The sequence below is a fragment of the Notolepis coatsorum genome, assembly GCF_963971535.1.
Source record: "Notolepis coatsorum genome assembly, chromosome: 18".
Classification (NCBI taxonomy): domain Eukaryota; kingdom Metazoa; phylum Chordata; class Actinopteri; order Aulopiformes; family Paralepididae; genus Notolepis; species Notolepis coatsorum.
In genome coordinates, this window is record NC_140182.1 from 78208054 (window position 1) to 78352232 (window position 144179).

Consider the following 144179-nt stretch of genomic DNA (forward strand, 5'->3'; position numbering starts at 1 on the left):
TGCAAATCTGGTATGTCATAAATGTATCTGTACTGTCTATCTGTATGTCGTGTGTGTCATATATGTTATGATGAATTGAAAATGGGGGACCCTGAAGTAAACAAGTCGAAAGTCTTTCTCTGGTCTGCATTCCCTTAACAATTGTGTGTATTGAGCTGTACTGTACTGTACCCATTCTGCAATCTGTTCATTAAAGTTAATTAAACTATCTTCCATTAGTGGCCTCTGCAAGGTTGTGTGCAGCCATTTGTTTTGGTAACATCTGCTACATCTGTCCCACGTGTTCTTTGCAGCTCAGTTGTTAGTTCTGCCCTTCTTGACTGTGACAAAAAGGTTTTGAACAAACTTAATGTCATAGCTTGTATTTGATGATATTCTTCTTTGTTATTTACTTGAATGGTTTGATCATTGATTGATGGAGTAATATGGGGTTCTGATAAACTAAAATTATTTGTTAAAATAACATAAGCTAACATATATTTTTACATCTATGCAAATGCATATGCAATATGTATAACTTGAATAAGTAATAAATACAGAAACAACATGTTTAACAATATGTAAATGAGTAGCTACATTTATTTTACATTACATTAACATTAATACAGTCTTTGGCCCTTTGAGGGCAACCATAATGCTGATGTGGCCCTCTGTGAAAATGAGTTTGACACCCCTGGTCTAATGATTAGAATGTTGTGTGATGTCATTATTACTTAGTATTAGACTAATCCTAATGAGATATTCCTCTAAATATGACTTCGAAAACAGCCACAATTCAAGGAAAAAAAATAGTAAAAAAAGATTCAGGGGGCCCCCATAGCTCTCAGGTGATAATTCGAACCCTGATGACAACTAATAAAGAAACTTGATAGTAAAGGGTTAACCTTCTGTAGTGTGGCAGTGAAAGGTTTAACCTGTTGTCGTGTGGCAGTGAAAGGGTTAACCTTATGTGTATTGTCGCAGTGAAAGGGTTAACCGTTTGGTAGTGCGGCAGTGAAAGGGTTAACACTCAGCGCCAAAAGCGTAATATCGTGTTTCGCCGCCAACGCTTGAGCGCCAAAAACATAATATCTAGTTTTTAGATCCTTTGATCTTTTTCCTTTGATCCCCGTTCTATACGTTGGGATTGCAATGACGATCGAATCTCACCAGGTGGCAGTATCGCCTACCTTTTTAACTCTGATAGTTTAGTTTAGACAGTGTCTGTCCTCATCCCTGTCTGTCCTGTCTGTCGCTCTGAGGGGGAGGAGTTCTTGCAGAGCAGTCGCTCTGAGATTTTCTCGCCTCAAAACCAATAGTTTCCCGTATAAAATGGTTTTATTCCATTTTAATAACCTATTCAAGGTCGCCGAGCTGCACTGCAGATGTACCCTACTCTTTGAATTCGAGAAAGCGCAATACCGGCCAGATCCTCTTAGGGGCGCTATCGCGATCGCCGATGGGATCACTGGGATTATTCTTTTTGGAGTACCTTCTGGCTAAGGTAAGGTATATTCTATGGCTATTTTACCGAACCTGAAACATGTTTCTGTACCGATCACAGTGTCGTATTTTACCGGACCTACACCATGCTTTTTGTAACGATCGCATTTTCGGGGTAAGACTTACACCCCCCCCCCTTGATGGTTTTGTGAAGACACATATGTATATGGTATATACCTTTGATTTGGGGTTTCAGGTGATCAACCAGAACGATTTGGGCATATTGCATATAACGCGCCATATCTCGCGATCTATGAAAAAATACTGGATTATTTTGAAAAGGGGCGATGTTTAGCATGTAATGGCGCACAAACTACAGTATGTAGAAATTAACTGGTTAGTCAGTGATGGACTATGAACAATGCTTGTCAAATGAGCCGTACTATTGTCTCCATAGCTATAATACAGAACACACCATGGGTCCGCAAAACATCGCTAATTAATGGTCAATAACGCTGGCGCCATTGAGTAAAGATGGGAAAAGAGCGTGGCGCTCAATGAGTTAATGCTAGTAAGACAAAAGTGTTTTCTAAAGTCAAATATGTTGTTTGCAATGACGTGCATATACAGTATCTAGTCTACTGTGATTGGGTCTGATATTGTGAGAGTCTCGGAATATAAATACCTTGACATTTGGTTTGATGAAAAATGTCCATTTAAATATCCTGTGGGTGTTCTTGCCAGTAAACTGCAGAAAAAGATTGGTTGTTCTTGTGTAGGAATAAAGACAGCTTCCCTATGATTAGCAGAAAGATAGTTGTTGAAGCAGTTTTCATGGCTGTTTTTGACTATGGGGATGTAATTTCCCTATTATTCAGCCATTACATGTATCACCGGTGATGGTTATAGTACTTGTGACCTGTATAATAGCGTTGGATGGTCCTCCCTAGCAGAGAGGCGAGAGTTGTATTGGCATCCGTTTCTATAGAAAGCCATAATTGGAGATTGCCCAAATGATCTCGCTTTGCTATTGGAGTGGACATTTGGACCCTATGGTATACAATCCAATAATTGGCTCCTACACTTAACACAATGGTGTTTCGATTCCACCCGTTGTGGACAGAAGCAGGGATATATCTGTGGCAAGTTGTTTTGGCTTTTATTCCATTTTAATAACCTATTCAAGGTCGCCGAGCTGCACTGCAGATGTACCCTACTCTTTGAATTCGAGAAAGTGCAATACAGGCCAGATCCTCTTACGGGCGCTATCGCGATAATGCAGTGTGCCTGTGGCTGAACGGAGCATTATTTTTTTTGACTTTCAATGGAGTTTTCAATTAGCTGGATTCTGGATGTGCAGCATGTAGCTTGGATTACGTTTTGGATTGCGGATTTCACTATGCAATAAGGGGATTTATCATCAGCCAATGGACATATCGATTTACCAGATGGCAATCGATAGCAGGGAAATGCTCGGGGGGATCCAACCGGCTCATGGTAAGATCTTTTTCACGTAAATTACAGCCCGATCGAGCCTTGTTATGATACAATACGATACGATCTGCCTATGTGGCTACTTAGACGAACACGGTTATTGGTAATAATCAATAATAAGAAACAACGTCCCCCGCCCCCCCTTTCATGCATACATGCTTGAGGATCGTGCCGATCATATGCAGTTTGAGTTTTAACTGTAGCATCTGTATAACGGAAATGCCATTGGATATAACGTTAGCAGCTATTAGCCCTTTATCTCGCCTTCCAGGAAATATACTAGACCAAATGCAGTATAACGCTTATATTCACGGCGCTATAAAATGACAACGTATTGATGAAAAATTTATTTCTTTAATCCATTTTGAAGGGACGGTTTATGGTCCCAATTCAGCCAATTGACAATGAGAATGGACAGGTAGCAATACTATAAAGTATAGATTCAGCATTCTCTTCGGTTCAAATAACAAACTCAGCAAGACCGACGGCTTCTCAGTTACAGTGGGTGACAATATTGTCACAAGGAAAGATGAAATTACCTACCTGGGTTCCATCCTAGAGGCTAATCTTTCCTGTGACAAAATGGCATCCAATGTAATAAAAAAAAGTCAACCAACGAACTCGATTCTTGTACCGGATCTCCTCTCTGGTAAACAAGAATACCCTGAAGACTCTGGCAGGATCACTCATTCAAGGGTACTACGACTATGCTTGCACCTCATGGTACCAAAGCACCTCAAAGGCACTAAAAACCAAATTACAAACATCTCAAAACAAACTAGTCAGACTACTGCTTGACCGGACTCCTAGAACCCACCTCACCCCTGCCCACTTTGCCAACCTAGGATGGCTTAGAGTAGACGACAGAGTACAGCAACTTGCAATGGGCCTGGTCTACAAGATACACGACCAAGGTACACATGTACATGTCAAAATACTTCCCAAAGATCAGTGAATACCACGATCACAACACCAGAGGGAGCTCCACAAATCATGTTAAACCCAGATTCGGCTCAAACAAGTGACTAAACACGTTTCGCAATTATGCCACATCAATGTGGAACGCCCTACCTAAAGCTGTAAAGGAATGTGAATCACTACCCACTTTCAAAAACACTCTCAAAGAACACCTACGGGAGACTGCAATTCGAAACTGGCCCCTACAAATGTCCTAACCCAGTTGTACAGTAAAGACCATGTATGGCTTTGTCAGTATTCCAATGTACAGTGTACAGTGTGTGTCGCCCCCTACCCAACCTCCCCCCCCCCCCCCCCACCTCCAATGTACAGCCCCACCCACCCAACCCTACCCCACCTACCCAACCTCCTCCAATGTACAGTTTCTATGTCAAATGTATATACACTCTTTTTCTGGACACTTTTTGTATCACAAACAGTACTGTATTTGCAAATCTGGTATGTCATAAATGTATAGATGTAGCAGTACTGTCTATCTGTATGTTGTGTGTGTCATATGATGAATTGAAAATGGGGGACCCTGATGTAAACAAGACGAAAGTCTTTCTCTGGTCTGCATCCCCTTAACAATTGTATGTATTGAGCTGTACTGTACCGTACCCATTCTGCAATCTGTTAATAAACTTTTCAATCAATCAATCAATCAGCTCTACAAACAGCCCCAAGTCTGTTTACATTTGCCGGTCCTCTAGAGATTTATTAGACGCATCCCAATGGCCCTGAATGTGTTAAGAGTTTGTACTGAACTTGGGAAACCTGCTTTTAGCTTCTGTGCTCCCGACACGTGGAACATCATACAACAAACTCTAAAAACTCAATATTTTGGTCTCCTTTGGTCAGTTTAAATCCTCAAGCACCAACTATTCCACCATAACGTGCAGTTAAATTGATTGTACACTCTATTATGTTTTGCATTTATTGTTTATTTATTGTATTTATTATGTATGTACGCTCGATGTCTTTGAAAATAAGGGCTTGCCCTCAATGAATTAGTCGAGTTGAAATAAAGTTTGAATGAATTCATTTAAAAAAAATGGCGTCAATCAAGCACTGTGAACGAAAATTTGGCCCCATAATTACTCATGCGATCCGGATATGGCGTGAATCACAAAAAAAAAATCCTAACCCACAAAAATGGCACAATCATACTCCCTTATTCAATAACAATGCACTCTTAATTGGAAAACGACCTATAAGATTCCCTATATGGGAAGAGCAAGGCATACACTCATTAGGGGATGTTTTTAACAAACAGGGTTTTTGTAGTGATAAAGAAATACGCAAAAAATTTAATCTCACCAAGTCCACATGGCTTTTTTACAAACAGTTAGAGCTATGTTTGAAGTCTCACAGTGTTCCATTAGACAGACCAATTGAACACCACAGATACCACAAATTCTTCTACGAAAGAGAGACATCGAGAGGTTTTGTTTCAGAATTTTATCATCAATTACTAACGTCCTCGTATGAAACCCTCCAACTAGACTCTGTCTGGAGGAGGGATATACCAGACCTGGAAAATGACTTTGATTGGCAAGGAGCCTGGGCAAATGTCCGACTTACATCAAGGAACCCGGATCATCAACAAATCAATCTTAACTATATTCACAGGACATACTTGACTCCTATAAGACTGTGCCGAATGGGGCTTAAACAAGACTCCAAATGCTCCCAATGTACAAATGGGGACGAAGGGACATTTATGCACATGTATTGGGACTGCTCACCAGTTAAGGCATTCTGGAAAGATGTGACCCAACAAATATCAAAACTCGTATCTTGGAATATACCTGTACACCCCTCGGTATTACTATTGAATGATGTTTTTGAGTTTGCAGTGAATCCACAGCTAAAGAGATTGGTTTTATCGGGTATCACAGTAGCTAAAAAGCTGATCGCATCACGCTGGTTTCAACCGGAAAAAATTTGCCGTAAAGTTTGGTTTCTTACATATCTCGATGTAATTTACCATGAAATATCTACAGCAAGAATTCTGGGTCTCAATGAATCCAAAATGTCAATGTGGTTAGAAGTGGTGGAGAGAATAAAAGCTAGCTTATAATGGTAGTGTCTGGTTAGGTGCGAGGGATAGTGGAGGTACTTCTCAAGGTGGGGTCCGGGAGGGGGGGGTTCGAGCTGGAGCATATGTGTGTAGGTTTTTTAGATAACAGGTATTAGGGGTATATCTTATATAAGACAACTAACTAAAATGTGATCTCATTGGATGTGCCCTGACAATTAATGCTTGTATATCTTATCGTGTGTTGTCATGTTTGTTTATATGTTTGTTTAAAAAATAATAAAAAAATAAAATACAAAAAAAAATGGCGTCTATTCTTCTGATAGCAGGTGTTTAATCAAAGATCCCAGGTGTCTAGTCTTACACAAGGACCCATCAGCATGGGTATGGGTGGGTTTGTAGTAGATTTCCCCAAGCTCAAACTCATGAAACCACTAGGGGTGGGAAAATGCTATTGAAGTTGTATTTCCCTTGGAAGCTAGGTCTGCAGCTACGGGACGATGCTGATAATGGTATAGGACCAGTGCACACACATTTTAGAATAGTAATATTAGTAAATCCCTAAAAGCTTTTTATAATAGACCACAAGTAAAGTGACTGATTAGATTCACTATTTGGTCTGGGCAAACTGCACCTGGGTAAGCAACCCCCCAGGAAAGCATTATATGTAATATATGACAGGATACTGGTCACGTGGGTCGGCCAGAGTTAAACATTAGGACAGATGGCGGTGTTGACCTTATCATCCCACACAATGGGCCTGTCACCAGACACTCTGTCCTGGTGACTGATAAGGTCAACTGTAGAAACACAGCCTTTGTCTTCTCCCCTACGTTGGAACTTAGTATACAGAAGGGAGTTTGGGTTTATAGCCGGCTATAGTGAAACATTTCAATAGAACAATAGGTTATAGGAGGTGACGCCCGAAGGTTGAGTGGAAAACCCCCCAAGCTATTTTGGGGGTGCAAACACCTGGTCAGACCTGAGTCCTGGCAACAGGAGGTCACCATTTGGCCTGTCTCCTTATTTATCCTCTAAGGAGAGTTAGTCTCAACTCTTATAACATAGGGTATTATTTAAACAAAGACCAAACTAGACTCTTATTTCACCTTTGCACAGTATAATCAAGCTAGAAATATAGGTCAAATTAAGACACATTGGATCTGGAAAACTGGGCAAGAGATGTGTAAATATAATTAGAAAAGTTAACTTAAGAATTATTGAAAACAACAGGACCAAGAGGGACAACAATAGCTAAACAGTTGAAGCTTCTATATTTAACTAAGAAATATAGACTTCTTTGTTCTTATCACATAACTAGCAATAAGGCTAAACTTAGGTATAAGGTTCCAAATTTCGATCAGAAAACGACAACATTCACAATCAAGTATAGTCCTTGCTAAAATCTTACATTATTAAACTATAAAAATAGATACTGGGGTATAAAACGTTAACTATAATGAAATAGAGAAATATCTTTTTAGAGACATTAAAGCCGGCCTCTTCTAGGGTCAGAGGGGACGACAGGCCTACTCAAAATGGCCGCTCTAGGGTTTCAGCCAATCAGAACAAAGGACTCCTCCCCCTCTGACGTAAGAATAGCAGGTTCCGAAGGGGAGGAGTTAAGGCTTTAAGACTAGCAGTCTAGTGAGAGAGCAGAAGAAGAACGAACACAACAACACACACGCTTTCTTGAGCCCAGACCACAGGAGGACAGCAGCAGGAACAGAGGAAGAAGACGCTTTTCAGACGAGACACCAGATTCCTTTGTTGCAACCAGGCAACAGAGGCCTACATTGACCATTCCTTTAGTAACTTCCTTTTGAATTAGTCTGGAACAAAGAGCTGAGGGCATAGTCTCAATGGTATCTTTGTTTCATTGCACGTTTTGAATTCAAGCCTTTTGTTATTTCACTTTTGCTTTTGAAATAAAGCTGGATCTGAGAAATAGCAAACTCTCATCTCTTCATTTCACTCTCCTGCTCCGCCGTCGTTACAAGGCCATTTCCTGGCCTTTTTAAGTAAAAGGGAATTAGAGACGGACAATCACAACGCAGAGTAGCATAGCTGGTTCTTAAATATAAGAACCAAGTACCCTTTTTACTTCAAATTGGTGCCGTCATCCTTTGAACCTGAAACGCTCTTGATTTTTTTTCGGCTGAACAAGCACTCGGCACCGTAGGCAATCGGCGCCTGAGAGATTCGTCACGACAGAATCCTGGAAAATAGGTGAGTGGACACGGGCCGTGATGACTGAAAACGTAGAGCGTTCTGTTCGAACTGGGGTTGAAATCTATGGTTACCTCATGAGTGTCTCTCGGGGAGGGAGATAATGAGATGGTTGGGGTGCGTAGCGCGCAGTGTATCGTATTGATTAGTTCAATCAGCCAGCGGGGACGTTTTTAGTACGCTTCTCGCGAATTGAAGTGCCGGGCTGCACTAGACGAAATGGTCCCTGATCGTGGCCTCAGTAGTTTTGTGTCAAGAAGGCCCGGTAGGATGCATCCTGGTTAATAGACGGACCCAAGTCGTTTTTTCCGGAAAAGTGCATGATGAGTTGAGGTATTTTTTTCGTGTCTGAACAGTGGATGAATTATGGGTGTACGTTTACTGGGTGAAGCAGGATCTCCGCTTGTGGTCGTCTACTCAAACGACGGCAAGCGGGGATCTGAACCATCGGCAAAACGATGCGTCGTTACTACTCTGGTCCAACACTGCTCAGGTCACAAAATCAGATGTGTGTAAGGAGGGCGTCAATATGATAATGTGCGTTACGGGTCGCGAGATAATTAACGTGGGGAAATAGGCAAAGGGGGGCCTACCGAAGCTACACGTAGGCTTTTGAAAATATCGTACCAGGCTAGCCGGTCACCGTTTCAAATCAACGGGGGTGGGGATTTTCTCTGGGGGATATCAGCCGAACTAAATATAAATCGATCCGTGATTAAGGGTTGGTTAAGAGGATTAGGAGGATGCTGATGTTGTTTGTTAGCCAGACTGAGATGGTTGATTACAAAAAACAATAGCCGGCGGAAATCCCATTTAGAACGTGTTTGACTTCGGAGCATATTTCGGTACACGTATCGTCGCGGCAAACGGGAACAAAAGTGCTTAGCAACAATTCGTTTCAATATGCTGTTTGTAATATAAACGTACATTGCATGTATAGTGTACTAATGCTCTTAAGCGCGGTGAAAATGGGTGCGGCGAAGCTATTGAAAATAGTAACAATGTGTGGTAATGCTAGTATTTCAGCTAGGATAACGTCGGCCATCTTCGAGGTCAAGATAGCTTTTCGAAAACGGAGACAACAAACACTTTGAACCGGAAGTCGTTCTAGCAATTCAAGTATGAGAAGTGTGATTTTTGAGCTATAAAAATAAGCGCTTATGTTGACTTAAAGTTTATTTGATATTGAGGGCCGCTCGTCGTGGCTAGCGGCTACCTAGCAATATTGTAGGCCGCTCGTCGTGGCTAGCGGCTACCTAGCAATATTGTAGGCCGCTCGTCGTGGCTCGCGGCTACCATACTACTGAGATTGTTCAACACTGAATGTTGTGAATGGATGTGTATGACTAAGGTAATGTGTATTGCTAATTATGTATGTTTGAGGAGTGTTTGTTAGTGGTTAGGAATGGATGCCATATGTGTGTAGATTATTGTTGTATTGTTGTGAAATTCTAGTGACCAACGACTGCAGGGAAATGTAATGAAAGACGCCGTTTTAGCTGAGGCTATCGGGACGTGGCAGTCATTAGCTGCTACGTTAGCCACGGGGGCGACCGAAGTTAATTATGGACGGGGCGTCGGGGTATCGAGTGTATGGAAGCGATCGGGAGTGTCAGGAGGCTATTGGGATGTGTAGTGTACGTTAGATTTTTCGAATTCGGTGGGTTTAAGGTCATTTTTTAATGAAATGAATGAATAATAAATAATCGAATGAGGCGGAGAGTTTGACCCGGAAGTCGTTCCGAGCTCTGCTAGATCAATGGCGGCAGCCGGCGGCGGGGTCAAGCTAGCATTTGCAAATGGCCTATGTATGCGGTAATGTTTTTGTGTTGATTAAATCTGTACGCTACCACTTAAAGGGATTAGAGTTCTGTTGTGGGGTGGAGCTGGGTTGTGCTGACATTGCGGTGTGTAGGCCCGCGCGGCGAAACGGCACAATATGCCATTTGGGGCAGTTATTGCGGGGTCATGGTTGAAGCTAAGCTAATGCTAGCTAGCCGCGCTGGCTATCACACATATAGCTAAAGAAGCTAAAATGCTAAGCTACCTGTGCTAACGACATAGCATGATGGGACTCTCGAGCGCGGCCATCTTGGTAGGGGCGCGGGCGTCCATTTTGAGGGGTTTATTTTTTCTAGGTGGTGTTTGTTTGGGATTGCAGTAGAGGGCGGCAGAGGCCAGGTTTAGGTTTCCATTCAAAACTGCTTTGGTTTACATAATTTCCTACACACAGGAGTTTTTCTTTTTTTCTTTTAAAGGTTAATTTGATAGTGGAATTAGATTGTTATGCTGTAGTAATGTTGGAAGTTTAGTTTAATCTAGTAGTGGGATGTGGGGTCCCGGCTTCCTCCCCCCTCCCTCACTCTCTCCCTCTCTCTCTTTCTCTCTCCCTCCCTCTCTCTCTTTCTCTCTCCCTCCCTCTCTCCCTCTCTCTCTCCCTCCCTCTCTCCCCTCCTCTCTCCCTCCCCCTCCTTCCCTCTCTCTCCTCTCCCCCTCCCCTCCTTCTCCTCTCCCTCCCTCCCTTTCTCTCTCTCTCCCTCTCCCTCTCTCTCTTTCTCTTTCTCTCTCCCTCCCTCTCTCCCTCTCTCTCTCCCTCCCTCTCTCCCCTCCTCTCTCCCTCCCCCTTCTTCCCTCTTTCTCCTCTCCCCCTCCCCTCCTTCTCCTCTCCCTCCCTCCCTTTCTCTCTCTCTCTCTCTCCCTCTCTCTCTCTCTCTCTCCCCCTCTTCCCCTCCCCCTCCCTTCCTCCCCTTCCTCACCCCATTTCCCTCCCTCTCCTCTTCACTCCTTTCCCCTTTATTTCCTTCCGTGGGTGGGGGTGCTTCACTTAGTGGTAAGTGTTCGGCACCCCCCCTCCCCAATGTACTTTCCTTGGTTCACTTAGTGGTAATGTTCTGTGCCCCCCCCCCTCTTTCCTTGCTATTGAGTTGATGTTAAGTGGGAGGATTTAGGCTTGGGACTGTCAGTTTACACGGTTGTGGCCGGTTTTGGGTGCTGGTGATGAGTGAGGAGGATGGAGCAGGCAGTGTTGAGTTGATGGGTGGGTGGAGCAATGTGGGGGGTGGATTTGGGAGCGCACAGGTGTTTTAGGAAGTGGGATGAGGTACAGTGGTACGCGCTCTCCCTTTCTCTTTCTCTCCCCCTCCTCTTTCTCACACCCCCCTCGCTTCCTGCTGTAAGCTTCGCCAGTAAGAGTGTGCGTCACATGGGGTGATGGGAACTCAACAGCGCTTAGGAGCCACGTCACAGGGCGTTCATGATGGTGTAGCCGTAAGTCAAGGTGTGCTTTGAGTTTATGTTTGGGAATCTCTGCGCTGATGGACCTGCGTATGGGGGTCGCTCTGCTCGGCTGCACCTGCGGTTGCGATGTTGGTAGAAGAACAAGGCGTGTATTTTTTATTGTTTTTGGTCGGGGGTACCAGCTCCCAACTCCCCCACTGTGGTCGCAGGGGGTCGGGGGTGCATTGGGGTACGGGTTTAGGCTTTGTGTCATATTATGTGTGGATATTTAGGTGAAGGTGTTTTGTTGTTGTTAATTTGAATCTGAGATGCTGTGTGAGGGCAGCGGTAGATGGAGGTTGTGTGAATTTTGGATATCCTTGTGGGGAGCCCGGGGATTCTCTTTCAGGTTGCAAACTGAGAGGGGGTGTCTTGGGCTGCGAATGGCGGACCGGTGGGATATCATTGGTCTGCAGGGTTTTCAATGGGGATAGTGTCTGCGCCTGTAATTTATTGAACAGGTAGTGGAACGCTGTGCCAAGCCACGGGAATTCGGTGATATGAGTCACTGAAAATTGATTTTTTTCTCGTGAGATGGAAGCGTGGACTTAACACCTGAAATTAGGTGTTAACGGGGGAATGTGTATTAATTATGAATAAATTATGTGAATACTGTGGTGTAAAAAGCGATGTATGATAGGAATACATTTTAGACCTTCTCAGAAATAAATAAATACAGCTACACATAGATATAAATGTTATAATTACATATACATATAGTCATTAAACTGACGTTAGGATTTAGAATATTTTATGAGAAAGGAATTACAAATTCATTAAGGCTTTCTCAGATAGAAATAAATACAGCAACACATAGAAGCTAATGTTAGAATTAATACTACACATAGTCATTATCCAGCACAGATGTTTAGAAATGATAGGCTGTAAAACTAATTCTGATTGTTTAAAGGACCATCAACGTACCAAGTAGATGGGAGAGGTTGATGTACAATGGGCAGTCCGCAGAGTCGTGTGAGGAGATACACGACAAAATGATTGGAAGATCCAGTTTTCCAGATTGGACAAAGGACAAAACGCGGCTAAGGCTGAGTCGTTATAATTCAAATAAATTGCACTAATTCTCTCTAAAGTGATATTAGTATAGGGATGCCCGACATTCCATGCTTAAAGATAATGATGGATTGTGAACGGGAAATGCCACTGCTAATTAAGTGTATGTTTTTTCTTTATTTCTCCACAGCTGCTCGAGGGCGGACAGAAGCAGTGCTGGCGATTCCAAAATCCAACTGGGGAACAATTGACTGTTAAAGTCTGGGTATAAGTATAATAAGCGTCTTATCAATTCCTGTCTGCGCCAGAAAAATCAGAGTGTGAGTGAATTTTAACTCAAGTTTGTAAAAATAGTTTAAAAAAACAGAGAAACTTGTTGTTCCAAACGGTGGTATTGCGAGTGTGTGGAAGTGGTGAGAATGTCGAATGCCCAACAGGTTCACCCTGGTGGAACATTGATAGGAGAAACTAAAGGTTTAGATGCAATAACCATAGCAAAGGTAGACAATCTGTCTATTTCAATGACTGGAAATGTCACAATAAAAGAAAAGAAGCAATGGCCAAAGATATTCAGGCCTTTACAAAACCTTGTATTTAAGTATAGGAAAGGAGGCCGTTATAGATCGCGTAACCAAATTAAAAAACAGAAAAAGAAAGAACGAAGGGCAATTAAGGCCGGCAATGGTAGCATGCCAATAACCTCTGCAGACACATCATTGACCGAATTGAGTAGTGACGTTAATCTGATTGATTTGAATATGACTGATTCCCCTCATGAGACAAGCGTGTCTGAGGGACTTGGAATGATGATTTTGATTCCAACACAGGGGGTCTTTGAGGAGAGAGAACCAGAGACAACTGTTTTACCAGAGCCGATCCACGCTGGAGTGTCCATTGCAGGTGACTGCAAGTTAACCAAGGGACAAAGAAAGCGACTGAGGAGAGCGGCATTGTTACATCAGTCCTGGGTAGTTGACTCTGGCCGTACAGCTGGAGCAGAGACCAACAGCAGGTATGGGAAAATACACGAACATTTTCCACAGGTCACCAGATTCCCTTGCCCGGGCTTCCCCCACCCCCAACACCAGCACCAAACTGAGAGACGTGGCCCGGTGACGAGGAGCCAGTCAGCGAGGGCCAGGGTGGAGGAAGAGAGGATGACGTGCCTCTCTCCAGAAAGACAGAGGGCATTCACGGAAGCATCCGAAAGACATGAGACAGTCCGTAGAAAGCTGGTGGAGAAACAGCTGGCGGTTGACCGAGTCGCACACGAGAGGGACATGCTAGAACGAGAACTAGCGGAACAGACTGAGATCATGAGTGATGTAATTTTAGAAGTTATGTTCCGTGCTGCAGAACTAGGACTCTGTGAATGAGAGATGTTGCTTGCTCTGGTGCCCGGACGGGGAACTGGGCCGCAACATGGTAATGAGAACGGCGGGCGGGGTGAGTTTCCAAGCCCCTCCCAACAACAGGCTCAAAGGACGGCGGCTGAAAGGAACAGGTATGTGGCTTTCTCCCCAGACCAGGCTCAAGGGGGGCGAGACCAAAGATGGACTGTCGGAGGAAAGAGCCATGGAGATAATGGCAGAGAGCAAGGACAGACTCTGGGCCCAATGAACCCAGGGCCATCCGATTACAGGCGGGGGGCCCACAGGGCCCCACAACCGAGGGAACAAAGACAGGTTTGCTGGACATGTGGACTGATAGGTCATTATCAAAGGTCATGTCTGCAGAGGGCATCGGCTGAATAAAGAATATAGATAGGTATTAAAAATAAAAATGAATTGAATAAAAAATATATACTACTGATTAGAATAAAAATAGAATAAAAGATATGTAGATAGGTTAGGGGATTAGGTTATGTGTGCAAGTTACTAAAATGGATGTGTGACTAACGTAGGCAAGTGAAATATGATGTAACTGACATCTGCATGGCTAATCATACTAACAACAAAAACTGGTGGTTAAGCAGTTAATATTAGACATGTAATATTAGACAGAGAAATGAGATGACACTACTTCAGATAGTGATCAGTAGTAATTATCCATGCGTGATCAATAATCAGATTGGTCAAAGGGTGGACTGCATGATTAAGAAATTAAGAAGAAGATATTGATAGACGAACATTAACAATCATGAATAATAGATATAGGAGGTTAAAAGGGTCAAAGCGTTTATTTATTTTTATTTTTATTTCCTAGTTTTTTACAAGCAATTCCTGCCTCAGGCCGGAAGTTTTCATTTCGTTTCTTCTTTTGATTTTTTTCTTTCTTTTTCTTAGTATATACGGGGGTGGTTATGCCCCTAGGTAATAGGTTGATTTTGTTTCTTAGGGCGTGGTTGAAGAACGACACGCACAAATTTTGGTTATTGTTTTCATTTGTTTTGGCATGTTTTTCTTTGTTTTTGTTTCTTTGCTCTATTTTTTTCTTAGGAACGGAGGATGGTGGTGACACAGCGGGACTGGTAATCAGTGATGCCACAGATTACTTGTAAAAGTAATCCGATTACTGATTACTGATTACTCCTTTAAAAAGTAATCCAAGTTACTTTACTGATTACTTGATTATCAGAGTAACTTAGTTACTTTGAAAGTAACTAGGTTACGAAGTCGTCGTCGTTCCCCCAACCGTTTTTTTTTAAACGCTTTATTGAAAGTGCATAAATTGTTTTTAACTTGTTTCTCTGCACATAACGTAAATTGTTAAACTAGTGCTTCAGCTTCTGTACCATCAAGTATGGTAAAGCAACAGTCTATGATGCTCACAGCATTAGAGCAGCCAGCCAGTGGTTTTACAAAACCAGTGTATCCATTCACATCTAACAAATGCAGGCTGAACTATTCAATTATATCAACTGTAACTATTAAATTGTTTTTATAAATGTCTCTCTATAAACATACAATCAGTCTCTCTTTAACATGTAAATTAACTGTAAATCTGGCAAATAAGAGCTTTTGCTCTGCCACCATCAAATATACATTAATCAAAAGGGAAAGAAACAATCTCTCTCTTTTGCTGTTTGGCTGGCCTCCGAGTCCTCCTGTACCTAGTCGAAGCGTCGGCTAGTGTTGTGATTCCAGATGCTTTCAATGCAATTGGATGTGCTGTTTTTAGCGGTAGACAGTATTTTGTTTCCTCCGCATATGAACGTGAAGTAGTGACTGAGGCCCCGTTTAGACAAGCGTTTTTGGGATGGAAGTCTGAACAGAAACCCACTTTTAATTTTGCCAAGCGTTTTGGGGTGGAATTCTCCGACGACGGAGCCCTGCTGTCACACGATTGGCGCATATGTCACATGACGTGCTGTGAAGACCCGCCCTACTCTGCCTCTGATTTGCAGACTGTGGATGGGGAATGTGATTGTACCAAAGCAGAGTCACTCACAGACAGAGTGTCCAGTCACGCCGCGGGACACATTCTTGTGTAACCCTTTCACTGCCACACTACGTCACTCCCAAAAGAAAAACAGCTCAAAATGTATTTTTGACAGTCGAAAACGAAATAAAATACTGCATTCCGCCTGCATTATGAATTTATGATGAGATAGTAACGAAATAGTAACGCACAGCCACTTGGACAAGTAACTGCAATCAGATTACTGGCTTTTAAAGATTAACGCGTTAGATTACTATTTTCGGGGGAAAGTAATCAGATTACAATAACGCGTTACTTAGTAACGCGTTACCGGCATCACTGCTGGTAATATATGTCTATATAATGGACTGAGAACAAAGTGGGTGGACTAGAGCTGGTTTATGATTTTGTTCTCCGCCCATTGAGAATCCAGATCTAGGATCTGGGAGGTTGTGTCGTGATGGATGGTAAAGTGTTGGAAAAACGTGGTTCTCTGTACATGGATAAGCTCAGTAGATTTTGGTCGACATTGGCCAAATAGTTTTGGTGTAGGGTGTGGACATGTGCAATTGATAATTGGCTTATAGGAGACTCTGTGATGGCTTGTTAGAGGCTGGCAGAGTGTGTGAAAAATGTATGTTTAAGGCGACTGTGATTTGTTGCCGTGCGTGTAGGGACTGCTGGAGGAGGGGTCTCGTCAGTGCTGGCTGTCCGGGCCCCGAGGGAGCTGTCCAGAAATGGAGGTATGATTGTGAAAATTAATAATATTCCACAGTCATAGGGTGGTGGGGTATTGTGTTGAACTTGAGACATTGGTCTAGTAATATAGTACAGCACAAAGTAATGAGAGACATGTGAGTTTTTGAATATTAATGATAAAAAGCCATGAAATATATAGATAACTAATTTGGAAAACGAATGTATTATCAATGCAGAACAGTAGAGGTGTATTTGGCATGGAAATGTGATCTTCCAATCAAATTGTCTGTTGTACATAACAAATCCAAATAGCAATAACAGGACAGAGGGAAAATGTTTTCCTTCTGTGAAGACTGGAGCAGTATCAAGACTGCACACAACCAAGGAGGAGACCGTGATTAGCACAAGTCTAGAAGGATGTCCCCGGCCGCAATGAGTTATTAGGAAACCTCGGAGGTTTACATAGGAAAAAGTGAGGAAAAGCTAATGATAATTAGGATCATAAGCGATCCATGGAGAGAGCAGAATTGTATATATTTTTTGATTTTTGATTTTGAGCTCTCTCTTTTCTTAGAAATGTTTAAATTTAATGCAATGTACTAATCCGTTTTCTTTCAGAGGCAGACACACAAAATAGACATGTTTGGTTAAAATACACATAAGTATAGTGGAATAAACAGAAAAGCTGATAAATGGTACGATGTTCTCTTTGTATAGAGAAACGGACCTAGACTGGATGTCGAATTCTAATAACTGATAAATGCGTGTGAAAGTGAAATAACGAGGGTGTTGAATGGGTTTGGTACTGTACAGAAATGAACTGTGTTTTAGAGATTCTTTAAATGTTTTGGTTTTTATGTGATTTTGCTAAAGGTTAAAAGGTTATGGTATCTGTACGGGGTACGAACAGTTTGATTGACAGGTATATGGGGATGTATAATCCCCAACCGGGGATCTGTAGTAGATTTCCCCAAGCTCAAACTCATGAAACCACTAGGGGTGGGAAAATGCTATTGAAGTTGTATTTCCCTTGGAAGCTAGGTCTGCAGCTACGGGACGATGCTGATAATGGTATAGGACCAGTGCACACACATTTTAGAATAGTAATATTAGTAAATCCCTAAAAGCTTTTTATAATAGACCACAAGTAAAGTGACTGATTATATTCACTATTTGGTCTGGGCAAACTGCACCTGAGTAAGCAACCCCCCAGGAAAGCATTATATGTAATATATGACAGGATACTGGTCACGTGGGTCGGCCAGAGTTAAACATTAGGACAGATGGCGGTGTTGACCTTATCATCCCACACAATGGGCCTGTCACCAGACACTCTGTCCTGGTGACTGATAAGGTCAACTGTAGAAACACAGCCTTTGTCTTCTCCCCTACGTTGGAACTTAGTATACAGAAGGGAGTTTGGGTTTATAGCCGGCTATAGTGAAACATTTCAATAGAACAATAGGTTATAGGAGGTGACGCCCGAAGGTTGAGTGGAAAACCCCCCAAGCTATTTTGGGGGTGCAAACACCTGGTCAGACCTGAGTCCTGGCAACAGGAGGTCACCATTTGGCCTGTCTCCTTATTTATCCTCTAAGGAGAGTTAGTCTCAACTCTTATAACATAGGGTATTATTTAAACAAAGACCAAACTAGACTCTTATTTCACCTTTGCACAGTATAATCAAGCTAGAAATATAGGTCAAATTAAGACACATTGGATCTGGAAAACTGGGCAAGAGATGTGTAAATATAATTAGAAAAGTTAACTTAAGAATTATTGAAAACAACAGGACTGTCTCAAAACCAAGAGGGACAACAATAGCTAAACAGTTGAAGCTTCTATATTTAACTAAGAAATATAGACTTCTTTGTTCTTATCACAGAACTAGCAATAAGGCTAAACTTAGGTATAAGGTTCCAAATTTCGATCAGAAAACGACAACATTCATGATCAAGTATAGTCCTTGCTAAAATCTTACATTATTAAACTATAAAAATAGATACTGGGGTATAAAACGTTAACTATAATGAAATAGAGAAATATCTTTTTAGAGACATTAAAGCCGGCCTCTTCTAGGGTCAGAGGGGACGACAGGCCTACTCAAAATGGCCGCTCTAGGGTTTCAGCCAATCAGAACAAAGGACTCCTCCCCCTCTGACGTAAGAATAGCAGGTTCCGAAGGGGAGGAGTTAAGGCTTTAAGACTAGCAGTCTAGTGAGAGAGCAGAAGAAGAACGAACACAACAACACACACACGCTTTCTTGAGCCCAGACCACAGGAGGACGGCAGCAGGAACAGAGGAAGAAGACGCTTTTCAGATGAGACACCAGATTCCTTTGTTGCAACCAGGCAACAGAGGCCTACATTGACCATTCCTTTAGTAACTTCCTTTTGAATTAGTCTGGAACAAAGAGCTGAGGGCATAGTCTCAATGGTATCTTTATTTCATTGCACGTTTTGAATTCAAGCCTTTTGTTATTTCACGTTTGCTTTTGAAATAAAGCTGGATCTGAGAACTAGCAAACTCTCATCTCTTCATTTCACTCTCCTGCTCCGCCGTCGTTACAAGGCCATTTCCTGGCCTTTTTAAAAACCCTTAGGAGTCAACAGGGCGTATTGCTCCCGTGGGCGGAGAACAAAAGAATTAGAATGTCTTCTAAATGCTCTAAACGTACATATTTTCAGAAATCGATAAAAATAGAAAAATGACAATTTCGAGTGCTTTGAGATGTACTATATATGTCTCATTACTTGCTAAACATAATACGACTTGTAAATGGTATGCTAGATGGTATGCTTGTAATTATTTCCGTTTGCGAGAGAACTACAGCGCGTCACGAAACGCACATACACGCACGCGCGCACACACACAAGAGAAGCGTGTGCGCTGTGAATAGGTGTTAGACCCCCGCGCAGAGGTGAGAGGTATCAGAGACTCGCTACCCCCCATCCAAATTCTAAACAACAGATCGGCATCGGCTTTTCATAATATGTATGAATTATCTCTTGCAATAATATCCACGGGACACTGAGCTGCTTCGCAGAATAATGTGGTGTGCGTGTATGTGTGTGTGTGCGCTGAGACGCAGCGTTGAGACGAAATTGTGTCGAGTCTGCTTCTATGTATGCTTCTTCAGCGCGAGAGGGGGTGTTTCTCACTGTCTGTCGTTGATAATATAATCTGAAGAGGTCCTGCATTATTATTATTATTATTATCATTCTCGAGAATACACGGGACCCGACGGAACGTTAATTTATGTATTAAAAGTAGTCTAACATGCTTTTCATCAACATAACTGGCAGAGACAGAGTGCGTGTGTGTACGAGTTATGAGTTATCTCGCAGTTCATTCAAGCGCGCATCACGGTGATGACAGCTCTCTAGAGTAGAAAGGTGCGCTCACAGGGGCGTAGCTGGAGATTCTGGGCCCCATGAAAGAATCAATTTGTGGGCCCCCAATCTATTAAAAAAATGTGGGGCCCCCAATCTATAAAAAAATTTGGGGCATTTGCTGGGCCCTTGGAATCATCCTAACCCCCCCCCCCCCCCCCCAGCTACTCCCCTGCACACACACACACACACACTCTCTCTCTCTCTCTCAAACAGAGAAATCAAAAGAAATCAGTACATTACCTTGTATTACTATTGTAATCCAAAAGTGATATATAGGGTTGTTCATTGTACAATACAATTGATACAGTTGATGTTTCTTGTTGATTATTATTCTCTATGTGTATATGAGCATTTTTTCAATACCCAACTATGTAGTGGCCGCTTGTCGCTAGGCTAGGCCTCCTGCTGGGTCCATTCACTGGAATAACAAAGGAATGACTGGGCCTTTGCTCCAGGTGTGAAATGGTTCTAGTGACAATGATCACATTGAATTCTGGGAGTGTAGTTCTCTCATCAGATAGCTGAATGAACTTGGATCAAGTTCAAGTCCTATCCTGAAAAATAGTTAGGATTTTACCAGAATGTTTGATAGGACATTGATTGAAAACTATCGTCTCAAATTTGACAATTGATGGCTTATTTTGAAGGTATGAATCTGTAATGTTACATTATGTAACAAAAAAAAAAGAGAATATTCTGAGAAGGTGGAGCTAGAAACTTTAGACCTCAGGGGGTTAAGTAAAAGGGAATTAGAGACGGACAATCACAACGCAGAGTAGCATAGCTGGTTCTTAAATATAAGAACCAAGTACCCTTTTTACTTCAGGTTAATTGTCCATTGAGGGGGATTTGATTGGCTGTTTTTAAATAAAGTGCGGCCGCAGGATTAATAATGTTAACGTTAGTTCGGCCAGAGAAACAAATATACTAATTAAAATAGTTGGACCTGCGAGATTTGTCCTTTGTAGGTCTGCATTTGAAATGTAAGGAGTAAAAAGTATACAAAATAATACTTGAGTAAAGTACAAATCCCCAAAAACAGTACTTACATATTGTAACAAAGTACAATTACTCAAGTACTTTACACACCTGGTCTCCTTGCCACCTCAGACCCACCCCTATCCGAGCTTTTGGGGGAGGGGGGGGGGGGGTTATCAAAACAAACCAGGCTAGTCTCGGTCCTCGCTCCACAATGGTGGAACGTACTCCCCAGGACAGCAGAAACCTGGCCAATTTCCCACGTCGACTAAAAACACCTCTTCAATCAACATCTGAAATCATATCTGATGGGGGGAAAATATGACATACCAATGTCTGTACTACTATGCACTCAAGAGTGTAACCCTCAATTTCGATACTATTTGACGAACAATCTCACTGACCCTTAGCTGCCAGAGTTGTACCCTTCCTGCTGACTTGTTGTACAGAACTTGTCATCTGGATAAAAGCATCAGCTAAGGGGCGGTCAGGTGGTGTAACGGAGATTGCGTTCGTCACCAACCCCGGAGCGGCTGGCTCCGGGGTTGTCACCAGCTTGGCTGGCCGTTCACACTAATACAATTGGCAGTATTAGAGGGTGGGAGAAGCTGGCGGGGTGGGTCCGGGTCGTTGTAAACAGCGACTCCTACAGTTCGGTCGGGGCGCCTGCTAAGCGCAGATAGGATCTAAGTGGGATAGTGTGATCCTTCCACACGCTACGCCCTCTCAGTGAGAATCCGCGCTGCCAGGTGAAAAGAAGCGGTTGATTGGCTGGACGTGTGTCGGAGGAAGCACGTGGTAGCCTCCACTCTCCCAGACCGACTGTGGGGGGTAAGTGCATAGATATATATAGAACACTAGATAGCTTAAGGCGGAGTCACCAGCGTCGCTGAACCGCCGCCATCTTGCCCCAGTCAGCCTTGAGTGAGGGTGTGTTATGGTTTGTAACCGACCCCAATCGCACAACACAAGACCGGTATGAGAGTAAGCCAAAACAGGGCAAATATTTATTATAGAACAAAAAGCGACACAGTCCCTTTAAGGGAGAACACAAAAACACTAGAGTCAAAGAAATATGGAAAATGCGGCACTGTGCCTTTAAGAGGCGAACAGGCTAAGGGACTAAGGCTAAGGGACAGGGCCAGGGATAAATGTCAAGGACCAGGACCAGGAGCACTGGAGAGGTGGACAGGGACAAAGGCCCGGAGAGGCGGGCTGGAGACAGGGACAGAGAACAGGGTTAAGGCCTTGGACAGGGCGAGGGCCAGAGCTGCTTACAGGGATGAGGACAGGGTTCCGAGGGCGGAGGCCTGGCACGGGAACAGGGGCCCGACGGCGGAGGCCTGGCACGGGGACAGGGTCCTGACGGCGGAGGCCTGGCACGGGGATCCTCCTCCTCCTCTTCGGATGCTGCAGACGGGCAGCGCAGAACAAAGGGGGTCCCAGGGGACCGGGATGGGAACACGCCGTCCTCCCGTGGAATACTAGGGAGCGACGACGAGCCTGGGTCCAAGGGGAACGGGATGGGCACACGCCGTCCTCCCGTGGAATACTAGGGAGCGACGACGAGCCTCACCCCAGGAACGAGGATCACGAAAAGACGCCTTCCTCCCGTGGAATTGGGAGAGATGACGAGCCGGCTTGACGTCTGGAGTGGGAACACTGGAAAACGTCCCGTAGAGAATTAGAGAGCTAAGACGGTGTCCCACTCCAGGCAAACGGCGACAGGTGGAGATGGCTGGCACGTCGTCTCACGCCGGAGACGCGGCAGGTGATGGTAACGTACAGGATGGTAACGTACAGAACTCCATGAACACAGAGTGAACACAGATACAGATACAGAGTCCAGAACACAGAACGACCCGACCAGGACTGGAGGGGAGTCTGCAACCTATGTACTCTCCCGAGGTGATTGCAAACTCCCAACAGGTGCGTGAAGGTAGAGGATCAAGGATGTCCAAGGGTGGGGGCTGGTGAAGAGTAGAGGAGAGTAAATCATCGCAACGGTGGGGGCTGTTGAGGAGAGTAGACAGGGAAAACACAGGAAAAAGGTCCAGGGACAGGCGAATCCTCACAGTACCTCCCCCTCCACGGGAGCCACCGGGCGACCCAAAAAATCAGACAGCGGGGCAGGGGACATGACAAAGCAACAAACAAAAAAAAAACTGTGCCATGCTAGCAGGGGAAGCTACACCTAAAGTGGGGCTAGCAGAGGGACTGGGTAGCTGCCAGAGCATTGCTAGCTACAGGGCCTATGCTAGCTGTACTGCTACATTAGCATAGAGGCTGCGCTAGCTGCCGGAGCTAGGCTAGCAGACAGGGCTGGACTAGCAAAGGAGAACAAGCTAGCTGGAAGGACAGTCCTAGCTGTGGGGAACAGGGTAGCTAACAGGGGAGCTAACAAGGCTAACAGGGGAGCTAACAGGGGAGTCAACAGGGGAAATAACAGGGGAACTAACAGGGGAACTAACAGGGGAACTAGAGGGAGCTAGAGTGAGCTAGAGGGAACTAGAGGGAGCTAGAGTGGGTTAGAGGGAACTAGAGGGAACTAACAGGGGCTAACTCACATACACTGTCTGTGCTGGCTGGGGTCGTCGACGGGTCGGGTCGTACTGTTATGGTTTGTAACCGACCCCAATCGCACAACACAAGACAGGTATGAGAGTAAACCAAAACAGGGCAAATATTTATTATAGAACAAAAAGCGACACAGTCCCTTTAAGGGAGAACACAAAAACACTAGAGTCAAAGAAATATGGAAAATGCGGCACTGTGCCTTTAAGAGGCGAACAGGCTAAGGGACTAAGGCTAAGGGACAGGGCCAGGGCTAAATGTCAAGGACCAGGACCAGGAGCACTGGAGAGGTGGACAGGGACAAAGGCCCGGAGAGGCGGGCTGGAGACAGGGACAGAGAACAGGGTTAAGGCCTTGGACAGGGCGAGGGCCAGAGCTGCTTACAGGGATGAGGACAGGGTTCCGAGGGCGGAGGCCTGGCACGGGAACAGGGGCCCGACGGCGGAGGCCTGGCACGGGGACAGGGTCCTGACGGCGGAGGCCTGGCACGGGGATCCTCCTCCTCCTCTTCGGATGCTGCAGACGGGCAGCGCAGAACAAAGGGGGTCCCAGGGGACCGGGATGGGAACACGCCGTCCTCCCGTGGAATACTAGGGAGCGACGACGAGCCTGGGTCCAAGGGGAACGGGATGGGCACACGCCGTCCTCCCGTGGAATACTAGGGAGCGACGACGAGCCTCACCCCAGGAACGAGGATCACGAAAAGACGCCTTCCTCCCGTGGAATTGGGAGAGATGACGAGCCGGCTTGACGTCTGGAGTGGGAACACTGGAAAACGTCCCGTAGAGAATTAGAGAGCTAAGACGGTGTCCCACTCCAGGCAAACGGCGACAGGTGGAGATGGCTGGCACGTCGTCTCACGCCGGAGACGCGGCAGGTGATGGTAACGTACAGGATGGTAACGTACAGAACTCCATGAACACAGAGTGAACACAGATACAGATACAGAGTCCAGAACACAGAACGACCCGACCAGGACTGGAGGGGAGTCTGCAACCTATGTACTCTCCCGAGGTGATTGCAAACTCCCAACAGGTGCGTGAAGGTAGAGGATCAAGGATGTCCAAGGGTGGGGGCTGGTGAAGAGTAGAGGAGAGTAAATCATCGCAACGGTGGGGGCTGTTGAGGAGAGTAGACAGGGAAAACACAGGAAAAAGGTCCAGGGACAGGCGAATCCTCACAGTACCTCCCCCTCCACGGGAGCCACCGGGCGACCCAAAAAATCAGACAGCGGGGCAGGGGACATGACAAAGCAACAAACAAAAAAAAAACTGTGCCATGCTAGCAGGGGAAGCTACACCTAAAGTGGGGCTAGCAGAGGGACTGGGTAGCTGCCAGAGCATTGCTAGCTACAGGGCCTATGCTAGCTGTACTGCTACATTAGCATAGAGGCTGCGCTAGCTGCCGGAGCTAGGCTAGCAGACAGGGCTGGACTAGCAAAGGAGAACAAGCTAGCTGGAAGGACAGTCCTAGCTGTGGGGAACAGGGTAGCTAACAGGGGAGCTAACAAGGCTAACAGGGGAGCTAACAGGGGAGTCAACAGGGGAAATAACAGGGGAACTAACAGGGGAACTAACAGGGGAACTAGAGGGAGCTAGAGTGAGCTAGAGGGAACTAGAGGGAGCTAGAGTGGGTTAGAGGGAACTAGAGGGAACTAACAGGGGCTAACTCACATACACTGTCTGTGCTGGCTGGGGTCGTCGACGGGTCGGGTCGTACTGTTATGGTTTGTAACCGACCCCAATCGCACAACACCAGACAGGTATGAGAGTAAGCCAAAACAGGGCAAATATTTATTATAGAACAAAAAGCGACACAGTCCCTTTAAGGGAGAACACAAAAACACTAGAGTCAAAGAAATATGGAAAATGCGGCACTGTGCCTTTAAGAGGCGAACAGGCTAAGGGACTAAGGCTAAGGGACAGGGCCAGGGCTAAATGTCAAGGACCAGGACCAGGGGCACTGGAGAGGGGGACAGGGACAGAGGCCCGGAGAGGCGGGCTGGAGACAGGGACAGAGAACAGGGTTAAGGCCTTGGACAGGGCGAGGGCCAGAGCTGCTTACAGGGATGAGGACAGGGTTCCGACGGCGGAGGCCTGGCACGGGAACAGGGGCCCGACGGCGGAGGCCTGGCACGGGGACAGGGTCCCGACGGCGGAGGCCTGGCACGGGGATCCTCCTCCTCCTCTTCGGATGCTGCAGACGGGCAGCGCAGAACAAAGGGGGTCCCAGGGGACCGGGATGGGAACACGCCGTCCTCCCGTGGAATACTAGGGAGCGACGACGAGCCTGGGTCCAAGGGGAACGGGATGGGCACAAGCCGTCCTCCCGTGGAATAGTAGGGAGCGACGACGAGCCTCACCCCAGGAACGAGGATCACGAAGAGACGCCTTCCTCCCGTGGAATCGGGAGCGATGACGAGCCGGCTTGACGTCTGGAGTGGGAACACTGGAAAACCTCCCGTAGAGAATTAGAGAGCGAAGACGGTATCCCACTCCAGGCAAACGGCAACAGGTGGAGATGGCTGGCACGTCGTCTCACGCCGGAGACGCGGCAGGTGATGGTAACGTACAGGATGGTAACGTACAGAACTCCATGAATACAGAGTGAACACAGATACAGATACAGAGTCCAGAACACAGAACGACCCGACCAGGACTGGAGGGGAGTCTGCAACCTATGTACTCTCCCGAGGTGATTGCAAACTCCCAACAGGTGCGTGAAGGTAGAGGATCAAGGATGTCCAAGGGTGGGGGCTGGTGAAGAGTAGAGGAGAGTAAATCATCGCAAGGGTGGGGGCTGTTGAGGAGAGTAGACAGGGAAAACACAGGAAAAAGGTCCAGGGACAGGCGAATCCTCACAGGGTGAGTGATCAGTACAGACAAAAATACTCATAACTCGCTGAAATATTGACGGATTTACAAACGGTTTGGTTTATTACAAGCATTATTAACGTGGCTATGATTCAAGCGGTTTGTAAAAAAACATCCTTAAAAAAAACAAAAGAAATTATAAGTATCATAATCATGTATCATAACTACATCTTTGATGTTTATAGCAAACCAACCCGTTTGAAAATCGGTAAAGAATTGAGCAATCTATGGTTATTTAAATAGTACATGCACCATAGACATTAATGTTATCAGTAGCTGAGCAGCCCGGCAAGATGGCCGCCCTACGACGACGACGCTCTCCATTGGCCGGCATTGGCTATCTAGTGTTCTATATATATCTATGGGTAAGTGCACAGCGACCAGGAAGCGTGTAGCATAATGCCAGCGGAAGAGTGCAAGAGCGCTTCCGCATTCTTCGCCGCGCATGCGCATGAGGTCCTCGCTTAGTTCAGACGCCCCATTCAACACGGTGAATCCCAAACTCGAAACTCCGTTAAGCTCCAGAGAGAGAGGCTGAAAACCGCCAGTTCTTGCCCGACAGATGGGAGCCGAATCGCGGATCCGAGTTTTCTGATGAATAGCCCCAAAACATGGAGGTCGCGAACGGCGCTGGCTTCGCTGACCAGAGCTCTCTCAGATTCAAAGTTTTAAGTGCAGCCTGGAACATACATGTTTCGGAACCAATGTGTAACTAGACAGTTACAATATAACATTTATATTAATTAACCCAGTTAATGCCTTAAGAGAAAGAGTCTGGTGGTCAATTACTACGAAATGTTGTGTCTTACTAATAATAACTAATTCCGCGGTCTCTTTCTCTTAAGGCATTAACTGGGTTAATTAATATAAATGTTATATTGTAACTGTCTATTCATCAGAAAACTCGGATCCGCGATTCGGCTCCCATCCGTCGGGCAAGAACTGGCGGTTTTCAGCCTCTCTCTCTGGAGCTTAACGGAGTTTCGAGTTTGGGATTCACCGTGTTGAATGGGGCGTCTGAACTAAGCGAGGACCTCATGCGCATGCGCGGCGAAGAATGCTGAAGCGCTCTTGCACTCTTCCGCTGGCATGGGATGGGATGGGAGAAAAATCTGAGGAAAAAGGAGGGGGAAAAAGATTTAAAAAAAAAGCATCAGCTAAATGACTAAATTGTAAAATTGGGTTTAGTTAAAAAAAATCTTTCAAGAATGCAAAGAGAATGTAACCTTTTTCTTTTAATGTTCACATCATCCATTATGTATATTAGAAAATATCTAGTCAAATATATCTATTCGTACTAAGAGGATAACAAAAATCCTTAAAGTTTGATTGTCTCTATTGCAGTTTAAAACCTTGATCTCTAACAGGGGCGTTTTTAGGGTTAGAAAACATTGGGGGCTTCAGCCCGGGGGGGTTGAGGGGGTGGCCACCCCCCCCCCCCCCCCCCACTTTTTTTTTTTTTTTTTTTTTTTTTAACACAGAAATACGCGATTTTAGAGTAATTAGAGATGAATACTGAATAACTAGAATCACTAGAGGTTCTCAAAGTGAGGTCCAGGTCCATGTGAGGGATCTGGGCAGTCCCCATAGAAAATTCAAAGTTAACAGGACCAAATCATCAGTTTCTTATTTATTTATTTAACCTTTATTTAGCCAGATAAAACATTGATCTGGTCCAAGAAGCCCCAACAGGAGTACAAATATACATATACACATATACACCAATAACAAAATAAAAACACAGTTAAGAATCATACACATAAGCAAATAAACAAACAAACAAACATATGCACAGCCTATGTACAAAAGAAATAAACAGTTCATCTCTAGTCTTTACAGTTTTCTTCAATTGCATAAACACTCAAATCAAAAGTATTACACAATTATCAAAACCTTACACTCAAGGAGCAAAATATAGGCCCAGATTTGCACCCCTACAATGTCAGCCTCACTTTTTGCAAAACAATACACAGTGATTTGCAAAACATTAACACACTTGCATTACATTATACACAGAATGTCAAATTACCATACATATGAGCCAATAGGTTAAACACAGCCATCAGATGCACAAACACACCATTGCTTAATTGTAGATACACCAATCAGGTTTAAGCACTATAAAAATGCAGCAGGTGAGTTCACCTGTCTTCAACCAAAATGGAAGGAGAGTGAAGTACTGTACACAGAGAACGTGAAAATATACAATACATCCACCAAACACTACACAAGACAACCAATGATGCAGACTGATGAAAATATACATTTTCTCCCATTTTCCCAAATCAGTCAACATGGAGAATCACAACAAAAAATTATCTTGCCAGATCCAGCTAGGCAAAGAGATAATGTCTAGTATTTTCTGTTTACATTTTTTCAAAAAAAAATTGTTTTACTGTAATTTTAACCTGTACTGGATACAGTATTTTATGTTTGTCTGATATTTGCTGAGCTTACAGTGTTATGCACATAGTAGCATGAAAACTGGGACATGTATTGTTGTGATTCTCCATGTTGAAATGTTGACTGATTTGGTTATATGGAGAGACCATTTATATTTTCATCAGTCTGCATCATTGATTTGAGTATATGGAGAGAAAATGTAATTTTTTTCATCAGTCTGCATCATTGATTTGGGTATATGTAGATAAATAAATTATATTTTCATCACAGCATTGGTCTTGTGTAGTGTTTGGTGAATTTATTGTATATTTGCACATTCTCTGCGTACTTCACTTACAGTACTCTAATCACTGAGAAGTAGAATTGCTAAATGTGTTTTAGGTTAAGCACAGCAGTGTGTGTAACTGGTTCAAACAGAATGAAGCCATATGAAACGTGTGTTTCATATGGTAACAAAATGTAGTTTTTTATAAATTGGTGTATGGTTTTGACAAGTGTTTACTTTAGCAAAGGATCTGATGTGTTCTGATAATTGTGTGTGTGGTTGTGCTAATTGTGTGTTTTGAAACACCGGGCCCCGTTTTCAAAATCATGCTTAGGCAATCGAAAAAAACTGTATTGTGTGTTTCATTATATACATATGTTTCAGTCTTCTCATAAAAAAAAGATTCGATTTTTGGGTCTTTTCCTGCCTTTGGTCCGCTTTGCATTCACATCTCAAATGAACCGCAGCAGGGTTCACTTGCAAGAGTGAATGAGCTTTCACACCACCCCAAACCAACCGGACTATCTGAGGAAATGAACCAGGGTTCGATTAAAGCTTATTATAGGACACTGGACATGGGTATGGATGGCTCCAGGTGCTGCTGCATTAAAGTGCACATCTTCAATATCTGTACTATTTAAAAGCACAGTGCAGGACACACTCAAAGGTTATCGCACCTCAGAGATGGCAGTGGACATGTATGACAGGACAAAGGCCATATGTAATGGCCTTTGGATTGAGGAACATACTACTTACTTACTTACAATACTTTTCCCTCCTGGATGATGATAATAATAATAATAATAATAATAATAATAATAATAATAATAATAATAATAATAATAATAATAATAATAATAATAATAATAATAATAATAATAATAATAATAATGATAATGATAATAATGATAATAATAATAATAATAATAATAATAATAATAATAATAATAATAATAATAATAATAATAATAATAATAATAATAATAATAATAATGTATTTGATTTATAAGGCGCCTTTCAGGACACTAAAAAAAATTCCACAAATCGGTGAATGAAAAAATTATAGGATCAAATGAAAACTACTTACTAAAAATGGATGTTTAAAAGTACTAAAAACCAACAAAAAATACCAAACACTAACAAACATTCAGCACAGACAATGGGAATGCTGGCATAAAAAAAAAAAAAAAAAAAAAAAAAAAAAAAATTTAAATTTTTTTTTTTTTTTTTTGGATCCGGGGCTAGGAGAAAAACATCCGGGGCTAAAGCCCCGGAAGCCCAGGGCTAACGACGCCACTGATCTCTAACCTTTGTCAATCAAGTTGTACGATTTCCGTATGTACACTTGACGTGACTAAATGAGGGGAAACCTCAGTTTCCTTTTAAAGTTTAAATAAAGGTTTGAAATGAAAATATTAGCAGTCGATTTCACAAAGCCTTCTTTCTTTTGCTGTCACAGATCATTATTGAACACTGGATACGACTGATCTTGGGAGTTTGCGGATGTGGATAAATACAACATCTTTATCTTCCTGTTTGGGAAGATGTACTGTGATCATTATTGCTATGTAGCGAGTACATTACAACCTCATCAGTCCAACAGCTTCATGGTCATAATGTGCAATGATAATGGCCACTAGAGGGGGGTATTGGTACACTACTGGCATTTGACCCGTCGTAACCTTCAAATAGCTGTGACGTCTTCATGCCCCCAATCATGGAACATTGTTTTGTACCAACCACTGACCTAAATATAAAAAGGTACAAACACTGCTAAATTCTTAAGTTATTAACCCTCTTGTAAATATGAATAGTTTCTGCATGTCTCATGACTTTTTCTTTGTGAATGCCTGAGCCATAGACTGCTCTACCATAATACTAATGAACGATCGTATCATAATAAAATATTGTACAGCAGTGACTGACTATAGTTAAATGGCTCTGGGTGCCCAACTTCACCCTAGCCTTAACTCAATGGACGCCACACATCGTTTGTACTTACCACGCCAAGCTCTAAGAGATAGGAATAAGTGGCAGTGTTTGCAGGGCTATAACTTTATTCTATATCATAGCTATGGATACAATACTATGGCCCATTTGACATCGACTATCGTTCAATATGTGAAAAAGAAAAAAAAATGTCATGAGTATTAAATAAGAACAACATTCTATTTGTTCACTTGCTTTAATAGGCGAAATGACAATAATCAAACAAGTCATGAGCCGGGGGAAACTTGTGTCTGTTTACATCATAGCAGTAGCCTAACTACTTCCCTTTCCAGTGCGTGCACCAATATGTAACCGGAGTGCAATATTCCCTATCTCCTCCTGAGTCTTTAACACGACAACAATAAAGGCTAATATAAAACAATCCTAGAATAGTAACACTGCAACAGCAAACAGTAAACAGCAGAGTCAAGTGCACCAGTTGTGAACCAACAAGTATAGCATACAACATGAGCACCACCCACGTAAAGTCAGTCCATAGAAAAGTCACTGTGCCAGGCGGGCACGCAGGTCGCCCTGGCAGACCGGCGTAATCCCAATGCCAGCGGTGGCGGCGACGGGACAAAGTCCGGCGGCGGAGACAGAGCCACCGGAGCCACGGGGCCGGCAGCGGGTCCCGAGCCGGTGACACCGGCGGGGCAGAGGCGGGCCGTGTCCAGCGCTGAGGAGAGCTTGCCGACGGCGGTGCAGGTGGCAGGCCGGACTGAGGCCCCGTCACGGGCAACCCAGAGCTGCGTGTGAGGCCAGGCAGCCGAGGAATGACGACGGGCACTGGCGCGGCGACGCGGACTGGCAGATCATCATAGATCGATCGGGGCGGAAGCCGGTCATCGCAAACCGGGTAGAACTTGCGCAGGAATCTCCTATTCCGAAGCGTGACCCTGCCGGAGCCGTCAATCTTGACCACATACTGATCGTGCTGACGCACCTCCACGACTCGATTCGGTTTAATCTGACCCTTTGTAACACCTTCCCTTCCGCGTTGCTCTGATTGGCCAGCGATCTACGCTCGTTTCCCCCCTACGCCCGTGCGCATGCACATGAGCCGCGATAAGCCCCTCAGGCAGGCAGGAATACTAAACTCGAGTTAACCTAATTTATACAAATGGAAGTATTGATTTCGCCGTAACGAATCATTAAAAAAATATACCGTTAACTGGAATATGTTGTTTCTTTACACATATGTTGGATTATGTAATTGGTTTGTCATGACAAACCAATAAAAAAATCGCGAATTAACCGGTGGTTATCCTATTATATTAACATAGCTACAACAACACACAGTAACGTTAATATAATTACATGCATCATTGTTTACAATGAACGGTGGGGCTAATCAAAAGGACTGGACACGGACAAGTTAAACAGCAATCAATTAATTTAATATAACAGTCCGGTTCTGTGTTTGTTGGCGTCTGTAGATTGTTGGTGAACAACTAACTTTAGGTTAGTTTTTTTTTTTTTTTTTTTTGATCTTTTCCCCCCTCCATTTTCCTCCGATTTTCTCCCATCCCAATGTTAGTCGTATGCCAATTCCCAATCCCTTCCTGGTCACTGCGCACTTACCCCCCACAGTCAGATCATCTGGGAGAGTGGAGGCTATCACGTGCTTCCTCCGACACACGTCCAGCCAATCACCGCTTCTTTTCACCTGGCAGCGCGGATTCTCACTGAGAGGGCGTAGCGTGTGGGAGGACCACACTATCCCCCTCAGGTCCTATCCACGCTTAGCAGGCGCCCCGACCGAACTGTAGGAGTCGCTGTTTACAACGACCCGGACCCACCCCGCCAGCTTCTCCCACCCTCTAATACAGCCAATTGTATTAGTGCGGACGGCCAGCCAAGCTGGTGACAACCCCGGAGCTGTGAGCTGGATTCGAACAGGCGAATCCAGCTCACAGCTCCGGGGTTGGTGACGAACGCAATCTCCGCTAGGCCACCTAACCGCCCTACTTTAGGTTAGTTTTAACGTTAGCTAGCAGCAGGGATGGACACCTTTGTGCAAATTCAGGCAGCTACAGGCACTCGAGGTGGAAGAGCTGCTGAATTTAATCGGTACTGCACCCTCAGGGTCGCAGTATGCCTTCTACCGGCAACATACGGGTCCCTGACATTGAATAGGATATTAAAATCGGAAAAAAAGGAAAAACAATCCAAAAATTTAATATTACGTGGCTGGCACTGAAAGGTTTAAGGGAACAGGTCACTTTAAAACATCTTCACCCCAGCCGTAACTCATTCTGCGCCAACCACGTAATATTACGTGTTTGCTCGACAAACGTTGAGCGCCAAACACGTAATATTACGTTTTTAGATTTTAATATTTTTTTTTTTTGCTACTTTTTCTCCTCCTTTTTCTGTGATTTTTCTCCCATCCCAATTTTCCTCAGATGCCAATTCTCCCTCCCCTGTCCTGATCGTTGCTCGCATGTGCCCCCCACTGGCCGGTCGTAGGGAGGATAGAAGCCCATCACGTCCCATCCGATACATGTGGAGGCAGCCAGTCACTTCTTTTCACCTGCCAGCGCGGACTCTCATTGGCGAGGTGTAACGTGTGGGAGGCTCACACTGCCCCCGCCATTTCCTGTCTTTGCTGTGCAGGCGCACTGACCGACCTGTAGGAGTCGCTGTTCACAACGACCAGATTACCACCCATCGACTCCCCTCCCGCTGACTCTGCCAATTGAGTCAGTATGACGGCCGGCCCAAGCCGGAGGCAACGCTGACAGCCGGATTCGATACCGGTGTCTCTTGTGTTGGTGACGAGTGCAATGTCCGCTGCGCCACCCAGCCGCCCCTCGATTTTAATATTCTATACACTCTCACGGACCTCTGTGTTATCATTGGAACTCATTCTGAGACCTAGAGTGCAATGCCGGCCGAATCCTGCTAGGTGGCAGTATCGCCTACCCATTGAAACCTTATTTCACACTGTGTGTTACATTTTATATGGTCCGGGCGGAGAATTTGGACCCAGGCAAGTGAAATGCTTCATTCGAGCAACTTGGAACGTGTCCAGCACACTTGATGCATATTTTGTGCCATTTCATGTCAGGGACCCTGTTATGTGTTTGTGCCCTGATCAGGCACTCCTAGTGTGATGTCATGTCTAGCTGTAGTTCCCCGTCATGGTTTTGTAGTCCTCCACATCGATCGCAACGATCAACGTATGTTGTATTCAAAACGTATGCCGTTGCTGACGATCAGAGCATCACAAAACAACCCCCCCCCCATTGATGCCTACATGAAACATAATACCTATTAATATTATAAATAATATCGTGTCCAGGCGAGCAACGTGAACGACTTTCGCAAAATGCACATAGCGCTCCATAACTCAGCTTCCAGGAATTAGCCCGGATCACACTGAAACTATTCAATATTCACCACGAGATAACACGCAAACGTATACATGAAAATTTTTACAATTTTTTTACATATTAGACTATAAATAGTGTCTGTCAAATGAGCCGGACTATTTTCTCCATAGCTATAATATAGAATATACAATAGATCCACAAAGATTGTGAAATGTCGTGAAAATAGGCAATGGAAAGCTGCCGCTCGAGAGCAGAGATGGCAAGAGCCCCCTGGCGTTGAATGAGTTAAGGCAGGGGTCAGCAACATTTAAGCATTACATCACACGCAGGAGTGGTTTGTGACCAATAAACCATGCCTAGGGGTGGTTGTTAGGCCCGAGGCGCAGCCGAGGGTCGTTAGACCCCCCTAGGCATGGTTTATTGGTCACAAATCACGACTGCACGTGGTGTAAAGCTTTTATACAACTGCCAGATTCATCCAACCTTATTTCTATACAATAAACACACATTAATCGAAGATTTATTGAAAAAACCATCCGCCAGAGAAAGTAGTTCCCACAACTCCATGTGGAAGCAGCTTGAAGTGCATCCAACCAAACTAACACATCCAACTGTGTATTATTGGAATGATTGAGAGAAGTTGCCTCATGTGGAAGCAGCTTGAAGTGCATCCAACCAACTAACACATCCAACTGTGTATTATTGGAATGATTGATTGAAAATTTTATTACCAGATGCAGAATATATAGTAGGTAAAACAAATTAAAACGTTTTCTTTGCCCTATAGGAAAAAAAACGTTTTTTCTTCGCCCTATTTTTTTATTTATTTCTTTTAGCCTAAACTTAACCAGTTGGAAACCAGGGGTACAGTAATAAAATTAGCAATCAACCAATCAATCAATTCAATAGACCATGCTCACTTAAAACAGCGCTGCTTCTCTCTCAGTCTGACTCCCCCGCTGTTGCAGACAGGAGTGTGTGTGTGTGTGTGTGCGTGTGTGTGTGTGTGTGTGTGTGTGTGTGTGTCACAGTGTGTGTGTGCGTGTGTGTGTGTATGTGTGTGTGTGTGTGTGTGTGTGTGTGTGTGTGTATGTGTGTGTGTGTGTTTGTGGGTACGCCAGCGTCGGACAGTGTGTGAGAGAGAACGCTGCAGTCGGTAGAAAGTAGGAAGGAAGAAATTTAAATCAATCAATTAATCTATCAATCAATCCACGATTTTTCTTTTGTTCTAGATTGAGTCAAGACCCATCAATTACATCATCCAACATTGTTTAAAGGACTAACACATTCCCCTTGACAGAATCGCTTCATATTTAGTCGTTATGGTGCTTTCAACATAACCATTTGTTCTCCGCGATCTTGTTTTCTCCCGGAGTGAGCCGGGGAGGGTTATGTGATTTGGTTGTGGGCGGGTCCTGAGCCCAGGACCGTGGATTGTTGCCAATAAAGACGTGTGAATGGCCAATCAGAATCGAGAAATTTGCATGCCGTTGTATAATTACTATTAAAAGAGCCACTTTTCCCCCGTCCCACAAAATAAAATGCTCAGGGAGCCACACAACCAGTGGAGGTTTCTCTATGACAACACGTGAAACACAAATTCACTCATAATTCATAATTATTATTAATTTATATATATATATAATTATATATTTTTAAAAATTATTATTATTATTTTTTATTAGAAATCTTTTCCCATGTAAAAAAAATGTCAGTGAATTTTTTTTTCTTCAAAAATTGCCAAAAGTTACAGCTCTGAGCTCTTTGGTCAGGGCTGCAGTCAGTCATGGCTAGCTGTCAATCACTAAGTGAAACTTTCACTGCACAGGCAGTTCTTTTCATTCTATTATCCAATCAAAATAGGCTATTTGAGTCATCTAAGCACTGCCTGTGCAGATTTGCCTCAGCCACCCACAAACGCGGGTTGAATGATTGACAACCTTCAAATCCAATCAGAGATTGCTGCATTGCACAATCAAAACAGTCCAGCTGCAGTTCCGTAGGTTAGGTTTAGCTGGGGCCAATCTCAAGTTTCTTTATTAGTTGTCATACAGAAGTACAGAATACTTTTATACAAAATGTAACAGAAAGAAGCATTTTGTATAAAAGTATTCTGTACTTCTGTATGACCACTAATAAAGAAACTTGAGATTGGCCCCAGCTAAACCTAACCTACGGAACTGCAGCTGGACTGTTTTGACTGTGTGCAAGGCAGCATTGAAAGAGCAAGCTAAGCTGTACAGCTGTAACAACACAGTAGGCTAAATTAAACTTAGCGCCAACATTAGGACCGAAGTATAAACCAGCAACTGAGCAACATGAAGAAGTGGACTTATGCATCTGGATCAGAAAAAAAGTTGTGGATGAAAAAGTACAGTGTTTGTAAAAGCTTGTATGCTAACAGTAGCTGGCCAATTTGTTAGCTACCTTTTAGCTTAGCCTACATCACAATGATAATCACCAAGCTAACTTACTGTACACACTGTAGGGCTGGGCAATTAATCGAAACAGAATCGCGATATTGATTCATAGACCTATGCAATCTAATTTCTAAGTTATGACTATTTTCTTTTATTAAAAAAAACGTTTTTTTTTTTTTTTTTTTTTATTATTTTATCTGGGTTGAACATGATTTGTGGAACTCCCTCTGGTGTTTTGGTCGTGGTATTCACTGACCTTTGGGAAGTATTTCGACATGCACATGGGTATCTTAGTGGTGTAGTGTATCTTGTAGACCAGGCCCATTGCAAGTTGCTGTACTCTGTCGTCTACTCTAAGCCATCCTAGGTTGTCAAAGTGGACAGGGGTGAGATGGGTTTTAGGAGTAAGGTCAAGCAGTAGTCTGACCAGTTTGTTTTGTGATGTTTGTAATCTTGTTTTTAGTGCCTTTGAGGTGCTTTGGTACCATGAGGTGCAAGCATAGTCGTAGTACCCTTGAATGAGTGCTCCTGTTAGAGTCTTCAAGGTATTCTTGTTTACCAGAGAGGAGATCCGGTACAGGAATCTAGTTCGTTGGTTGACTTAGTTTTATTACATTGGATCCCATTTTGTCACAGGAAAGATTTGCCTCTATAGGATGGAACCCAGGTAGGTAATTTCATCTTTCCTTTTAAGATAAGATATTCCTTTATTGATCCCCTTGGGGAAATTCAGGCATCATAGCAGCATGGGGGAAGGGGGGGGTACAGGTAGTGAAAACAACACAAGCAGTGTAAACAAATAGGTCAATATAATTTACTATCTAACTAACTGAAATATACATTATTCATTATTCACAGTATCAGTATCCACATAAGGTGCAGTATGCATAAGGTAGTGTTATTGTCCTACTTGGGTTCCTATTAGTTCTAGGTCGATGTCTGGCAGCAGTCGCTGCCCACTGTTGTGGAGCCTGATGGCCACTGGTATGAAGGACTGTCCGAGGCGGTTAGTTGAGTGTCGGGGGGGTATGAGTCTGTGGCTTCCTTGTCACCTTCACCTAATATGTTTTGATCTGGTCAGGTGCGCTGTCACCTAAAATGTTTTGATCTGATCAGGTGCGCTGTCACCTAATATGATTTCATCTGGTCAGGTGCGCTGTCACCTAATATGTTTTCATCTGGTCAGGTCCGCTGTCACCTAATGTTAATATGTTTTCATCTGTGTCCACTGACCACTGACACACAGTGGGGGATGTTTTAAAAATATTATTTAATATATAATATAATATAATAATTTGTGCTTCACCTAAAAATTTGGTCAGCAGCCTCCACTGGGGTACAGGTAGTGAAAACAACACAAGCAGTGTAAACAAATAGGTCAATATAATTTACTATCCAACTAACTGAAATATATTTTCACAGTATTCACAGTGTCACATAAGGTGCAGTATGCATAAGGTAGTGTTATAATTGACTATCTAACTAAAATATACATTATTCACAGTATCCACATAGGGTGCCGCTTCTGGAACCACAAGTACCCCTGCTGGTCTCTCTGTCTCTGTCTGTCTCTCTCTCTGCGATGCTGTGTTATTGTTGTTGAACTAATTAATTTCGCTGCGGGTGGGGCATAATCAACCAGACAATGAATGGTAACTTGTTTAAAATGACAAGATATACATGTGTTTATTATTGGATTGATCAGAGAGAGAGTGGAGTTTCTTTTGGATTTAAAATAAGTGGATTATGGCTTGTTCAATATCTCGCCGAGTCTATGTTTGAATGAAAACTTAATTTAACAGATTGCAGAATGGGTACAATACAGTACGGCTCAATACACACAATTGTTAACGGGATGCAGACCAGAGAAAGACGTTTGTCTTGTTTACATCAGGGTCCCCCATTTTCAATTCATATCGATAGTTTAATAGCTAGCCTTGGCTCGTTTAACAATATGCAAAATATGTGTACAGCCCTGTACTCATACTGAAGTTATTCTTGGTATATACTACACATACTACTAGGTCTGATTGTGTAACGAATCGATTCCACGTCGCGCTGTGTGTGAGTGAGAGAGAGAAAGAGAGAGGAGAGATAGAGGGGGATACTAATTAATTTCGCCCCCCCCCCCCCCCGGAGAAGAATTCACGAGCCGCCACTGCCCCAAGCATACCCCACATTTAGCATAAAACACCTGACAATTGCATACGCAAAGTAATTTGCGATTTTTTATACTTTATACTTATAGCACACAGTTTGTTGCATTAATGGGATTATAAAGCAACAAAAATAAAAATGTTGACTTTTTATTGCTGTTTTTACCTGTTATTATAACAAAGGAAAACCTCAAACTCTTATGAAGGAGAAAAAATACTGGCTGTGTAGACCTATTTTTAAATAAAACACAGAAGAGACAAAACACTGGTGTCTGTAGACCGACTTTGAAATAAAACCCTGAACTATTCAGGTATATTTGAGTCCTTCCCTTATTTGTGGAACATTTATAAAATAAAAAGTAGTCCACTTTGAAAAAAGACTACCATGTGTAGACCTACTTTGAAATAAAACACAAAAAAGGAGAAAAAACACTGGCATCTGTAGACCTACCTTGAAATAAACCCCTGAACTATGCAGCTCTATTAAGAGTCCTTCCCTTATTTGTGGAAAATCTATAAAATAAAAAGTAAATTTTTCGTTGTTCGCAAAAGTGGCACCACATATCAGGCGTAAGCCTGCATCGTTAGTCGTGAAAGCAAATTAATATGTCCACGCTGAATTAAATCCTCTATTTTCCTCAGATTTCCCTTTTTTTGGATTTATCCATGGTTAGCTTACTGGGGGGGTCGGAAACGCAAGATTAGCCACTTGCAGACGGCAGGGAGAGTCGCGGGGTGTGACGTACTGTATATTTTAGTTGACTAAATATCTTTGTTGATGAAATATTTTTTCATTTCAGTGTCACAGTATGACATCGATCTCCAAAATAAAATAAAAATAAAAAAAAGTTTAAAAAAAGATTTTTTTTTTGCCAGGGAGCCGCAGCTGATTGGCTAAAGAGCTGCATGCGGCCTCGGAGCCGCAGGTTGCCGACCCCTGAGTTAAGGGAACAGGTCACTTTAAAACATCTTCACCCTAGCTTTAAAAGGAACAGTTCACTTTAAGACATCTTCACCCTAGCCTTAAAGGGGAACTCCAACATTTTGGGAAATTAGCTTATTTAACATCTTCCCTGGAGTTAGACAAGAAGATACATACCTTTTTTGTCTCTGTGCGTGAATTTTTGCTTTGGGAATAGACGCTCCGTTAGCATAGCTTAGCTTCATCACTGGAAGTGAGGCAGGACAGTAGCCTTACAGTGCCTTACAGTGTATTGCAAGGTCTGACATTGACCAAATTTGATATGCATGACCTTGGTGGGCTCTAGGTCAACTCCTGAAAAGGGGGTCAATGTCAGACCTTGCAATCAAAAGTTAGGGGGCGCACTGAAATTATGGCAAGGGTTATTAGCCCCCTAACTTTTGATTGCAAAGTCTGACATTGACCTAGAGCCCACCAAGGTCATGCATATCAAGTTTGGTCAATGTCAGACCTTGCAATACACTGTAAGGCTACTGTCCTGCCTCACTTCCAGTGATGAAGCTAAGCTATGCTAACGGAGCGTCTATTCCCAAAGCTAAAATGCACGCACAGAGACAAAAAAGGTATGTATCTTCTTGTCTAACTCCAGGGAAGATGTTAAATAAGCTAATTTCCCAAAATGTTGTTGTTCCCCTTTAAAAGGAACTTTATTAAATTATTAATAAATTAATAAAATGCTGTCATCTACTCAACCCCCCCCCCCCCCGCCACACCTGTAAATTTCAGTTGAAACTCGACTGACGGAAGTTCATCCATACAAGACACTGCAAGTTAACGAAGCTCCACACAACTGAAATGCACAGAGAGCATTTCTTTAGACTTCCAAAAAGGGCTCAAGCTTCGCTCAGTGCCGTTGTGCAACCCCATGTGGAACAACAGGAGGCGCTTAACTCTTTCACGGCCACAAGCTTTTCCAGCGCCAGCTTTTCTTGACCATTTTCACGATCTTTGCGGAGCTATTGTATATTCTATATTATAGCTATGGAAACAATAGTATGGCTCATTTGACAGACACTATTTCTAGTCCAACATGTAAAAAATAGTTTGTTTCTACACACTGTAGTTTGTAGTTTATTATACGCTAAATAATAATAATAATCCAGTCTTTTTCCATAGATCGCGAGATAAAACGTGTTATATGCAATAAGTTAAAATCGCTCTGGTTGATTCCCTGAAACCCCAAATACTCCCAAATCAAAAGATATATACCATGTACACATGTGACTTCACAAACTCATCAAGGGGGGGGGGGGGGGCTTACCCCGAAACTGCAATCGTTAGAAAAGGCTTGGTTTAGGTCCGGTAAAATACTGATCTTTACAGAAACATGTTTCAGGTTCGGTAAAATAGACAGGGGGTCCTTACCTTAGCCAGAAGGTACGCCAAAAAGAATAATTCCAGTGATCCCATCGGCGATCGCGATTACTCGTTTATATGTAATTACACTTGTTTACGGGAAACTATTGGTATTGAGGCGAGCAGATCTCCAGGCGATTGCTCCGCAAGAGCTCCTCCCCCTCAGAGCGAGTCTTGATAGTCCAGTTCAGACTGTCTCTACTGATCCCTTTCTATCAGAGTTCAAAAGGTAGGCTGTCACCTGGTGAGATTCGATCGGCTTTGCAATTCCAACGTAGGCAAACGAGCCAGGGACACCTAGTGATCCGGATGAACGTTTAGAACGGGGATCAAAGGAAAAAGATAAAAAGATCCAAAAACTAGTTTACTCGTTATTGGCCACCATTGAGTTAATGCAACAACCCCTATTCAAAAGTAGAAACTTGTATTTCCCCCCGCATTGTCTCATTAGATGTGAAGGAGAACTGAACTCAAGTTAACCTTTGCCCTCTTTATCCTCCAATCACAACTATTGCTTCCCTAGCAAGAAGAGGGCAGGGTTGGAGATGGTCACCCCTCAAAACAAGGCACAAAAAAAACAAAAAACAAACATTTGTTGCGAAGGATGCCATGATTTCACCATAGCAACTCTTTTATTAGCAAAATAATGGAAATTAGTCCACTAATGTCCCCATCCAATGGAAAAAGATGGGTGGGGCTTAGAGGGAGGGGTAGGGGGAGGGATATGGAACCTGAAACCATTAAAAATCATAAGTCAATAACAGTGCACTTCTGCTCAGTCACCAAACTCTCAATCTGTGTGCACCGTACTTTACATACATGGTCCTTATTATCTGCTACGAGGTCGTCATTGTCATCCTCTAGTCAAAGCCGATCATAGCTAATGATTTTGGGGTGGTAGGAATGTTCCTGTCGGTAACAACAGCACAACAACATGCACACGTTTAAGAGCGTGTCTTTTTTCTTTTTTTTGTCATTTAAAAAAACACTTTGAAAGAGGATGACAATTTGAGAAAAGAGAGTCCCTTTGATTTAAAGTGTACACATCCAAAACGCACACATGCGTGCACGCACCATGCATGCCTATTGCCTAGACATTCACACGCATGCCAATACGCACTCTCACAGGCTTATGCCTTGCACATATCATCAAGGCACTCACTCACCTCATACACACACACACACACACACACACACACACACACACACAGACATGCAAAAAAGGCATCCACACAGCTCTCACAGTATGTCAGAGTCAGAGTGAGGTGGTCTACGGAGAGAGCGAGTTGGTCGGGCTTTGTCCATCCAATGGGAGACAAGCTAATATGGGATGGCGATGTAATCATGGGAACAAGATCATATGGCCTAGGGGAGGGGGGGCACGTCTACTGGCAGATAACTAAGCCAACGAAAACACAAAAGCACTGCAACTAAAGCATGCAAGGCACAAGTACCTACAAAAACACAAGACAAAAAAGGTGTTCAATTCTTTCAAAGAAAAGAAAATAAATGCAAAAAGGCCCCCTTTTTTCATATAAAAATTCAAAATAAAAATAAAATGACCGGTTTTAAAATAAAAACATTTTTAAAAACAGTGAAAAATCCCCCAGCCATAGTGACAGTTGTACAAATATTTTACACAAACGTTTTTCTACACAGCATCTTTAAAACCTTTTTAGAGATCAACATAAGTTAATTAGAGGTTAAAAGTGACATTTCTCTACATAGCGTCCGCGATGAGGTCCCTCTAGTCAGACTCCGGTAGGTCACTGCAAGATGGCCAGCACACTGCCTGAGCAGAAACAAGAGGAAGACGAGGGGAAGCCACAATTAGGATGGTACAAGGCAGGCAATTAACCTAGAATACAAAAAAATATATATACCAAGAGATTTTAGAATTCCGGTCACGCCTGACAAATGTACCGTACCTCAATTTGCGCATTCGGAAAAATTTATTTAAGTCCGTTTTGAAATGTTTCAAACAACCGACATAATGGTAAACTTCATCAGCCACAAAGTATCCCACCTCTGTTGCCTCTTAACCACAAATGGATGTAACACTAAAATATATACAGCTAGATCAGGGATTTTCTAACAAGATGGTGGTGAGTAGCAACTAGGGGGTGGTACGGAGGGGGGCTGTGCCCCCCATCTGAGAGGCAAAATATTTGCAATAAAGAAAGACATTTGCTGTCATTTCCTGCAACTTAAAAGCATAATTTCAATAAAATTGCAAACATAAGGGTAAATTCCAAATAAGTTACTGTATTTACCTTGGCTTAGTCTATTTGGCTGCCGTCTATTTTATGATTATTTTATGTCTGCACTTTTTAATTTACTGCTGTGAAGCACTGAGCTGCAATTCTTGTATGCAAGGTGCTATACAAATAGCTTATTATTATTTATTTAAGTAGTGTATAAGGTTTAACATTGAACATGACAACACATGCACGCATGAACACACAGTGGAACAGAGGACAGAGCAATCACGTATTAGACACTGATGAGTCTGTTTCTAAGCTAAGAATAAAGTGTTTTTAAACACATGGTTGCGCTAATAATATATCAAGATAATGTGATTTGAAAATTGCACAAATCAGAACAGTTGCAATGGACTTGTAGGATTATTCATCTGAGGGACTCAATTATCCAAGCGCCACATTGCCATCTCTAAAACAATCCCACTGGACGGTGTGTTCCGGCTATGTTGGTATGAGAGCGGGGCTTTTACCCTAAAAGAGGCCACAGTCCTTCAGGTTGTTCTTGATTATGACGTCGGTGACGGCGTCGAAGACAAACTGGACGTTCTTGGTGTCCGTGGCGCAGGTGAAATGGGTGTAGATCTCCTTGGTGTCCTTCCTCTTGTTCAGGTCCTCAAACTGGCACTGGATGTAAGCCGCTGCCTCCTCGTACGTGTTGGAGCCTGGAGTGGAGAGAGAGGCAGAGAGAGAGGGAGAGGCAGAGAGAGAGGGAGAGAGAAGGGTTTTATGTTTCATGTTGGTAGAAAATGTGGTGTTAGTATGTGCACTCGCTCGATATTGGCTGTCTGATTAAATTATGTTACGCGCTTGCTTCTGTTTTGCTACAAAGAAACTACAACAGAAGCATGTCTCCCCACCTACGCACAGCAGATTAAGGTGGTTCTACAGGCTCTAAATCTAGAAAAAATAAGGTTCTCATTGAAAGGACCTCTAGACAAATTTGAGGAAACTTGAAGCCTTTATCACCCTCACACCTGATACTAGCAGAGGTGTGATCAGGGCACAAAATAAACTTTTTGACTCACCGGCCAGTGTCGGGTAGATGGGCAAAATCTACCAGCCAAGCATATTTCTTACCAGCCAAAAAAACACATTTCAAGTAGATAGGGTATTATGTTGAAGAATACACTTAAAAAAGAGGCCAGAGTAAAATTTTAAGCAAATAGTTTTATAAACCTAACTTAAACCTCCTCAATCATGTCCTCATCAGAGTCCTCTGGTTTTCTTTTTTACTTTGACTGTGAAAATAATCACAAAGGGATAATGGCGTATAGCAGACTGATTTTAGAATATTTCAGATAATGAAATGAAATGGTCATCAACTATCCAGTTAGTATTTATAGTGTAACGTTTGGCTTTAAATCATATTGAACGTAGAGAGAGAGAGAGAGAGAGAGAGAGAGAGAGAGAGAGAGAGGTGGGGGGAGGGAGAGAGCGAGAGCAAGAGAGAGCCCCCGTCTGAGCAATAGTATGCAGCCTCGTATGGGTTCTGCGGTCCTGCAGCTGGATGCATCTCCGTCTGAGTCGCGTAGTTGATGATGTCACACACACTAGACTAGGATGTCAACAGAACACACAGAGCCTGGTGGATGCATGAAGCGATATAAATAAACCAATAAATGTGAAGTTATCTTTGAACCCCTGTTGTCAAGCCTCGTTAATATAACCCCTTTCCTCACTAATGGAACTGGTTTTGTGGACTCGCTGACGGTGCTTTGAGCGTTTCCAGGATTAGCAGCTAATGCTAATTAGCTTAGCTTAGTTAGCTCCCTACAGTGCAAGCAGGTGCCACGGGCAGTCAGGACTCAGGACAGAAGAGTAGTGGATGTGACATCGGTAAACAAGCCACAAATTAGGCCTGTCGTAAGACCAAAACACACTGCAGTTTTAATTATTTTACATTACTATTTTGTGACCCGCCACATGGCGGACAGACCTCTCAGTGGCACTCGCCAAACCTAAAATCTGGTCGCCAATGGCAGGCTTTAATTTCTATACATTTTTTGTACAGTTTGTACATTTAAAAGGGTGCAAATAAACAGATTTATTAAAACAAAAAACATGAAACTAAAGTTCATTGTGTTTAGTGTTCAGTGTTTATACAGTTGTATGGTTTTCAATTGGGCAACTAATAAAAGCTTTACTTGGCCATGAGGTCATGCCAAAATTATCATTTTAAAAGAGGAAAAGTTGTAAGTGAAACAAATTTGCTCATTTGAATGTCCCACGTGCGTCTATATTAATCCCAGCCGAAGTGATCGTCGCGTTTCTCTGATTGGCCATGACGCCCATGTGACCGCGGCGCGCGGTAGAGCGGAAATAGGCTGCTGCCTCCACGTCAAGAAAGAGACAGGCATTCTATTGCCATGCTCTGCGACAAACCCTAACCTTAACCAACTCCGAAATAATGCCTAACCTTAACCCTAACCTTAACTTAACCCCAACCATAACCAACTCCGAAATAATGCCTAACCTTAACCTTAACTTAACCCTAACCATAACCAACTCCGAAATAATGCCTAACCTTAACCTTAACCCTAACCTTAACCCTAACCTTAACCAACTCCGAAATAATGCCTAACCTTAACTTAAGCCTAACCTTAACCAACTCCGAAAGAATGCCTAAACGTAACCAGCGAAAGAATGCACGTTTATAGCGAGAGATGATAAACTTAAAAAAAAATTTAAAAAATTAATTGAAGGGATTCGAACTTACTTGTCACCAACCGCACCGCAGGCTCCAGAGCAAGGCGGCGAACGAGGTGAGCTAAGCGTCAATGGAAAAACAGCGGGGATTACGGCTGCATAATGCCGCGGCCGCTCTGCCGCGGGGCGTGTCGCGGCCAATCAGGGAAAACGCGGAAGCACTCTTCGGCTGGGATTAAAAGAATAGGCGTCCCACGTCTGGTTTCGGCTAGCTACAATTCACACCAGATACCTGCTTAATCAGAAAATGTCTCATTTGGGTTTATAGTCTATATACCTACTTATACACCTTCATATTAGGGGTGGACGGTATGGTCTAAAATGTATATCACGGTATAATTTGAAGCATAGACTGTAACGGTATATATCACGGTATCAGTGTTTCCGTTAGAATAATTTTTTTTTCCCGATAGGCAGGCTATATAAAGAATGACATCCTCAAGGCATGTAGATTTATAATATTTTAACTTAAAACTAGGCTACTTTTGCGTATAAAGTCATTATATTCCAAATAAAATAAGTCCCGAGTCGAGACTCCGTGCTGCTCCCATTGCAAACAGCGGGGCTGGATGCTGGATTTGAGTGAATTGGAGTATTGCACTGTGCAATACTCCAATTCAGCCATTGGCAATTCAGCCGTTGGGTGGGGGGGGCGCTGTTGAGCGGGCCTGTGACCAGACCTGAAAGCGCCCCTGGCTCTGCGGCTCTGCAGCTGCCTGCTATTCGCAAATCCACTGCTGCAGCCGTCCTCCCGCTGCAGCCGTCGTTATCATAACACTACACACATCATAATGTTTACAGCAAACTGTAGTTGATCACCAGGTATGTTTTATTAACGTAGAATAATTCATATAAGAAAAACGATAGGGAAATCTCTTACCTTTCTCCACTGGTTAAAAATGCCAGGAACTGAAATTGAAACTTGCTGTGCGCCGCGGTGATATGTGTTTATTATGAAATGACAATTGCGTGTTGACACGCCCACTGCGCGAAGCCTCCTAAATAACTTTTTCCAGTTTGCACATATCTATTATCTATGACTAATTCTATCTATTTTTAGGGGCAAATGCGATTGAAATAGTCGCGCTGTGGTTACATGACGTCATTGCTATTTTAGAGCTGCTCTACCGGTTACACGGTATAGTCAAAATCCATACCGTAGAGCAAATTCATACCGTTTATACCGTCCACCCCTACTTCATATAAGCCATATAACTGTATGATAGCATGTCTGTATCACTGTACATATTAATACTACAACTCCGTACATACATCCAATCCGCACTATTACTCAGTAGGTGGGTTCCTATTGACTCAGGAGGTTTAAAAAGGTACCTAGATCTACTTCTTGTCCCAGCTGAGACTAGCAGGAAACCCCTGGGTGTGTGACTACAGCAGGGTTTCCGTTAGAAAAAATTGTTGCCGGCCTCAGTGTCCGGTAGATTTCAATCTACCGGTCAAATGACAGAAATTCCGGTCAGAGTTTATTGAGCTTAAAAACAATTGATAGGCAAAAGAATGACAACAAAACAAAAGAATGACATCATCAAGGCATGTAGATTTATAATATTTTTACTTAAAACTAGGCTACTGTTGTGAAGGATCAGATTAAACCGAATATATATATTTATTTATATATATATATTTAATTGTATTTGTATATCGTTTGATATCCCCTGTATATTCCTTGTACAATATGCACTGAATATCCCTTTAGTCTACTAAACAGCCCATAATAGTTTCATTCTACCATTGGACGAGAACCTGGCGCCAGGTTGCCATACCCCTAGGTCCAAGTTCAATCGTGCCGCCCAACATGTCGTGGCAAGCCCCGGTTCCGCGCAGGAATATGTCGGGCGAAATACGAATGGTACTATTTGTTCATAGCGCATATATATATGGCGCAAGTAAAGTAGAACTTTCTTTTAGTCCAGTTCCTTACCCTCCAACAGAGTGACAGACGCAAAGCCTCCCCACGACGCACGTGTGGTGTAGTAAGGCCTACTTGGCCCCAGAATAGGCATTGAGATATCGTGTAGATTAATAGCTGAATAGTCATAGTTTGGCACTATACCGTCGAGTTGGACGTATTCTATTAAGCTAATAATAGTCTATTTATGTATGGTGCATCGTTCGGTTAGAGTTCTAAAGTTATCAGTACCCCCATCGTTCCTGACGTTATCTGGACGCTTAACCAGGCTGGGCAGACCCCTAGTGGTGCTTGCATCCGAGGAGCTCCGGGCCAGGGCGACCGGACCTGTATATTGGATTACTCTACCCGGACGACGGCGAGCCTTCCACGGCTTGGATTATGCTTTGGGTGCTTTGATTATTCCATGGATAAAGGCCAACACTGCGGAGTGTTGGAACTACCCCCCGGAGAGGAATCCAGGTGAGACGGCGCTCTACACCAGTGAGGTCGCCTCACGTCTCTCCGTTGTGGACCGGCAGCTACCGTCCACAGAGGGTCCAGCTGTATTCGTCTGCGGACCGAGGTTCTGTGGGCACCGTGTTCAAGACTTTGAATTCTCCCAAGACACCGTCGGCCAGATGGGATACCGCCAGCGGCTTCTCTAACCCCCCCCCCTCCTACTGTCTTACAACCAGCGGGACACCCCCCCCCCCCCCCTTAGTGTATCCAGCTATAATCATTTAAGTACCATCGCTATCATTTCCTAAATATTCCAGGTTGTATACTTACTCCCTGCGTAACCAGAGATTGGACATTCAATGTTGATTTACCTACGAATACTCATTTGCCATAAAAGTGCATATTTCATATTTCAAATCATAAATGTAATTAAGTGAACGTTGTATATACCTTTTGCTATATTAAACCTTCGATTTGGTACATTTGTGTGGATTCGTTTCATCAGGTGGGAAAGTGTTCATCATACTTATATCATGTACTGGATGGCCAGAAGTTAAAGTACAAGAGGTAGTGGTATTAAATATCATATCTAACAATACAGTCAGGGAATTGTACCCCTCAGTTACAGCTACTTTTGCGTATAAAGTCATTATATTCCAAATAAAATAAGTCCCGAGACTCGTGCTGCTGCCGACTTTAAATCAAATAGGTCTGTGGGCAGTCGCCCGACATTAATAAACAACAGTCTGTTATAATCACATTTTTATGAGCTAACGAATTCCGTTATATTGGACATTTGTATTAATTATATCAAGCGAAGAACTGAGAAATTTGGCAGAGAGAGACGGCAACATTATCGTGGGTTTGCGTGACGATTCTCTCCACCTCGCAACGACTTATTTGCAAAGAGTATGGCGCTGCAGAGCAGCTGATTCAGCTGTTGTTGGCTCTTTTCTGGGGACCGCACAGCAGCGCCCCCCACCCAACATTGAATTGAAAATGGCTGAATTGGAGTACTGCTGGAATACTGCATTGTGCTGCTCCGGCTCTGCAGCTTCACAAAAGTTTGCACACCCAGCACTAAGCTCTCGCTGACAACGTTGTTGTCATTATTAGAAGCAACGAGGAAACAAATGTAATGATCGTTTCGTTCATCGCATAGGCTATTTAATTTGAGCCTATTTTAATACAATTCAAATAATCAAATTGTGCTTAGACTCAGGGAATTATTTTCACCGGACATTAAGACCGGAGAGATTAAATATGTCGGACTTCAACAGATTTTGCCGGTCAAATACCGGTAATTACCGGCTAACGGAAACGCTGTGGGTTCCTATTGGCTCAGGTGTAGGGATGTCCCGATCACGTTTTTTTGTTAAATAAAAAAAACAGGTATTAAAAAAAAAAAAAAAAAAAATATATATTTTTTGCCGATCCCGATCTTCGGAAAATCACGTGATCGGCCCCGATCCCGATCACGTGATCGGATCGGGACATCCCTACTCAGGTGGTTTAAAAAAGGTACCTAGATCTACTTCCTGTCCCAGCTATTCCTCTATTATTGTATTGTTTTTATTGTGGATCCCCATTAGTCTACACCAAAGTGAGACTACTCTTCCTGGGGTCCAAACATTAAAAATATAAACACAAAAAAAAATCACAACGAACAAAACAGTGAATAAAAGTTAGATATCACAATTCTCAACCATAAAATACAAATTACATATTCAGTCCATAAGAACAAAACAGATCAAAATCATATATATGATTTGAACTCATTGTTCCACTGTCATCCAGGTCAGCGCGGCATGCATCACTCCAACACTACTCCTCACAGAGCAGCGCAGAGTGAGGCGTGCGGCCCTGTTCTGAGCTAACTGGAGTTTGTTCAGATCAAGCCTAGAGGTGTTAGACCATATAGTAGGACAGTAGTCCAGGTGTGATAAGACCAAAGATTGTAGTACAAGCTTTGCTGTACCATTAGTCAACAGATTTCTACACCTTCGGATCATTGAAGTACCACAGCTCATCTTAGCCACCATATTGCTAATGTGTTTCGACCAAGAAAGTGTTTCATCTATTACAACACCCAGCAGTTTTGCCTCACTGACCTGTTCGATATCAGCACAGTTCAGAACTAGATTTAATTTAGGATTTGATCTAGATGTATATTTTGAGGCTATCATTATACTCTTGGTTTTTGCAACATTTAACTTTAACTTATTTTCACTTACCCAGTTGGAAATTAGCACCATCTCATCTTGCAATAACCTATTAACAGACTCAGATTGTTCCGCCGCTACATACACGGTAGTATCATCTGCATAGATCTCCATTGATGCATTATTAAGTACTAATGGTAAATCATTAACGAAGATTGCATACAATAAGGGACCCAGGCAACTCCCTTGGGGCACTCCGGCATGGAGTTCCCTCATCTCGGATAGTGTGCCATTAAACATCACGCATTGTAGTCTTTTTTTTTTTTATATTTATTTTTTGGCGTTTTATCGCTTGATTGCTACTGGGCAGTCCAGTAGAGAAAGACAGAGGAGGAATGGGAGACAGAGTGGGGGGAAGACATTTGGCAAATAACGACGGGTTCGGGAGTCGAACCCGGGTCGGCCGTGTTGCGGCTGAGCTAGCTATGTGGTTCGCCACTGGGGCGCCACATTGTAGTCTATTAAGTAAGTAATTCTTTAACAACTTAATAGCACTTTCATTGAATTTATAAGCTGAAAGTTTCATGAGCAGAAGATCATGATCTATAATGTCGAATGCAGCGCTAAAATCCAGAAGCACAGCACCCACCATTGACTTCCTATCAATATGTGTAAGCCAGTTATCAGTCAGCGATGTGAGTGCTGTGTTTGTGGAGTAGCCAGCTTTGTATGCGTGTTGGTGATCTGAATTGATTCTGTTCCCATCAAAATAAGCTTGTACCTTTTTGTATATAATCTTTTCCATTAATTTACTCAAGGCAGGCAATATGCTTACAGGTCTACTATTTACTCCTGTGAAGGCCTCCCTACTGTTTTTGACAGCGGAGTGACCTTCGCAATCTTCCAGGACTGTGGAAAAATACCATTTTCAAAACATAAGTTGAAAATGTGACATAAAGGCTTGGCTACAAACGAACCCGCTAGCTGTAATAATCTACCATCTATATTGTCAAAGCCGCATGGCTTGCCATTTTTCATGCTCGACAAGAGTGTGTCCACCTCTTTGACACTTATCTTCGTGAATTCAAAGCTACACTCCTTTTCCTTCATAATTACATTTTTTATTATTGATTCAGAGTTTCCCATCCACAGATCCCATCTGACTTCCAATTGTGTCCACTTTATTAATAAAGAAGTTATTAAGGGCGGTTAGGTGGCGTAGCGGAGATTGCGTTCGTCACCAACCCTGGAGCTGTGTTCGCCTGTTCGAATCCAGCTCACAGCTCCAGGGTTGTCACCAGCTTGGCTGGCCGTTCACACTAATACAATTGGCTGTATTAGAGGGTGGGAGAAGCTGGCGGGGTGGGTCCGGGTCGTTGTAAACAGTGACTCCTACAGTTCGGTCGGGGCGCCTGCTAAGCGCGGATAGGACCTGAGTGGGATAGTGTGATCCTTCCACACGCTACGCCCTCTCAGGGAGGATCCGCGCTGCCAGGTGAAAAGAAGCGGTTGATTGGCTGGACGTGTGTCGGAGGAAGCACGTGATAGCCTCCACTCTCCCAGATGATCTGACTGTGGGGGGTAAGTGCGCAGCGACCAGGAAGGGGATTGGGAATTGGCATACGACTAACATTGGGATGGGAGAAAATCGGAGGAAAAATGGAGGGGGAAAAAGATCAATAAAAAATAAAAATAAAATAAAGAAGTTATTAAAGTAATTGGCTATTTCCACAGGTTTTGTAATAAACTTTCCCTCCACTTCTATGAAGGAAGGTGTCCTGATGAATGTATCCCTCCCCATAGCTTCATTAAGTGCCCTCCAAAGTTTTTTACTGTCATTTTTACATGGAGAGCTGCCAGGCATTGCTCAGCGACAGTGGAGAGTAGCCTCTGCGGGGCTCCGCGCACAACCTTTGCCATCAATATACACAGGGTTTGTACACCTTTTCCAAGGCAAAATGCAAGCACTTTTCAAGCATTTTCAAGGTGCATTTTCAAGATTTTCCAGCATCTTATGCGGCTGTGGTAAATTAAATATTTACTCAAAATGATTATTTCACTTCTTCCATCACATTAAATCAGATGTTATTGTGCTAAACAACCAAAATTATGTAGACTTGGCATCATATATAACTGATATATAGCTGAGCCGATGTGTTATGCAGTATGTCGTGTATGTCATAAATGTCATGATGAATTGAACATGGGGGACCCTGATGTAAACAAGACGAAAGTATTGCTCTGGTCTGCATCCCCTTAATAATTGTGTGTATTGAGCCGTACTGTATTGTACCCATTCTGCAATCTGTTAATAAAGTTTTCAGGGAAGAGAAATGAGGAGCTATCCCAAATGTGGTGAGGTATGCCACTTTATTCTCCCCACAAGTAAATTGCTTTGCTATCTCACTGTCAGGAAACATTGTTTGAAACATGGCCCCCATGTCATTACATGAATGGTAGGAATAGTGGCTGGTTACAGCTTTTGTTGCCCAGCATATTTCAGCTTGAAGTGTTGGATTAGAGGTAACAAATGATTTAATGGTGCCTGTGGTGTTGCTGGTTGACTGGTTCTTGGATGAGCCTGGGGATGGTAGAGGGGCAACTCCACTGCAAGCTCCTCCACTGGCTGCTCTGGCTCTCACTACACTGCTGGTTGTTGATGTGGATGTAGCTGTGCTGCTTGATGCATTGCTTGTCTGCTGGAAATAATCCACTAATGCAGGACCTGGATTTAGACGTGCTTTCATCAGAATTTGATGCTTCTTCCCTAAATAAAAAGGAGCAGCATGTTATAAATAAAACAAAGTGTTTTATTAATTTAATCTCACTGGTTGCACTTAACTTTAAGAGTATTTATTGTTTAATGTTGACATCTAATCTAAATGGATCATTATGATATATTATAAATGTATATTTCATTTTCATTTATAGGCTACTGCCTATGAATTTTAGACTGAGCCTAATGATGGCCTGGAATGAACCAACTACCTTAACATTATTATCCATGTAATTAACTGTAAAGGTCACGTTAGCTGTTAGATTGCATATTCCATAAATAAACATGCTAAAATTGGCCTGGCTCGTCACGTTTGATTGAAAACGTTATTAACAGATTGCAGAATGGGTACAATACACTATGGCTCAATACACACAATTGTTAAGGGGATGCAGACCAGAGAAATACTTTTGTCTTGTTTACATCAGGGTCCGCCATTTTCAATTCATCATAACATTTATGACATACACGACATACAGGTAGACAGTACGTTACTGCGTTCCAGACTACAACTGCTCCACACCAGTTCCACACCAGTCTCCGTAAATGTTCCGTTATAAAAATAAAATACCATTTCAATACACAACAAGTTTTCGTGTTTTGAAATACATGAAAGGAAATTAGCTAACGTTGATTTGCCTAACGTTACATGCTACAACACTGCGGTGAAAAACAGAGTCCGGTAAACACGAGTTTGTAATTCCATTAGTGTATTTTGCCTGTTACTTGACTATTTCGATTATTGAAGTGGTATTTTTATAACAAACATTTACGGAGACAGGTGTGGACTGTGGAGCACTTGTAGTCTCGAACTTAGTTACCTGGCGAGCCAGGCCGAGACACGTTAATAACACCCATGGCTCAGTGGCTCACCTTTCAACGTGGCTCGAACGTGCAGACTCCCCCAATCCCCATGGTAAAAATCTTCAAGTCCTTTCTGCATATTTTGCACACGGCTACTCGAGGATGTTCTCCTCTGAATTATATTTGATATCTCCGAGCCAGAGCTCATTAAAACGGCAGCCTCCCGGCATTTTGGCCACACACACACGCGCGCTGTTCTCATGGCACAGGTAAAAACACTACGGGGTGGGGCCGAGCCACATTTCATTTTGCATGAAAGGCGAACGCAAAATAGGCTCGCGAGTCGCTCCGACTTATTTTATTTCTTTGTCTAAAAACCAAACTATTCAGTCAGATAGCGATTTATTATTAAAGTATAAAATGCAATTACAATTTCAATAACTTTCCAGCACTTTATACACAATTCAAGCACATTTAAAACCTTGAAAACAGCACATTGAAATACAAGCATTTTCAAGGATTTCCAGCACCCGTACGAACCCTGCTGTGAATTTGACTGATTCATCCAGTCCCACGATGCGGATATTATTTCGCCTGTAGTAACGTTGGGTCTCGAGCTGCCTCTCCATTGCTTTCTCTTCGACTTCTTGTATTTTCTTCCGACATTCCTCCTGCACCTGTTTTATCTCCGCCGATAATTCTGTTAATCCATCGTTGAGGTTCTTCTCGTTCACTTGGACCCTCTGTGTAATTTCTATCACCGTATTCTCCACTGCCGTGATTCGCCCGGCCTGTACAACGGCTGCTTCCATAACCAGTTCGAATTTAGCATCGATGTGTGCTTTGAATTCCTCGATAGCGACCATCTGTTCCTTCATCAGGATAGTCAGAGAGTTGAAGTCGGGATGTGAAATTGCACTGCTTGTGTCAGATGATGTTGTGGGTACAATGATGGACCCGATGAGTTTGTTGGAGATTATCTTCTCAAATTCCCCTGCTTTATCTTTTACGGTATTTTTACACGTCGTTACCGTTGTGTCGTCAACTGCTGTCTCCCTCTCGGGGCCAGTCGTCGTTGGTCCCGGTATATTCTCTACTATAGTCCCCCCATCGGGGCTAGTCTCCAACGGTACCGCTGCTGCTTCAGCTGTGCCCTTCGAACGTGTCAAAACCGGCACCGTTGGAGGGGTTTTCTTTCCACTCTTTTTCTTATCATTAGTATCCATGTTGAGTCTTTCTGTCTTTTGATATAGTTAGTAGAAGGTCTTATCAATACATACGATGTGGTCTAATCTCTTTTGGTATTGTTCAAATAAGGTTTTTAAACGAAATTAACGTTGACGGGAGCGGAGCTATAACCAAACGCGTATCGCTTCACATTGCGTTCAAACCGGAAGTTTTTCATATTTTTATATTTCAGATTTGATTGCCTATATTTATGTCTTTCTACCATTACCCTGCCCATATCTGTACCTCCCCCCTGCCCCATGCTGCCCGAATTTTCCCAAGAGGACCAACAAAGGAATATCTTATCTTAACACTTTAACTGCCGGAAGACGCTTTTAGGCGTCCTTCGCCGCCATGCTCAAGTTGCCGAAGACGCCGTAACTCGTCTTTGATATCAATATTTCAAAAATCTGTGATCGGAATCATATTTCCTTTCCGGGGCCCTGAGACACAAGTGTGATCTCCTCTCAATCCTCTAGCGGTTCAAGACCGCCATCTGGTGGCCGATCGGCAGATCGAAAAAACGGATGTTACCTTTAACCCGGTAGGACTCACTCCATATGGGGTCCGGGCACTCGCTAGTGTTAGAGAGACTCAGTCTTCACACAGTGAACATCGATCGCTGCAAATAACTCGAAAAAACAACATGATTTGGACGTATATATTATTATACAACCTGGAAATGGACCGGATATTTCTATATCCCATAATAGGAAAATGTCTGTTCCACGCTCATCGCCCAACGGTGCGAGGAAGATACGGTAAGATTCAGCGTTATTTTTCAATGTGTACGATACTAACTGCTATGATGAACATTTGAGCCACATTAGATGAATGGTATAACGCTGCCCACGGAATTATAAACGCCCCCTCGGCCATCCAGTCAACATCAGATTACGTGTAGTAACTTCCAGAAGTCCGTCCAGTTGGATTTTTTTATATCGCGCCGATTGCTATCAAACTGTATTTGATCATCAATATAATGCATTTTGGGCTATAAATCACGTTCTGGAGAAAGCTGCAGAAAGAGATGAAAACATACTTATACTTTAGATCATATTTTAGTATGAATACGTGAATGAAAAAGTTTAACGTTCATACACCCTGAACAATACATATAGGACATTGAATGGGCCCTAATAATGGCAATTTAGCAATAGAATTTAAAAAGTTATAGCCCTGCAAAGAAGGGGAACTTCTACATAGACAAATAGAGCTGGCAACCTATGGTATATCATGAATTTAGCCTTAGGCAATCAAAGTGTTAACCACAAATCGAGATATAAAAGTAGATTTTTATAAAGTTAGGGTGAGTTTTCTACCAGACTAGGTACATATAATACAACAACAACAACAACAACAACAACAACAAAGTAGCTGTGCTTGGTTTACATGTTTTGAGTTTGTGTGAATACAAGCAAACTAGCAAGTACATAAAGAAATTATCTGCAGCCAAGCTATGTGCAAGCACACTGGGACACTTGCAAGCACACTGGGACACTGTTACAAGCACACTGGGACACTGTTACAAGTAGGGGTGCACGATATTGATTTTTTTGACCCAGATACCGATAACTTTATGCTCCTCAAGCCGATAACTGATACCGATAACTATTGTATTATACAATTCTTTTTGTAATGTATATTCCTGTAGTTTTGACCTAACCAGACAACAGAAATAAAAGCCAAGACAACAGTTTTGACTGATAGTGACCATATTTATTTTTCCAAATGAAAATTCACAATCAGTCAATAACTTATAATACATCCAACCTAACAAGTCACCTGCAACATCACCACCACTACGATGGTGTGTTAAAAGCCTACGACGACGGCGCGAGCACGCTTGTACCTATTGACGAGGCGTTTGCTAAATTAAAGAAGTTTGACAGAAATGACCCAAGGGCTCAAGCCGCTAGCTTTTAAGCAGTGCTTGGTGGTGCAAATTAACCTGGCTACTACGGAGCAATAAGTGACTGCGTATTCAACCAAGGGTTGCATCACAGTCATGAAAGAGGCTAGATTTGCAGCAGCTTTAGCTCCTCGCGCGTCGTCGTAGGCTTTAACACAATAACACACCATCGTAGCGGTGGTGATGTTGCAGGTGACTTGTTAGGTTGGATGTATTATAAGTTGTTGCCCTTTCCCTCCTTGTGGACCTTCTGCATTGCATTCGTTACAAATAGCAAGCGAACTTTTTTCCTCTGAAACTATTCCGACAGCCATCTTTGTTTACATCTGCGCTGCTTCAGAAACGTACGTGGCTACGTCACAGCCAAGAAAGGGAGCGCTGGATTTGTGCAAAACGCCCTGTTCCTAAACCACACGCTATCAGTCGTACCACAGTACTGGCAAAACGGGAGGAGCCCATAGTAAAAACAAACGCCCTTCATCCCAATTCACCCACACCACATTTTTTTTACCAAAAGATATATTATATTATCGGAGCTATTAATAACGTTATCGGGTTTATCGGGATGACGTCATAATTGCTGATATCGGCCCGATAATTATCGGCCCGATACTTATCGTGCATCCCTAGTTACAAGCACACTGGGACACTGTTACAAGCACACTGGGACACTGTTACAAGCCACCTGGGACGCTGTTACAAGCCACCTGGGACGCTGTTACAAGCCACCTGGGACGCTGTTACAAGCCACCTGGGACGCTGTTACAAGCCACCTGGGACGCTGTTACAAGCCACCTGGGACACTGTTACAAGCCACCTGGGACACTGTTACAAGCCACCTGGGACACTGTTACAAGCCACCTGGGACACTGTTACACGCCACCTGGGACACTGTTACACGCCACCTGGGACACTGTTACAAGCCACCTGGGACACTGTTACAAGCCACCTGGGACACTGTTACAAGCCACCTGAGACACTGTTACAAGCCACCTGGGACACTGTTACAAGCCACCTGGGACACTGTTACAAGCACACTGGGACACTGTTACAAGCCACCTGGGACACTGTTACAAGCCACCTGGGACACTGTTACAAGCCACCTGGGACGCTGTTACAAGCACACTGGGACACTGTTACAAGCCACCTGGGACACTGTTACAAGCCACCTGGGACACTGTTACAAGCCACCTGGGACGCTGTTACAAGCCACCTGGGACGCTGTTACAAGCACACTGGGACACTGTTACAAGCCACCTGGGACACGGTTACAAGCACAGTGGGATACTGTTACAAGCACACTGGGACACTGTTACAAGCCACCTGGGACACTGTTACAAGCCACCTGGGACACTGTTACAAGCCACCTGGGACGCTGTTACAAGCCACCTGGGACACGGTTACAAGCACACTGGGATACTGTTACAAGCACACTGGGACACTGTTACAAGCCACCTGGGACACTGTTACAAGCCACCTGGGACGCTGTTACAAGCCACCTGGGACGCTGTTACAAGCACACTGGGACACTGTTACAAGCCACCTGGGACACTGTTACAAGCACACTGGGATACTGTTACAAGCACACTGGGACACTGTTACAAGCCACCTGGGACGCTGTTACAAGCACACTGGGATACTGTTACAAGCACACTGGGACACTGTTACAAGCCACCTGGGACGCTGTTACAAGCACACTGGGACACTGTTACAAGCCACCTGGGACACTGTTACAAGCCAACTGGGACACTGTTACAAGCACACTGGGACACTGTTACAAGCACACTGGGACACTGTTACAAGCCACCTGGGACACTGTTACAAGCACACTGGGACACTGTTACAAGCCACCTGGGACACTGTTACAAGCCACCTGGGACACTGTTACAAGCCACCTGGGACGCTGTTACAAGCCACCTGGGACGCTGTTACAAGCCACCTGGGACGCTGTTACAAGCCACCTGGGACACTGTTACAAGCCACCTGGGACACTGTTACAAGCCACCTGGGACACTGTTACAAGCCACCTGGGACACTGTTACAAGCCACCTGGGACACTGTTACAAGCACACTGGGACACTGTTACAAGCCACCTGGGACACTGTTACAAGCCACCTGGGACACTGTTACAAGCCACCTGGGCAGGGCTGTACGCTAAGCTTTTTCACTAGGGGCACACTTGCCCCTAAATTAGAAATTTAGGGGCAAAAAATATGTTTTAGGGGCAAATTTTTAAATAACAATTTTACCATTATAGTGCAAAAAAATATGTTCCTCCTGCCTCATTACTGTGGTCCTTTTATTTAACATTTAAGTGCTTTTGTTGTCAGGTTTGTATCTTTTATAATGAACCAACTAGGGCTGGGCGATATGGCCTAAATATGATATCACGATATTTTCTGACCTTTCGGCGATACACGATACACATCACAATGTTTTTCTTTTTTACCCCAAACAATTCATTATGAGGCTTACCAAGACAGTATGAGTTTGCAAGCTAACATTAAAGACAAAATAAAATACCCATGCATTTAGCATTTTTATATTATATATTAGATTTAGATTATTGGATTATTAGATTATATATTGCATATATTTAGCAATGAGATATTATATGATTTAGATATGAAATATGATGAATTGAAAATGGGGGACCCTGATGTAAACAAGACAAAAGTCTTTCTCTGGTCTGCATCCCCTTAACAATTGTATGTATTGAGCTGTACTGTACCCATTCTGCAATATGTTAATAAAGTTTTAAATCAATCAATCAATCAATCAATAGCATTTTAGCATTTTTAGGAAACTACTGTATATTTGTATGTCTCTAAATGTTTTGATGAATTGAAAATGGAGGACCCTTATGTAAAAAAGCCGAAAGTCTTTCTCTGGTCTTCATCCTCCTGTACTGTATTGTACCCATTATGCAATCTGTTAATAAAGTTCTCATTCATTCATTCTGACGGAAAACAGAATAATTTTGATTGACAGTAGAGTCTGCCAATTACGTCACAACGCTTGCACCCGCCCTGCTGTTCTTAGCACCAATCGGCAAGCGCATTCGTTTTTGACGTCCTGAATGCCCTGTGTGTTGACAACAACAAAGCTACTAACATTAGCTCCCCGCGGCCCACGAGTAGGAGACCAGTGCTCTGCAGGATGACTAAATGAGGCATAATGATTTTACCTCAACAAATGTTATAATAAAAGCCTTTCCATACATCTGTCTGATTGAAAACTTTATTAACAGACCGTGGAATGGGCATATCTCAGCACGGGCTGAGATATGAACAAGTAACGTGTGGACCAGATTGACGCAACACAAGGTTTACACAACAGCCCCCACCCCTTGTTTTATTGTATTTGTACCTGTACTACCTGCTGTCAGCTGTTTATCTCTCTCTGTGAGCTTGATTAGCTCACGTTAGCTAGCGTTAGCTCCGCGGCTAACCCTGAACTAAATCAATGACTAGGTTCTAAAGCATTTCGAGTAGTTTTCACTGCACATAGAAGCAGCCAAATAGCGGGAGAATTTCGGGAGCATATGGCCAAAACCCAGTTAGGAACCATCGATTCCCATCCCTACTACTAACTTTACTTTTCTTCATAGCTAAATCAGACAGTCAGCCAGTCTATCAGAGTGAGTGCTCAGTTGATTTTCCCCGCTGATCATACCCGAGTGCTCAGCGTCATCACACGCCTTGGATCATTTAGGAGTGAAATGCGAATGCAAGGCTTGAAATCCCTACTCGCAAGCCCGCCCCCAAATATTATTTACCAATCGCAACGGCCAATTAAAGGGGCAATTCGCGACGAGATCATCGCAGCGTACAGCCCTGCACCTGGGACACTGTTACAAGCCACCTGGGACACTGTTACAAGCCACCTGGGACGCTGTTACAAGCACACTGGGACACTGTTACAAGCCACCTGGGACACGGTTACAAGCACACTGGGATACTGTTACAAGCACACTGGGACACTGTTACAAGCCACCTGGGACACTGTTACAAGCCACCTGGGACACTGTTACAAGCCACCTGGGACACTGTTACAAGCCACCTGGGACGCTGTTACAAGCACACTGGGATACTGTTACAAGCACACTGGGACATTGTTACAAGCCACCTGGGACGCTGTTACAAGCACACTGGGACACTGTTACAAGCCACCTGGGACACTGTTACAAGCCACCTGGGACACTGTTACAAGCCACCTGGAACACTGTTACAAGCCACCTGGGACACTGTTACAAGCCACCTGGGACACGGTTACAAGCCACCTGGGACACTGTTACAAGCCACCTGGGACGCTGTTACAAGCACACTGGGACACTGTTACAAGCCACCTGGGACACTGTTACAAGTGTTACAAGCCACCTGGGACACTGTTACAAGCACACTGGGACACTGTTACAAGCCACCTGGGACACGGTTACAACAGGGTTTCCGTTAGAATAAATTGTTGCCGGCCTCAGTGTCCAAATGAGAGAAATTCCGGTCAGAGTTTATTGAGCTTAAAAACAATTGATAGGCAAAAGAATGACAACAAAACAAAAGAATGACATCAAGGCATGTAGATTTATAATATTTTGACTTAAAACTAGGCTACTTTTGCGTATAAAGCCATTATATTCCAAATAAAATAAGTCCTGAGACTCCATGCTGCTGCCGACTTTAAATCAAATAGGTGTCTGTGGGCAGTCGCCCGACAATAATAAACAGCAGTCTGTTATAATCACATTTTTATGAGCTAACGAATTCCGTTATATTGGACATTTGTATTAATTATATCAAGCGAAGAACTGAGAAATTTGGCAGAGAGAGACGGCAACATTACGTGGGTTTGCGTGACGACTCTCTCTCTCTCCACCTCCCAACGACTTATTTGCGAGAGTATGTCGATGCAGAGCAGCAGATTCAGCTGTTATTGGCTCTTTTCTGGCTCTATCTGGGGACCGCACAGCAGCGCCCCGCACCCAACATTGAATTGCCAATGGCTGAATTGGAGTACTGCAATGGCCGCTGTAATGGCCGCTGCTGCTCCGGCTCTGCAGCTACACATGCACTCGCAAAACCCAGCACTAAGCTCTCGCTGACAACATTATTATACCTGCTTGGTGAAGCAACGATGAAACAAATGTAATGATTGTTTCGTTCATCGCATAGGCCATTTAATTTTAGCCTATTTTAATACAATTCAAATAATCAAATTGTGCTTCGACTCAGGGAATTATTTTCACCGGACATTAAGACCGGAGAGATTAAATATGTTGGACTTCAACAGATTTTGCCGGTCAAATACCGGTAATTACCGGCTAACGGAAACGCTGGGTTACAAGCCACCTGGGACACTGTTACAAGCACACTGGGACTGTTGCAGCTGCGATGCGTTGAGGGTGCACTGCTCTCACCTGCATACTCAGGGTAGCAGATGGTCAGAGGGCTCTTCTTGATCTTCTCCTCAAACAGATCCTTCTTGTTGAGGAAGAGGATGATGGAGGTCTCTGTGAACCACTTGTTGTTGCAGATGGAGTCAAACAGCTTCATGCTCTCGTGCATTCGGTTCTGAGGGAGACAGAACAAGAGATGAACGGTGAACTCGGTGCAACCCCCCCAACCAAAGGAGGATGGACGGACGAAAACAGGACGTGTGGCGGGAGGGAGGAGTGTTTACCATCTCCTCGTCTTCAGCCAGCACCAGGTCGTAGTCGCTCAGAGCCACGCAGAAGATGATGGCGGTGACGCCCTCGAAGCAGTGGATCCACTTCTTCCTCTCCGACCTCTGACCGCCCACATCAAACATTCTGCAGAGGGAACAACCAGCACAAACTGTTAGGGCACACACAGACATGTGCACACATGCACCGGCACACACCAAATGTGCCCCATCCTCACAACAGACCAGGGCTCTACGCTAACCTTTTTCCCAAGGAGCACATGTGCTCCTAAATAAAAAAAAATATAGGAGCTCACAAAGAAATTTAGGAGCACAGTGAAAGAATTTCAAGTAACAGTTTATTAAAAAACAAATTATTACATGCATATTATACTAGGGGTGGACGGTATAAACGGTATACGGTATAAACGGTATCAATTTGCTCTACGGTATGGATTTTGACTATACCTTGTAACCGGTAAAGCAGCTCTAAAATAGCAATGACGTCATGTAACCACAGCGCGACTATTTCACTCGTATTTGCCCCTAAAAATAGATCGAATTAGTTATAGATAATAGATATGTGCAAACTGGAAAAAGTTATTTAGGAGCACAGAGGCTTCGCGCAGTGGGCGTGTCAACACGCAATTGTCATTTCATAATAAACACAGAAGCGAACTAGCTCTTCAGCCCTGCGTTGCACACAGCTGTGTGACTTCTCTCGCGAGTCGCGCAGTTTCTATGTGTAATGTAAACTCTGCGACGAGTCCAATGGTCTAACATGCTTTGCATCCTCGCCATTCTGGAATGCCCACGCCGCGCTAAAACCTTATGTAATGTTAACTGTCGATGTGCTGGTAGCCTCGGCAAGCTAACGTTAGCTTGCTCCAGCAGCTTGTCGATGTGCTAGAGCCTCGGCAAGCTAACGTTAGCTTGCTCCAGGAGCTTGTCGATGTGCTGGAGCCTCGGCAAGCTAACGTTAGCTTGCTCCAGCAGCTTGTCGATGTGCTGGAGCCTCGGCAAGCTAACGGTAGCTGGCTCCAGCAGCTGTCGATGTGCTGGAGCCTCGGCAAGCTAACGTTAGCTTGCTCCAGCAGCTTGTCGATGTGCTGGAGCCTCGGCAAGCTAACGTTAGCTGGCTCCAGCAGCTTGTCGATGTGCTGGAGCCTCGGCAAGCTAACGGTAGCTGGCTCCAGCAGCTTGTCGATGTGCTGGAGCCTCGGCAAGTTAACGGTAGCTGGCTCCACTAGCAGCCCCCTCCCTCCCTCCCTCCCTCTCTCTCCCTCTCTGCTAACAATCCTGATTCGATTCTTGAACCTATTTAATTAAAAAGGAAGATATTGATGGACATTAGCTATAGTATAGCTCAGCAGCTGTACCAGTGTTTTACCCCTTCAGAAGCATTTATATAGACATTTTAAGATAAGTTAATATACCGTGATTATATATACCGTTACCGTCTATGCTTCAAATTATACCGTGATATAAATTTTAGACCATACCGTCCAGCCCTATATTATACTGTGCGTGTGCATACTAAGGGACAAACATCTGTGCAATAGCACATACCAGCAAAATCAGACATTGGCCCATGCCTACTAGACACAAAGGATATCTGTTGTCAAGTTGCTTTTGTATCATATGTTGTAGTGATACCAACATTTTGACTTTGATACAGATAGGAAAGGTAATGAAATATATTATGGGGGTGCTTAATGTCTGAAGGAGTCGACTGAAGGCTTCTTGTTCTCTGCGAAAGCATGCAATTGGTCCACTGATGGATACATCTTGATATTTGTCTAGTCCAGGGTTTCCGTTAGAAAATATTGTTGCCGGTCTCCGTGTCCTGGAAGATTTCAATCTCCCGGACAAATGTGAGAAATTCCGGTCAGTTTATTGAGCTTAAAAACAATTGATAGGCAGGCTATATAAAGAATGACATCCTCAAGGCATGTAGATTTATAATATTAACTTAAAACTAGGCTACTTTTGCGTATACAGTCATTATATTCCAAATAAAATAAGTCCCTCGAGACTCCGTGCTGCTGCTGACTTGATATCAAATAGGTGTCTGTTGGCATTCGGCCCGACATTAAACAGCAGTCTGTTATAATAACATTTTTATGAGCTAACGAATTCCGTTATATTGGACATTTGTATTAATTATATCAAGTGAAGAACTGAGAAATTTGGCAGAGAGAGACGGCAACATTATCGTGGGGTTCACTGAAACGTTCAACGAAGCGATAAACTAATCCCAATAGTATGCAACTGCAGAGCCGCAGAGCCAGCGGCGCCATCAGGTCCGGTCTGGGGACCGCTCAGCAGCACCACCCACCCAGTGGCTGAATTGCCAATGGCTGAATTGGAGTATTGCACTGTGCGGGCACAACTGTGAGCTATGCGGCTCTGCAGTTGAATGCTTCTCGCTAATCCAGCATCAGCTCCCGCCCCGCCATTCTCATCAGCAAACCACAGGTCGCGCTGCAAACTTGCTGTGCGCGTGATATGATATAGGAAGGAACACACATCGTTGTCATTATTAGACCTGCTTGGTGAAGCAACAATGAAACAAATGTAACTATTTTAATATAATTCAAATTGTGCTTAGAGGGAATTATTTTCACAGGACATTATGACCGGAGATATTTAAATATGTCGGACTTCAACAGATTTCCCCGGTAAAAAAAACGGTAATTACCGGACAACGGAAACGCTGGTCTAGTCTAGTGTGTTCATTAGATGGGTGAAATCCTCTTTCAGTGCATCTGTGCCTGTTTTCTTAGGCAGTTAGCCTCTGGTATGCATGCGATTAGCGTTAGCCACGCTTCTAGGCCTCTTTGCTTTTGGAAAGAATGATAAATAAAAAAACAATACAAAAAAAAATTGCATTCGACTAAGAGGTTGGCAGTCGACTACGGCTCCTTTTGATCGATTAGTCAACTATTCGACTAATGGGGGTCAGCCCTAACACACCAAAAGGGCCCCCGCCCCCTACACAACAGACATGTGCACGCATGCACTAGCACACACACCAAACTAATTTAAACTCTTGACAATGTGTGCCCTGAATGAAGGTTAATCTTCATTGGTAGTTTGATTTTAACACACCATTAAACTTATACAATGGTTATTGGAGCTCAGGTGGGACTTTATTATAGTCCAGTGTGAATTTTTAAGCATATTATGAAACATTTGAGAACATTTCAACATTATTTAAAACATCTTCTCTGCCTCCAAATTATGTAACATTCTTGCGGAATGTAAACCAATCCAGAAAGTTAAAAGCGACCACTTTTCTGAATGAATTCTTTGTCTGCACACATGGTTAAAAATGTAAAAATGAAAGTACCAAAAGAGCAACTATCATCAAGTGACTGAATGTTAGGCCTGGTGCTGCTCACTTGAAGTGCAGGTCCTTGAAGGTGAAGTGTGTCTCCACGATACCAGTGGTCTTCACTCTGGTCCTGAGCACATCCTGCTGGGTAGGAACATAGGCCCCATGGGCTATCCTGTCCAGGTCATTCAGATAGCTGTGGGGAGGGAGAGAGGGAGATAGAAGAGAGGGGGGAAAAGGAGAGAGAGAGAAGAGAGGAGAGAGAAGAGAGAAGAGAGAAGAGAGAAGAGAGAAGAGAGAAGAGAGAAGAGAGGAGAGAGGAGAGAGGAGAGAGGAGAGAGAGAGAGAGAGAGAGAAAGAGAGAGAGAGAGAGAGAAAGGGAAAGAACAAAAAGGAGAAGAAATAGCCATAGGAGAAGAATAAAGAGGGGTCAAAAGGAGAAGACAGAATGCAGGGTGAAGGATAAGAACGCCGGTCTCTTGTCAGCTACAAGACAAAACAAGAGTCTATCTTCTAAGATTGAAAGTTCCCATCTTCTAAGATTCGTTTTTAGGCTTGCGATATGGTTTCAACTTTCTCATAACCTTAGAAAAATAAATAGTTAGTTCACTAAAACCTACAGATTGGCAAGATTAGCAAAGCAAAAATACACACAACATACATGGTATGGAGCAATCTAGAATCCAATCTATGGAATTGCCTAGATATTTGTGATGAATCGAGACCCTTGAATTTAATTCTCACTTTGAAATTGAAGTGAAATTCCTAAAAGATAAGCACCCCCTACATTTTATAAATATTAAAGTGGTAAGGGCACTTCACAAAAAAAAAACTATGCATTTTGCGCATAATCTCACACATCCAAAAACTGTAAACAGTTTTGCACACATTCATTTAGTTTGACAGTAATTGAGTCAATTTGTTTGAATATGGCCAACAGTGATGTCATCACGGACATTGAATCCATATGTTGTTAATTACAACACCATGAAATGATTAGATAAAACAATTTCAATATCTTGTCTTATATGGACTGCTAACTAGTAATTTAATTGAGGTGTAATTAACACAACACAAGGATTCAATGTCGCCGATGACATATGGCCATATTCAAACTAATTTACTTTCAATAAGTGTCCAACTAAATTAATGCATAGAGTTTTTGGATGAGTGAGATTATGTGCAAAAGAAATCAACATTGTTTAAATCAACATCAATCACCCGAGGTTGTAGATTTCTCAAAATCATGTATTTTTGGTTGGATTTCTCTTTTTTCAGACTAGACAATTTCTTTAAATTAAAACATAACTTTAAAAGAGGAACTACCGTATGCAAAATTCCTCTGGTCTAAGACAGTCCAAATAATGTTAGTGAATACAAACAAATCACCTTCCAAATCCAAAAACCAGAGCACTAAAACTAAAACGTGATGTCATCAGGTATAAAGTCTGAAGCTGCTCCATAGACATTAGGCATGTTCGAGATTGATTTCGGCTCGCCTCGGAAATAGACGAGTAGACGAGTGCAGCCGGGGGAGGAGTGAGAACGTCGGACACTTCAGATTTGACGACAGCCTGCTCGTCTAGTCTCGCATGGCAGATACGCGTTCACGTTACCACACAAACACCTGTCCAGCTCATTATAATGCGATGGCCGGGTGCACAATTAGATCAGATTCAAATGTACAGCACACCATATACTGCTATAGTGGAATATACTATTCATACTCCATAATGTATACCATCTTGTTGCGCGCTCCTGGCCACCGCAGCACGCACGTACACACACACAGCTGAATAATTCTGTTTTGCATCAATATATATATATATACTGTATATTGAGGCAAACAGAATTATATATACAGTATATATTGAGGCAAAACAGACAACGCGTGTGTATGTGTGTGTATGTGTGCGGGATACAGTATCAGCTCAGCTGCTGCATCGTTAATGAACTATAGATTTATATGGAATTCGTTAATCTATCTAGCGATTGGGTTAACTGAGAGCCAGATTGCTTAGAAGAGTACTGTACATAGAGCGGTAATGCTCAGATTGCTCATTGAGTCATGACTATAAATGCAAAACAGGGCGGCTACGTGGCGTAGTGGGCAAGGTGCTCGCCACGAATGCGGAGACGCTGGGCTCGCCTGTTCGAGCCCAGCGCTCCACATTGCTTTCAGTTTAGCTGGTCGTTCATACTAATACACATTGGCCGTATTAGGGGGTGGGAAACTGATGGGTGGGGATCGGGCGTTGTGGACAGCGACTCCTACAGGTCGGTTGGTGCGCCTGCGCAGTAGAATCAGGAAGTGTCGGGGGCAGCGTGAGCCTCCCACGCGTTACTCCTCGCCACTGAGAGATCGAGCTGCGCAGGTGAAAAGATGCGACTGCTGTTACCTCAAGTACCGGAGGGGACTTGTGCTATGTATGACTTAGTCCACATTGCAGCCGGCTTGTGGGAGGCAAGAAACACCGTTCGTGACAGGGGAGGGTTGAATTGGATGATACGAAATTGGGATGGGAGAAAAATATAGAAAATGGGAGAAAAAGTGGATCAAAAAAAGACTATAAATGCAAAACATAATTGTCGTATTTATTATCATTATAATTATTTAATTCCGATGATAGAAACAGTCCGTCTGTAGAATCGACTTGAAGAAGCAATCACCGTTTGTTCAGGGGGGTTGATATATTGTTATTTTGATATAAACTCCGACAGGATTCATTACTCTGATAAAAATAATTTGGTGTCCGACAGCTTGAAGTTTATCATGATGATATGATAACTTTATTTGAGGAAGCTCTTGGTACCCAAACTCCTGTATCCAATAATAATAATAAATATATCTGATAGACGGGTAGACGGGACCCGTACTGTATTGCAATCGGTTAATAAAGTTTTCAATCAATCAATCAAACGTCTCATAACTTCCTCTTGTGGGCGTGGCTGGTGGTGACAACCAGGTGACAACTTTTCTGAGCCAATAGGCAATTTGCGCAACGATAGCAAGTCGTTCCCCATCATGTATTTGCGTGGAGCAGTCGGGTGAGAGGTACTGTGGCGCCTCGCTCTGAAGGCTGAGCGTGGCTCGCTCCCGTGAGAGTTCCGCGCCTCGCCTTGTCAGATTTCCAGAGCAAGTCGGACAACATTCTAACCGGCATGCAACGTGCTTGGCGAGGCCGTAGTAAAACCTGGGCAGATCTGCGTCTGCCTCGCCAATCTCGAACACGCCTAATGACTTGGTAAAGATGGTGAGGATGACACAGAGCACCCAGGATAATGTTCTGAGTGGGGGACAGTGGCTCAAGAGGTTCCCGGTTCGAGTCGCACTCTTCCCGGGCAGTGTGTCGAAGTGTCCTTGAGCAAGACACTTGACCCCTAATTGCTCCCGATGAGCAGGTTGGCACCTTGCATGGTTGCCTCCGCTGTTGGTGTGTGAATGTGTGAGTAAATGGGTGAATGTGAGAAAGAAAATGTAAAGCGCTTTGGATAAAAGGGCTATATAAATGCACCATTTACCATTTATACAGGTATATGTTCTGAATTGAAAACACTACAATAGAATAAAGCTCATTTGGATATAAAAAAGATAAACGTTCTGTGGGTCCATGAAATCAGTCTCCTATTCATGGTCAATGGAGCAGGTCCAGACTTCAGGGCTTTCCCTAAACAATGGCATAGGGGCGCAGCGCCACTATGACAACGTGCCAGCGCCACCATGTGCTTTACAGTGAAAGCTTGGGGCCAGCTTAGAAACAGACACATCATTGTCTAATACATGATTCCTCAGTCCTCTGTGTGTGTGTGTGTGTGTGTGTGTGTGTGTGTGTGTGTGTGTGTGTGTGTTTTCATGTTCAACGTTAAACTAATGTGTAACCTAATACATTGTACTTAAATAACTAACTTTTTTGGAACTTACCCTTGTGTTTGCCATTTTATTGAAATTATGTTTTGCATAGCCCCCCTCCGGACCACCCCCTAGTTGTGACTCGGTACCATCTTGAAAACCGTGGGGAAAGCCCTGTGACTATACCTGATGACATCACAAGTTTCAGTCTTACTCCTCTGGTCTCTGGCTTTGGGAGAGAGAGAGTAGCTCATGTTCACAAACGATTGAACTTACCTAAGCCATGGAAATAAAACATTAGTCCTACTGAGTGTAGTGCCAATCAGATGTATGTACAGAGTTGTATTATATAAATATTAAATAGATATGACTACTACTGGGCAGCAGCCTACTAGTAAGAGTAGGATATGTATATGTATGGAGAACTAACGGCGGCAGAACTCAAGAACGACTAGGAACGTGCAGGTGTACAAGCAAGTATATGTGGGGTTATATGCAGGTATATTCAGATAAATATGGGCATAGGCCTGCCACGATAACACATTTTGCTGGGCAATTAATTGCCCCCGAAAATATCGCGATAAGCGATGTTATTGCGACCGGTTAGAGAATTTTTTTTTGGAGAAATGTATTTCCCAAAAGTTCTCAATTTTCTTTAAAAACTTCACTAATATAATGATAATAGCATAATAATGCAAGGACGCCGTTTCAAAGTGCAATAAACTTTTATTTAACATTGGAAGACATAAATATCCTAAATTAAAAAAAATGCTCAGTTTGATTGTTTATTATAAAACAAACTGAAACTGGAAACTGGCTTTTTGTGTCATCCTTTTAACATGTACATGTATTATTAATGTACCTTGCGGTACCATGTACAAAATGTTAAGGATGTTATGAGGAAAACGCTGTACAAAATAAACGTATTTTCTGGTGTTTTAGACTTTTATTTTGAAACCCACCCACCGGTCCGGAGCCGAAGTATTGTTGTTATTATCCTAGCAGAACGTAATGAGCACCGCGGCCAACTTGTCTCGTCCGGTTCTGTGTTTTTGACCTAATGATAAAACAAATGTTGAGATTGTTGGTGAACAACTAACTTTAGGTTAGTTTTAACGTTCTAAACTACTAACGTTAGATGCAGCTACTACAGGCAATCAACGATGAGGAGGAAGCGTCAAAGCCGTATAGGATAGAATAGCCCTGTGGTTAGAGCTGCCGCGGTATTGATGTTTTCCTTACCGCACACATTTGCAATATATTTCCTACCGCCGCGGTATTACCGCACACACACACAAAAAAAAAAAAGTTTGAATGCATTTTTTTTGTAGTCTACTCTTTATATAGCATATAGCCTGCCTCTAGTCTAAATGTCTATCTTTAGAGGATGACTTTGCAGCATGAATATTGTTTGGGATTCGGCATGCACGCATTCGTTATTAAAAGTGAAACACTGATTCGAAGTCTCCCCTCGGTGTCGCGCCCGCCGGTTACCCCCCCGACCCTTTCTTCTTCTTATTATTATAACGTTACTACTTATGATTACAAAGGCATTCGATTTGTGGCATTAACGTTAGTATAGTTACACGTTCGTATTTACCGGACCACATAGCAAGGCAAGCGTTACTCAATTAATATCTAAGTTCCTTTCTTTGCTCAGAGCGTGCCGAGTTGTACCCATTCTGCGGTCTGTTAATAAAGTTTTCAATCAGACAAGTGTATAGAACGAAGGGCTTTTATTATAACATTTCGTTGCAGTAAAATCATTATGCCTCGTTCCCTGAGGAGCGACGGTACGTCGGTAATACACTCCGGTCTCCGGTGGGAGCTAACGTATATTAGCCGTGTTGTGACTGAGCTCTGATCAATGGCTGAGATTCAGGAAGTAAAAGCACTGCAAGACGATCCAACGTGTGAAGCGTCTCTCTTCTGACCAATCAGTGGTCTGCAATGTTTCATGTGACTTTTCTGGTACCCAATAGGGTCGCTTGGAATCTCGACAGAGAAGTAGGGTATATCTGCAGAGCCGCAAGCCCAACGAGAGCGTAATAATAATAATAATATAATAAAAAACAGCGGTGATGCCGGTATTCAGCCCAACGCTGCGGTGGGCATGATGTAACAGCGATACCGCGGTAATACCGATACCGCGGCAGCTCTACCTGTGGTGCGTAGGCACGGGAGCGCAACTCGATTACCTGTTATAATAAATTAATTCATGTTTAACTTGTCCCCGTGTCCAGTCCTTTGACTAGCCCCACCCGTTCATTGTAAACAATGATGCATGTAATTTTATTAAGGTTATTCTGTGTTGTAGCTATGCTATACGTTGTATTTCGTTTGTTAGCTATTTAGCTAATGTTGTTAGCATTGAATGAGCATCAAGTAACGCTAGATCTTTAATCTTTATTTAGCAGTCCAGTTTCTCCGGGCAGTAGCGAGTAACTACTTGGGTCTAAAAATAGCTAACGTTACACTACAACGAACGCTACTTGGTTAAAAGGAGCAACACTATTGAGAAATGTAGTTAAGCTATGTGGCGTTGCTACTGCCCAACATACATGGTGCTCACAGGAGCTCCCGTGCTGTGCTCTAGTAACGCCAGCGGCCCGCCTCCCCAGTGACTGACGAGAGGTACTGGTTCCGCCTCATTAAAACAAACGCGCAAATAGCAATTAATCGTGCCCGTCAAAATCATTGCATTCATTTTAATTATCGCGCCGATTAATCGATTTATTGCTTATCGCGGCAGGCCTATATGGGCATATACAGTATATATGCTGTGATATAAATACAGGGTATCTGCAGGTTTAGCCCAGTCAGATTTAAGGCTTTTTAAGACTTTTTAATGCCACTCAGAATTAAATTTAATACCAATTTCACGATAACAAAATGGCAAAAATCATGGGTACTCTCAGTACACTCATTCAAGGGTACTACGACTATGCCTGGCTACACCTCATGGTACCAAAGCACCTCAAAGGTACTAAAAACAAGATTACAAACATCACAAAACAAACTGGTCAGACTACTGCTTAACCTCACTCCTAAAACCCACTTTACCCCTGCCCACATTCAAAACCGCTCTTTAAGAGCACCTACGGGAGGCTGCAATTCGAAACTGGCCACCGTAAATGTCCAACCCCCCCCCCCCCCCCCCCCCCCTAATGTACAGTCTCATCCCCATCATATATATATAATATTTTCTGTTAGGATCTCTGGGTAACAGTACTGTATATTATTTGCATATCGTATATGTCACAAATGTAACAGTACTACAGTATATACCTGTATGTCATGCATGTCCCTATGCCATAAATGTCATGATGTCATGTATGTTTTTACTGTATTTATTTCTGTATATTTTATTTCATTTTTATTCTATTTTACTCTACTCTTATCCCAGGCAACTTGATTGATTTGTGTTATTATTCTAATTAGTGACCTGTCCTGTCTAAATGTTTAAATGTTGAGCGATTTGCAGTGTCAAATTTCCCACGGGATAATAAAAGTATTTCTATTCTATCTATTCTATGTTGTGTATGTTTTTGATTGATTGATTGAAAACTTTATTAACAGATTGCAGAATGGGTACAATACAGTACAGCTCAATACACACAATTGTTAAGGGGATGCAGACCAGAGAAAGACTTTCGTCTTGTTTACATCAGGGTCCCCCATTTTCAATTCATCAGGAATGTCTATATGAATTGAAAATGGGGGACCCTGATGTAAACAAGACAAACGTCTTTCTCTGGTCTGCATCCCCTTATTATTGTGTGTATGTACTGTATTGTACACATTCTGCAATCTGTTAAATAAAGTTTTCATTCATCCAGTTGTTTTGTTTTTGTGGTTTGGTTGAATGAATACTTTATTTAACAGATTTCAGAATGGGTACAATACAGTACAGCTCAATACACACAATAATAAGGGGATGCAGACCAGAGAAAGACTTTCGTCTTGTTTACATCAGGGTCCCCCATTTTCAATTCATCATAACATTTATGACATACACATATACAGTACGTTACTGCGTTCCAACCTACAACTGCTCCACACCAGTTCCACGCCAGTCTCCGTAAATGTTCAGTTATAAAAATAAAATACCATTTCAATACACAACAAGTTTTCGTGTTTTGAAATACATGAAAGGAAATTAGCTAACGTTGATTCGCCTAACGTTAAGGCTTTGCTACATGCTGCGTATTTCAAAACACTGCGGTGAAAACAGAGTCCGGTAAACACAAGTTTGTAATTCCAATAGTGTATTCTGCCTGTTACTTGACTATTTCGATTATTGAAGTGGTATTTTTAAAACTAACATTTACGGAGACCGGTGTGGAGCACTTGTAGTGTCGAGCCAGGCTGAGACACGTTAATAATATGATCCATTAGCTCACCTTGCATGTGGCTCGAAAGTGCACTCTCCCCCATCGTAAAAATCTTCAAGTCCTTTCTGCATATTTTGCAGACGGCTACTCGAGGATGTTCTCCTCTTTTCAACCATGACTTATATTTGATATTTTCGAGCCAGAGCTCATTAAAACGGCAGCCTCCCGGCATTTTGACCACACACACGCGCGGCGTCGCGCGCTGTTCTCAGATAGCACAGCTAAAAACACTACGGGTAGAGCCGAGCCACATTTCATTTTGCGTGAAAGGCGATTTCAAAATAGGCTCAATCGAATCGCTCCGACTTATTTTATTTCTTTGTCTAAACAAACCAAACTATTCAGTCAGATAGCGATTTATTATTAAATCTATGTCTTTGTCTATGGCATTTTTAAGACCTCTGAAAATGGATTTAAGACATTTTAAGACAAACTAAGGCCTTAATTATTGATAAACAAATTTAAGACTTTTTAAGACTTTTTAAGGATCCGCGGACACCCTGAAATATATACGTGTGTAAATATGCTGCATATTCAGCACTGTAATTGAGTGACTCACTATGCTGCAGAGTCGTTGAGCTGGTACTCTCGGGAGCGGCTGAAGCAGGCCTGCACCCCTCCGTCCTTCCACAGGCGCTGGATGACGCCGGCCAGCTCCCCCGTCATGAAGCCCTCCTCCGCCGAGCCCGCCAGGACAAACAGCTGCCGAGCGTCGTCCTGCAGAGACAAGTTGTCCCCAGTTAGGGACTTGTTCCCTTCAGAATCCATTGACATTTCTGTGCCCATCTCTGTGCACACTTCAACCCACTTATCAAATTCTTTCACCAATGATGATATGATTAGGCAACGGCACAAAACATACATACATCACTCTGAGTCACATTTATCAGTGTGGTGTTGCGCCACTCCCACCAACAGCATTAGTTTACAAAGAGGAGACATGCTGTGAAAACACAGAAGGAACTAACATCCCAGCCTTATATCCGCCAAAAAAGAGCTGTTAAAATTGGTAGTGTGGGAGCATTTAGTTTCAAACCTTTATTTAAACTCAAAAGGGCAACAGAGGTTTCCCTAATTTACAGTTACGTCGAAAGCACATACAGAAATTAGCACATACACAAATAAAGCATACAAAAAATATCACACAGCATATAAAATCATAACATTAAGGCAACAAGATGAAGCAAAGAGCAAGGATAAAGAATAAATTAAAACATGTACAGCTTGATTGACAAATGTTGGAGATCAAGGTTTTAAACTCCGCAACAGAGGGGAGAATCAAGGACTGTTGAGTTCATTCCATGAGTTAGAGGCATCAAAGCAAAATGCAGATTTACCCTGTTCAGAGGAAACTCGGGGGACCTTAACCTCGACCCGGTACCGACCCAGCCCCGGGACGTTTCGAGGACGATTTGGCGACCTCTAGCGGCTCGGGTGTGCATATTTTTTAATACAATATATATCGAATTAAAACCCTATTTGTTGCCTGTCGATTGCCATTTCAGGCGACAAAATCCATTCAGCGGTTCTCAATTACATGCCGATATGTGAGGTACATGGTACAAAGTACATGGCAGATTTTTTTTTTATATACCACCCCGACTCCAGAGGCTCTAGCTCCGTCAATCAAGTTCAAGTTTCTTTAATAGTTGTCATACAGAAGTACAGAATACTTTTATACAAAATGCTTCTTACTGTTACGCTCCAGAGACTGTGCTAGACAAGATAAGTATGAAATAAAATAAAGTACAGGGGGTACGAGCTAGAGCATATGTGTGTAGGGTATTAGATAGCAGGTATTAGGTGTATATCCTGTATAAGACATTTAACTAAATGGTGACTTCATTGGATGTGCACTGTTAATTAATGCTTGTATATCTTATCTTGTGTTGTCATGTTTGTTAATGTGTTTGTTTAAAAAATTATAAAAAAATAAAATAAAGTAGCATGTAAAAAGAAGTAAAAATAGAGGTCACAGTGTTCAGTATAGACATATGTACAATGTTCGATGCAGACTAGAAGTAACGGAGTTACTAGGGGTGGGACGATACATCGATCCAGATCGATATATCGATCTATTATCAATAATCAAATAGGATCGATGCAACGTAAAAAGATCGATTCATATTGCGATACTCTTATTTTGAAAATCCCATGTGTCGTATCGGCTCGGCTCGCATCAACAGCACACAGCAAGACTAGTGTGCCTATTCTGTGACCCAAAACATGTCCCTGCTGTTTTATTCCGCAACGGGTCCAATGCATCTAACCTGCTTTGCAATCCTCGCCACTCCATTATGCCCACGTCGCGTTAAAGATCGAAGATAACGTTACGTTAGCGTAAGCTAACAAGCTAACCCAGAGCCATAGGCAGAGAGAAGTGGGGACTGGGAAGGAGGGTGCATTCTCGGGATAGCCCCACTAACAGGATCTGGCCGGTACTGCACCTTCGGACTCCCAATATGCCTTTTCCAGCCAAAATACAGCTCTGTGACAGTGAATAGGATATTAATATCGAGAAAAAAATGAAAAACGAACCAAAAACAGTGAACAGGAGGTTGAGTTACTGACAGTGAGTTACTGATTGTGTTAAATGGGCATATAATATAGTCTCATATCGATCGCAGGCACCTGAATCGAATCGTATCGTATCGTGGCAGACTGTGTGATATCGGATAATATCGTATCGTTGTCCAAAGAATCGATATCGTATCGTGATGAAACTGGTGATTCCCACCCCTAGGAGTTACCATACAATATACAATGCAATATACTAATATACAATACTATATAGTGCAAAGCAGAAATGGGATGAGGTACAATTTACAGTAAGGTGTACGAGTTGTAGTGCAAATCCTTTACCAATAAATATAAAGTGTGTTTAGGTGATCTAAAGTGTGGAGAGTGGGTGCTGCAGTGTGTTGTTTGTTTAAAGTGAGTGTGTGCGTGTGGATGTGTGTGCTGTGTGCATTTGATGGTTGTTGCATAGTGTTTATTGTTCGTTGAGCAGCCTGATGGCCCGGGGATAGAAGCTTCTTCCGAGTCTTTCTGTGCTCGCCTTGAGACTCCGGTATCGCTTGCCTGACCGCAGCAGTTCAAAGAGGCAGTTGTTCGGGTGGCTGGAGTCCTTGATGATTCTCTTAGCCTTGCCCCTGCACCGCTTGTTGTAAATGTTCTGGAGGGTGGGAAGCCCCCCTCCAATTGTGCGTTCCGCTGAACGTGTCACTCTTTGTAGTCTGCTTCGGTCTTGTGCAGTGCTATTCCCAAACCAGGAGGTGATGTTGCCAGTCAGGATGCTCTCTATTGTACATGAGTAGAAGTTCTTAAGGATCTTCTGACTGACTTGGAACTTCCTTAGGCGCCTGAGGAAGTAGAGGCGTTGTCGTGCCTTCTTCACAACACTGTCAGTGTGTGGTCCATGTCAAGTCCTCGGATATGTGGGCTCCGAGGTACTTAAAACTGTTCACTCTCTCAACCGGTGCCCCGTCGATGCTGAGGGGGCTGTAGTCCTTGACCCCCGACCTCCTAAAGTCCACAATCATCTCCTTTGTTTTGCTGATGTTCAGGGAGAGTCTGTTCTCCTGGCACCATCCCGCCAGGACCTTGACCTCTTCCAGGTAGGCCCTCTCGTCGTTTGCACAGATCAGGCCCACCACTACTGTGTCGTCAGCAAATTTGATGATTGTGTTGTTGCTCCGCTGAGCCACACAGTCATGTGTGTACAGGGAGTAGAGGAGAAGACTCAGAACACAGCCCTGTGGGGCCCCTATGTTGAGGGTGATGGATGAGGAGGTGCAGTTGCCTGCTCTCACCACCTGGGGTCTGCCCGTCAGGACCCACTGGCAGAGGTCATAGTTCAAGCCCAGGTCCCTGAGCTTGGCTATGAGTTTGGAAGGGACTATGGTATTGAATGCTGAGCTGTAGTCGATGAATAGCATTCTCACATAGTTCCCCTGCCTCTTGTCCAGGTGTGATGCTGCTGTGTGCAGCACATGGGCTATGGCGCCCTCCGTGGACCTGTTGGGGCGGTATGCAAATTGCAGGGGGTCCAGGTTGATCATTTGGCGATCTCGAAAATTATTAGACAGGGTTGTAACCAATGAGTGTGGCTTTCCAATGATACCCCATGTGGGGATGAGTGAATCAGGGATCTAGGTGAAAAGTCACGAGCGAAAACAGGAAGAGAAAAAAATGCTGAATGCATTGGAGTCAATGAGAAACCTGCATAGCTTTATTTTGCGTTTACCAAAATCACTAATTTCTGAACGGATCTTTATGAGATTTGGACATCTCTCAAGTACTACATAAGACTTCAGGCTGTGGACCCAGGGTGTTTTCCAGCTCATACCATACAAATCTTTTTGGATATACTACTTCTGGATAATGCAACTACTACAGAAAAACATGAGTAACAAGTTTTTCTACAACTCAAGTTAGCACTAAAGGTGAATTTTCTTTATTGTATCAGAAACTTCAGAATGTTATCTTTCATGGGCGGCTAAGTGCTGCAGTGGGCAAGGCGCTCGCCACTAATGCAGGAGACGCTGGGTTTGAGCCCAGCTCTCTGCATTGCTACCAGCTTGGCCGGTCGTTCATACTAATACAATTGGCAGTATTAGGGGGTGGGAAGCTGGTGGGTGGGGATCGGACGTTGTGGACAGCGACTCCTACAGGTCGGTTGGTGCGCCTGCGCAGCAGAATCAGGAAGCGATGGGGGCGGCGTGTCCCTCCCACGCAGACCCCCGCCGCTGAGAGATTGCGCTGTGCAGGTGAAAAGATGAGACGGCTGCTTCCTCGAGTACCGGAGGGGACACGTGATGTAAGGCTTCATCCACATTGCAGCCGGCTTGTGGGAGGCATGGCCTAACAGCGTTCGAGACAGGGGAGGGTAGAATTGGACGATACGAAATTGGGATGGGAGAAAAATAGAAAATGGGAGAAAAAAGTAGATAAAAAAAAAGAATGTTATCTTTCAGCGGGCGGCTGGGTGGCGTAGCGGAGATTGCGCTCGTCACCAATGCAAGAGACTCCGGTCTCGACTCCCCGAGTCAGCGTTGCCTGCGGCTTGGGCCAGTCGTCATACTATCTCAATTGGCAGAGGTAGCGGGTGGAAAGTCGATGGGTGGGGATTGGACGTTGTGGATAGTGACTCCTACAGGTCGGTTGGGTGACGCCTGTACAGCAGAGACCGGAAGTATCGGGGGCAGCGTGAGCCTCCCACGCGTTACTCCTCGCCACTGAGAGTCCACGCTGTCTGGTGAAAAGATGCGACAGGCTGCCTCCTCGTGTACCGGAGGAGACACGTGATGCAAGGCTTCTATCCTCTCTACAGCCGACCAGTGGGAGGCATAGTCTAGGAACGTCCAAGACAGGGGAGGGGGGAATTGGCGATACGAAATTGGAATGGGAGAAAAATAGTGGATAAAAAAAAAAGAATAAATTATCTTTCAAAAGAGACCAGGCTCATGCATGTGCTATAAGTATAAAGTATAAAGAGCAGCTTTGCAAAAAAAGTATGCAGTGCTCACATTCATGTTTAAAAATGGCCACTTTTCTGGGCGCCAGTTAAGAGGTTAACACATTGTGCGCCATAAACGGCGTAAGTCGTTATTGCCCGCCATGCGTTGAACGCCAGGATGGGTTCCATCCTAGAGGCTAATCTTTCCTGTGACAAAATGGCATCCAATGTAATAAAAAAAAGTCAACCAACGAACTCGATTCTTGTACCGGATCTCCTCTCTGGTAAACAAGAATACCCTGAAGACTCTGGCAGGATCACTCATTCAAGGGTACTACGACTATGCTTGCACCTCATGGTACCAAAGCACCTCAAAGGCACTAAAAACCAAATTACAAACATCTCAAAACAAACTAGTCAGACTACTGCTTGACCGGACTCCTAGAACCCACCTCACCCCTGCCCACTTTGCCAACCTAGGATGGCTTAGAGTAGACGACAGAGTACAGCAACTTGCAATGGGCCTGGTCTACAAGATACACTACACGACCAAGGTACCCATGTACATGTCAAAATACTTCCCAAAGGTCAGTGAATACCACGATCACAACACCAGAGGGAGCTCCACAAATCATGTGAAACCCAGATTCGGCTCAGACAAGGGACTAAACACGTTTCGCAATTATGCCACATCAATGTGGAACGCCCTACCCAAAGCTGTAAAGGAATGTGAATCACTAACTACTTTCAAAAACACTCTCAAAGAACACCTACGGGAGAATGGAATTCGAAACTGGCCCCTACAAATGTCCTAACCCAGTTGTACAGTAAAGACCAAGTATGGCTTTGTCAGTATTCCAATGTACAGTGTGTGTCCCCCTACCCAACCCCCCCCCCACCTCCATTGTACAGCCCCACCCAACCCCACCCCACCTACCCAACCTCCTCCAATGTACAGTTTCTATGTCAAATGTATGTCAGTATTCCAATGTACAGTGCACAGTGTCCCCCCCCTACCGAACCCCCCCCCCCCCCCCCCCAATGTACAGCCCCACCCAACCCCACCTCACCTACCCAACCTCCTCCAATGTACAGTTTCTATGTCAAATGTATATACACCCTTTTTCTGGATTTTTTTTGTATCACAAACAGTACTGTATTTGCAAATCTGGTCATAAATGTATAGACGTAGCAGTACTGTATCTGTATGTCGTGTGTGTCATTATGATGAATTGAAAATGGGTGATGTAAACAAGACGAAAGTCTCTCTCTGGTCTGCATCCCCTTAACAATTGTATGTATTGTACTGTACTGTACCCATTCTGCAATCTGTTAATAAACTTTTCAATCAATTCAATCAACAACGGCGTAAAAAAATCGTTTGTGATTTTTTTCGCCATGGCATTCATAATTCATCCAGCCTCCCTTCGGACTGCAGCGGCACCCTGTCTGAGATTGCAACGCCTCAATACCGCCACCTGGTGGATGGTCGGGCGAGTTACACTCACGCCAAAACCGGAAGTGGCGATCGGTGCATCCAGGAAATCCCTCCGGCAGTCATATCTTGTTACGTGGGTCCAGACAAACACTCGAGTGCATTTGGATCGCTTTCTAAACGCAATAATCTATATGATTTCGGCGTTTATTGCGCCATACAAACCGGAAATGGATCTAGGAGATCAACGTAGGGCTGGGCGATATAACGATAAATATCGCGATATATTTTAATCGATATCAAAATTAAAAGAAAATCGAAAAATCGTTTTTTTTTTTTATATATATTTTTTTGACCTGCAACAGGGCAGTTTTAAAACCAGAGACAGTGGACAGACTTGTCTTTCTTGCAACTTAAAGTAATGGCTTTGCTTGTCCAAATGACAATACTGACCAAATTTAGATTTATTTTTCTCTTGTCCATTTATTTTGTTTGCTTTCTAATTTAAAATACAGTTTGAAACCGTCTGTACACAGTAGGCTATGTGTGCTAGCAGAACTAGACTCCAGTCACAAGTCACGGTGCACATGTGCGGTGGTTTGTCCACCAAAAAAGCAGCAAAAGATCGAAAATAAACTAGCAGAGCCAGAACTGTTCAACTCCCCTGGAGCCACAGCCAGCAGAGAAGCCGGTTTACTTTCGCTTTTAAACCAGCTGCAGCCTGAGAACTGGAGTGTGAGGGGATGTAACACTAAAGATGGCGGCAATGACAAAGAATTGCTGCAAAATAAACATACATCTGTTGTTAAAAAAAAGAAAAAAATTATACTTAAACAATTCGATAATTATCGATATCGAGAAATATGATAACATTATCATATCGTTATCGCGATATGATTTTTTTCCATATCGCCCAGCCCTAGATCAACGTCAAATAATTGGGATCTTTTTCCTCCAGTCTCATCGGCGAACGGTAAGAGGACATCAAACGTTATTTTCAGCCCGATTGTCCATTTCTTTGTTTGCAATCAGTCTGATCAACATATCAACCCATACTAAATAAAGCCGTGACTGACGATCAAGGAATTATAAACGACCCCCCCCCCCCCTTTCCTTCACGCATGATGAAGCATAATGTATACCGATCATATACATTTGAATTTTTTAATATAGCGTGTATAGGAAAGAAACGCCAAACGATAATCTATCATATGCGTCAGGGCCTATAACTAACGTTTTTGGAATTACAGCTGAAAAGCTTAAAAACATACTTATATTCTTGACGGTATTAAGACAACAATGTATGAATGAAAAAATCTAACGTTCCCACATCCGGAACAATAGATAATCGATGTTGAATGGGCCATAGTAATGCAGATATAGCTATAATATTTAAAAAGTTATAGCCCTGCAAAGAAGGTAAACATCTCCATAGGCTTACAGTAGTGGCAGACTGGGTATAATGATGGGCACAATGCCCGGCGCCCAATGTGTTAAGGACCAGCCAGTCACTAGAACAGTTCCATAGGTTCCAAAATTCCATTCCAATAATGATGTATAATAAGAAGGTAGCTTACCAATAATGTACAGTGTTTCCCCTACCATTGCCTTGAAGGGGCGGCCCTGAATCCTTTTTATATATATTTTAAAGCTTGCTTTAATCCCAGTAACGTTAGCGAGCTAGCTAAATTATACATAAATCGGTTTTCATTAGGGATGGTCGATATTGGCTTTTTTACCGATACACCGATATTTTCCAACTCTTAATTTCCGATACCGATATATGCAGGGTTCCACCCCCCCAAAATGGAATAATTTCAGGTAATTAACATTACATATCTCTTGTTGTGGAATTAACAACATTATGCATACTTTTGACAATAAATAAAATCTGAATTTGTTCTTACTTGCTTGCCTGGGTAAATAAAGGTTATAGAAATGTAAAAAAAATAATAATAATAATTTGAAAACCGATACCGATATTTTCAGATATCACATTTTAATTTTAATGTCGATATCGGCCGATAATATCGGACATCCCTAGTTTTCATATAAATCAATCTTCACTACGACTTTAAAACGGTGGTGCGGCACGGTCTACGGAGACGCAGGAAAATTCTACCAAATCCATTCTGAGACAACGGAGCGCAATGGTATATAAGCCATTCTCCCTTTCTGTGTGTGTGTGTGTGTGTGTGTGTGCGCGTGCGCACGCGCCAGTCCCAACTCTGGTCTTTGGAAAGACCAGATGAGGTCAGAGGAGTTTGATAGTAGGGATGTCCCGATCCGATCACGTGATCGGGGCCGATCCACGTGATTTTCCGAAGATCGGGATGGGTAAAAAAAAAGAAAAGGAAAATGACCATGTTCACGTCTTAAACTCATACCGAGGCCGTAGTTTTGGTTTTAAATTGCATATTATCATCACTCATTTATTTATTGTCACACAGAGCAGAATAATTTTGCCAAAACAAACCAATAGTATCCAGCTGCAGAACGGCAGACCAGCCAAACTCTCAGACCCAAATAAAAAAAAAATATATTTAATTTTATTTTATTTTTTTAATCCCAATTTCTCACATTACATTCACCCTGAATGTTGACGTTATCCAGGTAAAAAGTTAACTTCATTCAAGCGAGGCATTGCAATCCTTGACATAAATCATTTGATGTATAATTAAATCAAAGGAAATGCGTTTGGATCCGAGAGTGTGGCTGGTCTGCCGTTCTGCAGCTGGATACTATTGGTTTGTTTTGGCAAAATTCTTCTGCTCTGTGTGACAATAAATAAATTAATGATGATATGAAATTTAAAACCAAAACTAAGGCCTCAGTATGAGTTTAAGACATGAACATGGTCATGTTTGTTGAATAAAAAAAAAAAAAAGTTAAAAGAAAATACAAAGAAATTTGATCGGATCGGGAAATATCGGTATCGGTAGATACTCAAAATCACGATCGGGATCGGATCGGGAGCAAAAAAACATGATCGGGACATCCCTATTTGATAGTATTTACTGAGAATGGCCAGATAATGTTGATATTTAAACTTAAAAAGTAATTATACAGAGAGAAGCTTTTACAGCAAGTACAAAACGCTGCTGAATGACAAAAGAGAATCCCTCACTGAGGAAAACACAAAGGCCTAACCATCATGTATCACAATGGTGATGTCAGCCAGAGATTGGGAGAACGAAGCATGAACATTTAACTCATTCCCCGCCAACACCAATTATACTCGTTATTGGGCGCCATCACTTGAACGCCAACAACGAGTATACTCGTTATGATATTTTTTTTCCGATTTTAATATTCTATTCAACGTCATGGACCTGTATGTTGCCATAGGAAGGGATTTTGAGATCACCAAAGTGCAATACCAGATGGCAGTGTCGCCCACCCTTTGAAACCTTATCTAACTCTGTGTTACACTCAAATGTCTCCGGGCGCTATATTTAGACGGAGACGAGTAAGTCGCTTGATCAGACCACTTGGAAACACATCTGGCACACTCAATCCCTAAATTGTGCCAAATTATGTCCGGGACCAGATGGACACCAATACTGTAAATCGCGATCAGACAATTGGGGTATTCTTTTTGGAATACCACTGACCACAGGTAAGGACTATCTGACATAAATTTCAACTTGATCCAACAATGTTTTCATATACATCCAGCTGATCGGCTTCTGTAGTGTTCAACACAAATGCCGTTACTGGCCATCAAAGCATAAAAAACGACCCCCCCCCCCCCAACCCCCCCCCCCCCTTTCATGCATTCATGATGAAACATAATACCCATTATATACATTTGATTTGGAAATAGTAGCGTGTCCAGGCAAGAAACGCCAACACTTCTAGTAGAATTCACGTTGCGCCCTATTACTTCCCAGGAATGATCCCGGATCACTCTGAAATTATACTTATATTCACCACGGGATAACGCGCTAACATATGCATGGAAAAGCATCTCTTTTTTTGCATCTTGGACGAAAGAAAGTCACTGTCAAATGACTATAGTATTGTCCCCATAGCGTGGCATAGCTAGAACGGGACCCGGCTAATCCCTGGCGCTGAATGAGTTAAAGGACATCTCTTTGAAAGAAATTACGTTACGTTTTTTTCTGATCTCTTATTTATTGATTGAAACTTTTATTAACAGATTGTAGAATGGGTAGAATACAGTAAGGCTCAATACACACAATTGTTTAGTCTTGTTTACACCAGGGTCCCCCATTTTCAATTAATAATGAATTGTAAGTAGGGTGCAACTAGTACCGTGCAATCCATTCTTTGTGGATCCTGCCCCTAGCATTTCCACCACATTTGTGTCGAAGATCTTAACTTGGAAGGGCATTTCCTCACTCAGAAATCATTTGACAAGATTTATCGAGTCTAGGGATGCCCCGATCGATCGGCCACCGATCGTTATCGGCCGATAATCAGTATAAATATGCGATCTGTGAATTCCGATAATGAGTCATATTCGCCGATCGCGGAAAGCGATCAAGCGGAGATCTCACTCGCTGTCTGTCTCAGACACACAGGACCTTCAAACTGCCGCTGCTCCCTTGCCCCGCCCGCACCCGTGTACAGTTTGTAAACACAGAGGACTGAGAGGCGGCTCCTCTGCTCGAGTCTATAGTGCATTCGACCTGAGCTAACGTTAGCTACCTAGCTATCGTTACTGTTTAAACGAAATTACCCAGTCAACTATTCACTTTTAGTAGGCATTGTCTAACGGTATTTAGCCGGCTAGCTATGGATAGCTCCTGATATCAACAAATGCTCCAGCAAGTCTAGTAGTTCATGTTGATACCTCCGTATCAAATATTTTTTTATATAAAATCAAAAACGATCGGTATCGGCCGATATGGCTCACGGCGATCGGTATCGGTGGCAAAAAACGTGATCGGGGCATCCCTAATAGAGTCTACAGTGAAGTGAGAAAGAGAAAGGTGCTTGAACTGATATCACAGCAAGACAAGCTATTTTTACCACGCCGGCTGTGAAACGAAAAGCTGTGACTTCACGTTCTTCAGCCTCCCATCACATCAGCCACGTTCTTCAGCCTCCCATTACATCAGCCACGTTCTTCAGCCTCCTATCAGCCACGTTCTTCAGCCTCCTATCAGCCACGTTCTTCAGCCTCCCATCACATCAGCCACGTTCTTCAGCCTCCTATCAGCCACGTTCTTCAGCCTCCCATCACATCAGCCACGTTCTTCAGCCTCCTATGGCATCAGCCACGTTCTTCAGCCAAACACAATAAATCGGTTCAGGGCGGTGAGATATTCAAGGAGGCATTTCTTTCATGTTGAGCTGCGATTTTGAAAACAAGATTGAAATCATGGAAGCAGTCCGAAGTCTTCAGTCGTCCATGAGAACAGTGACAGGGAGAACAGTGATGGGGAGAACAGGGACAACAGGGACAGGGAGATGTGAGGGGATTTCAGAGAACTTGGAGGCAGGGATTCCGTTAGCTGGAAAATACCGGCCAATGGTCGTCTAGAATTTCAATTGGCCGGCAAATATAAATCTTGACAGCCATCGTGGCCGGTAAAAAAGATCGATATATTATATCGACTGTGGAGAGTCAATGTGCATTAGTGTGCAGCAGCTGTGGCTTTACTGAATGTATAGTATTAGTAGACTAACTGCCCTGTGACGAGAGGGGAAGAGTGCATTTCTCTGGCAATGACATCACCTTCCGGCGACACGTGAAACACACATCCACAAAGTTCAACAACAATCACAAAACGTTGCCGTCCAGTGTTGTGTAGTTCTACGGTTGCAGTAGACAGAAGTCACTTTATACTAAATTCCCCCACTACTAACGTTAACACAATGGCGCCCAAGGACGTATATCTCCGTGTTTCGATTCCACCCGTTGTGGACAGAGGCACGGATAAATCCGTGGCAAGTTGTTATTGCTTTTATTCCATTTTAATAACCTATTCAAGGTCGCCGAGCGGCACTGCAGATCTACCCTACTCTATGAATTCGACAAAGTGCAATACCGGCCAGATCCTCTTAGGGGCGCTATCGCGATAATGCAGTGTTCCCTGTGGCCGAACGGTGGACTCTTTTTTTTTGGAGTTTCCAGTAGCAGGATTCTGGATGTGTAGCATAGTAGCTTGGATTACGTTTTGCATTGCAGATTTCACCATGCAATAAGGGGATTTATCATCAGCCAATGGACATATCGATCTACCAGATGGCGATCGATAACGGGGAAATGCTCGGGCGATCCCACCGCACCACGGTAAGATCTTTTTCACGTAAAGTACATCCCGATCAGGCCTTGTTTTGATGGCCTATGTGGCTAATGAGGCTAACGCGGTTATTGGTAATCGATCATCAGAAACGACGTCGCCCGCCCCCCCCCCCCTTTCATTGCATACATGAGTGAGGATCGTACCGATCATATGCAGTTTGAGTTTTAACTGGAGCGTATTTATAACCGAAATGGATTTAACGTTATTAGCTATTAGCCCTGTATCTCGCCTCACAGGAAATATACTAGACCCAAATCCGGTATAACGCTTATATTCACGGCGCTATAAAATGAGAACCTATTGATGATTTTTTTTTTCTTTAAGCCATTTTGAAGGTACGGTTTATGGATTAAATTGACAATGAGAATGGACCGATAGCAATACTATAAAGTATAGATTTAGCTGTACAAACAGCCCCACGTTTGTTTACATTCCCCGGTCCTCTGAGATTAATTAGACTCATCCCAATGGCCCCGAATGTGTTAACAATGAAGAGGGACATGTGGAAATATTGAGGCAGCAGTGCCAGCAAAAAAACAAACAGATATTTCAGCGAGGCAACAAGTATTAACACTTTCCCTGCCACGCACTTTGAGCATCTTATACCATTCTCTGCCAGCACTGTAAGTCTATGGAGATGTTCACCTTCTTTGCAGGGCTATAACTTTTTTTAATTGTATTGCTAAATTGACATTACTATGGCCCATTCAACATCGATTATCTATCGTTCAGGATGTAGGAACGTTTTACTTTTTCATTCACACATTCATACGAAAATACCATCTAGAATATAAATATGTTTTTATCGTTTTCTGCAGTAATTCCTAGAACGTGAGATATAGGCACAAACGCATATATAGATTATCAAATGCCATTTGTTGCCGATCCACACTATATTAAAAATTTCAACTGTACATGATCCTAAACGTTATGACCGATCATGCGCGGATGAACGGAGGGGGAGGGGGTCGTTTATAATTCCGTGATCGTCGTTAAATGCTTTATGTAGTATGGGTGATATATTGATCAAAGCAGTTTGCATGGATAATAATAAACAAACAGGCTGAAAGTAACGTCAGCGTCCTCTTACCGTTGGGCGATGAGACTGGAGCAAAAATATCCCACTTATTTGACGGCGATCGAGTCGATCCATTTCCCGTTTGTATAATAATAATACACGCCCAAATCATGTCGATTATTGAGTTATGGCAGCGATCCATATCCACTGTGTGTGGCTAGAGTCCCGCAACAATATGCTAGTGCCGGACGCATTTCGGAGACGCACCGAGGTCGACTCTGCCATTTCCGGTTTGGCAACTCGCCGATCATCAACCAGGGGGCAGTATTGAAGCGTTGGAGTTGTGCAGAGTCCCACTGCATCAGACCAGGCTCCGTGAGGGAATTATGAATAACATGGCGAAAATATGAAATATGATCTCAATAACGTCATACGCCGTGGATTGGCAGAATTCGCATGAACTTGAAACACGTCGTACAACGGTATTGGCGCAGGATGTGTTAAGTACACATGACAAGCTTACATTTAGGGATGGGATAGAATATTCGAAAATTCGAAGTCATTCAGTTATTAACACTTTCAGAGCCGGCCGTGTTTTCCTTTTTACCCCCTTGAATGCCCATCATCCACTTCAATGTTAGCGTTAATATTGCCTAATGTATGTTTTAAATTATGGCTATGTGTCTAATCTGCCCGTCGCTTATCAATGACTCATTTTCCAGTCAACATTGTCGAAGCAGATTGTTTTTTTATCGGTTCATTTCCGTTTTATAGCATCTTGAAAAGCCCTCGTTTTCAAGGAAAATATTCCATAATAAACGGAATATTCTAGAATACACAAAAAACGTTAACATTTTTCGGCCTATTTATGAATAGTTTTCAAATAAACGCTAGATTATCGATAGTATATGTGTACGTATGCACGCTATATAGGCGCTCGGATATCTGATCTGATATATTTCCTGATCGCTCGCACAGCCATATCACATATATAGGGGAAAAGCTTATATCTCCTTGAAAACAGGTCTGATTATCCTAAGACTGGTAAAATAGATTCCTTACCCGAGATCAGATGGTATCCAAAAAGATTATTCCAAATCCTGATCGCCATTCCAAAAATCGATCCTTTTATTGATCCAATGCTACATACTGTAAACACATATTCCACGCTGTTCTGATGCTCCACAATGAATCCGATCGGCTCGGGGTACATGCGTGAGAAGTAAAATGTGGATTCCGGATATTTTTTTTTTTTCATCCATTTTCATGTAGTCCATTCCAAAAGGGTGCATTACCATCTGGGAGATGATAGGGGGCGCTTTTTTCACAGCTGAGCTCCTGATGGGGCTGGTTTCCCAACGGTAGACTCTGTTGATGAAATATGAATTCAGATCGCTAATAAAAAAATTCAACGATAATTGTCGTGCTGGGCATTCAGGGGGCGGGCTGATAACACGTGTTATGTCGTCCGTGGCATCCAAAGTGTTAAAGTGCCACTTGCAGGTTAAACCCTACTCTTCAATTATGGGTAGTTTACATCATTGGTATCTAATTTCATTATTTATTTTTTTCCATTTGACGCCGGAAATTCCACTCAGAAAGGGTTAAAAATGTCCACGCACGAATAACATGTATGGAGCCAATCAAAAAGATTATCAGACGCCATCAGTGCCGTGACGTCACTGAAGGTAACTTTCCCCTACCTCTCATCCACTACAATGGAGTTTGACGAGTGCAGAAAGCCATTTCCTTGATCCAAATGGACGCCTTACAAGACGAAAATGGGTTTAATCGTCGGAGAGACTTTGATGGACCAGGTACTACTGCATTTTTTGTTGAAACAAAGGTAGTTATAAGGTTTTTAATGTCGTAAAGAAAATAACTACATTTACCACTAGGCAGCCTGTTGTTCAGTACAGCAGCGCTATTGGCTGTCGCCTTATCCCCGTCACGGGTCATAGTACCAAGCTAGCTAGCTAACGTTAACGTTAGCATTATGTCTACTGTCGTGAACCATTTTAAATCGGGGCATGTAGACGAGTTTCGGGAACGAGTAAAATGTGCAGGTCCTCTTCTCAGACCTGTGGGGCAAAGCACTGCACACATCATGCCGGCTAGCAAGCTACACGTCACGGCATGTTGATACGATAGTAGCCCCTTTCGTGAACTCGGTGCATCACAGTCACGAAACGGGCTACCACGATAGCTAACTAACGTTACGTTACAAGCTCAAACACCTTATAACTACTACTACTGTCGTGTCCATAAGTTCCCTGGCAGAATACTTTGTGAAGACAACGGTATACAGGAGTTAGGAGTTTCGAGAATGCCGGCTAGCAAGCTAACTTAGCTACTAACGTTATATACACCATGTACAACGACACAATGATTTACATTAGTATTTACAAATATGGTAACGTGGTTGTGGCTTTTACAAATAGTGGTTCGCTTTAGAGATAAATGGCTATGATCACGGAGCAATAGTGTTAGGTGAAACGGATACTAGATCCTCGGTAGTAACAAGAAGGCTCTTTGCTTCCTGCTACTACCTGCGTGCGATTCTCAGCGGCCCTCGCTGCCCTGATACCTTGTGTGGCGTCATCATTAAGATGACACGCGCACGCTATGGAACATGGATTAAAATATGCATGTGCGTGGTGGTTGGGCGGACAAAATGTTTGATAAAAACGCTAAAACTGGGTCAATTTAGATAATTCCCTCTTCATGAAAGTCACCGTTGGCCTAGTCCAAATAGTTTATTGAACAAAAATACAACCTGCAAGTGGGCCTTTAAGATCGATTTCATTTTTTTACAATCGATTATTCGTTTTGTGAAAAAGAAAATATGTATATTTTGTTTGTCAGCTGAGCCAATCAACGTTCTGAAGGATTATCTGAACTTCAGATTCTGAAGTGCCTATTTATGAGCAATACCCTTTGATTTTAATGATCCATTCTATTAAAAAGAATAACTGTTGAACTGAAACTGAACATTTTAATTGAATTTAAACGGAAACAGAAAATATATTATTAATATATTGGGGGGGGGGGGGTGAATTTTCTATCTTAAGTACCAGCGATTTTTAAATAGCACTTGAAAGTCCCATCCCTACTTACATTACTATTTATGTTAACGTTGGGTAACGGAAACAGTATTAGTGTGAGATTGTCAAAGATATTCAGAGAACTAATTTATTCACACGAAGAACGTGGCAGATGGGAGGCTGAAGAACGTTACTGATACGAGGCTGAAGAACGTGGCTGATGTGATAGGAGGCTGAAGAACGTGGCTGATGTGATAGGAGGCTGAAGAATGTGGCTGGTGTGATAGGTAGGGTTGGGCACCAAGAATCGGTTCTAATAGGAACAGGTTCCTAACTTCCGGTTCTGGAACCGTAAGTAATATATTTGCATTTTGATTAAATTTTTTTTTCTTTTTTTTTTTACTTTGTTAATTAATACCCTAGTTACAGTACAGTAACCAAATTAAACTGTATCAAGTCAACTGACAATGTGAATAGTAGGGGTGGACGGTATGGTCTAAAATTTATATCACAGTATAATTTGAAGCATAGACGGTAACGGTATATATCACGGTATCAGTGTTTCCGTTAGAATAATTTTTTTTGCCTGATAGGCAGGCTATATAAAGAATGACATCCTCAAGGCATGTAGATTTATAATATTTTAACTTAAAACTAGGCTACTTTTGCGTATAAAGTCATTATATTCCAAATAAAATAAGTCCCGAGTCAAGACTCCGTGCTGCTCCCATTGCAAACAGCGAGGCTGGATGCTGGATTTTGCTAGAAGCATATGTAGCTGCAGAGCCGCAGAACCATGGGCGCTTTCAGGAGCCATTGGCAATTCAGCCGTTGGGTGGGGGGGGGGGGGGGGGGGGGGGGGGGGGCGCTGTTGAGCGGGCCTGTGACCAGACCTAAAAGCGCCCATGGTTCTGCGGCTCTGCAGCTACATGCTATTCGCAACTCCACTGCTGCAGCCGTCCTCCCGCTGCAGCCGTCGTTATCATAACACTACACACATATCATAATGTTTACAGCAAACTGTAGTTGATCACCAGGTATGTTTTATTAACGTAGAATAATTCATATAAGAAAAACGATAGGTTCTCCACTGGTTAAAAATGCCAGGAACTGAAATTGAAACTTGCTGTGCGCCGCAGTGATATGTGTTTATTATGAAATGACAATTGCGTGTTGACACGCCCACTGTGCGAAGCCTCCTAAATAACTTTCCAGTTTGCACATATCTATTATCTATGACTAATTCTATCTATTTTTAGGGGCAAATGCATTGAAATAGTCACGCTGTGGTTACATGACGTCATTGCTCTTTTAGAGCTGCTCTACCGGTTACACGGTATAGTCAAAATCCATACCGTAGAGCAAATTCATACCGTTTATACCGTATACCGTTTATACCGTCCACCCCTAGTGAATAGTATGAAAAAATGTAAGATAAAAATTAAAAATAAATCTCCTGCGAAATAAGCTGTGACCTGTTTTGACCTGCACCTCAAAGAATCGGAATAGAGAATAGTTTAGAACAGGAATCGAAATGGAGAATCGGAACCGGAATCGTTCAAATCCAAACGATGCCCAACCCTAGTGATAGGAGGCTGAAGAACGTGGCTGATAGAAGGCTGAAGAACGTGGCTGATGTGATAGGAGGCTGAAGAACATGGCCGATAGTAGGCTGAAGAACGTGGCTGATGCACGTTACTTTAGACTTTTGCCTGTGACTGATAAGTACTTAAGTACTTCCCCTATTAGGCTGCAGCCAACATTCCATTGATCCGTTGCATCTGTCTTGTCTATTTTTAATTAATAATCAATGAGGAGTATCCATTTGTTGGTCAGGGTTGATGCCATGTCCATCTCTGCCAGATTTGTGTCCGTTTTGGGGGGCAGAAAGGTTCAGAGAGAATGAACTTTTGGAACTGACAGATACGTTACCATCCACAAAGCTGTTGTTTCTGCAAAGGCATGATTACGTTAGGTTCCAATAAAAAAATGAACAAATGGACAGCAATACCTTCCGTCAAATTCCTACCAGCAGAGCAGTGAAGGATCAATGTAGCAGCAGCCTAGCCCTGTTCTCATGCATTTCTCTACGACCGCACATGTATTACATGATATGGCCGTTAAATTTGACATTTGGCCTGTAAATCAGAGTCGGCCACGTTGGCAGGGCAAATATAATGCTAGCTGAAACCCTGCTTGGAGGCGTAACTGAAAAGGGACATTTGTGCGTTTCTCTTCAGTTCAACTAGTCAACGGACCTTACTGATGTAGCACAGCTGAAACCGGATTTCATGGCCTTTTTCTTTTATCCAGTCAGAATTACTTTGTACAGTCTTCAGTCGATATTGAACATAATAGCTGCAGCTTCGATTCTTTTTTTGCCTCTGAAATAAGAGAGAGAATGACCTTGCAGCAATATATTCATTATTTTGTATTGTGCAATTATTGAGTTCTCAAATAAACATCTAGATAACTGAGGAATTTGTCTTACTTCTTTCTCAATATTGAAGTTTAAAGCACAGTAGGAGAAATCTGATTTGTAGAATATTTTGAATGCAATCAGCCATACCAGGGGGTAATTATTAACTGTTAAAAAGTCATTTGTGTCTTTTTTTATTGTCGTTTGATAATATCAATGTTTATAATACTTTTCCCCCCACATAGTCGGAACATATTTATAAACGGTTAAATATTAACTGAAGTAATCAGTGCCATCATCTGGATTTTAAAACATCCACAAGTTATTTTGATCATGTAAATCTGCATAATACTTTAATCTGCAGAATTAGGAATTGGCAAAAACCCACAACATTGCTATTCAATAGTCACTGGGAACTATCCAAATACTAACGATATTGGCTTTTTTACCAATACCGATATACCGATATTGTCCAACTCTTAACACTTTAATCGCCATGGGTTAAATTCATAATTTACCATCCCTCGCCAGCTCTATTTGTCTATGGAGAAGTTCCCCTTCTTTGCAGGGCTATAACTTTTTCAATTCTATTGCTACATTGCCATTATTATGGCCCATTCAATGTCCTATATGTATTGTTCAGGGTGTAGCAACGTTAAACTTTTTCATTCACATATTCATACTAAAATATGGTCTAAAGTATAAGTATGTTTTTATCGTTTTCTGCAGCTTTTTTCAGAACGTGATTTATAGCCCTAAATGCATTATATTGATGATCAAATACAGTTTGGTAGGAATCTGTGCGAGATAAAAAGTTTCAACTGGACGTACTTCTAGAAGTTTCTACGCATCATCTGATGTTGACCGGATGGGCGGGGGATCGTTTATAATTCCGTGGGCAGCGTTAGATGATTCATCCAGAGTGGGTCATATGTTCATCAGATCAGTTAGTATAGAATACAAGACGAAAATGGGTTTCTATTATGGGATGTAGAAATGCCCGATCCATTTCCAGGTTGTATAATAGTATATACGTCCAAATAACGTTGTTTATTGAGTTAGGGCGAGCAATCTATTATCCAGTGTTTCAAGATGGAGTCGCGGGAGCTATAGCGAGTGGCCGGACCACATTTGGATGAGTACTACCGGTCCGGTTCAAAGGTTAATATCCGGTTGGCGATCTGCCGATCGGCCACCAGATGGCGCTCTTGAACCGCTAGAGAGTTGAGGAGATCAGCACTGTGTCTCAGGGCTCCGGAAAGGAAATATGATTTCGATGACAGATTTTTGAAATATTGACATCAAAGACGAGTTACGGCGTCTTCGGCAGAATGAGCATGGCTAGGAATGACGTCTTAACTCGTCATCGGCGATCATAGTGTTAATTTCCGATACTGATATCAACCGATAACGATATATGCAGGGTCCCCCCCCCCCCCAAAATGGAATAATTTCAGGTAATTAAGGCCCGGTTTAGACGGAAACGCTAGCAGGTGAATCCGCAAAAATATTTTTTCGGATGTGCCTTTCGTTTATACGGAAACAGTGTTTTTACGGGGTGAAACCGCAAAAAAGTGAGACTACCTTCCAGGGTGGAATTCCTAGAAACTATAAACCTTTGCGCTCTCATCTAAACTGTCAAACCGCATAAAACGATGACGAAAGGGTTGTCAAGGCTCTCGTTGCGTGTACTGCTTACATCACAGGCATGCGCCAGTAGCCTAGAAGCGTAAACAAAGCATGTCTGATTCTATCCATGGCGATCACCTGAAGGCTACATTGGCAGTACTTTTAAATACACAATAATCTGTCCTGCGGCGTGACTGGACCCACTGTCTGTGAGTGACTCTGCTTTGGTCCAATCACATTCCCCACCCACAGTCTGCAAATCAGAGGCAGAGTAGGGCGGGTCTTCACAGCACGTCATGTGACATATGCGCCAATCGTGTGACAGCGGGGCTCAGTCATCTGGAGTCGTTACAGCCTCGTCTGCACGGAGAATTCCATCCCAAAACGATAGTCTAAACGCAAAATTAAAAGTGAAACCGTAAGACGACTTTTGCGGTTTCTGTTCAGACTCTCTCCGTCTAAACGTAGACTAACATTACCGGTACATATCTCTTGTTGTGGAATTAACACAACATTATGCATACTTTTGACAATAAATAAAATCTGAATGTTCTTACTTGCTTGCCTGGGTAAATAAAGGTTATAAAAATGTTAAAAAATAAATAAAATAATTTGAAAACCAATCGATATTTTCCGATCACATTTTAATGCCGATATCGGCCAATAATATCGGTAGGCCGATAATATCGGACATCCCTAATATTAAATTATTGACTCATATTTGCTTTATCTGATTAGCAGCCTATAATAACACCTAAATCGGTGGTCATCGTCATTCGTCACTGTCCTCTTGGCAGGCGATGGGAAAATAGTAGATAGAGAGTAGATCTCGTGCCCAAAAAGGTTGTCCACCCCTGAGTTAAATCAACCCTGGGACGCGTCAACACTTCAGGCAACCAACTTGCGTTCAGCGTTTCTCTGATTGGCCACGACGCCCATGTGACCGCGGCAGAGCGAGAGAGCGGCAGCGCGGAAATAGGCTGCATTCTATTGCCATGCTCTGCGACAAACTCTAACCTTAACCAACTCCGAAAGAATGCCTAAACTTAACCCTAACCAACTCCGAAAGAATGCCTAAACTTAACCCTAACCTTAACCAACTCCGAAAGAATGCCTAAACTTAACCGGCGAAAGAAATATTGCCATGCTCTAAGACAAACTCTAACCTTAACCAACTCAGAAAGAATGCCTAAACTTAACCCTAACCTTAACCAACTCCGAAAGAATGCCTAAACTTAACCGGCGAAAGAAAGACGTTTATATAGAGAGGCGATAAATTAATTAAACGTAAAATTGAAGTGATTCGAACTAGTCACCAACTGGACCGCAGGCCGACTCAGAAAGAATGCCTAAACTTAACCCTAACCTTAACCAACTCCGAAAGAATGCCTAAACTTAACCGGCGAAAGAAAGACGTTTATATAGAGAGGCGATAAATTAATTAAACGTAAAATTGAAGTGATTCGAACTCGTCACCAACTGGACCGCAGGCTCCACAGCAAGCTGGCGAACGAGTTGAGCTAACCGTCGATGTTAAAACAGGGGGGATTGCGTGCGGCAACCTGCGCGCCTCTGCCGCTGCGCTCTGGCGCTGCCCCGTCGCCGCGGGGGCGTGCTAGGCACAAGTTGGTTGCCTGAAGTAATGAAGCCCCTGGGACAGATCACAGCGGAGCACGGTAGGCTTGCGGGAACACTGTAGAAGGCTTGCAGGAGCACGGTAGGCCAGCAGGAGCATGGTAGGCTTGCGGGAGCAAGGTAGGCTTGTGGGAGCACGGTAGGCCTGCGAGAGCACTGTAGGCCTGCGGAAGCACGGTAGGCTTGTGGGAGCACGGTAGGCCTGCGGGAGCATGGTAGGCTTGTGGGGGCACGGTAGATCTGCGGGAGCACGGTAGGCCTGCAGGAGCACAGTAGGCTTGTGGGAGCACGGTAGGACTGCGAGAGCACGGTAGACTTGCGGGAGCACGGTAGGCTTGTGGAAGCACAGTAGGCCTGCAGGAGCACGGTAGGCCTGCAGGAGCACGGTAGGCCTGCAGGAGCACGGTAGACCTGCAGGAGCATGGTAGACCTGCGGGAGTACGGTAGGCCTGCGGGAGCACAGTAGGCCTGTGGGAGCACGGTAGGCCTGTGGGAGCATGGTAGGCCTGTGGGAGCATGGTAGGCCTGTGGGAGCATGGTAGACTTGCAGGAGCACGGTAGGCCTGTGGGAGCATGGTAGGCCTGTGGGAGCATGGTAGACTTGCAGGAGCACGGTAGGCCTGTGGGAGCATGGTAGACTTGCAGGAGCACGGTAGGCCTGCGGGAGCACGGTAGGCCTGCAGGAGGATGGTAGGCTTGCAGGAGCAAGGTAGGCTCGCTGCAGCAACCACTTTGACGTCAAGAGTATAAATTAGACACAAGACAGCACTATAAACATTGACTTCATTTCCCATTACTCACTGCTCTGGCTGCATCAGCAAAGTCAATCTTGAGACGTCCCATAGCTCTGATGATGGCAATGATGGACTGGATGGTGTTGCTGTAGACCACTGCCTTGTACTGCTTACACTCCTCCTCTGAGTAGCCCGCCTCATGGATAATCCTGAACGGTGGAGAGAAGGACCACACTGGTGCATGAGCAGTTTTCATTTCATATAATTTCACTAACTATTTGTCAACGCCAGTCATAAGGCTAATGGTGACAGTATAAGACTTATATCAGCATCCATCTATGGGCAACATTACTGGATTTAGTCATCTTCCTAGTTACGCTGCTGGCCAGTACGACATATATTACTACCATAGTGTCTTTATACGTGCATCACTGTACATCAATACTACAACTCTGTACATACATCCGATTTGCACCATTACTCAGTAGTACTATTACTAATTTATATATTTTATATGCAGTTTAAATTCAGATTCACCCTATCCGTCAATTCTTTCAAGTCTCGGCCTAAAAAATACTGAATCTTCTTAACTCATTCAGAGCCACGCCCATATGACCAAATTAGGGCTTGTATGCCAGCGCTTTAGTCAATGGGAGGACGGGGATATTTGCAAACGCTTAGTTAAACTATATCTTAAATTATGGCTATGGGTCTAATACACCCGTCACTTACCAATGACTTGTTTGCAGCCAAAACGAAAGTTTTCTCATCTGTACATTTCCGTTTTGAATACGAGTATAGTTTGAGATTTCTAGTAATTCCAGAGAAAGACACGATAATAGCCCTTTAGTGGAATACACAAAACACGGTCATTTTTCGGCTGATTTATGAATCGTTTTCAAATAAACGCTAGATTATCGATAGTAGGGGTGGGACGGTTCACAAAATGGACGGTTCGGTTCGTATCACGGCTTTGGGGTCACGGTTTTCGGTTCGGTTCGATATACGTTACTTTGTATACAAAAAAATGTAACACTCAAATCTAAACATGCTTCATTTATTAAAAAAAAAGTTTACAGTGTTACAGTGTTTACAGCCTTAAATAATGTTTGGCACACAAAGACCGAACTGACTGAAAAATATAGGCTACATTTGTCAAAGTATTAACTGGCAGCATACATCAAACTAACACACACACACACTGCTCTGTTCATTCTATTTTTAAAATACGTACATTATCTGTCTACATTTATTTAGACTAACATTATTTAAATATTGAGTGCAACTGTGGTGGCTTACGTAATTCGGTGAGTTGGAACTATCTATGGGTTGGCGGGTCCCCACGGACATTTTAGCGTGTGGCACCTTCAGCTCCGGTAAGCCTCCGGCGTCGTTAGGAGGAGTTCATAACATCAACAAGCAGCACGAAAGCGGCAATAGTCCCGGTTGGAGTTAGTAAAACAGTTGTATGTTAGCCTTCTTGGATGTTGAATAAACGCCTATCATTGTCTTTAAACACCCCGCCTCCAAGACTCTCATTTCCTCCTCTGCTAGCTAGTAGCTACGGTAACATTTCGTTGACTGTATTAGCTGGGGCTAGTGCTACCATAGTTAAAACGTGCGTTGTACAAATTGCTAACGCTATGGCAAGATGTGTGTAGGCCTATGTAATGTTCTGTTCCGTTAGGGGCTCTGCTTGGCATCACACTGCACTCCCTCGCGTACGTGCACGCGCACTGAATAAAATTCCACAAAATATACCTTTAATACCAGTATTAGTCTGACCACACCCCTCATCAGCTTACCTTCATAAGCAGGTGTGTGGTCACCTGCTCTCCTTCTCCCTTTCACCACAAGGAAGTGCCTCGGTAGTACCCCACTTGACGTGTTGTTAGTTGAAAAGAGTTGACTGGTTTACATTGTGCTTAATCTTTTCTTCTCTCACATCTGTTTTACAAGAAAAGGTTGGGTCATAATGTATTCCGCGGAGAGTAGACCCGCTAGACCTACTCTTCACCACCGGTTCTCCATTCCCGCCTCCGTCGTGCGCCTCGGTGCTGGGCTGTTGCCACTCTCGTGGTTGCCGACCCAGCCCGGGAGACTGCCGGTGGATAGTTTGCCTCACCGAAGAGCCGAGGGTTCGGTGCCGTCGCTCCGGCGATGGCCTGATCTCGACTCTGGTTCCTCTGGTTCTGGGGAATCGCCCGTTGGTGAACGGGGGGTTGTTTTGGAGCCAGGGGATTTGCGACGCAAACTTTTCGCGTCTGCTCGCTCGCGTCGCAAGATGGTGGCGTGCAGACGCGAACGGCCTGGGTTTGGGGAGCTGCTGGAGACCAGCGAAGATGCGTCCGGCTCTGGATTTCCAATGGAGACTGAGGACTTCATGGACGAGGCGGACGGATTTTTGTATGAGGGCCCCGTGGAGGAGAGTATCCCTCCTCAGGAGACCCCGGAGGGGGGGGGAAATGGCTCCATGGGGCGCCCTGTTCGAGGATGTAGAGGAACCACCTTGGCCTCATCGGCAGGATGCCCTACTGTCGGCCACATCAGATTGTGGCTCCTTGACCAGTCGCAGCCTGCTGTATGTGAGGGATGCGGGGTCGGTGGAGGAAGGTTTGCAGGGGGAACTGCGGGCCTTGTTTCCCGACCTCATGGCGGTAGCCGCCACCGCAAACGGTGTGCCGCTGCCGCTGCCATTGCCTGCACCTGTCCCTGATGACCTCATAGGCCATCCCTGGCAGCGTCCCCCAGTGAGAGGGGTGGACGTTGTCTACCCATTTTTCCCATCGATGGGGGGCCTATGTTCGTCGGGGTCAGGCGGTGACCAACATCATGGGACTAACTCCTACCTACGTACCAGTTACGCGGGTAGCGGGGTTGGTCAAAGGTATGGGGGAGGGCGTGCCTCGGCTTGACAGTCCGATGGCCGCGCTCCTCTGTCCGGATATGGTGTGGGAACCACTATGCAAGCCGGTCCTCCAGGGGAAATCGGCTAGGCGATTGGCTTATTGGGGTGACCAGTCATTTATCGCTGGTACACAATCGCTGGCTGCGGCGTCTAACATCGCCCACCTGGCTAGATTTGTATCGGGGATAATGACGGGCGGCACGGATCTGACCGAGGTGAAATGCGATCAGATCACCCAGGCTGCGGGAGCTGTCCTGCACCTTTCCCAGGTGCTGGCCATAGCCATGGGGAAAGTGCGCGCCCTGGCCACCCTGGGCCAGCGTCACCTTTGGCTGGAGCAGGCCCGTGTGCCAGAGAAGAAGAGAGCTCCTCTTCTGACGGCCGCCCTCTCCGACGCTGGCCTGTTCGGGAAGGCCCTGCGGTTGATGACCTCAACATGCAGAGAGATGGCAGAGGAGAGGTCCATTCTCCAACCCCATTTTCCGCCTCCCGTCCTTGCCGGTGGAGGCAGAAGGCTTCCGCGACGTCGAGCTGTCTCCGTCGCCGCTACCACTGCCTCCGCTGCTGGCCCTGCCAAGAGGGCCAGGGGACGACATGGCGCTTCGGCCACCGCCGGCCCATCCCAGACCGGAGACGGTAGGGAACGTCGTGTCCAGCAGACTGTAACCTACCGTCCCTCCGGGGCTCCTCGGGGTGGCAAGACTCGAGCGGCGCGAGGTGGCAGACGCCGTTAAGAGTGACTTTTTCCCCTCTGTGTCCCCTCTCCTACACCCTCCCCGGCCCCTCTATGATTTTGTGCCTTGACACGATTTAGTTATTAAATAAAAAAGTTCCCCGATGGAGGGGGACTGTGTTTTGGCCGAACAAACTGTGTTTCTTCAAACAAATCATATGGTGGGGTTGTGTATATATGAATCTGCCCTTTTTTACGTTGTGGGATGAGTTGTGTTGTGTTACGAGGTTAAGCAAGGTCTGCAACGTACACTCGGTAATAGGTTCTATTTAGCTTGATGCTCCACATGCAGTTAGAACTGGTGTTATTCCATTGCTTTAACTAAGTATATGTGTTTCACAATGCTGTGTTGTTTAGTTGCAGTAATACTCGTACGCACACATTTCACGGCTTAGCCGTTTACTCTCGATCAGCGTTTTTTCCTATGTACGACATAGGCAACGGGTATAGGATTCACGCACAGGCGACTTGTGTTTTGTTGTAAAACCTTTTACACATTTTGTGGGTAGCGGACATTGTATTAGCTTCGCTATGCTTTGCTTTCTACCGGAGGTTTTTCAAGATGGCTACGGTTGTTTTTCTGTGTGTAGGGATTATGGGTGTGTTTTCGGGAGGGGGTGTCGAATAAACCCCTCCTTTCCCACTTGATTGGTTTAGGGGATTTTTGATCTCTTCTGCTGAGCCAGTCAGGGCCAAGCCAGTGCTTGGCAAGGGGGGGGGGGGGGTGGGGGGAAGGGGTATTCTACCGACTCCTGTTACATGACAGGATCCGGTAGGTTTTCCCCGCCCGTTGTAGCGGTGTTGCTATGGCGACGCCTTCCATGAGCTGGTGTCTTAAAGATGTCGAGGTTGGGCGTAGGGCTCACAGTTCTGCTGCGCCCGGTTTATGTGTCGAACTTGAGTCAATTGGTCACGTGACTCACAGTTTACATATCTTTTTCTTGACCATAGTCTCATGTGGGAAGGTGTTTCTGGGAGGGTCTGGTCTTACACTCTGATTAAAAAGAGTGACTGGATTGAAATCATGTGAAAAACAGGGTTTTTACTCCCAGCTGTGCAGTTGGGTCGTACGGGTGATGCCTTTTCTTTATTTTTATAAAGAGTTGAATGTGTCTATGATGGATTGGAAATGAGGGTCCCTGATGGAAACAAGACTAACGTCTTTTCTCAGGTCTGCCTCCCCTTAACCTATTGTGTGTATTGCCGTACTGGGTTGTACCCTTTCTGCAGTCTGTTGGGTAAACTTTTTCATTCATTCATTCATGGAGTTGATTGCATCTCGCCCCTCTTGTCGTTTCCCTGGGCGTCTTGGGGATTCAATATGGTGGTCTAAACGGCCTATTGTTGATGTGGGTATGTCCAAACGCACACATAGTGCTAGCTCAGGATGTGCTTTTGGGGCATTGATTGCTTGGGTGAAACAGCGTTTTTATGAAGCAATTGGGATGGGGGTTTTTTCCTCTTCCGACACCCTGTGTGGTTGTCGATGGGTTCCCGTTCATGTCAGGGGATGATGACTGAATGGGTCTGGACATATGGGGAAGGGTCTCACGCCCTAGGGGTGGGCCACCGGGCGCGGTTTATACCGACACGTCTGGGTGGCGCCTTCTTTTTATGTTGGGATCAACACGCATATCTGCCCCTTCTCCTGGGGTTGGCAGGTCGGCGTGATTAGGGCACGGGACTGGTTCTGGTCGCGCTGGTCCAGATCAGTTGCACCCGTTGTCCGCTGGGGATGCAGATCTGCTGTTCTGGTACCCTGAGGGACTTGGGTTTTTTTCAGGGGGAAAAATGCTGGGTCGGTCCGGGTGTCACAGGGTTGAGCGTTATGGAACCCTTGTTAGGTGCGTTGTATTCTGCACTGTCGTAATGGCTTACGGCCGTGCCGACCTGTACGCGCCCGATCTCGGCCGCTGTGCGGGTTGGTCTTGGTTGGTACTTGGTTGGGTGACCTCCTGGGAATACCGAGTGCGGGGTGCTGGGGCTGGTCTTCCATTTTTGCGCTCTTCTCTTGCGCTTGGCGCCGAGGGGCCTGTTGGGGTGGTTTTAACCTCCTCGGGGGACCCTGTGCCCCCCGTATCACCGGGCCCGGTCCGGGGTAATGTTCGTTGACCCGTAGGCCCGGGATAGCCCTGTTGGAAACCAGAACGCGGGCTGCGGCGGTGCCGCAGGTGTGTTTTGGGGTTTCTTTTCCTGAGGGGTTATGGGACCAACCATTGCATGGGGTAATGCCTAGGTGGTTGGTTCTCTGGTGTGTTGCTGCAGTGTCAACTCCCGGTTCTCCGGTTGAGGGTGCCCCTGCACGTTCATGACGTCTGCCGATCGTATGGGCCTTTTCTGTAGGCAGCTGTCAGGATGGCCGGTGGTCTAAGGAGCCAGACTCAAGGTGAACCTTCCATGGCAATGGGGCTTCTGGTCTCTGATTAGAGGCATGGGTTGAATCCCACTTCTGACATGCTGTTTAAAGGCTTGGTTATGCGACAACGCCAGCATACGCCCCTTCCGCCGGGGCGGCTGTGTTCAGCTGTCCTTCTGGCGCCTGCCTCGTCCGCAGTCTCCAGGCTTGGGTTGACGGCCTGTTGCCTGGTCCTTTTTCCCAGTGCACTGCCTGCTTCCGTTGGTAACTCCTGTGTGTTGCGACCATGCTGTCTGCCTTTTGCAGGGCCTGTGTTCCAGGCGGTGTACTGTTGGGGAGGACAGGGCCCGCTCGGCTGAGGGGCCTTTGTCCGAATACGCTGGCGATGTGGGGGGCGGGGTCACTAGGTGCCCACCTGGTGGGGTCTTGATGCTGGCATCATGGACTTCTCCGGGCCCCCATTCCAGGGAGTCCAGTGCTTTTGGTGGGTCTGGGTCTTCCTTCGCGCTCCGCTGCTACGGCCTTGCCACGGGGTTGGGTTTGCCCTTGATCCCGTGATTCTGGGGGCAGTAACGAGGTTGTTTCCTACATTCGTTCCCGGGTGGCATGCGGGTTGTGCGTGGGTGTAGTCGTGGGGTCAAGCCACGGTCTGCTCACCCTGTGCGTTGAGTTGCTTGAGTGTAGGCCTGCCACGATAACACATTTTGCTGGGCGATTAATTGCCCCCGAAAATATCGCGATAAGCGATATTATTGCGACCGGTTAGAGAATTTTTTTTGAGAAATTTATTTCCCAAAACTTTTATTTTGAAGCCCACCGCTCCGTCTTTTCCGGTTTTAGACTTTTATTTTGAAGCCCACCGACCGGACCGGAAGTATTGTTGCGATTATCCTAAGCAGAACATATGAGCCGACAACATGTCTCGTCCGGTTGTTTTTGAGCTAATAACAAATGTTGAGATTGTTGGTGAACAACTAACTTTAGGTTAGTTTTAACGTTAGCTACTAACGTTAGATGCAGCTACTACAGGCAATCAACGATGAGGAGGAAGCGTCAAAGCAGTATATAATAGAATAGCTGTGGTGCGTAGGCACTGCAGCACGACTCGAAACTACCGGAGTGTTATAATAAATTAATTCATGTTTAACTTGTCCCCGTGTCCAGTCCTTTGACCAGCCCCACCCGTTCATTGTAAACAATGATGCATGTAATTGTATTAACGTTATTCTGTGTTGTACTTGTAGCTATGCTATACGTTGTATTTCGTTTGTTAGCTAATGTTGTTAGCATGGAATGAGAATCAAAGCTCTATCTTTCATCTTTATTTAGCAGTCCAGTTTCTCCGGGCAGTAGCGAGTAACTACTTGGGTCTAAAAATAGCTAACGTTACACTACAAATAATGCTACTTGGTTAAAAGGAGCCACACTATTGAGAAATGTAGTTAAGCTGTGGCGTTGCCCCACGGGGCTCCCGTGCTGTACTCTAGTAACGTCAGCGACCCGCCTCCCAACACGGACAGTGACTGACAAGCGGCACTGGTTCCGCCTCATTAAAACAAACGCGCAAATAGCAATTAATCGCGCCCGTCAAAATCATTGCATTCATTTTAATTATCGCAGCAATTAATCGATTTATTGCTTATCGCGGCAGGCCTACTTGAGTGCCTCTTCGCACGGTCGGGTCCGTCGCCCTCCCGTGAAGCCCCTAATAGGGGGGATGCCCTCCATTAGGGGGGGTCGGCCCTCCCTGTTCTGATGGTTGTGGGGGGCTGTCAGCGGGGTGTATTTGTCAGCCAGCGGCTCCGCTTGGCCTCCCTTTGTGCAGTGTGATGCCAAGCAGAGCCCCTAACGGAACAGAACGTTAGGTTATGGCTATAACCAAGTTCTGTTAGTTAGGGGTGACGCTTGGCATCAGACGGCCGCTGCAGCCCTTGACCTCACCTTGTGGTGAAAGCTTGGGTAGGAGGAGAGCAGGTGACCACACACCTGCTTATGAAGGTAAGCTGATGAGGGGTGTGGTCAGACTAATACTGGTATTAAAGGTATATTTTGTGGAATTTTATTCAGTGCACGTGCACGTACGCGAGGGAGTGCAGTGTGATGCCAAGCGTCACCCCTAACTAACAGAACTTGGTTATAGCCATAACCTAACGTTAATGGCTATGTTTTTAAAGTCGTAATGAAGATTGATTTATATTGTGCTTGCCATTTTTACACAAACTGACTAGCACCTGGCTGCAGTGCTGCTGCTGCTGCCAGTGCTCACCTCTCCCGGCTCCGCCAAATGATTTTTTTTATTTGCACGTCATCTGAACCGTACGATACACAGACGCCCCGAACCGTGTGGGGGTCGTACCGTACGGTACACGGTTCGAATGAGTACCGTCCCACCCCTAATCGATAGTATATGTCCTCATGTACGAAGAGAAGCGGGGTCTGAAAAATTGCTTCTCCGTACTTTGGTCGGCGCGAACCTCACACACACACACGCTCCGATGGCGGAGAAAGGAACATCCGATTACCCCAAGATTCGTAACATAAAGGCCTTACCTCACATCTGATGTCATGCAAAAAGATTAATCCAATTCCTGATTGCCATTCCAAATATCGAATCGCGTCCATTGATCCAATGGTATAGTCCAAAACACATAATCCATGATGCTCCCAGTGGGGGGACTCAATGCAATAGTATCCACTATCCAGCTGCATGCCCGAGAAGTAAAACCTGGACTGGACTTTTTTGATGCAGTCCCAGCCAATCCAATAATGTGCAATACCGTCCGGGAGACGATAGGTGGCGGTATTTGCCCTTTGCGAGCTCAGACCCATTCCCAATGATAACGTCAGGCTGGATGGATGAAAAATTAATGGATATCGCTAATAAAATAAATAAATAACGATTAAAACCCCGACTATACTCATGATTGGCACGCAAGCGATGGCGAGTTAACCCGACTATACTTGTGGTTGGCACTGAATGGGTTAATGGGTTGTTGTGCTGCTTGTATAGTGTATATGTCTCTTGTATATGACTGCTTGCCTTGTACCGTATTTTAATGTATTATAATTCGTTTTAAGGCCTTGTACAGCACTTTGGTGAACTCTGTTGTTTTTAAACATTCTTTAAAAATAAAATTGTCTCGACTTCACTTAACTAAATCACCTGTACATTGTATGTTACTATTGCACTTTACTGTTACTTTACATTTGCACTCTGGTTGGATGGCAAACTTATTTTCGTTGTACTATAATTAAATAAATTGTCTAATAATAATAAATCAAATCTAAAAATCAAATACCCAAAAGGTAAAGACAAGAGGTAGTGAGCGCACACACACACTAGTCACTCACTACAGTGTTGACTAATCTCAATTTCACCAGTTTAATTTGACCATGACACCTAACTAGGGATGGGTACCAAATCCAGTACTTTTAAGGGTATCGACCGAATCACGTCGGTCGTCGGTACTACCGAGTACCGATTCAAGCAAGATCCACCGGTGCCACATTTCGGTAAAAAAAAGTGTGTCCGATGACGTCAAAGTTTTGTTTACCGACGTCAACGTTCACACTCACAATACATGCACAATATGATACCTAGGATTTGACTTGATTCAGCAACAAAGCAGTCGGGGCAATGGCAAGCCGAAAACGGTCGCAAGTGTGGTTACATTTTACAAAGCTAGATGCAGACAACGCTCGCTGCAATATTATATATATATATATATTAACAAATTGTTCTAAATAAATAATAATGATAATAAATCGTACCGGTATCAATTCACAGGTACCGGTATCGGTTCAAATGTGAAGGGTACCCAACCCTACACCTAACACGCTAGCTTGAGACAAGCAGCCTTCAGCAGAGTATAATACTTTTACACTCACTTCATCTGTTTCACAATTGTACTCTTGCCAGACTCTCCAGCACCTGAAACAGAGTGAGAAGAGAGAAAATGAGACGGATAATAAAAACGACGTCACATTCAAGCCCATCAGTTGAGGAATCATCAAGCAATCAACAACTGGGTGTAACCCTTTCACTGCCACACTAAAGGTTAACCCTTTCACTACCACACTACAGAAGTTTACACTCACGCCGGGGAAGGAACCAAAATGTTAAGTCTCTCACTGATGGACAGATAAATACATGGCAATCGCTTCTATTTCATGAGAATGTTATTAATGTTTAAAGCAACGCATAACATCACAATCTGTCACAGAATGTGGTGAAGGAGTGTCTTACGGCAGAGTTATTCGGCCTTAGCAGCGAACGCAATTGGATTACTCAACTGGATGCTCCCGTCAATGAGATTACACACAGTTTACGCATCTCAGCAGGTTAGTGGCTGTAGCTAGGTTCACGTTTAAGTTCCCAACTGCATCTCACTCAGGCTGTGAAGAGTTGTGAAGAGTACAATATCTGATGACGACTGATGTCATATCAGGCTACAGTGTTTCCCACAGGATTTTGTGAGACTGTGGTGGGTAGGAAGGAAAAAAATTGGTACATTTTAAAGTTAAATGCATCAATCTGGTGCACTTTGAGAGCAAAATAAAGAGGCTAGATCTACGATGAACTTTGTGCTCAAAACACAAAATCGACTAGAGCATACATTTGAGACATCAAAGAAATGAAGCAAAAGTGGTTACCCGTGTTGAACTGCTTTATTTTTTAGAAAATAAAAAAAATATACTGGATTACTATTACGACTACTACCAATACTACTGATACATCCCTATTGGCAAACTTTATATTTAAACATATTTATAATTAAAAAAATAAAATTTAAATAATTATAATGCCACCACAGTCTAGGTAATTAATGGGAAACACTGGGCTATATCATCCTCATCATAGCCACAACTAAAGTTAGACAACTATGAGCCATCAGCATACAGTAATGCTGACCTGTACAAATGGCATGCACACAGTATTTACAGGGTTACGGTATCTGCAGGTTTCAACAAGTGAAATCTAAGACTTTTTGATACCACTGACTTAGTGGACAGTTTAATACCAATTTCACAACCATACTAGTCCCGGTTCGATTCCCGCTCCTCCCAGGGCAGCATGTCGAAGTGTCCTTGAGCAAGACACTTAACCCCCTAACTGCTCCCGATGAGCAGGTTGGCACCAGCAAAAAAATTAGATTAAAACACATAGGGACACTGAACTGGCGGCTGCACACCCATTTAAATTCTCACACGTTCCATACAAGCTCTCGCCAGACGCACCAAGCTCTCGGTAGCCCTGCAAAAAAACAACGACTTGAATACAAAAATATTTATTTAATATTATTTCATCTCCCAACAGCTGGGCTGCCCCCCCCCCCCCCCCCCCCCAAAATCGAATACCTGTGCAAATGAGATTTAACTTTCGTCATACCTGTTAAGGCCTTAAATTGAGAATTATGAATTTAATACATTTAATTTCAATACCCGGCAGATACCCTGATTTAAAGGAATTGGAATCAGCTGAAGGCCCAACACCTGTAACACCTACTAGTATTTCACACCCTGCACCATCTTCCTCTGAGACACAGGCGTGTTTTCACCTGAACACACATCATTTTAATTACCTTCCCTCTATTGGGGCCTCAGCCTCCCCAGAGAAGAAAGACGTTCTCCAACTCTCTGTTCAGTTGACAAAACAGGCACACACCACACACACACAGAACCAATATCAGTGAACATTCAGAACCTAATTTAATTAGTGAACAGATGCTCTCACAGTCTCTACGAGACTGCAGGACCTAACGGACAGCTATGACGGACAGACTGCAAAAAAAGGATAGTTCTGGCCCATCGGTATGACAATGGGTCAGATGGCCTGACTGGCCCTGGGGATAGGCATTTCCCTAAGAGCCCATAGGAAACAGATATCTCTGCAGAGAACAATAAACACTGAGCCTGCATTCTCCCGTACAGCCGTACTACACAGACGGCTCCACATTAAAAAAACAGAAAATCTATATCCATTTGCGGTGTGTGTACTGTACACAGACGGTCCTGATATCCTCCCACTCTAAACACTCAACACGAGATAATGGCATCTGAAAAACACCCCCAGCAGAATCCCTGGCATAGAGAAAAATAGTCATCAGTATGAGACACTGCACACACACCAGCATGCATGAACGCATGCACCTACACAATCACGTGCACACCACACATTATAAATATAGGTGTGTATGTTATGCGTGTGTTAAGGCATAGTAATACCAGTGGGAGGTCATTATACCTTACTGTTGTGGCTGAGCAGATCGGCGACACAGATCTGTGCCAGAGCTAAAGTAGCCTTGTGCAGGTAAGAGCTCGACAGCTACAGTGTCAGAGAACAAGATCAGCTGAACTAACGCTGCACAGCCCAAGCAAACAACCAATGTGGTTCACTCACAGCGACCTACTGTCCATCTATGCTGCAGTTGCCCAGTGGTGGTAATGTTAGCCAGGCTATATAGTTTGCCAAGCATAGTGACAGTTCTACTGGCGTGTGACAAAAACAGAGGAACGTATGTGTCATCTGCAGTTGGCTGGCCACTGACAGTTTCTTGAGAAGACAACTCAATGTTTGCTTCAAGACATAACGCAATATAGCAATATCCACCCAGAACAGTCACATTCGCCAAATGTGACTAAAACCATGGGTAACACTAACGTTACACTCCTTTGTAGTAATGTGAATTGCCAGGCAAGCCTAGTCGATGAGCACAGGCATAGCTAACAACAGTGTCACTCCCATGTTTGGGCCAGCCTCGCACACACCATTTACTTATATAAAATGTACAAAAAATATATAATACAACATGGAAAAGTGGGCCTTTCATTAGAACTGCATCATACGAAATGGGTTAATAGGAAATACATCTGATATAACGTCGAACGTATCAGATAAAGTTGTAATAAAGAGACTCCCAATAGCCAAGACAACTTGCTCTAGCTAGCATTAGCTACCAGGCAACCATTGCTCGTTAGCTTAGCTCATTTGAATTAGCTGAGCGGATTACCAGGAGTTAATTGGGTTGGCTATCGTTAGCTGCTTAGGCGACTTACTTACACACTTTCTGAGCTGGCTAACCAGCTAATACAGGCTATAGCCAGGTCAATTAGCCAGCTAACGCTAGCGAGGAAAAATAAGCTGAACTCCAGCGCCAACTTTTCACCACATTCCAACTCTTAGCTACAGTTGGTCGTTTCCAGGTTAGGCTTTTTCACCCTAACACGATAAACACCTAATGTTTGGAACCCGGGGCGATTAAGTTAGCTATAATTGGCCCACTTGACGCTACACTACCAGTCGATTGGGGGAAGATAGATTCCCCTTCTTCCAGTAAATAGACAGAGTCGCCCTCATCTCGCTCACCGAGCAGCAGCAGCTTGACCTCCCTGGCAGCCTTCTCTCCATCGTCCCGGAGGTTCCTGTCGATCATCTTGCTGCGCTCCTGCGCCGCCTTGTCGTCGGTGCTCAGGGTACACCCCATCTTCTTCTAGCCGATGATCTCCCGAAATGACAACAACAACAACAAAAAGATGAAATGTAACTTAGCTACGCGGTGCCAACTACATGCAACAGCTATCAAACTAGCATCCGGCTAATAGGTGGAGACCGTCTCCGGAGACTTGAGAGATTCAAACACGCCCTTGTTGAAGCTCCGTCGCTTCACGGCACGTCGGCAATACTGGACTAATTCTCTCTAGACTGGAAATGTTAGTAATGTTACTTTCGCTACTCTACGCGAAGTATAGTCGTCAATAATGTGTGGCTCGTTTCCACCTTGTACCGTTAAGAATTTCAACTGGAGAATCGGATAGACGGCATCTCCATTTGTGGAAGGGGTTTCTAGTTTGCGTTTTTTCTCTCTCTAGAAAGGGTCATTTCCTGTTCTTTACACATAGCTGTCATCTGCGCATGTGCGGTAGAGCAACACGGGTTGTTGAAAAGAAAGCAACTTTTTTTTTATCTGACAGGGTTAAGCAATTTCATCGCCTTCTTTCCTCAATAACTGAGATACCAGTAAGGCTTGCAAAACATTTAGCTACTATTTCATCCTCCGCTGTAGGGCCATGCAATAAGCAACATAGCCCACTGATCTGTCACTGAATCGATAACAAATTATGTATTCTATTTTCTGGCATTCATGGTCTAATCAATAGTTTCATTATATCAGACATTTTCTAAGGCAATTATGATAAATTGATAGACTGTCTTGTAAAATGGATTAGGCTACAGGACAGTAGGCAACGTGAGCTAGGCTTGTATCAGTTTGTATTTGTATCGACTTGTGTACCTACAACTATATAGTATTGTATATTAGTACACTGCATAGTATATTGTATATTATATGGTAACTCAGTTATGTCTATTCTGCATCGAACATTGTACATATGTCTATACTGAACACTGTGACCTAATTTTTTACTTCTAATTTACATGCTATACTATGTTATTTTATTTCATACTTATCTTGTCTTGCACAGTCTCTGGAGCGTAACAGTAAGAAGCATTTTGTATAAAAGTATTCTGTACTTCTGTATGACAAAGAAACTTGAAACTTGAACTACAAGTCGATACAAATACAAACTGATACAAGCCTCACACAGCTCACGTTGCCTACTCATCACTAATGCTTTTCTATTCCTTTGCCTTTGACATACTGATGTAACAATTATTTTACATTTAGTCATTTAGCTGACGCTTTTATCCAAAGCGACTTAAAAGTTTTGTACAACAAGTCAGCTGCAGGAAGGGTACAACCCTATCAGCTGAGTAACAATGTTCAAACTCAGCAATACCAACGGCTTCTCTGTTACAGTGGGTGACAATATATCACAAAACAAACTGGTCAGACTACTGCTTGACCTTACTCCTAAAACCCACCTCACCCCTGCCCACTTTGACAACCTAGGATGGCTTAGAGTAGACGACCAAGAGACCAGAGACACGACCAAGGTACCCATGTACATGTCAAAATACTTCCCAAAGGTCAGTGAATACCACGATCACAACACCAGAGGGAGCTCCACAAATCATGTTAAACCCAGATTCGGCTCAAACGAGGGACTAAACACGTTTCGCAATTATGCCACATCAATGTGGAACGCCCTACCCAAAGCTGTAAAGGAATGTGAATCACTACCCACTTTCAAAACCACTCTCAAAGAACACCTACGGGGGACTGCAATTCGAAACTGGCCCCTGTAAATGTCCTAACCCAACCCCCTCCAATGTACAGTAAATTACCAAGTATGGTTTTGTCAATATTCCAATGTACAGTTTTGCTTGTACAGTTGTACAGTGTCCCCCACCCACCCCTCCTACCCAACCCACCCAACCACCTCCAATGTACAGTCCCCCCCCCCACCCACCCACCCCACCTACCCAACCTCCTCCAATGTACAGTTTCTACATCAAATGTATATACTCTCTTTTCTAGACTCTTTTTGTATCACAAACAGTACTGTATTTGCAAATCTGGTATGTCATAAATGTATAGATGTAGTACTGTCTATCTGTATGTCGTGTATGTCATATTATGTTATGATGAATTGAAAATGGGGGACCCTGATGTAAACAAGACTAAAGTCTTTCTCTGGTCTGCATCCCCTTAACAATTGTGTGTATTGAGCTGTACTGTATTGTACCCATTCTGCAATCTGTTAATAAAATGTTCAATCAATCAATCAATCAATCAATCAAGTAAGGGAGTTGAAAGTAAAACCTGTGGTCAGTCTTTCACTCATTGCCACATCCAGACATTCAAATTCAAGTGCCTGAGTATGTATCTGCCTGAACACCACAGCCTGAGTGCCTGAAAGGATGCAGTAGAAATGAATAGAGCAGTCTTTCTCCATTTCTAAATAGTAGGCCTATATGTGAAGTTTAAATCAATGACTGTGCAATACATTTACTTGTCACAACTTATGCTTGCATATATGTATGTTAAAATATCTTTGTTAAAATTGTAGTGCCACATTGACTAATAGTCTTTACAACTACTGGTATATGTTATTGCTGATATGGTGTGACCTTGTATATTATTTTCTTTATAAATCCTCTTTAGATGTTAGAATGGTGTTTTAGTCAGATGTTAGCATGGTGTTTTAGTCAGATGTTAGCATGGTGTTTTAGTCGGATGTTAGCATGGTGTTTTAGTCAGATGTTAGCATGGTGTTTTAGTCGGATGTTAGCATGGTGTTTTAGTCAGATGTTAGCATGGTGTTTTAGTCAGATGTTAGCATGGTGTTTTAGTCAGATGTTAGCATGGTGTTTTAGTCAGATGTTAGCATGATGTTTTAGTCAGATGTTAGCATGGTGTTTTAGTCGGATGTTAGCATGGTGTTTTAGTCGGATGTTAGCATGGTGTTTTAGTCAGATGTTAGCATGGTGTTTTAGTCAGATGTTAGCATGGTGTTTTAGTCAGATGTTAGCATGGTGTTTTAGTCAGATGTTAGCATGGTGTTTTAGTCAGATGTTAGCATGGTGATTTAGTCAGATGTTAGCATGGTGTTTTAGTCGGATGTTAGCATGGTGTTTTAGTCGGATGTTAGCATGGTGTTTTAGTCAGATGTTAGCATGGTGTTTTAGTCGGATGTTAGCATGGTGTTTTAGTCAGATGTTAGCATGGTGTTTTAGTCAGATGTTAGCATGGTGTTTTAGTCAGATGTTAGCATGGTGTTTTAGTCGGATGTTAGCATGGTGTTTTAGTCAGATGTTAGCATGGTATTTTAGTCAGATGTTAACATGGTATTTTAGTTAGATGATAGCTTGATATTTTAGTCAGATGTTAGCATGGTGTTTTAGTCGGATGTTAGTTTATTTGGCGTTTAAGACACATTTTCAGATACAATGGAAGCCTATGACCATGGAAATAATTTTTCAGTAACAGTAGAAGATTACAAAAAAATATGGTTGCCTTGATGTTCGTATCAAGGCAAGAATGACTTGGAACTGTCGCGTTCGTTAAATTGACCTTGAAGGATGAGGAGAGGGTTTAGCAATCAAAGATTTATTACAGAGTGAATATTCAATATTACAGAGTGTACACACAAACAGCTGAGAGTGGACACAGGTTCTACTTAGCTCTGGGCTCAGCAGGAGTGCGTCCAGCTTCTTCCATCACATTGACATTTATACTTTTCTGGTTGGTGTTCTGAGCGAATGAGGTGGCTCTCTTACAATTTAGCAGCATGGTTCAGGGCTTACCAAACGACTAAACAAGGTAACAGTTAAAATAGCAAGGATCTAGAATTACAGTTTGTCTATAATATTATAATAGCACACTTTGTAATGGTACACACATTTGTATATATTTATCTATGCATTATTACAATAAATAAATGGATAAATAGATTGATTCACAAATATTATATATTGCAGATCCTCTGGTCAGTCAAACTTGCTGTCTCAGCAGTCCTTGGTCTGTGAATTGACCAACAGATGGCCAGGCCCTGGCCAGAAATAGATCTTGACCACAGGCTGAGATTTACACAGGCTGAAGAGATGATAATGAAAAGACATGGATAAATGTATCTAGGGATATGAATAAATGGATCTTAGCTCACAGAACCCACATGTGAAAAACACTGGAACTTTAACCTGAGTGGAGACCTAAAATTGAGACTACTTTTTGGTGATCATCGATTTTAGAAGTTACTGTACAACCAACTAGGATATGAGGAAAAAAATGTGGCTGTGACCGTATTTGAACTAATTACATTGTCAGTTGGCATGTATAAAGATGAACATGATCATATTCGCCTCCTCACTTTACATGGTATTTCCATTGCAGATGGCCCCCTGCATCATGCAAAACAGGGGCATCATTTTTCCAATCCACTCTCAGTACACAGAGAGAGATTTTCCTAAGCACCTAGAATGCAGAGGGATGGTGATAGTGATACACTGGTAAAATGAAAGGAGGGAAAACTATCAATTCCAGTTTTAGAATTGAAATGTATTGTCTATATACAGCACAAGTACAGTACAACCGAAAAATAATTGGCATCCAACCAGAGTGTAATAGTAATATACAATGTAGAGGTGATTAGACTGGGTATAAAATATATAAATTTGTACTAATGAGTATTTGTGCTAATCGGATGTATGTACAGAGTTGTAGTGTTAATATGTACAGTGATACAGGTATAAATATACTGTACTAGTAAGCCATACTGGCCAGCAGCGTAAGTAGTAAGAGTAGGTAAGGGATATGTACAGGTATAGATATACCTAAACCTTTATGTACAAAAATGTGGGTAGATATATACACTGTAAGAATAAATATATATACAGTATATACAGCATTATTGTACTGTATCAGTTCATTATACTGTATGTAACTTGCTTTTATCTGATAAACCGTACTGTAACTGCAGCTATGGTTAACAGTTGGTTAATATAGTTATTTATGTTTACAATTCAGTTCAGTTCAGTTCAGAGTTTTTATTTGCCACATGGAATAATACAATCATAGTTTCTTCATTAAAAAAAATCATAAATAGTCATTCCATGGACAAAAGGAGCAGGAAGAAGAATAAATCTTATAGTTACCTGCCCCTTATTCCTAAACTAACATGTATTTTCTTAATGGTCGGCGTACAACCTTATTTACAAAAATAATCATTTATACCATTATAAAAGAAACACAATCCACAGTTAAACAAGAAAAATTTAAATAATAATAATAATGATAAAGAATAAAGAAGAAAAGAAAGAGAAGAGAAAAAAAAGAAAAGATCTCACTATTCAGATCACATTTTGATTTTCATACTGACTAATTTTTTTTTTTTATATACATTTTTTTGAATTGATAAACACTGTTACATCCCTTAAGCTCGCTATGGAGAGAATTCCACAACTTTACACCAATAACTGAAGGACACATCTGTTTAAGTGTGGTACGTGCAAACTGATGTTTAAAATTGTATTTTCTCCTACTAAACTCACTTTCTAAATGAAAAAGATTTTGTAGTTTTTCTGGCAGTGTATTATTTCTTGCCCTAAACATAATTAACATTGTTTGAAACTTAACCATGTCTTCAAGTTTAATTATTCTAGATTTAATAAATAATATATTTGTGTGTTCTCGATAACTCACTTTATGTGTGATTCGTACAGCCCTCTTCTGTAGTATATATAATGGTTTTATATTTGTCCCATAAGTATTCCCCCATACTTCAACACAATAACTGATATAAGGTGAGATGAGTGATCAGTAGAGTGTTCTCATTGCCTCATACTCTAACACATCCTTTACTTTATTCATAACAAAAATACTCTTGGACATCTTTTTTTTAACGTGTGCTATGTGCGATTTCCATGTTAATTTATCATCCATAATCACACCAAGAAAACGAAATTCATTAACTCTCTCTATATCAACTCCATCTATGGTCGGTACTATATTTTCATCTAGTTTTCGATTGCCAAAAATCATAAATTTAGTTTTTTAAGATTCAGTGATAGCTTATTTACATCAAACCATTTCTTTAGCTTTGTCATTTCATACACAATATATTCAGCTAGTTCCTTTAAATTATTTCCAGAACAAAAAAAAATTGTATCATCAGCAAACAAGACAAACTGTAATAGTTTTGAAACATCACAAATATCATTAATATATAAAAGAAAGAGTTTGGGCCCCAAAACCGAACCTTGCGGTACCCCACATTCAATCTTCATGAGCTCAGATTTAACATCTGCCAACTGCACATATTGTTGCCTATTGTGGAGATAACTACTCAACCATTCAAGAACCATTCCTCTCACACCATATGAACGTAATTTAGAAATTAGAATATTATGATCTAAGGTATCAAATGCCTTTTTTAAATCAATAAACACCCCTATTGTTAATTTCCTTTTATCTGTTGCTGTTGTTATTTCTTCAATAATATTCATTAAGGCAGTCGCTGTTGATCTGTTTTGCCTAAAGCCATACTGGCTTTTCGCTCAAAATATGCTTATTTTGTATAATAGTAATAATACACTCAATTGCTTTTCAATGTATTTCTTATTTGTTTATATAAGATATATATTAGTGGCGCACTGTTTTTTCTATTTTATTTGTGCAATTACCACATCTCACGAGAGTTGACACACCTGGTATCCGGTGACGTGTTTCCGCCTTCTCTCTCTTGCGTTGGACCATGAACTTGAATGGTAATGGAATTACCTGGCGTTCTAATAAGTAAAGAACAATCCATCACGCCAACGAAACAAGACAATATTCCAAGAAACTGACAAAAGACATACTACAGTAACGCATCGATGTTCAATAAGGTATTGATTGATGGAGATAATAATTGTGGTATATGTTTAGTGACGTTCCGACCATTGGTAATGGACTTGTGATAGTAATAGTATCTTTTGTATGCATTTGTATTTCATACAGATTTTACGGTTTGGATGAGGTTGGATCAAGCTTCTTCATTAAAATTAGTCCAAGAAATCAACTTGTGTTTTGCGTGTTTTGTTAGCCTGGTATAAAATAAGTCAACCAGCCTAGTTAGTAAAGTCAACTAGCCTGGTATAAAATAAGTCAACCAGCCTAGTTAGTAAAGTCAACTAGCCTGGTATAAAATAAGTCAACCAGCCTAGTTAGTAAAGTCAACTAGCCTGGTATAAAATAAGTCAACCAGCCTAGTTAAATAAGTCAACTAGCCTGGTATAAAATAAGTCAACCAGCCTAGTTAAATAAGTCAACTAGCTTGGTTAATTAAGTCTACATTTATAACTAAGCAACTAATTAAGTAATCACACTTAGTAATAATAACAAGGCTTATACATTTATTAGTCTTGCATATTAACTTGACTTTTACACATAGTCTTCAACATGTCACGTAAAGGAGAGATTACTGAGCTAGAACAAGAAGATGACACAATAGCTCCAAAAGAACAGATCATCGAACAGGTTGAAGAGGAACCTAGAAACACAGAAGATTCCCAAGAGCAGCCCGAAAGGTGTAAAGACGGCGACACTGCTGAAAGGAATACAAGAAAAAGTGGAAGAATCATAACTCTGACAGAGAAGGGCAGAGAGATGCAAGAGGAGAAAATTGTAGGACTCCAGCGAAGGTTCCAAGCAGTATACAAGAGATGGAAAAATAATGTGAGAGACGCCAAGGAGATACTATCACTAACTAAGACAGCGACTGGGGAACTCGAAACAGTCATTACTGATATCCGTGGTTTCTCCGCTGACGTCCACCGCGCATATGAAGAATTACGACAAGTTGACACGCCAGATCAGGAAAGCCGTAGGAGAGTCGATCTGTGCGCCCAAACATCCCAGATCATCTTCAAAATAGCCTCAAGCTGACTGTATGGAACACCTGAAGATGAAGATGACTATCCTGAAGCCAGTTCTCTATTCACAGGAACCAACAACTCTTACTTATCTAACTCAAAGAAGACCTCCGTACGTTCGAAAGGGTCCATAGCAAGACGTCAAGATGCTGCTGCCGACGTCGCTGCAGGCCAAGCTGTTCTCAAGCTAACAAAAGAGCAACACCAAGAACATCGAGAAATACAGCGGCTGGAAGACGAAGCTAAAGTACAGATAGCTGAACAAGAAGCAGCAGCTGTCCAGCGTCGCTTGGAAAGAGAGAAAGATGAGTTGAAAAGAAGAAGGCAGCAAGAGGAAGATGAGTTAAAAAGAAGAATGCAGCTGGAGGAAGAGGAAGCTACAATCAAAGCTCAATTGGTATCGCAGCATACAGCCCTCCAAAGAACCCTGGATGAAAGGAAAAGAAGAGTACAGCAACTGGAGGAAATGAAAAGTCTAGATGCAGCCCAAGCGAGAAACCAAGTGTACAACCAAGTGGCGACTACAGAAGAAGAAGGGAAGCTAAGCATCGAAGTGGATAGTGAGAGGAGAACAATCAACCAAATACCTGCTCCTACATCTCCTTCCCTGTATGTGCTCTCTGCACCAAGAACGGTAGCCCCCCTCCTGGGTGAAAGTACTTCAGAGCTCGTCAGGATCCTAGCTGACGCAGTGAGTTCAAACAGAATCCCCATTCCTGAACCTGTAGTATTCAAAGGGGATCCATTATTATACAGCAACTGGAAACTATAATTTCAAACTCTGATAGATCAGAAGAACATCAAGGAAAATGAAAAGATCTACTATCTCCGCAAGTATGTAGATGGAGATGCAAGAAAAGCGATCAATGGCTATTTCCTACTCGACACAGAGAACGCTTACGTTGCAGCGTGGAAGCTTTTGAACGAGAGATATGGAAACCCATTCACTATCGCACAGTCCTATAGAGAGAAGCTCAACGAGTGGCCCAAGATCGGACACAAAGACAGCCTCGAGCTCAGAAGTTTCGTTGATTTTCTCCGCAGTTGTGAGGCGGCTATGATTCACATAAAAGCCCTGGAAATCTTGAACGACTGCAATGAGAATAGGAAGATTATCTCCAAGCTTCCAGGCTGGTTGATGGCCAGGTGGAGTAGAAAGTCTGTTGAAATGGAAGATCGGAATGGCCATTTCCCAACTTTCAGCCAGTTCATCGTGTTCCTGAATTACGAAGTAAGGATCGCCTGTCACCCAATTACCTCCATGCATTCAATCAAACAAGGCGAAGCAGAGCACCCAAAGGACAGAAGAAATAGGACCATCGGAGCAAAGGTACTGGCTACAAGCTCCAACGAGAAGACGGTCATGACATGTGTCTTCTGCAAGAGGGATGGACACACCTTGCTCAAATGCAGAAGGTTCATGAAAGAAGAAGAACAAGAAAAAAACTCCTTCGTTAAAGAGAACAGGCTGTGTTTCGGTTGCCTTAAGCCTGGCCATCTATCAAAGAACTGTAGCAAAAAGACATCACTGCACTCGGATAGAGCCAAGGAATACAGGAAACCTACACACGTCAGAGAAAGGGAGTACCAAGATAAAGAGGAAACTAAATCGACGCCTCCTAAAATACCCATTACAGCGGCTACGACTCACAGAGCTATCGTTGGTAATGTTGGCGCGATCACCTCTGCAATCATCCCAGTCTGGCTCTCGTCAACAACCTGCCCAGCAGAAGAAGTCCTTGTGTACGCGCTGCTGGACTCCCAGAGCGACTCAACCTTCATTCTAAGGGAAGTCGCCGACACGTTGAAAGCCAACAAAGACCAGATCAAGCTACGACTCACCACGATGACTGCAACCTCTACAGTAAACTCTCTAAAAGTGAGTAATCTACAAGTCTGTGGCTACAATACAGGCAAGACGATATCCCTGCCACCAGCCTATACAAGAGAGTTCATCCCAGTCAACAGAGCTCACATTCCAACGAGAGAAAAAGCAAAGTCCTGGTCCCACCTGGAGCACCTTCAGAAAGACATAGCACCTCTGTTGGACTGCAAAGTAGGCCTGCTCATCGGGTACAACTGCTCCCAAGCACTTCTACCAAGGGAAGTTGTATCCGGCAAATCGAACCAGCCCTACGCAGGAGATGCCATCAGAACGAGTCATCATATAGAAGTAAAACAAGTGACACCGGATGTTGAGTCTTCAATCAACCTTCGAACAGAAGTACACTATGTAAATCGGCTCAAAGTAAAAGAAGTGACCCCTACAGAAATACTAAAGGCCCTAGAGTCCGACTTCTCAGAAAGGTTCAAAGAAGATAATCCCATCTCACAAGATGACCTGAAGTTCTTATCAAAGCTGAAAGAAAACATCACACAGAAGGAAAACGGTCACTTTGAGATGCCCTTGCCGTTAAAAAAAGAACGACCAGTGTTACCTAACAACAAGATCAGCGCTATCCACTGCCTGAAAGGTCTCGAAAGAAGACTGAACAAAGATGGAAATTATTACAAGGACTACTGTACCTTTATGGAGAATATCATCTCCCGTGGTGACGCAGAAAGAGTCCCTGAGGAAGAGATAGACAACAGCCCAGCCTGGTACATACCTCATCACGGGGTGTATCATCCGCAGAAACCAGGAAAAATACACGTCGTATTTGACTGTTCTGCCCTCTTCCGAGAGACTTCCCTCAACGACCATCTGCTCACTGGTCCTGACCTAACAAATGCACTGGTTGGTGTCCTGTGCCGCTTCCAAAGGGGCTCTGTCGCAGTCATGTGCGACATCGAAAAAAAATTCCACCAGTTTCAAGTAAGAAAAGAGGATCAAGATTATCTACGCTTCTTATGGTGGGAGAATTGCAAAATGGATACAGCACCATCAGTCTACAGAATGAAGGTCCACCTGTTTGGGGCAGCCTCGTCCCCAGGCTGTGCCAACTTCGGCCTAAAACATCTGGCAGCGCATGGAAAAGGCCAGTTCAACAAGGAAACCAGACGCTTCATCCAAAGGGATTTCTATGTGGACGATGGTCTGGCAAGCGTGGAACGTGAAGACAAGGCTATAAGACTTGTCCAAGAGTCAAGAGAACTCTGCAGCACTGGGAGGTTGAGACTGCACAAGTTTGTCTCTAACAACAAAAACGTCATGGCAAGCATCCCAGAAGAAGAATGTGCTGTAGTTAAGGAACAAGACATGGATTTAGGAGGAACTACATGTGGAAAGAGCTCTTGGAGTAGAGTGGTGTGTTACTTCCGACACCTTCCAGTTCAGAGTCCAAGTAAAGCCCCATCCACTGACAAGACGAGGCGTGCTCTCTACCGTAGCCTCCATATATGACCCCCTGGGGTTCGTGGCACCCTTCGTCCTCCTCGGGAAGCAAGTTCTCCAGCAGATGTGCAGAGACAAAGTCGACTGGGACAATGAACTACCAGAAGCCCTAAGACCTCACTGGGAGTCATGGCTCAGAGACCTCCCCAACTTGTCCAAGACACACGTACAAAGATGCTACGTACCTCCAGATTTCGGCGATGTCAAAGTCTACGAACTTCACCACTTTGCAGATGCAAGCGTCACAGGATACGGCGGATGTTCCTACCTTCGAATAATCAACTAGTCTGATGAAGTCCATTGCTGTCTAGTAATGGGAAAGGCAAGAGTTACTCCAACGAAAGTTACAACAATACCAAGACTCGAACTCGCTGCAGCAGTTGTTGCCGTTCGAACCAGCGACATGCTCCGGTATGAGCTCGAAATCCAAGATCTACAAGAGTCCTTCTGGACGGATTCCCAAGTTGTTCTTGGCTACATAAACAACGATGCTAGAAGATTTCAAACCTTCGTAGCCAACCGCATCGAAAGAATTAAGTCAAGTACAAAACCTGAACAGTGGTTCTATGTTGCTTCTGAGGACAACCCCGCGGATCACGCTTCTCGAGGTTTGACTGCAGATCAACTTAAGTCCTCAAACTGGTTCACCGGACCAAAGTTTCTTTGGCAAAAGGGTCCACTCCTCAGAGAATGCAAGAAGGGAGAGGTCAACGAAGATGACCCAGAACTTCGCAAGGCTCTCGTGTGTAACACTGAGACAAAAGAAGAGAGATCTTTACTAGACAACCTGAAGAAGTTCTCTGACTGGACAAGAGCTGTAAAGGCAGTGGCACAGTTAAAGCGAATGGCCAAAGAACATAAAGGTCTGAAAGAACGCACCAACGAAAATACAAGTATCGAAGAAAGAAAAGAAGCTGAGCTTGCTATCATTAAGCTTGCTCAAGAAGAGGTCTTCCTGGCTGAGATAAAAGAACTCAAGCAAAAGCAGGAACTTGTCAAGACAAAAGGAAGTAAGCTACAAAGGCTAAGCCCTTTCCTGGACGAAAACGGGATCCTCAGGGTGGGAGGGCGTTTAGGCCAAGCGGAGCTACACCCACACATAAAACATCCAGCGATACTTCCACAGAAAAGCCACATATCATCCCTAATCATCAAACACTACCACGAAAAGATCCAACACCAAGGGCGTGGAATGACCACAAACGCACTCAGAGCTAATGGATGGTGGATTATGGGATGCAGCAGCGCTGTCTCGTCGCACCTCTACAGATGTGTCAAGTGCCGAATGAAGAAGAACAGAGAATGGGCGACCTACCTCAAGATCGGATGGAAGCAACTCCACCTTTCACCTACACCGGGATAGATTGCTTCGGCCCAATCTGCGTAAAAGAAGGAAGAAAATATCTAAAAAGATATGGACTTATACTCACCTGTCTATGCTCAAGATCCGTTCACATAGAAGTGATTGACGATATGACTACAGATTCATTCATCAATGCACTCAGATCATTCATTGCGATCAGAGGAAACGTTCGCCAACTCAGATGTGATCAAGGAACCAATTTTATTGGCGCAAGAAGAGAATTTACAGAACTCATGAAGCGAATGAGTGAAGAAAGACTGAATGCTCTGGGATGTGAGTTTCTCATGAATCCTCCAGCGGCAAGCCACATGGGCGGTGTATGGGAGAGGCAAATAAGAACGATAAGAAGCATATTGACTACCATACTGGACCAATCCTCACAAAGGCTTGACAGCACCTCTTTCCGGACGTACCTGTACGAGGTCATGTCCATAATCAATAGCAGGCCGCTCTCCGCTGAGTTTCTGAACGACCCATCCGGACCTGACCCTTTGACCCCGAATCACATTCTAACGATGAAATCTACAATCATTCTGCCCCCACCTGGACAATTCATCAAAGAAGATTTGTACCTACAAAAGAGGTGGCGCCGAGTTCAGTATTTGGCCAATGAGTTTTGGACAAGATGGAGGAAAGAATATCTTCTCAACTTACAACAAAGACAGAAGTGGTGTAAAACCAGAAGGAACTCCAAAGTCAACGATATTGTCCTTCTCCAAGATGAATTGACACCACGCAACGAATGGCGACTAGCAAGAGTCACTGAAGTCTACCCAGGACAAGATGGTAGAGTCAGAAAGTTGAAGCTGCTAGTAAGCCACACCACATACGATAGCAAAGGGAAAGCTACAACCAGTACGGTGTATTTAGAGAGACCAATACACAAGATCATTACATTGATAGAAGCAGACTAGAGCACTAGTGAGTCATTTAACATTAAGTTGTTTTGGCACTTACCCATTTTCTGCTTGCCTTTACTCTAAAATAGGAGTTTTTGTTTTTTGTTTTTTGTTTTGCACTAAAGGGAGATACTTACCTGGTTGAATCCAATTGATCCTAGAGACATATTCTTTGAAGTATCCACAATAAGGAATTCCACATTCTATAAGTATGTGCAATAAGACATTCCACATTTATTGGTATGTGTAATTGGTGGGAGTGTAACTGCAGCTATGGTTAACAGTTTCAAGTTTCTTTAATAGTTGTCATACAGAAGTACAGAATACTTTTATACAAAATGCTTCTTACTGTTACGCTCCAGAGACTGTGCTAGACAAGATAAGTATGAAATAAAATAGTATAGCATGTAAATTAGAAGTAAAAAAAAAGAGGTCACAGTGTTCAGTATAGACATATGTACAATGTTCGATGCAGAATAGAAGTAACTGAGTTACCATATAATATACAATATACTATGCAGTGTACTAATATACAATACTTTATAGTGCAAAGCAGAAATGAGATGAGGTACAATTTAGGTACAATTTACAGTAAGGTGTACGAGTTGTAGTGCAAATCCTTTATCAATAAATATAAAGTGTGTTTAGGTGATCTAAAGTGTGGAGAGTGGGTGCTGCAGTGTGTTGTTTGTTTAAAGTGAGTGTGTGCGTGTGGATGTGTGTGCTGTGTGCATTTGATGGTTGTTGTATAGTGTTTATTGTTCATTGAGCAGCCTGATGGCCTGGGGATAGAAGCTTCTTCTGAGTCTTTCTGTGCTCGCCTTGAGACTCCGGTATCGCTTGCCTGACCGCAGCAGTTCAAAGAGGCAGTTGTTCGGGTGGCTGGAGTCCTTGATGATTATCTTAGCCTTACCCCTGCACCGCTTGTTGTAAATATTCTGGAGGGTAGGGAGCCCCCCTCCAATTGTGCGTTCGGCTGAACGTGTCACTCTTTGTAGTCTGCTTCGGTCTTGTGCAGTGCTATTCCCAAACCAGGAGGTGATGTTGCCAGTCAGGATGCTCTCTATTGTACATGAGTAGAAGTTCTTAAGGATCTTCTGACTGACTTGGAACTTCCTTAGGCGCCTGAGGAAGTAGAGGCGTTGTCGTGCCTTCTTCACAACACTGTCAATGTGTGTGGTCCATGTCAAGTCCTCGGATATGTGAGCTCCGAGGTACTTAAAACTGTTCACTCTCTCAACCGGTGCCCCATCGATGCTGAGGGGGCTGTAGTCCTTGACCCCCGACCTCCTAAAGTCCACAATCATCTCTTTTGTTTTGCTGACGTTCAGGGAGAGGCTGTTCTCCTGGCACCATCCCGCCAGGACCTTGACCTCTTCCAGGTAGGCCCTCTCGTCGTTTGCAGAGATCAGGCCCACCACTACTGTGTCGTCAGCAAATTTGATGATTGTGTTGTTACTCCGCTGAGCCACACAGTCGTGTGTGTACAGGGAGTAGAGCAAGGGACTCAGAACACAGCCTTGGGGGGCCCCTATGTTGAGGGTGATGGATGAGGAGGTGCAGTTGCCTGCTCTCACCACCTGGGGTCTGCCCGTCAGGAAGTCCAAGACCCACTGGCAGAGGTCATAGTTCAAGCCCAGGTCCCTGAGCTTGGCTATGAGTTTGGAGGGGACTATGGTATTGAATGCCGAGCTGTAGTCGATGAATAGCATCGATTAACAGTTGGTTAATAATAGTTATTTATGTTTACAATTTATATGCTTATTTTGTATAATAGTAATAATACACTCAATTGCTTTTCAATGTATTTCTTATTTGTTTATATAAGATATATATTAGTGGCGCACTGTTTTTTCTATTTTATTTGTGCAATTACCACATCTCACGAGAGTTGACACACCTGGTATCCGGTGACGTGTTTCCGCCTTCTCTCTCTTGCGTTGGACCATGAACTTGAATGGTAATGGAATTACCTGGCGTTCTAATAAGTAAAGAACAATCCATCACGCCAACAAAACAAGACAATCTTCCAAGAAACTGACAGAAGACATACTACAGTAACGCATCGATGTTCTCATGTACTGGCACGCAGCCAATAAGGTATTGATTGATGGAGATAATAATTGTGGTATATGTTTAGTGACGTTACGACCATTGGTAATGGACTTGTGATAGTAATAGTATCTTTTGTATGCATTTGTATTTCATACAGATTTTACGGTTTGGATGAGGTTGGATCCTCAGGGTGGGAGGGCGTTTAGGCCAAGCGGAGCTACACCCACACATAAAACATCCAGCGATACTTCCACAGAAAAGCCACATATTAAAATCAGTCCAAGAAATCAACTTGTGTTTTGCGTCGTGCCGAGGATGTCACACGTACTTTATGACTTTCAATAATACAGATTTATATCAGATTAAAACAGTGGATAAACTTTTTCACAAATAAAAGAGTGGGTAAACTGAGTTTAGGTGGATTTACCCTCCACTACATCCCTGCATGGAGCAAATAACAGGTTTGTAATACATGGAGGCTTTCAACAACAACAACAACAACAAAAACCTTCTCTAACATATGTTGCTACAAGTAACATAGCCAATCAACAGCTGTTTGGAGATTAAAAGATGTTATTTATTATTTTTTTTTTTATCTTAGGAGAGGAGGGAGGGTCAAAGGCGTTGCCATGGTGACTGTGTTGAGTCACCACCAACCAACAGGCTGTGTTTTGTCTCATTGTGACGCAGCCTCAGCAGGCTGTGTGGTGAATAGAGACATGGATTAGGGGCTTGTTAGCACCTATCGTGCTCATTAAGGTCCGCAGAGATCAGGACTTTCGAAGTGGGACTTATTAGTGTGTGTGTGTGTGTGTGTGTGTGTGTGTGTGTGTGTGTGTGTGTGTGCAGTATATCAGAAAGAGAGATGTGAACAGACCCTTAAGGCTCAAAGCTGCATAGTCAGTCCCTAAACATTTATTCAATTTGCAATTTGTCTCAAGCTACTAGGTCGTCCCATGAGGTACATAATGTTGTACCGTACCTCACACACTAGTGGTAGCAATTATGAGATAAGATAAAACATAAAAAGTCTTTCTTCACTCTTGTCACACATACTGTACTCTCTCTATCTCTCTTGCTCATTCTCTCTCTCTTTGTCTCCTTCCCTTTCTCTCTCTTTGTCTCCTTCCCTTTCTATCTCTATATATCTCTATATATCTCTATATATCTCTATCTCTCTCTCTCTCTCTCATCTCTATCTATCAGAGACTGCAGAGTGATCACAGGGAGGGGAGGTGCTGCAGTTCCTTGCAGGTGTAGGCAGAGAATGGAGTCTGGCAGGAAGAGGCGGGGGTTACTGTCCTTTACGACCCCTAGCTTGGGGCAGTTTAGCCAGGCGTGTGTGTGTGTGTGTGTGTGTGTGTGTGTGTGTGTGTGTGTGTGTGTGTGTGTGTGTGTGTGTGTGTGTGTGTGTGTGTGTGTGTGTGTGTGTGTGTGTGTGTGTGTGTGTGTGTGTGTGTGTGTGTGTGTGTGTGTGTGTGTGTGTGTGTGTGTGTGTGTGTGTGTGTGTGTGTGTGTGTGTGTGTGTGTGTGTGTGTGTGTGTGTGTGTGTGTGTGTGAGTGAGTGAGTGAGAGAAAGTTGGTTTTATGAAGATGCCGTGAGGATTTTGTTTCTACTGGGCATTTGTTTTAATAAAGAATATCAAAAGTCTCTTTCTCTATTTCTATTTCTCTCTTTCTCTTTCTCTCTCTCTCTCTTTCTCTCTCTCTCTCTCTCTCTCTATCTATCTATCTATCTATCTATCTCTGTCTCTCTCTCTGTCTCTCTCTCGCTCTCTCACTATCTCTCTCTGTATGTTTATCTTCTATTAGACTATGATAACTTTACTTATAAAAGACATGACAAAATACAATCCATTCACCAAACAACTTCACCAAAAAGAAAAACACTGTTGATTTATTATGCACATAATTTCACACATATCCTAAAACTGTAAAACGTTTTGCTCATGTTCATTTAGTTTATGTTTATTAATTTAAAGGATCCCCATTAGAGACACATGAAAGAGCCTCTAGTCTTCCTGGGTCCTGGACAAAACAAATACAATACAAATGTACAAAGGTTACAGGTCTTAGTTTGACAGATATTGAGAGTTAATGAGTTTGAATCGATCCTCCAGTGATTAATCCTTGAATTGTGTTAATTACAGCTCAATTGAATGATATAGACCCAAAAACGAAGTACCTGTATCATAAGTCATATGTTTATTTTCAGAATAGTTCCTACACATTCTAGTAGCAATATTTAACAATATTTCTGAGGATGCCTCAGTTCATGGTGAAACACTGCCCCTCTGTGGCTGTCATTTTTTCTTATTTTTTTCTTTTACACAAAAAGCTAATTTATTATTATATTATCACATTCACATGCATTCATCTGGTAATTGCAGATGGTGGCAAGGAAGCATCAGAGAAACGCTGAACGAAAAGCTGAACACAAGTTGGTTGCCTTTAATATTCACGCTGCCAGGAAGCATTCCACTGCATTCCTTATAAATAGTATAATAATAAATAATAATTTATTAGCATTCCTAATAAAGATTCCTAATTAACCACTGTTGTTGTGAAAATTATGACTAAAGCCCTATCCTCCTGGAGATATATATTTAAAAAAGATAGTAAACAGAAGGCTACGCACCTTCAGCCTACTGAGAGTTGGCTGTGCTCAGAGAGGGTGACCTAAAACACTTATATCAAAACAAATGATACACCTGAAGATAGGGGGGGCGCACAAGGTTAATAGATTGGAGGCTGAGTCATTTAATGGGACATAAATATACATGCAGAAGAATATGAAGAAGTCCTTTTCGTATATCCCTTTAAGCTACACCATACACACCTCCACAAATATGTATTTCATCAGAGAGGTCTGAGCACAAGTTTGTAGTGCAGTGTTCCCTGGAGCAGTTGGGGGTTCAGTGGCTTGCTCAAGGGCACTTAAAGGAAAACTCCAACATTTTGGGAAATTAGCTTATTTGCCATCTACCCTGGAGTTAGACAAGAAGATGCATACCCTTTTCTTCTCTGTGCATGCAGTAGGAGTAGGAAGACGTTGGGAACTAGGCTAATGGAGGAACCTACTTCCAGTGACTGACGCTAAGCTAGGCTAACGGTGCGTGTCTTCCTACTCCTACTGCATGCACAGAGAAGAAAAAAGGTATGTATCTTCTTGTCTAACTCCAGGGTAGATGTCAAATAAGCTAATTTCCCAAAACGTTGGAGTTTTCCTTTAAGATTATATTAAAATGTATTGTCATTATACAGCACGAGTACAGTATGAGAAGAGATTTGGCATCCAAACCAGAGTGTAAATGTAAAGTGCAATAGTAATATACAATGTACATGTGATTAAACTGGGTATAAAATATATAGATTAGTACTACTGAGTGTAGTGCTAATCAGATGTATGTACAGAGTAGTATTAATATGTACAGTGATACAGGTATAAAGACACTATGGTAGTAAGTCATACTGGCCAACAGTGTAACTAGAAAGAGTATAAGGGATATGTACAGATATAGATATAGTATCTACAGATATGTAAAAAGGATTATATGCAGGTTTGTACAGACAGATGTGGATAGATATATACACGGTAAGAATACATATATACTATTTACGGTATATACATAATTATTGCTCTGTATCAGTTCATTATATACTGTATGTAACTTGCTTTGACCTGATACTACTTTCCAATCCAATCCAATCCACTTTATTTATAAAGCACATTTAAAAACAACAAAGTTGACCAAAGTGCTGTACAAGTCCCACAACATAACATAAAAACATAAAAAGATAAAAGCACACAATAAAAACATATACAATATGTCACATAAAAAAGGCAGGTCTCTCAAAACTGTTTATATACTATATATACGCTATATACATAATTATTGCACTGTATCAGTTTATTATATACTGTATGTGACTTGCTTTGATCTGATACTACTTTGGTACTACTTAGTAATAGGCTAGTGCTAATCTGAGTTGTAGTATTAATATGTACAGTGATACAGGTATAAAGACACTATGGTAGTACGTCGTACTGGCCAGCAGCATAACAAGTGAGAGTAGGTAAGGGATAATATAATAATAATAATGCAGGACCTGTTGCAGAGGTCTTTATTCGGCATGCAATGACACTCAATGTTTTAGCGGTACACACAGCTGTTAGTTTTATAGCACACACACCGGAACACACACGCATGCATTGTCTCTTTAGAATCGCAGATGCGATTAGTCTCTGCGATTAACCCATCCCGTCGTCCTTCCCCCCCAAGGGCAGCCGGGAGCAGACAGGCGTCAACGTGAGCCGCGCCAGGGGACCAATCCAAGTGCTCCTGTCCGTCGTCGTCAAGGACGCCACAGCGTTAGCGATCTGTTGTTGTGCATGTATTTCCATTGGGTTTATCTTATCGGGGGGGAAACCCTTGCGAGCACGGGGAGAACATGCAAACTCCACACAGAAAGGCCTGGGAGATACCCCACCTGGGTACCTGGCATCATGGAAACCTGGTCCCCAAGCGGGAATCGAACCCTGGACCTTCTTGCTGTGAGGCGACAGTGTTAACCACTACACCACCGTGTGTACAGATATAAATAGAGATGGTGGGCACCATAGATGTAACACCACACTTCGGTCACCAGCTGGAGTCTGAGTGTGTTTCTTTTTCCTCTTCTTTCTCTTTGTTCCTCTTTCGTTATTACAAGGCTTCCTGGTGGTTGCACTGCAGGATGCACGTCATGTCTGTGTTGCCTATACTGAACTTATACCTACCTACTGCTTCACTGTCTACCCCTATACTCTGTATGATAGCATGTACAACAGTGCTGTATATACAGCTTATTTACATTTATATCTTTATACAGTTCATTGCAGTGTGAGTGGCGTGCGGGCTGTTTGTGTTTTCCTTCTCGGTCATGACATGCTTTATGGGGGGGGGGTTTGGATGGGGATGTTGTGGGAATTGATGTGTGGTGTGTTTGGGGGACTGGCTGTTCCGGGGGGGTTCACATGCCTTCGAGCATCACTGTACTTATTGTACTTATTTTATGCCTATTCCTATGTCTGCACATTCTACGTTGCACTACTTTTATTGTCTGTTATACCTATTATTATGTCTGCACTTTATGCATTGTTTTTATTCTGTCGACTGTATGCTCATTTTATGCCTATGTTCATTTTGTGCTATTTGCTGTGGGGCACTTTGGGCTGCGGTCCATGTGTGAATGGTGCTATATAAATAGAGTTATTATTATTTATTATTATTATTATATTGTAAAAAATGTATGCATTGAAATGTCTGTAAGTCTCGGCGACTTCTCCTTTTCAAGAATAAATAAAGGTTTAAATGAATGAAAGATACCTGCATATAACCCCTCTATATACTTGCTTGTACACCTGCACATAACCATTAGCTCTGTATTATAGCATGTACTATAATGCTGTATATACCATATATATATATATATTTATTCTCACCGCATATATACCTATCCTCACCTGTCTGTACTTACTTGCACATAGTCGTTTACTATATCTATATCTGTACATATCCTACTCTTACTAGTTATGCTGCTGGCCAGTAGTAGTCATACTGTCTCTATTTATATACTACAACTTTGTACATACATCTGATTGTATAGTATAGTTTAGATACATTACAAGTTAAAATTGTAAATTGTAGTGTACATAGGAACCAGTTTCTCAGGAACTTAGCATGTCTTTTTTATCATGCATATCTTGTGTCTTACCTATTTTCTTTTTTTCTATGCCTATTTTTATTATTGTATTTTGCACAATCAATGCGGGCATGACCACCCGCATTTCACTGTATGCCCTGGTATATGTGACAAATAAACCTCTTGATTCTTGATTCTTGATTAGCACTATTACTCAGTAGTACTAATTTGTATATTTTGTACTCCGTTTAACCACCCGTAGTGTACATTGTATATTGCTGTTGCACTTTACTATTACATTTGCACTCTGGATGCAGAACTTCTTTTCGTTGTATACTTTTGCTGTATGATGACACTACATTTGAATGTAATGTAATCTAATCTAATGTTGTCTGAAGAAGAACTTTTGGGTGAATTTGCCCATTTGCACTCATTCTTTCCCGTCATAGACTGGTATCATTATTATTATTATCCTTCTGGTGAATTCATCACTGGGGTGACTTTGTTGGCCTACACACGGTAAGCACTGGGACCATAGAGCAGGACTAAATCACTACACAAGATGGCAGTCAAGTCATGGACCAGCTAACCATCTCGGAGGGGACAGGAACATGACTATTAATAATAACCAGCAGTGACTGGAAGGCTTCTGATTATCTTGAACTGCAGACAGCACTGGGGCTTGAGATTAAAGGATAATTTCATTTTTTCATGTGATGGCCAGATGGTTCTTTGGCCGAAGAGTAGGTTATGGTGTTGATGAAATCCAGATATGGTTTTCTCCAGTAGGCCGATAGACAGACAGCAGCAACATAGCCAAACATGTCTGGGAGTCTGAACCACATGTCTCTAATCATGGGTTGTTTGTAATTTGAATTGATTGATTTAAACCATGAATATTTAACCATCTTTAGGGGTCCAAGCAGCAAAGCTCTGTTAGGATTATTATTATTGTTCTCCACTAAAAGTATGAGGCTCAGAAATCATAAGTCCTAGACCAGGGCTATTCAACTAAATTGTTCAGGGGGCCACATTGTCAGAAACCCAAGGGGCCAGGGGCCGGACTGCCACGGCGCCTCCCCGTGCTATGAATATATGTACACTTGACACAACACGCAACCACATTTTCACAACTTTTATTTAACTACATTGCAAAAGTAGTATACTTTTCAAAAAAAGTGCTTCATTTATGTGCCACATCTGCAACATCTCCTGCAAAAAGTGCTTCATTTATGACTGTGCAACAACTGCAACATCTCCTCTTCAACATTTCAATATAAAAATAAAATAAAAAACAAACAAGTGCATGATGTGCATCTGAACATTCTAACATCAACACTTGAACAAAAAAACACATTTATAGTACAGCTGAGCTTATGAAAAAGTGCTTCATGTCTGTGCAACAACAGCAAATCACAGCATCTTATCAGCACTTATTGTCCACTCTTAACTCTCAAACATCAGGGGGGGGTGGGGGGCAGACAGGCCTAGCCTACATACACACATCTAATGAGAGAGATTGCACTTCTTTGACTGGGCAATGGCAGAGAAAGAGGGTTCATAGGAAGTGAAGGCTACCCGCAAACAGTGATGCAAATGCTCATTTGTCAAGGAGGCACGGTTGCTTGTTTTAATGGCATTCATGTGAGAGAAACTGGATTCACAGGTGTATGTTGAGCCAAACATTGTTAGCACTGATATTGCCAGCGTTTTTATTTTGGGGAATGTCTTGACATGAATACACTTTATCCAAAATGTTGTGGTGGATTCATTCTCAAGTGCCTGCTTCAGAGCAGATGATGCTTGCATGTCAATTATTTCAAGTTGCAGGAGACCTGCATCAATGTGAAGTGATGCAAGGAACTCTTGTCCTTTTGTGGAAATAGCAGTGGCGTCGCGTAGGTAAAATAACAGGGGAAGCCAAAAAAAAATTATAAAAAAAAAATTATTAAATATTTTTATTAATTTTTTTTTTCTTTTTTTTTTTTTTAAGTCAAGCAGTCACCATGTACACTACAGTATGGCTCGGCGGCCAGTCAAACTTTCTTTTTATTTATTTAACAGATTGCAGAATGGGTACAATACAGTACGGCTCAATACACACAATTGTATAAGGGGATGCAGACCAGAGAAAGACGTTTGTCTTGTTTACATCAGGGTCATTAATACTGCTGGAGCATTGGTTAATTTTTGGTCCGATTTTTCCTTGCACGATTTTGCGCGCCGCGTGGGAGCAAATTCGAGACACATATTCGGTTGCAAGAAGGTGTCCCACGGTCTCCTCTATGGCCGTGAATATTTTCACGCGGATCTGAATCACGGCGCGCCCGTGGGACACTTTTCCGTTTCGGCGAGTTTATTCCACGCTTTCTGTTTTCCTTTTCTAAGCATTTTAGGGGCTACATGTGAATCAGTAAAAGTTGCGGGATGCCCAGATGTTTCCACGATAGAAAGCTCGCGTGGATCCCATAATAGGCTCACTTAATACAGCGTTTTTAAAATCACGCGACATTTTCAGGGTCGCGAGCCGACCTTTTCCCCTCGTTTTCGATGATGGAAGTGATTTAGGAAAAGCTTCGGCACGCTGAGAGGTCCCCGTGGATTTAATCTCGCGAGGATCGGGGCAATATTCGGCCCGTGGGAACAGTTACGGGTTAATACAATGTTCAGAGTGCAGAGGGGAAAATATGCTGAGTGTTTTCCTCTCAGCCCCGTTTTAAACTTTTAGGGTGTGGCAGTCAGCTCGAATCTGATTGGCTAGGATCGGATTTGGACTCTATAATGCTGGAAGCCTGGAGAAAGAGACCTACCATCTGCCTCCTCTCCTGCTGCAGTGAGCATAGTGAGGCTGACAGTGTGTTAGAGGGAGTGAGAAGGAGAAGAGGGAGACATTAAAAAATAAAAATAAAAAATTATAACACAGATGAAAAAGAATGTAAACTATATATTTTTTTTTTTTTTTTTTTTTTTTTTCATATTTGATATTAATTCATATTTTAATATTAGGGAGGCATGGCTTCCGTTGGCTTCCATAAGGATTCGCCACTGGGAAATAGCAGCTACATTGGCAAATGGGTTGCTCACAAAATGCATCAATTCTCTGGACATGTCAAATTCATCAAATTGACTTGCAAAGTTTTCCCTCAATTTATCAATGAAATCTGTCATTAATTGAGTGACTTTTGGCTCAATTGTGCGTGTTAACGTTGACATGAAAAGAAAAAAGTTACATTTTTTTTTTTTTCTTTTTTTTTTTTATTATTATGTAATCTTTGGCGGGCCGGTCAGAATCATCCCGCGGGCCGGATCTGGCCCGCGGGCCGCCAGTTGAATAGCCCTGTCCTAGACCAACCAAATTCAGCAGGTGGGTTCCTATGGCCCCGATACAAATCACCTATGTCAGCCAGATGGTGGCGCTATAACAAAAATCGAACTTAAAAGGCCATAAAACTCCAAAACCGTTTGGCAAAATTCACCCGAGACATCATGCTCCTATACGCATCTGAATGTGCTCCACAACTTTGCCTTTAGGACCATCCTTGTCCACCAAATATCTTTCCTGCCATTTTGACTTTTATTTTTATTCTTTTCAATTCTTTCCAATCATCACCTAATTAAGGCCTCTGCATGCTACAGCAAATTCAAAGCAACTTCAACACAACATCGGCGCGATTTCAGCGCGCTTGTTGCAGACAGTCTTGTAGACTGTGTTGCGAGGGCGTTGCGTACCTGTGTCCAAAATCTAATCTAAAGACCCGTTGCGTTGGTATTGCGTAGCAGTGATTGGTTGGTAGTGAATGGGGGCGGGGCTGTCTGTCACTTCTAGTGTTCCTGGCTCGAGACCAAAAGAAAACTTTCTGACAGGAGCTCGAGACCAAAAGAAAACTTTCTGACAGGAGCTCGATAGCTAGTGTATTGTTTCATTACACTTGTTTAATTGTTTGTTTAAAATGAATCAAATGCAGGAACGTATTGCAGAGGAGGTCCGAAAGTACCAACATTTATATAATAGCGGGTCTAAAGACTACAAGGATAGCATTATGACGATGAATTCGTGGAAGGAGATTGGGGAAACAATGGGGATGGACTGGGTTCGGGTTGATGTGGCGATATAACTATATTACACTATATACAAGAACACAAGCGAAAACAAACATAAACAGGGCTATTATTATACTAACGATGTATGGTTGAGAAGGGAAATCCGTTTGTAATTGCTAGAGTGCGCACCTTCGGCTGCCCAAAGTATTCAGGCGGGCTGGGCGCGCTCGAGCCGCACATCCGGGGTACATTTTGTTGCATCATAGGCTGCGCGTTGATTTTGCAGAAGCATAAAGGTAATGTGTCTGCAACACCGTTGCTTTGTCGATGTTGTGTTGAAGTTGCTTTGAAGTTTCTGTAGCATGCAGAGGCCTAGACACAGAGCCTCAGGGGAACAACCTACATAAACGTGACATAATCATAAATGAGCCAAATTGGACAAACGGAATTGCCACTGTAAACCAACAAACTTCGACACAGCGCATCTCTTGCAAATTTGCAGCAAGTCATCAATATTTTATATAATCATTTTAAACTACTGAGGAGTCGGTCAGAGTCAAAAGGTCTGACGCTTTAGCTCAGCTGGTGGTAATGCGGCCGCCTGTGGATCCTACGATACCAGATTCAAATCCACTCCATTACATCATCATGATATTATTCAGTAGATTTTTTTTGATTTGATTTGATTTGATTTGAAGTCTTTATTTCGAACATGCAATGAATACAACAAACAATAACAAAAAGCAAAACAACTCAATCTGCATGTTCGAAAAGGAGTAGGAAGAAGTATACACTTATTTAATCCTACCCCTTTTCCACTACTCAAATGAGTGTACTATTTTAAACATAAAAAAGAAAAGAAAAAAAAAATATATATGCAAAACAAAAAACAAAAACTATATATGTATAAAATAAAATAAAATAGAAAACAAAATAAAAATGTAAACACCTGTGAATATCAAGTCCCTTCCTCATCCCTGTACCTTGTGAACATAATTTCCTTATACATCAGTTTGAATTGTCTCATGTTTGGACATTGCTTTAGCACCACATTTAGACTGTTCCACAGTTTCACTCCACATATCGAGATGCAGTGTTTTCTCATGGTAGTGCGTACGTTTAGCACCTTTAAATTGTGTTCTCCCCTCAGATTATAACCCCCCTCCCTATCAAAGAACAATTCTTGAATGTTTCTTGGAAGTGCATGACTTTTTGCTTTATACATTAATTGTGCCGTTTTACATTCCACAAGATAATTTAACTTCAATGTCTTTGACTCCAAAAACAATATGTTAGTGTGATCACGATAACCTGCAATGTGAACTATCCTTATGGCCCTTTTTTGGAGTATAAAAAGTGCTTGTAGTGTAGACTTATAATTGTTTCCCCAGACTTCAGCACAGTAATTTAAATATGGTAAAACTAGTGAACAGTAGAGAATGTAGAGTGATTTTCTATCCAGAATGTGCTTTACTTTACTCATGACTGAAATGCTTCGTGAGAGTTTAGATTGGACATGTTTTATGTGAGGTTTCCAACAGATTTTATGGTCTATTATTACACCTAGGAATTTATTTTCATAAACTCTTTCAATAATCACATAATTTATTTTAACTTGTACCTGAGTATCCAATCTACAGTTTCCAAACAACATAATTTTAGTTTTGCTCAAGTTCAATGATAATTTGTTTCTATCAAACCATTCCTTCAATTTCTTCATTTCAGATGTGATGACCTCTAAAAGCTGCTGGACATTCTCACCAGAAAAAAATTATTAGTGTCATCCGCAAATAAAATACATTTAAATATATTGGATACTTTACATATCTCGTTAATGTACAAGATGAACAGTTTTGGACCCAACACTGACCCCTGGGGGACACCACAAGCAATGTCCAAACATTCAGATTTATAATCTCTCATTGTCACAAATTGTTGTCTTTTATTTAGATAGCTTCTCACCCAGTCCAATACTACCCCCCTGATCCCATATCTCTCCAATTTCCTGATTAATATATCATGATTAATAGTATCAAATGCTTTTTTTTAGGTCAATGAATACTCCAGCTACATGTTTTTTTTTATCTATGGAATTTGTGATTTTTTCAATTAGTTCTATTAACGCTAGTGATGTTGACCGGTGTGTTCTGAATCCATACTGGCTATCGGTGAGTAAATTATGTTTATCAATGAATTTATCTAATCTGTTGTTGAAGAGTTTTTCTAATATTTTTGAAAACTGAGGAAGTAGAGAAACAGGCCTATAATTTGTGAAGTGGTGTTTATCTCCAGTCTTTAACAGAGGTATGACTTTTGCTATTTTCATTTTATTCGGAAATCGACCAGTTTTGAATGATAAATTGCAGATGTGCGTGAGTGGTTTTGAAATCCCACTAATGACATTTTTTACTATTTTCATATCTATTTCATTACTGTCTGTAGATGTCTTGTTTTTACATTTATTAGTAGTTTCTATAATTTCATTTTCATCTACCGCTTCCAGAAACATTGAACTAGGATTTCTTTCAATGTAATTGTCTTTTATGTCTTCAGGAGTCACTGGATCTGGGATTTTTCCCGCTAATTCTGGTCCAATATTTACAAAAAATGTATTAAAGTTGTTAACCACATCATCCATATTGCTAATAGTTTGATCCTTTTCCATAAAATACTGAGGATAGTTTATTTGTCTTGATCCATTCCTGATAATACCATTTAATATCTTCCAAACACCTTTAATATTATATTTGGATAGATATATTGGATAGATATATTGGATGAAGGTATATGATCATGGGGACACAATCATTAAAAAATTTAATGGCTCTACAATATTATAGTCGTATCTAAGTAGCTACTAGCTATCTGTAACGATACACCACTGGTAGGTCTGTGTACAACTGTACCGAACGTATTACGATCTCGCTCTGCTGCTTCTCCTGCTCTGATACTGCTGACTCGTTACTTCCACTGTTCACTCACTCTGTTCACTGTTTACTCTCTGCGGCTGCTTGCGCCATCTACAATATATATACTCCGACTGATTTCTAGGGCGCAGCCGATTCACCTGTCCAGAATCAATGCGCCTGCTATGGGCATGTCTGAACTTGCCCGGACATGTCTTTGAACTCTGTCTAGGGGGCTCGTCTCGTGGCGCCTCCAATGTCAAGGGCGAGACCCAATGAGGCGAGCGAATAATACTATGGTGCAAACGGATGGCGTTGGATATATATCTTATATATATAAACAATATACAAGTTATATAAAATAATAAACGCAGACTTTCAGTATTAATCTGGACCTTCAGAACAATATTCATCCTGGAAAAAGAAGCAAAGAGATAGAGAAAAGATGGTACTGGAAAACAAAGTAAAAAAACTACAAGAAGAACATGAGAAAAGGGCGGCTACGTGGCGTAGTGGGCAAGGCACTCGCCACGAAATGCTGGAGACGCTGGGCTCGTCAGTTCGAGCCCAGCGCTCCACATTTGCTTTCAGTTTAGCTGGTTGGCCGTATTAGGGGGTGGGAAACTGATGGGTGGGGATCGGGCGTTGTGGACCGCGACTCCTACAGGTCGGTTGGTGCGCCTGCGCAGTAGAATCAGGAAGTGTCGGGGGCAGCGTGAGCCTCCCACGCGTTACTCCTTGCCACTGAGAGATCGAGCTGCGCAGGTGAAAAGATGCGACTGCTGTTACCTCAAGTACCGGAGGGGACTTGTGCTATGTATGACTTAGTCCATATTGCAGCCGGCTTGTGGGAGGCAAGAAACAGCGTCCGTGACAGGGGAGGGTTGAATTGGATGATACGAAATTGGGATGGGAGAAAATATAGAAAATGGGAGAAAAAGTGGATAAAAAAAAGAAGAACATGAGAAAGGGAGGAATAAAGAAGTACAGATACAATTGAACGTAGCTAAAAAAGCATTGGAAACTATAGAAATACATGACATTGAAAAGAATCTCATGCTCTGTAGGCAAACATATTATGACAACAGCCCAAAAGCACTGAAAATATTAGCATTTTAAACTAAAGAAACAGAAAGAAAAAACTGCAATAGCCACTAGCATGGATAACAACTCCACATATAAGAGGGGGAAATCGAAAATAGCATTATGTTTTAAGGATTATTATCAAAACCTCTACACTCCAGAAGTAATAGGTGTGGACCCACAGAAAATTAAACAATACCTAGACATTTTAAACCTCCCCACAGTGTCCGTTAAACAAAATAATGAATTAGTACAACCAGGGCCGCCTGGGAGAAATGCGAGGCCCTGTGCGAGATTTAACGCGAGGCCCCCCCCCCCCCCCCCCCCCAAAAAGGTTACATTTTTTTTTTTTTTTTTTTTTCATACAGTCAACATATTCTTAAATAATAGCGCTGCCAGAGGCGGGGCATGATACAGTCAACATATAGCAAAAGAGAGAGCGAGAGAGAGCTCCCGTTCTACAGTCAATATACAGTGTACAGAGAGAGAGAGAGAGAGACACACATTGGAAAGAAATTGAAATGCTATTTGGCCCTAAACAGAGAGTACACAGTGGCAGAATACCTGAGCACTGTGACTGAAGATCCTTGACTATGTACAGACTCAGCGAGCACAGCCTAGCCATCGAGAAAGGCCGCCATAGGCAGACTGTGTGTGTTAGAAAGAGAGAGAGAGAGAGAGAGAGAGAGCATGTGTGTTAGAGAGAGAGCATGTATGAGAGAGAGAGAGAGAGAGAGAGAGCACATGTATGTGTGTGTTAGAGAGAGAGCATGTATGAGAGATCCAAAAGGACAAAGATCAACACTTAAATCCAAGAGAGAGAGAGAGAGAGAGAGAGAGAGAGAGACACATTGGAAAGAAATTGAAATGCTATTTGGCCCTAAACAGAGAGTACACAGTGGCAGAATACCTGAGCACTGTGACTGAAGATCCTTGACTATGTACAGACTCAGCGAGCACAGCCTAGCCATCGAGAAAGGCCGCCATAGGCAGACTGTGTGTGTTAGAAAGAGAGAGAGAGAGAGAGAGAGCATGTGTGTTAGAGAGAGAGCATGTATGAGAGAGAGAGAGAGAGAGAGAGAGAGAGAGAGAGAGAGAGAGAGAGAGCATGTGTGTGTGTGTTAGAGAGAGAGCATGTATGAGAGATCCAAAAGGACAAAGATCAACACTTAAATCCAAAGAGAAGAGGGTCTATACCAGAGAAACCAAAGCAGCAAGGAGCCAATGGCCGACATCAGCTAAATAGGCTAGCCAGGTACTGTGACACCAGGCCACACACAGCTTTGGCCAACGGCCCAACGCTACCCAAGCTACACAAACGACCAAGACATTCACACACAGCACATGTCGTATCTCCAAATGTTGTGAAGTAGCATATGTTTTGCCTGGAAAAAAACATTAACAAAACATTCGGGAGGGGAAGGAAGGAAGAGTGGGGTAATGTCATGACATTTTCATTAATCTTACCTGCACCAAGGAACGCAGGGCGAAAGGCCGCAACACAGGTCTCCACGTTGACGAAAGGCCTCTCGCTGTCGGGACAAAAATAAGCTGCTGCCAGAGCCTTGTCATGGTGCAGGCCCGACTACATCTTCTGTCAAAGATGATGTCGTAGTCAGAGTGCCAGAACCCCCTGCTATTCTCACGGCTAATGTCAATGGTCGTAGCACAAGCTAACAGCTAACTCAAGGCTAACTGATAGCATCAAACGAACGTTCCCAGCCGAGCGCAGCCGGCAGTTAACGTCGAAGCTAAACAGCTAACTGGCTAACAGTTAGCTCAACCAGGCTATCGCTAACCATTAGCTAACGCAGAAGCAAGCTATGCGGCTACATACAGCCAGGTGCTGACACCAGGCACACACCGTTAGCTACTAGTAGTACTACAATAGCTAGTCGGCCAGTTTAGCTCCAGAGAGAGAGAGAGAGAGAGAGAGAGAGCGATGTCCACGGCGGGAATAGAATAGAGTTAATAGAATAGGTTAAAAACTCACCAAACGTCCAAGAGGATGGAGACAACCGCGTGGAGTTGACGAAGTTCATCTGCCAAACGACCATCCTCTTCATCTTGGCTGCATGTCTCTAGGTTAGCTAACGCTAGATAGCCTTTAGCTAAGCTAGCTACTAGCCGACATCATCATGTCTATATCCCGACTGCATCATGACAAGGCTCCGGCCATTTGTCCCGCCTTTCGTCAACGTTCCTTGGTGACTGACCGACTGATAATGACCGACCTTGGCTGGCATAACTAAGCATAATAGTCAAAAGCTGCACGCGCGAAATAGTCGAACGCAGCTGACTCTTCTTCTTCTTCTTCGTTTATCCTAAAGGTCATCCAGAAGGGTAAACCGGGAAAAAGTCCTGGAAGTGATGGATTTACTTACGAATTCTACAGGGAGTTTGGATACCTAGTTACTCCCATCTTATGTAGAGTTTTTAATGAGATCCTACAAACAGGAAACTGGCCGGACACATGGAATTCGGCAATCATTACTGTTATACCTAAAGAAGGAAAAGACCCGACAGACTGTTCATCGTATAGACCAATATCGCTCTTAAATGTAGATAAAAAATTATTCACATCAATTATAGCAACCAGACTCTCACATATACTACCTAATATAATTAACTTGGACCAAACAGGATTTGTTAAAGATCGTCTCTTAAGCGACAATGTGCGGCGTACTCTTAACATAATTGATTATGCAGTACAAACAAAGCAACAAATGCTGACATTGACATTAGATGCTGAAAAAGCCTTTGATCGGGTGTCATGGCCCTTCATATTTGGAGTATGTGAGAATTTTGGCTTCCACCAAACTTTTATTAAATTGATTAAGGGAATATATAAAGAACCTAACGCAAGAGTAAGAGTGAATGGGACACTCTCTACAAACTTTATTTTAAAAAGGGGGACAAGACAAGGGGACCCATTATCACCCCAAATATTTGCTTTATGCATAGAACCCTTAGCCGAAAGCATAAGGAAAAATATGAGGATAAAAGGTCTCACAATAAAGGAAGATGAACATAAACTAGCACTGTACGCGGACGACATCATAGTGTATCTTACAGATATATATATTTCACTACCAGAGTTACTAGATGAAATTACAAACTATGGGTTTCTGTCTGGATATAAGCTTAATTTAAATAAAACTGAAGCTATGGAAGTAGGT

At 43.1% G+C, this 144179-nt stretch overlaps 1 protein-coding gene across 1 annotated transcript; it reads right to left on the reverse strand.

Moving 5' to 3' along the window:
* Positions 1–41810: 41810 nt before the first annotated feature.
* On the reverse strand, positions 41811–112191 carry LOC311245574 (guanine nucleotide-binding protein G(i) subunit alpha-1). Its single transcript, XM_084335467.1, has 9 exons — positions 111691–112191; positions 108213–108255; positions 98395–98536; positions 75237–75394; positions 66501–66629; positions 63115–63244; positions 62852–63005; positions 43951–44142; positions 41811–43011 (listed from the first exon to the last, which is right to left on the reverse strand). The coding sequence occupies exons 1-8, from the start codon at positions 111806–111808 to the stop codon at positions 43952–43954; spliced, it is 1065 nt and encodes a 354-aa protein (XP_084191593.1). The 5' UTR covers positions 111809–112191; the 3' UTR covers positions 41811–43011; position 43951.
* Between the last annotated feature and the right edge of the window lie 31988 nt (positions 112192–144179).

Excerpts from the sequence above, each read along its gene's own strand:
- LOC311245574 (XM_084335467.1), bottom strand. The coding sequence starts at position 111,808 with ATGGGGTGTACCCTGAGCACCGACGACAAGGCGGCGCAGGAGCGCAGC. Across the intron at positions 108,256-111,690 it reads GGTCAAGCTGCTGCTGCTCG|GTGCTGGAGAGTCTGGCAAG; the intron begins GTGAGCGAGATG and ends ACTCTGTTTCAG. Across the intron at positions 75,395-98,394 it reads TTGCTGATGCAGCCAGAGCA|GACGACGCTCGGCAGCTGTT; the intron begins GTGAGTAATGGG and ends TTGTCTCTGCAG.